At 39.2% G+C, this 119,981-nt stretch overlaps 3 protein-coding genes and 1 long non-coding RNA gene across 7 annotated transcripts; 3 read left to right on the top strand and 1 right to left on the bottom strand.

Moving 5' to 3' along the window:
• Positions 1 to 40,512: 40,512 nt before the first annotated feature.
• On the top strand, positions 40,513 to 44,187 carry cyp1a (cytochrome P450, family 1, subfamily A). Its single transcript, XM_085146126.1, has 7 exons — positions 40,513 to 40,645; positions 41,038 to 41,900; positions 41,992 to 42,118; positions 42,218 to 42,307; positions 42,520 to 42,643; positions 42,815 to 42,901; positions 43,144 to 44,187. Exons 2-7 carry the CDS (start codon positions 41,061 to 41,063, stop codon positions 43,439 to 43,441), a joined length of 1,566 nt encoding a protein of 521 aa, XP_085002252.1. The 5' UTR covers positions 40,513 to 40,645; positions 41,038 to 41,060; the 3' UTR covers positions 43,442 to 44,187.
• A 110-nt stretch (positions 44,188 to 44,297) lies between these two features.
• LOC146526088 (enhancer of mRNA-decapping protein 3-like) lies at positions 44,298 to 66,446 on the top strand. 4 transcript variants are annotated; one of them, XM_085146494.1, is made up of 8 exons: positions 44,298 to 44,472; positions 45,160 to 45,339; positions 46,474 to 46,658; positions 55,285 to 55,334; positions 55,473 to 55,635; positions 62,986 to 63,139; positions 63,899 to 64,116; positions 65,225 to 66,446. In XM_085146494.1, the coding sequence occupies exons 2-8, from the start codon at positions 45,176 to 45,178 to the stop codon at positions 65,557 to 65,559; spliced, it is 1,269 nt and encodes a 422-aa protein (XP_085002620.1). In that variant the 5' UTR covers positions 44,298 to 44,472; positions 45,160 to 45,175; the 3' UTR covers positions 65,560 to 66,446. The 4 variants fall into 4 exon arrangements, with proteins under 4 accessions (XP_085002620.1, XP_085002370.1, XP_085002537.1 ...); XM_085146244.1 differs by having other exon boundaries at positions 55,285 to 55,635; XM_085146411.1 differs by lacking the exon at positions 44,298 to 44,472 and adding an exon at positions 44,480 to 44,779 and having other exon boundaries at positions 55,285 to 55,635.
• On the bottom strand, positions 54,667 to 57,090 carry LOC146526089 (uncharacterized). The gene is made up of 2 exons (XR_014871642.1): positions 56,732 to 57,090; positions 54,667 to 55,805 (listed from the first exon to the last, which is right to left on the bottom strand). It is a non-coding gene; the product is annotated as an uncharacterized LOC146526089 (long non-coding RNA).
• A 3,789-nt stretch (positions 66,447 to 70,235) lies between the features above and the next one.
• On the top strand, positions 70,236 to 119,068 carry cskl (c-src tyrosine kinase-like). The gene is made up of 13 exons (XM_085146615.1): positions 70,236 to 70,551; positions 99,514 to 99,597; positions 103,359 to 103,472; positions 104,209 to 104,321; positions 107,649 to 107,868; positions 112,471 to 112,564; positions 113,074 to 113,139; positions 113,253 to 113,352; positions 113,543 to 113,633; positions 114,162 to 114,235; positions 114,777 to 114,972; positions 115,945 to 116,031; positions 116,350 to 119,068. Exons 2-13 carry the CDS (start codon positions 99,583 to 99,585, stop codon positions 116,530 to 116,532), a joined length of 1,353 nt encoding a protein of 450 aa, XP_085002741.1. The 5' UTR covers positions 70,236 to 70,551; positions 99,514 to 99,582; the 3' UTR covers positions 116,533 to 119,068.
• The last annotated feature ends 913 nt before the right edge of the window (positions 119,069 to 119,981 follow it).

Raw genomic sequence — 119,981 nt, 5'->3', positions numbered from 1 at the left:
TACTACTTATCACAGGCTGGTGGAGAGCTCGGAGGGTATGTTGGGACCAGTACGCAATATGGGTCAGGGCTGGGTGGTTTGTTCCGCAGCTTGTTTAGATTTGCTGTACCACTGTTTAAAAAAGGAGTTAGCATAGTCAAACCACACCTAAAAACAGCCGCATCGGGCATAGTGTCTGATGTCATAACCAACATAACCAGACCCTCAACCACTAAGCAGGACGGTAGCGGATTGTATGTGTATACGCCCAGACCATCTAAGACCCCACCCCCAGGGCAACCGTTGTCTAAAAAGCGTAAAACCACAAAACCTAGCAGGAGAGCTAGCAAACGGACACCGTCACGCAGAGTGAAAAGACCCAGAACCAGTCGTTCTAAAACTGCAGAGTTTGACATATTCTAAATGGCACTGTTACACAGTCATTCTGGAGAATGTGTAAAAACAGAGCTGGACCTGTTTACTGTTCCCTACACACAGACTAGCATTGAGAAAAGTACATTTATCGAAATCCCACCTGTATCTGCAATCACTGATGGAGGGCCGATCGAGTTTTACATCTCATCGTCCGGTGAAGATTACCTGGATCTAAATGACTCATATATCTACACACGTGTGAGAATCACAAACGCTGATGGCTCAAACCTGGCTAGGGACGCTAATGTAGGATTTATTAATTATCCTGGATGCAGCATATTTAGTCAAGTTGATGTTAATTTGGGAGACCGCCTCATTAGTCAATCATCCAACACATATCCATACAGAGGTGTGATAGAATGTCTTATCAATTATAATAAGGACACTTTAGACACACAGTTCAGCACCGGGTTATTCTGTAAGGATACATCATCACACATGAATGACACATCTATAGAAGGAGAGAACCAGGGCCTGGTGACCAGAGGTGGCTACACAGCAAATAGCAGTATTGTTGAATTGATTGCACCAGTACATGCAGACCTGTTTTTTCAAGAAAAACTGTTACTTAATGGAATCGACCTGTCACTGAAATTTGTGCGCTCTAAAGACGAATTTGCTCTCATGACAGCGGATGCCAATGCATACAGAGTTAAAATTGTCTCAGCCAGTCTCTTTGTCAAGAAAGTTAGTGTATCACCGACCGTCAGACTTGCACACAGCAAGGCATTGCACCATGCAAACGCAAAATACACGGTAGACAGAGTGTCTTTAAAGACCTTCTCCATACCTGCAGGGGCTAGAATATCAACAAATGACAATTTATTTATGGGTAGGATACCTAAATTTGTGATCATTGCATTTATAGACAATGAAGCATACACTGGCTCCTACCAGCGTAATCCATTTCATTTTGAAAACTGCGATATAGAATTTATGTCTTTATATGCTGATAGTCAGGCTTATCCTGCTAAACCATTCCAGCCCAATTTCCAGAGAAAACACTATACCAGAGAATTTTACCAGCTGATACAAACCACAGGAAGACATTTAAAGGATAGATCTTTAGCTATTACGCGTGCGGACTTTGGTAACGGCTACACTTTATTCTGTTTCAATCTGGAAGCTGACGAAGGACATTCAGGGAATGTGTCGTTAATTAAAACAGGGAACGTGAGATTGGAAACCCGTTTCAGAAATCCACTACCCCGTACAGTGAACCTCTTGTGTTATTCGGTATTTGATTCAGTCATTGAAATATCTAACATGAGACAGGTGCTCTTGGACTACTATTGAGACAAAAACGGTCATGAACACTATAGAACTATCAGCCGTGATCGGCAGCATTATCAATAAAAACACACATTTCCTAGGCGTGTTAGCCTATGATCAGCTAACCACTGAACGGCTTCAAAGACTCCCTGCTATGAGTATTGTAAACACCCACCCTTCTACGATGCCCGGGGAACATTGGCTTGCTGTTTATATTTCGAGAGACAGACGCGGTTATTTTTTTGATAGTTTTGGTCACTCGTTAGACAGTTTTCCCCCAGCAATAAAGATGTTTCTTCTAAAAAAACTGTTCCACTGTTTTATATTCAGGAAAACAAGTGCAGAACGACTTCTCCATCACATGCGGTCAACACTGTGTATTTTTTTATATCATGTGCAAAATGGTGTATCTTATGAGCGTGTGCTTAACATGTATGGGTCTGATTTAATTTGTAATGATGCTATGGTGTGTCGATTTGTCAACAACATACAACCTGTTGCTGTATGCAGTGATTACGTGTGTGTGCAATGCGGATACTGACATGTACTAATGAGAATAATAAAAACAACATGAGAGCATGATAATCGAGTCAATGGTATTTATTATCAAATCTCGTATATAAATATATAGATTTACAACATACATTGTTTAAACATAAATAAAAGAAATCAAACATTAACCAGTAATAAAAAAGAAAAACATATATTTAACAGTAATAAAGACATAATATATTTAACAGTAATAAAATAAAACAAAACAAAACAATTTAGCAGCAATAAGTGAAAAAAACATTACAGTAGAAAAAACACCAAACAGCAAATATTTTTAGCAGAAAAACAATTTCAGGTGCAATAAGAAAAAACCTGAATTCAAAAATCCAACCACTCTACAGGACCCCCCTTTAATTTGTTTTTTTTATTCTTTATTTTTTTTAGTGTACTATGGCGCAGCGGTCCACCAGGGGTGATCTTTTTTGGTGTGTGTTTTAAAAAACCAGGGTCTTCAGACAGTGTGTGATCGGTTTTATACATGGCGACGGTCTTACGTATGCCTGTGTTAGATATGGCTGATAACGGTACGTTTAAATCTGAGACAGCTTTTAAAAACTCTGTCCAGCCGATAGGTCTCAAACCCTCAGAGGGTGTGTGTGTGGTTGTGACGCCTTTAATTAGATCATAAATGTGTGAACCAGGGATGGTGTGTTTATCAACAATAATTTCGCCTTTGTCGTTGTAAGAGATCAAGTGTGGCGAACGGCTCACCGCTGATAGAATAAGTTCTGCATTCCTCCTACACCTTTTAGGTATGTATGTTAAAACATTCTCCGCAACAAGATCCCTCACCCCTGCATCACCATGAACAGGCGATGTGTCCGTCGACTGGGGTTGCACATCCCTGTTAAATTGTTCAGGTAATGATAAAGACAATACATTCTTTTCACGGGCACCTTGTCTCACAAGGGTAAGGTATCTTTGGAGAATATCGCTGTATTTTTTAGCCTTCTCATACACATCTATGTCAGAATCTTGTAACACTTGTAACATCTCCTTGTCCAACTCGTTCTGAGACTGTTGTCTGATGCTGTCTGTTTGCTGCTGCTGCTGCTGCTGGTGTTGCTTATTAAGTCCAACTGGTGTTGGGGTACCAAAAACATCTTTTGCACATGTTCCATTTTCACCTGTTTGCTATCAGACTGGTTATGAAAGGGATTGCAGCCCCTAATAGCGGCAGTAAAAACCCTCCAGATTGGTTGATTGTCTTTCTCTTTTTCAAAGTTTTTATTTTTTTGTCTGCAATCAGTCTGATTATTGATTTTTTCTTTTTCAGCTGTTTGTACTGCTGATTGGTCAGTGGTATGTTACCATGCAATACATTAAAGGCTATCTCACACAGCGCATTGATAAAATCTAAGTTTGAATTACTAATAATAACTCTGCGTAGAGTAGGAGGAGCCCTGTATATCATCTCCAACAGAGACAGATTCCTCCGCATGCGTGATGACATCCTTTCACCTCTTTGCTGATTTTTGTTTTGGAATGTAAACAACCGGACGCTCTGATAGTAAATTTGTTCTGAGTCTTAAATAGTCCGGGGTCTTAGCTTTATAGTCTATTAAAAGATACCCGTATGTTGTGGATGTGGCATCATTAAACGCTTCTATAAAATATTTAGTATTACCCGGAAACATTTGCCTACCTAAAAGCATAACCTGATATTTATCTCTCGGATTTTTAAACAATATTAGATAGTTAGTGTTCAAGGAAATGGTTCTACTGGATTTTCCTTGAATAAACAAATTCTGAACTAGATATATACAACTCAAATTCCTATGATGCACATACTTTGTGAACACATTTTGTACTTCTAAATTGTTAGCTGCATCATTCATTACATCGTCTATAATTAACAAATTGTTCTTTTCTGCAGGAAGAAGGGTGTCATCAGCAAGAGATTCAGGTATACCGTTAACAAAGTTTATGTCTCTTATCTTAAGAAGCTGGTCATATAATGGCTGCCAGCATGAGTATATATATACAATATTGTCAATGCTGCATGATATAATCCTGGAAGAATTTTCAATTATGCTTTTAACAAAAAAAGTCTTGCCGCAGTTACTGGGACCGCTGACCACCATACTGAACGGGTGCTGCAACCGGGCGTCAAACCCCTGTTCTAATTTAAAATCCATAAGGTACGGTTGTATAATCTGGGAGCACACGGCGCTTATTGTAAACAACTTTAACTTTTTTCACAATGGTTTTATTCTTCAAATGAAGCTTCTTTTTATCGCGTCTGATGCTATCAGACACGGCAACTAGGTGTGCGTCTGATGTCTGATTGGTTACAAACTTGTGGACTAAACCTTTCAAGGATTCATGGGTGACAACTTTTGAGTTTAATGCGTTCAGTGTCACGCCTTTACATTTGACCTGGGTCTTGCCCAGCGATGTGTGATACGCGTAGCATTTTGGCCCACCGGAAACAAATTCCGCTATGTAATCCTCCACACCACCCTCTCCACAGTCTAATTCACTTGTGAGATCCCCCAGAAACGGGCCTAGAGGAGGCATCCACTCGCCAGGGCATGCTGTGAAAATGACACTGTCCGTGTCACAATACAGCACGCTCTGCTGCAAGTTGTCTAGCAAATCATACAGCATGAGTCTGGCGTGTGCAGTGGTCATGGCCCCGACAAAGAATATTCCTTTCATTTGGGAAATTTAACATGCAATGTTAATGGTGTTGAAGTTTTTCTATTTTGGTTGTATAAATTTACCACTATACGATCACACTGCAAGTGGAAATGTAATCCTCAGAATAATGGAGGATTCCTGCGAGATTTTGTGCTGATTGCCCACGACATTAAAAAGAGCATTCTAACCATTGCCTTTTTGTTGTGAATGCAGACCAGAGAAGACACTACACAGAGGTCACAATAGGACTGCAGTGTGCTGATCTCCAGATGCATCTGTAAGAATAATGGGTAATAAAAGGATTGTGTAAAACATGGAAACATCTCAGCGTGATCTCTACCAGGACCAAAAGAATCGCAGAGACCAGCGTTGTCTCAACACAGGTTTATGTCTTAGATCTACGGATACAGCTAAAACACTCTGCTTGTATAATGCTGTATTCTCTCCCAGCTTACCCTTTTCTCACAACAGGGTGATTCCCAAAGTATGAGTCATTAAAACAATGACTCTAAAACCAGAACAGAAAGATAAAGTTGCAAGATCAAAGATTAAGGATTGTGTTTTTAAAGCACGTAGTAAACTATCCCCTTTTTCTTCTTGGCCTTGTTGTGTGTACCTCACAAGTCAAATTATACATTGGAGCATTAGGGTTAGGGTTAGGATACACTACAATACACACTCACGAGACACAGTTTGAATTTTCTAACATAAAGTTTGTATGAAGTTCACCTTATCAGCTGAAAATATTAAAGCCAGAACTTACAACATCAAAAACCTTTTTCCTTCATGTACAAGGTTTCCAAAAAAGTTTTATTTCAAGTAAAACAAAACCAATACATTTGTTTGTAAAACAAATAATTACATTGATTCTTGTAAAGTTTTAGACTCTTCCTGGTTGTTGATGTTTGTTTCTAAAGATGTTGTTGATGAGACTTTGCAGAAAGCAGCTTCACCTCTGATCTCACACACACACACACACACACACACTTAACTCCACTCACTCACCTGGAGGATCAAGACTCAGGCTAATGATGCTGATGTGGTTATTGCGCTGGGGATTTAGCAGGTGAGCTAAATCATGTGTAACATGTGAATTTCCCGAGTGTGGCATTAATAAAGTCTGTGTCTATGCCAAACCTGAAGTTTAAATTCCTTTTTAAAATTTACCAACAAGCCAGAATAGTGATCACTCTTGAAGCCTGGTTGCTGCACAGTACTAGGACTACTAGCACTAGTTCTAGTACTACTGCTACTGCACAAAACATATTGTTCAGGAATTTCACAAATTTGTTTAAGTCTAATGTGTTGGCTTACAGGTAAACTTGTTTTGGAGGTGGATAGGATAAAAACTTCCAACATCACATAATGTTTTCCGATCAGTAGGTTTGGAGTAAAAAAGAACTGGACATATATGTCTTTTTGGGTTACTTTGATGTCAAGAAAGTTAATTTGTTTAGAACTGTGATCAAGGATAACACGTTAAACGTTCAAAGTGTCAATATAAAAACTGTACAAACTCCAGAAAAGTGGCAACTGAGGTGGCAAAAGTGCAGGCAATTTTTTACTTAAGTAGAGGTACAGCTGGTAGTGTCAAAAACACTTGAGTAAAAAGTTGAAATGTGCTCAAAGTGAGAAAGTCAAAGTAGTAACCTAACTGAACCGTGTGCTATAATAAAAAAAAATTAAATAATATTAGTAGATAGGACTACAAACTTAGTGTGGTGGTAAAAGGCACAAAAGGCCTCAGAGGCACATTTGGCAGCAAGGGTTAGAGCTCAGAAACCTGGGGCCTGGGGGGTTGGGGCTAACAACACTGACTGATAAAAGAGTCTAACATCTAGGTGTTACATGGTGTTGCAGGTGATAAAGAGCTATAAACTACTTCCATTTGTTTAGAGGTGATTGCCAGTTTGGGTGAGTTTTTTAGAGACACAGAGAGTGAGAGATCCTGTCCTGCATTATTTTTTTATTTAAAAAAGAAAAGGATTTTCAGAGCTGTTGATATATGAATCAGTGCTCATAGAAACATGGATCAACCCTGTTTTTACAGTGTGAGTGTTACATTGTGACAGTTTCCATAAAAGCCTGCAAATTCTCTGAACAGGTAGCCATGAAGCAACCATATTTTTCTTAAGAATAATTCAACTTAATATTATTTGTATGGCCATATCACGACAACAGAATAGCCTTAAACTAGTTTTGGAGTAAAGAGAACTCCACATATAGTTGCTTTTTTTGGGTTACTTTGATGTCAAGAAAGTTAATTTGTTTAGAACTGTGATCATGGATAACACGTAAAACGTTGAAAGTGTCAATATAAAAACTGTACAAACTCCAGAAAAGTGGCAACTGATGTGGCAAAAGTGCAGGCAATTTTTACTTAAGTAGAAGTACAGCTGCTAGTGTCAAAAACACTCGAGTATAGGTTTGATAAAGTATCGGGTCAGGAATGTGCTCAAAGTGAGTAAGTCAAAGTAGTAACCTAACTGAACCTTGTGCTATAATAAAAAAAAATTAAATAATATTAGTAGATAGGACTACAAACTTAGTGTGGTGGTAAAAGGCACAAAAGGCCTCAGAGGCACATTTGGCAGCAAGGGTTAGAGCTCAGAAACCTGGGGCCTGGGGGGTTGGGGCTAACAACACTGACTGATAAAAGAGTCTAACATCTAGGTGTTACATGGTGTTGCAGGTGATAAAGAGCTATAAACTACTTCCATTTGTTTAGAGGTGATTGCCAGTTTGGGTGAGTTTTTTAGAGACACAGAGAGTGAGAGATCCTGTCCTGCATTATTTTTTTATTTAAAAAAGAAAAGGATTTTCAGAGCTGTTGATATATGAATCAGTGCTCATAGAAACATGGATCAACCCTGTTTTTACAGTGTGAGTGTTACATTGTGACAGTTTCCATAAAAGCCTGCAAATTCTCTGAACAGGTAGCCATGAAGCAACCATATTTTTCTTAAGAATAATTCAACTTAATATTATTTGTATGGCCATATCACGACAACAGAATAGCCTTAAACTAGTTTTGGAGTAAAGAGAACTCCACATATAGTTGCTTTTTTTTGGGTTACTTTGATGTCAAGAAAGTTAATTTGTTTAGAACTGTGATCATGGATAACACGTAAAACGTTGAAAGTGTCAATATAAAAACTGTACAAACTCCAGAAAAGTGGCAACTGATGTGGCAAAAGTGCAGGCAATTTTTACTTAAGTAGAAGTACAGCTGCTAGTGTCAAAAACACTCGAGTATAGGTTTGATAAAGTATCGGGTCAGGAATGTGCTCAAAGTGAGTAAGTCAAAGTAGTAACCTAACTGAACCTTGTGCTATAATAAAATAATATTAGTAAATAGGTCTACAAACTTAGTCTGGTGGTAAGAGGCACAAGGGCCTTGGAGGCACATTTGGCAGCCAGGGTTAGAGCTCAGAAACCTGGGGCCTGGGGGGTTGGGGCTAACAACACTGACTGGTCAAAGGATCTAACATCAAAGTGTTACATGGTGATGCAGGTGATAAAAATCCATAAACCATTGTTTAGAGGTTGTTGTGGAAGTTTTCCATTTAATAAAGCCTGCAGACAAGCGATGAGCGGTAGCTAACATTCTTTAATCAAGACAACTTTCTTACCAGATCCCCACCATCTGTCTAACTGTTTGAATGGAGTATGAGGCAGACATGCTAAAACAGTGACCTAAAAGCATTACCAATAAACAAAGTGATCAATACATAAATGAAAGAAATTCCTCTACAAGGCGATTGCCAGTTTGGTTGGGTTTTTAGAGACACAGAGAGTAACAGAGAGCCTGTCCTGCATTACTTTAAAAAAAAATAAAGGGGGGTTTCAGAGCTGTTGATATACGCAGCAGTGTTCATAGAAACATTAATCAACTCTGTTTTTGGCATTGAGTGTTACATTTGTGAGAGTTTCAGTAAAACGCCTGCAAATTATTGCATTTATACTGGAGAGCAAAGAAAACTTAAATTCTAGGTGTACTATGGAAAATCAGTTTCATAAAAGCTACATAAACAGAGCTGTAGAAGACTGTGTTTGTAAAACTAGTGGTAACGTGTGAGAACTATAAGACAGACTGTTTCTGCTATCGAAACAATTTGTGTTGTTAATCCTGAATGATTCACTGTGACAACATCATAAGAAGAAGGTCATTTTACTCCACACACACACACACACACACACACACACACACACACACACACACACACACAAACACACATTTGGAAAATCACATAGTTTGACCATAAAAATTCCCAGAATAATTAGTATTTGAGATTGCTGAAGCAACATCACTAAAGAAAAATATCCTTGCATGTGACTTTCATTTAAAAATATAAAAATGTGAAGTTTTTTGTGTAAAACATTAAAACAACAAAAAAAAAACTAGTTAAATTAAAACTAGGGGGATTGATTAAATAAAACGCTTGTGAACATGCCGACATTACCCATTCGGAAGAAATTCCCACTTGTGCCGTTTTCAAAATAAATTGCATGTATCGCAGCAAGCTGAGATATTGTCAGGTTTATAAAATTAGTCTAGCCTCAGTACACAACTGCTTCACACCTTAAGGTTCACACTCCCCATGCTACTTCCCAGAGTTCTCGAAGAGACAAAAGTCTTAGTTCAACATTGCGAAATCCCGATTTTTAAATAAAATGATCGCATCAACCCTGGAAAGAAAACTAGTTAAATTAAATAAAACGCTTGTGAACATGCCGACATTACCCATTCGGAAGAAATTCCCACTTGTGCCGTTTTCAAAATAAATTGCATGTATCGCAGCAAGCTGAGATATTGTCAGGTTTATAAAATTAGTCTAGCCTCAGTACACAACTGCTTCACACCTTAAGGTTCACACTCCCCATGCTACTTCCCAGAGTTCTCGAAGAGACAAAAGACACCTAGTCTGGAGGTCCTGTTTCCTCAATGTCTGGGAGGTGTGGGGTGGGAGGTGTGGGGTGGGGGGTGAGGGGGGTGAGGGGGGTGGGGGGGGGGGGGTGGGGGGGGGGGGGGGGGGCAAAAAAAGTGCAGGTGTATTACTACTCTCACTTAACAGCTCCACCCCCTGCCGTGCAAACGGGATCAGGAAAAACAACATGAAACAATTTAAGAACCATGTCAGTAAGAGAAAGGCAGGAGACTGAAAGAGATTATCTCATTTCCTTCACCGCTTGTCATGCAATTGGAAGCCTCTTTCTCAGCCTGTAGAGGACAGTAGAGGCAAGGTCACCAGAGTACATCTTGATGCATGAAGTTCACATACCATCACTCACAATAGATTTGTCTCCTCCATCATAGAAGATCAACAAAACGGGCTCTTCCTTATTTTACATTTTAATATTTTACATTGACTTGCGTTCTAATTCATGTGAGCTTGTATTTCCTTACTCTAATCCTAAATCTAAGTGGGTTTCATATGAATGTATACCTGAGATCTCCTTTAAGACTCCTCTTATACTCATATCGCTACCAACCCATGTTATAATAACAGACTTTAAAAGGATTCTCAGTCCATGCTGTTGGGATGCCAGACTCCACTGATGTTCTACGGTTAGTAGAATTGTGTAACTATTTGCTGGCATCTTCAGATGAGACTAAAGATACAAGAGATAAAATTTGGCCAGATGTTTCCTAGAATGAGAGGAATTTCCGTGCTGGCACACTATGGGCTATCCATAAATACACCTCATGCACGACAGGCCTGTCACTTCAAACAGTTGAGTGAGAGAAGCGTGTGTAAACTTCGGCTGATTCTGGAGATGCAAATGGATGTGTGTTTCAGTATGCAACGTAGAAAGTTAATAGAGTTAATATGATCCCTTTTTGTGAAATACCATGTTTTAATATCATTTGTTTGATATGCGTATCAAGAGCCAAAGATGGTCTCCCAGTAACCTAGTAAATCAAAAGACCACAAAAGCATTTTAGAGATTCAACTCTGGTATTCCCCAAACTGTAAGATGATTTTCTACATGTAGTAACTCCTGTTACACAGTCCAGAATAACACCAAGATGCAAAAACTATTTTGCGAAAGAAAAAAAAGGGAAAAAATAAATAAATGTTAAGGTTTTGATATATAATCCACCATAGAAGGAAATATACATGTGCACCAATATAAACATTAAAATGTGGGGCAGCCTGGTGACCGGACAATGAACCACAACATCCCCGGTTTGCGTCCAGTGCCAGATCCTTTGTTTCATGTCCTCATTTCTCTCTTTTCCCATTTTTTTTCTGACACCACACACTCCCTCATGACATCAAATCAAAAACGCTTCTAAGCTAGGTATATTGAGACAGTTCTTACAATTGATGTTGTTTGTGACATTTTGATGGAAATGGGTTATGTGTTGTATGCTAAAATGACTCAAACATTTTCTGTTGTCAGAAAAAGGAGGATTGGGGTGTCTTTATATGACTATCCAGAGGATGTGACTCCCCAGTGGAAAGCAAAGATCAAGGTCATTCTAATTTAAGTGTTGTATGTAGACTTGCTGGTCTATACTTCTTTTTTCTTTGTTCATGTTCTAATATGGTACGCACATTTATTCTATTACCAGGAACCTGAGATTTAGCTTAATGCTGTAAATGTAAAAACCAAAAAAACCAAAAACAACAACAGCAAAAAAATAAATAAAAAATAGCAGAGTAGGATAAGTAAACTCCTTTTCACAAAAGGTATAAAAATAGCTTCAGAATTGGGCAGGGTCCAGCAGAAAGTCAGCATAGCTCCACATTTATCATTCATCTCTTCTTTGTTACCCATGAAACAACCACGTAGCGAAAGACAGAAGAGTCAGATACCAGCCTTAGATAAAAGTGTCACGATCCTGGGTCTTATGACCCAGTGTTTTGAGTTTTAGTTTATTTTGATGTTTATAGTATATAATTAAGCTCATTTGCTTTTCTAGTTCATTTGTTATTCGATTCCCCTTGTGTCTTCCAACCCCTGTTAAGTCTCCCTTGCCCTTCATGTGTTTCATGTCTGTGTCTTACATTGTCAAGTTCAGGTTGTCATGTCTGCGTTTCCTGTTTTATTTTGAAGGGGTCCTGTGTTCCTATGTTCAGTGTTTTTAGTTTACTCTCCCCTTGTGACGTTGTTATGTTCATGTGTGTCAGCTGTTTCCCCATGTGTTTCCATTTCCCTCATTATCCTCCTGTGTGTATTTAGTCCGTGTGTCTTCAGTCATTCCTTGTCAGGTCGTCTGCTCATCCACGTCACAACTTCAGGTATCCATGTCAGTTCACCATGTTTAGTTTTAGTTCACCCAGTTTAGGTTATTGTTTAGTTTCACCCATGCCCTTTGCTTGTACCTTGTTTCCTAGCCTCAATAAACGGCTTGTTTTTTGTTAAATCCACGTCACGTTCAGTTTTTGTTCTGCGTTTGAGTCTTCTCTTGCAAACACATACAGTCTGCCTCAGCCAGACTGTGACAAAAAGTAAACTATGCAGATCTTTTCAGGACATATGGTTAGAACTATAAATTGTGGGACACTGACACAGTCATCCTACCCGTGGTCAAAAACCACCACAGCTACAGTTATATGATGAATATGGGCTTCGGTTCAAGGGGAGGAACAAAAATATTGCATTAACCCCTGAGTAATGATAGCCACAAGGACCCGTATGTGATAAGATAGTTCATTCAGAATAATTTCATTATATAGAATCCTTATCCTAACTCTTCTCTAAAAACAAACAACAACAAAAAAGTCTACTGGAGGCATGGCAAGAAAATTGGGATTAGTTAAATAAAAAACTGACAAAAGTCCGTAGAAGACAACAGTGGTGGGTGATCATGGCTTCATTTCTGTGATTAAAAAAACTGTCTCAACATCCAGGTACTGTAAGTGAAGAACACTCTCCAGGATTTAAGCATATTATTATCTGCATTTCTATTCTGGAAAAAAACAACAACAAAAAAACAACATTATTTCATTGTACATGTGCAGTCACAGTAAAGAGCTATTCTATTCTATTCTATTCAAGTTTGTCATGCAGAGAAGTTTATTGAGAAAAAGTGTTCACAACAAGGTACAAATGAGCCTCAAGCAAAGATGTTGCCAAAAATCATCAAAAAAAAGTGGTCTACTTCTGATGCATCATTCTATGGAGAGATCAGCCTGTACCAAAACGATGGCAAATAAAGAGCAAGGAGAAAACATGACACATCTTTCTACATCACTTGTAAAACACAGTGGAGCAATTGTCCTGTGAGACCTCGGTGCAGCATTCGATAGCTTTGACCACAATATTCCACTTCAAAGACTATAACTCTGGCATTAAAGGAGCTGCACTGTAGTGGTTTGAATCATATCTGACAGAATCCAGTTTGTGCATATAAATGGGGAGAATTTCTTCTCCACTCACCTCTTCTCAGTCTCTGTGTTTATTCATTCATTCATTGGCTTTTTCTCCCATAGTATCCAAGAATATGCATGCATGTATGTAGACCATCCAGGTCACAGGTGATTAGAGATCTGAAACACATACAATCACATCTATAGAAAATCCATTCTACTAGACAAACTAGACTGTAACTCTGCTAAGTGAACCCTGTGTGAGAAAGATGAGCCCAGAGGAGGACCTGTAAAAGAAGCTGAGGAGAAGTTGGGTCAAACCCAGAATCTTGTTGTTTGCGATTATGTTTTTCACTTGCTGCATGGCCACTAGGTAACACAAACACAAATATTTCTCTCATATAAATAATAATGTATATATACATTTAACGTGTTTAATTCATGTTGTTTGTCCAAATGATAATCAGCCAATGGCTATTTGGAGTGGAGGCAAATTTCAATCAGTAGCTGGGCAAAACACACAAAAACATTAAAAATGAATTACAAAAATCAGCCCTTCTACTCCCATTGTTATAAGAACGCAAACTTAAAGTTGCCTTAAAATATTAAGCAACTTGAATCGGATGTTTTTGCTATTTAGCTCTAAAAAAATTAAATTGAATTAAATAGACTTGAATGAACATTTTTATATTCATAATGCATCATGTGACTAGTTTACAAAAATGCTGCTTATACTAGCAAGCCCACACTTAATTTGAAATTTCGCCTAAGCTCCACAGAGCTTTAAAGTGTCTTTCAGCACATTGCTTTGGTTTGCAACTCCATAACATTACTGTTTTGATTGTATGTCAATCCAATAAAGTACTCGTCCAAAACTGGCAATAGCAAAATTAACAATGAACTCAAGGAAGTTGGTTTGAAAAGCTTTTAGGAAGAGCTACATTTTTTTTTTACATTTTGTTAAAACTTTTATGACAGAAAGTTTATTTTAAGAGGAAGAGGCATGTAAAAGCAACTTTTACCTGCACATCTGGGGTAATTTATACTTTATGGCAGCATCCTACAGGTATTGCCTACAATATTATAATAATTTCTGCTTTAAATATAAATTATACAATTTTTAAAAAGTGACCCAAAAAATATAACAATGCTAAACCTAAGCGCATGTTGTAACATAGTCAGTGCAACTCCAGAGAACACACCAAGACAGACAAAGATGATTCAGGTATTTGATGCAAAAATCTTGGCATCTTTAAAGAGATTTCATGTGTCAGCAAAAGGGTGAGGATGCTAGATGGCCTGGCAGGTGAAACCACTGCACTTCTTGATAAATATTTAGTTGTTTCTAGGGATCTGTACCTATTCCAGGAGCTAGGTAAATCACAAGTGCCCATCATCGTTGTGGTATTCAGCTACGTGCAACAAGAAGAAGGCGAACAAACACATATTACATGCAGACACGCACACAAGAGCTCCCTCACGAAACTTAGGCATGCCACAGAACACCTGACAGGTGCAGGCGTGGTCTGCTGCAAGACACGCTATCTTGACACGCTAACTCATTCTTAAATCTTAGGTACGTGCCTGAGGCCAAGTACTAAGCACCCTAGTTTACTCTCTGAAGCCTGTTCCTCTTCCAGTCCTTGTCTCTGGGCACACCCTCTTCCGAATGAAGGCCGACTTCTGTCATTCTTTTCATAATGGAGCTGCTAAGAGGCCTGAGAATTTGAGCTTGTCTGATGAGTAATGAACCTATTACCTGTGTCAAAAGCAAGCCACCAATCCCATGATCAGTATGTATTATCTGTTGTCCTGCAGGTGTCTGTTTGAGTGGCCACTGATCCCTTAATCATGACCTGACATTACAACAGTGGCTATTTTGTCATTCTGTGAAAAGAAGCTGTCTACATACTGGATTGGTTCAGATGTTCATTAGGATTTCTTTGCCATTTTCGATGAGGTACAAATGTAAGCTCACAGAACTTTGGTGTTTAGATAAATGTTTGCAAATGCAATAGGGTCATATACTAAATTGAAGGTTTGTGGTTAGATCTCATTCTCTCTTAATCACATTGTCATCATGTCCTTTGCCGAACCACAAAATTCTCTCCAATGCACCATGTGGACATTATGGACATCATAAAAACCATGCTTCATGGTGTTTCTGTTTGTGTGTGATAGTATATAGAATAACTACCGTGTGTGAATCGTTGAGTCTAACTCAGGGGTGGGCAACTCCAGGCCTCGAGGGCTGGTGTCCCTGCAGGTTTTAGACGTGTCCTTGAACCAACACAGCTGATTTAAATGGCTAAATTAGCTCCTCAACATGTCCTGAAGTTCTCCAGAGGCCTGGTAACAAACTAATTATGTGATTCAGGTGTGTTGACCCAAGGTGAGATCTAAAACCTGCAGGACACCGGCCCTCGAGGCCTGGAATTGCCCACCCCTGGTCTAACTTGTACTATAAAAAGTATTTCAAGTAGCTGAAAAGACTTGATAAACGCACTATATAAATGCAGCCCAGTATCAATGTAGAAAGTGCTTTTCAGTGTTATAAAAGCATGATTAATTTGCCATGAGAATGAGACATGCTTGATTTGATTCTCCACAGTAGTGTCTCCTGGATGGTTTAGCACAGAAACAATATCACATCTGTTAATGCAGTTGCCAAGAGCTTTTACTTAGCTTCACGGGAAAGTTCCCGTTGATTGGCATCATTATGGCAGAATTGGATAGAAAAATCTGAGAGGGCGGATTAATGGCAACACACTGTGTAAACTCCCCTGCCCTGAGGCACTTGCTCTCTATACACCTTGGTTTCCTCTGTTATTTACAAGCTGTTCGCATGCACGCTGTAGAGTGAAGAGTGTGAAAAACCGGATGAGCAAGTTCAGTGCTCTCTCTCTTGCTCTCTCTTGTTTTTAGAGAAAAGGAAAAAGAGAGTGTTGCCTCTGGTTGCAGAGTTGCTTGCGTGAGGACAACACCTTTATCTTTTTGGTTGATCTCCCCATCTTGCCTGTGGCAATGACACTTTTACAGCATGTTTTTTTTTTTTTCATTTTACGTGCTTAGAGGCATGTAAATTTTAAATGACAGGTGTAAACATATATGCCACTGAGTGTCCATCCATCTATTTTGCTGCTTATCTGGGTTCGGGTCATAGTCTGAGCAGAGAAGCCTAAACTTCCCTCACCCCAGCTAACTCTTCTAGAGATGTTCCCAAGCCAGCCAAGAGATGTAATCTCTCCAGCAAATCATGGGTGTGCCCCGGGGCCTCCTCCCAGTAGGACATGCCCAGAACACCTCATCTAGGAGGCGTCCGGGAGGCATCATAGTCAATACCTGAAACACCTCAACTGTCGCCTTTTGATGTGGAGGAGTAGCGACTCTACTCCATGTCCCTCTTGAAGCACAGAGCTCTTCGCACTATTTCTAAGTGAGAGCTCAGTTATGGACACATTTTTGCTGCTTATCTGCAACCTAATTTTTCAGTTACTACCCAGAGCTCGTGACTATAGGTGAGGTTAGGAACATAGACTGACCTGTAAATTGACAGCTTGGTACCAACACATGCTACCCCAATCCATCTGCCAATCTCGCATCAACTCGCCCTTTACTCATGAACAAGATCACAAGATATTTGAACTCCTCTAACTTGGGGCAGTAACTCATCCCTGAATTGGAGTGTTGGTGACCTCCAGCAGTTTGCTGCCAAGTGTGAAGCAACAAGAATGAGAATCACCAACTCCAAGTTCAAGACCATGGTTTTCACCTACACCATTTGCTTGTTTACTCACATAGTTTTAGACCAAGCACAAACCTCTGATGATGAAAAATTAAGCTAACTCATAAAAACTGCAAATGGCTGCAAATCAAAGGCTGCTTTTCCATGATTTTATCAGATTGTTTAATTGTTAGCATCGATTAGAAGTTATCTGTGTCTGTGGAATGCTTTGGATGCACCTTGCTAATACAAGCTGATAATAAGCACTCCACCCTTTGTCTAAAGATGGTCACTGGTGACTTTAATACACAAAGAAAGTTTAAATCATAAAACTTTACTGCAGGGTTTAAAAATAAATTAATTAATTAAAAAAAGACAACAACAACAACAGAAAAAACAACCGAAAAAAAAACATAGTAACCCACAAACTAATTATGAGGTCAGACTCCTGCCTGCCATTCTGGCATGCAGGCAGGAACACAGGACTTGGAAAGTAAGAAATAAACTTGCAAGCAGTTTTATTACTTACTTTCCAAGTCCTTTAATCATAATACAAAATAATGCAGGTACAGGAACAAGGAAAACAAATCAACAACTACTCAAAAGGAAAAAAAAACTGCAAGAGAGGACACAACAAAGAGCATAAGGAAGCTGAGAATTTAAATACACACCAGATAATTAGGAAGATGGGAAACACCAAGGAAGACAGCTGCAACAAATCAGGAAATGAGACAGGGGGAGTAAAAGCCAATACAAAGCACAGGAGACACAAGACTATCAAAATAACACACACACACCCCTAATGAGTTTTGAGGCCTTGGATAGTTTTGTACTGAAACTGCAAGAAAAAACATGGCATGTTTACATACAGATCATTTCAGCATGCCTGTGGAGGTAATGGTGTGTGGTCTGAATTTGCATGAGCATTGCCACAAGCTGCATCTGCAGATTCTGCCAAACCAGAAGTGGGATGTAGATGTGTGTTTAAAAAATTACCTTTAAATGGTCATTTTAGTGATTTTCATTTTCACACTAATTTATAAAAATTAGTAAAAACAATATCCACACAGTGTATTTATTATAATATTGCCATGGATACATACAGCCTCTACTGTTTTTAAAGATTACAGACTCAAGCTTAGCGAGCCCTCTTAACACGCTGAGGTTAAACGGCGGTCCCTTAAAAACAAGCATTTTTACATTACTTTAGGTGTTCTTATGCAAAATGTGTTCTGCATTAGCAACCTGGACTTTGACCAAATGCTCATTTTTCTCGTGGTATGTGCAGAAAATTATTATTCCCCAATCAGACTCTGAGCAAGTTGTTCCAGAGTCTTTCTTGCTCTGTGCAGTTAATTTCCTAAATTAGTATAAACACCAGCACATGCAGTACTTCAGCTTCAATTCATCATAACATCTATTAGCCTTTTTCACACTGTCACCAGTGTTTATAAGCATCTGAAGAACACTGATTAATGTTTGGAAAAACTTCTCACAGCTGCCAGTTTTCAATCCCCTGTCAATTATTTCCCTGACAGCTCCTTAATAGCAGCATTACACATTGGCTCACGTCATGGTTTAAAAAAATAATAAAAATATTCCTTTAATGAAGTGTGTTCCCACAGTCGTCACATTCTTCAAAACAAATGCAAGTTGTAACACTTCCTGTCAACAGTGCTGCTGCAGCTTTCAAAGTCAGTTGAACTACATCTGCTTCCCAATAATGTGTTGCATAAAAGTGAGAACCGTGATGGCATGTCAACAAACCATTAAATCAACTGATGGCACTGATGTGGGTAAAAGATTTGCTTCAGACACCTGGAGCATTCAATCTCAGTACAAATCACTTTGATTGTCGAGGCTGATACACGCAAAGCCAGTTATCTTGCTGACACTGGTGCAGACCACAACCACACACACATAGGCACTGACACGCACAGCATCACAAAGTGTTGTTTTTGGCCTAGGCAGGCAGGATTTTAGCGCATGATATTAGTATCTATAATGGTGGAATTTCCAAGTGGCCTGCTTTGGAAAAGGGGGTGATAATTCAATTAGAGCTTGGCAAACAATGTGCAGACACCACTAGTGTTACGAAACGACTCCCACCATAACAAAGATCTTGCTTAGACAGCAGCTGCCTGGAACTGGCTGGAAAGTGGCATGGAGAGCAGAGTCAGATTTTTTTCAGTAGTTATTTATGAGCCACAGGTTGTAACAGCTTTTTTACACAAATGTTGGCCAGGGGCATGTTTTTCTGTAGCATTTCCTTTTTACATGTGCCAAATGTTAAGAAACATCTATTAAAACATCCAATAGTTTTGACAATTGCTTGCATTACCCTTGCAGGCAATGGTCTCCAACTTTATAATCAACATGCAACAACTTGTTCAATCTTAGAACATCTCAAGTGGAATTCAAATGAATATTAAACTCATCCACTGGCATAATCATAAAAATATAAAAATGATGATGTGAACCTGACAGCTCTTTGTAAAAGAAAAAAAAAGACAAAGAATGTGTGTATGTTGGGGGGGGGATAATTAAACAGTAATAAATGGTAAAATGGCTTGTATTTGTATAGTGCTTTACATATTCAGTCATCCACCCATTCACACACTGGTGATGGCAGCTACATTGTAGCCACAGCCACCCTGGGGCGCACTGACAGAGGCGAGGCTGCCGGACACTGGCACCACCGGGCCCTCTGACCACCACCAGTAGGCAACAGGTGAAGTGTCTCGCCCAAGGACACAGCGAACGAGACTGTCCAAGCCGGGGCTCAAACCGGCAACCTTCCGATTACAAGGCGACCTCCCAACTCTTGAGCCACGATCGCCCAATAATCAAGCAGACCTAGCTCTAACATTAATCTGAGTGAATACAGATAATTGTGAGCATGTCTTTGAATGTTTGAAAACTAACACTGCCTTGCCAAATTCCCATTTGGTCTCCAGTTACGTGTCAAGCACTGTTACATTTATATCAGCACTGTTGCTTTATCTTTAAATGTGTTTGGTTTAACAGCACTTTAAAATACTTTGATAGAAAAATACAGGTCTAGGATGACTAAGATGCCAATTTGTGGGGTTTTTTTAAACTCTCAAGCAATGAAACAATTTTTGCTTAAAAAAAAAAGGAAATGTTACAAACTGTTAGGATTACATCAGCTGAAGGTAATTATAATTAGGTAAAACTAAGCTAAAAACGACCACTAAATAAAATGCAGTTAGCTTTAATAAATAAAAAAATGAATAAATTAATAAAAGGGCATTTTAAAAAATATACAACAAATGCATTTATCTTTAGAGTTTGTCAGGCAGGAGGTCTTGGTACATACAGTATGTCACCTGAGATTTAGATATCATGACTGTGTGTCACAGGCCTTTACAATCAAATATCTAACTAAAGTGAAACTGTGTGAAATTCATAAAATTCATAAAACTTTAAATTTAAAGAATTTAAAATGAAAAATTTATTTAAAAAAATACAAACCAGAAAAACAAGACACACACACACACACACACACACACACACACATATATATATATATATATATATATATATATATATATATATATATATATATATATATATATATCAGAACAAGTTCCATTTGTTTGAGAACACAATATGAGAAGGATTAAAAACTTCCCCTGAAATCAGTGAGGACACTGACGTTATCAACAAGAGTTGAGTGTGTACACATTCTAGACCTCAACATCTTAAGATGCAACAGATCCTGTTGTTAGATTATTTAACTGATTAATGTGCTTGACAGGCATTTTTGGTAGCAAATGTTTGACTAACTCATCCATCCATTCGCTTCCGCTTATCCTTGTCACGGTAGCAGGGGGAGCTGGAGCCTATTCCAGCTGCCTTAGGGCAGGGTACACCCTGGACAGGGTCACCAGTCTGTCATAGGGTTAACAAACAGAGACTGACAACCATTTGCACCTACGAGTAGGGATGGGTATCGTTTAGGTTTTATCCGATACCGGTGCCAAACCGGTACTTTTGAAACGGTGCTGGTGCTTAAACGGTGCTCAAACCGGTGCTTAAAGAATGGAGAACACAAAATTGGTCCAAAAACCTCTCATGTTCGGTTGTTTTTTTGTAAAAAGATAACAATGTTAGCCTTTTCTGCAGCTATGGGTCATATATGGTATCACTCTTGGCTGGAAGCAGTGCTTAAAGAATGGAAAAAACACACACTTTGTCCAAAAACCTCTCATGTTTAGCTGTTTCCCACTTTTTCTTTGGTCATTTTAGCCTTTTTGGCCAGGGTGAAGGGAGTAGCTGCCATCAAACAAGAAGACAGCCGCATGTAGCTATGATGATGTTTGCTAGTTCACCTTACATGCATTAATGTAATAACGTGGTTAGCCTACTCAACGTAAATTACACACGAACAACATTAAGCTACTCACGCAGAGAAGAACGGCTGCTGCTGCCATCATCATCCGTCATCATTTCTGCTACACTGGCAGGGCTAGGGGCCAGGACTCTCATCTTCGGGTTTTTGGGGGATGTTGCTAACTCTGGGTCCGATAACAGGCACCACACCCGCAGTAGATGTGCTTGGAGTGAGGTCTCACAGCAAGCTATCAAATACGGCGCATCTCTCGGCTTTTAAAAAAAACGCTATGCGTCGCCAGGTGTTTCATCGGATTTGGGGTGTTACCTCCTTTGACAGTATCACAGTATCACCTTAAAGCACTTGTTGCAGGCTGCTGAGTTTGCATATTTTGCTATGAAGTACAGCCAGACTTTTGACCGCTCTGCCTTGGGCATTTTTAATCTGTAGCTCTGCTCTAAAAGAACGTAAGTACCTGGGCCCGCCTACTATCCTCGGAAACGTAAAATGATTGGCTAGAATCTAAAGTGTATCACAGCTCAGGAAAAAAAGCACCGAAATAAAGCACCGAAATGTGCGCTGCTTTTCGGTCTGGTTACTACCATTTATGTCAGGGTTTGTGTCAGGGTCAGGTTTTTTATGTCAGGGTACCGGTATCTGGTGCCATCATGGCACTGGATACCGGTACCCATCCCTACCTACGAGCAATGTAGATTAGCCAATTAACCTAACTCCACTGCATGGACTGTGGGAGAGAAAGGATGCAAGGATGCAAGGAAAGGATGTCCTGTTTTCCTCCAGTCACCCTAACCAATTGCGGCAGATGGCTGCCCCTCCAAGTGCCTGGTTCTGGTGGAGGTTTTTTTCCTGTTAAAAGGAAGTTTTTCCTTTCCACTGTCACCAAGTGCTTGCTCACATGGGGTTGTTTGACTGTTGGGGTTTTCTTTGTATTATCGTAGGAGTTTTACCTTACAATACAAAGCGCCTTGAGACTTGATTAGGCACTATATAAGAGTTAGCTGAGCGGCAGCACAGTGGCTTGGTGGTTAGTACTGTTGTCTCACAGCAAGAAGGTCAATTGCGTTCCACCACCTGGCCAGGGTCTTTCTGTGTGGAGTTTGCATATTTGCAAATGTCATCTCCCAGTGCCATGATGGCACCGGTATCCGGTGCCATCATGGCACTGGATACCGGTACCCATCCCTACCTACGAGCAATGTAGATTAGCCAATTAACCTAACTCCACTGCATGGACTGTGGGAGAGAAAGGATGCAAACACAGGGAGATGACATTTGCAAATATGCAAACTCCACACAGAAAGACCCTGGCCAGGTGGTGGAACGCAATTGACCTTCTTGCTGTGAGACAACAGTACTAACCACCAAGCCACTGTGCTGCCGCTCAGCTAACTCTTATATAGTGCCTAATCAAGTCTCAAGGCGCTTTGTATTGTAAGGTAAAACTCCTACGATAATACAAAGAAAACCCCAACAGTCAAACAACCCCATGTGAGCAAGCACTTGGTGACAGTGGAAAGGAAAAACTTCCTTTTAACAGGCAAAAAACCTCCACCAGAACCAGGCACTTGGAGGGGCAGCCATCTGCCGCAATTGGTTAGGGTGACTGGAGGAAAACAGGACAAACACACACAGACACACACTGTGAAAGAGAGCCAGGGATATGGTACTATGAGGTCCTTGAGATAAGATGTGGCTGGAATATTCAAGGCCTTGTATGTGAGGAGAAGGATTTTTAATTTGATTGGCATGGAGCCAGTCTAGAAACAGCAAAATGACAAACACGTTTTTCAGTATCACTCAGGATGTTTCTAGAGAGATACTTTAAATTCAACAATGGAGTCATACATATTTTTAAGGACATATCCTGATCGAAAAAAACACCAAGATTCCTCACAGTATTCCTGCAGGCCAAGGAAATGCTATATAGAGCAAGTATCTGGTTACATGCAATTTTTCGGGCTAAGTATAAAAAGCTCATTTTTACCTGTATGTAGAAGAGTAAATGAGAGGTCATCGATGTCTTTGAGATCTTTAAGACATTCCTGCAGTTTAACTCATTGCATCATTTAGCTTCATGGATAGATTGAGCTAGGTTTAATCTGCACATCTTGTGCTATGCTTTGAGAGATACTGCCAAAGGGAAAGAAGGAAGGAAAATTTCCTCTGAGAAAAAAGTTTGACAGACAGTTGAAAAGGAGTTTTGTTTTATAGTACATCACAAAAATCAGGAAACATCAACTGGCTGTGAGGGAGTTTCATCATGTCTCTTTCTTTAGTTTATCCTTACAGCACAGTGGCATTTCCTTCTTGACTCATAATAGTATACTCAGCAAAGGAAAGAAACCCCATGCTGTCAGAATATTCTTTCTTTCTTTCTTTCTTTCTTTCTTTCTTTCTTTCTTTCTTTCTTTCTTTCTTTCTTTCTTTCTTTCAAACACGTAGACCAACAATCATTCCACTTTCAGTCACCTGATTTCCTGATGTTCGGTCTGATCTTCAGCACGCTGTCTTGACCATGTATGCATGCCTACATGCTTTGAATTGCTGACTCGTGATTAGTTGATTAGATATTTGCATTAATGAGCGGTTGAACAAGCATAACTTATAAAGCAAAATTTTAAAAATTTTCAAATGAATCATTCACACTTCATTTTTGTGTCTGAATACTTTTTACTCTACATTATGCCGGCTTTTTTGCAGTACTCAAAGTCAATGAGATTTTGATAAAAACTAAAAAATCAATTTGTTGTCTTAAAATGGCAATGATTGGTTTTAATTCATTCATCACAGAGTTGAAGTGAGTGATTGACTTTTCATGTTTTGACGTATATGAAAAAAGTTCTGATTGTTGCAGTGTCTTTTGCACAGGTGAGTCTGTGTTAGTAAAAATGCCTTCACTGTTTTGAGAGCTGCATTAAGAGAACAACTTCCTTGCGGTGAGAAAACTATAATGTTTTGTATTCAGCTCTTGGTTACAGTAATACAACTTCATTCTTTGTTATGTTCACATTCCTTTGTTGCATAACTGTGAATCACTGCTGACACACTGTTGACTCAGCTCTATGACCTAAGGGTGATTGCTGTGTATTGTTGATACTGCTATGTTTTGCTAAAGAAGCTTAAGCTCATGTATTCTGCTCATTTAAAATTTAAATGCATTTCGTTGCCCTGTACCTGTGACATGTGCAATGACAATAAAGTTGAATTCTATTCTATTCTAAATGAAGACCAGATGCACATTTGTATCACAGTGAATGGTTCTTTGTGGTTTTCTGTAGTTATACTAGCAAACCATTGCCATCATAAATCCATGCAGGCAGTGAATTGTTGTTTAACATGTAACATTTTCTAACTAGAACACAACATACAGCAACAGATGAAGACAAATGTACGTTTGTATTTGGTAATTAAACAATCTCCAGATTTTAATAAATAAAGTCAACACAGGAGTACCAAAAACGTTCCATCGTTCCATTTATTTCCCATATTTAAATTCACAACTTTTCAGAAGAAATTTTGTGAAGGCCTTCCTTCAGCTAACTGGAGTCTCTAACTGAACCAGTTGATCATGTTTGTGGTGCTGACAAATAACCTGGCATAACATAACAACATTCAATAACATTTAGTTAGTGACTGGACAAAAAAAAAGATATCCAGCATGTCTGTGTTCTGACTCGTGGCATTTCATAATATAGCTGAAGACTTATTGAGTAGTTCGTGTAATTCGTCAGAATTTAGGGTGAAATATTCACAACCAAAAAAGATGCTAAGTCATTTACAAAAGGCCACTCCCACTCCCAACACATACACATACAACTCTCCTCTCAGGTTTTGTTCTTAGACTTCAACAAGACTCAAAGTCAAACTGAGTACACAGCTCTCATGTTCATACCACCAGAGTTCTTCTCTGTTGTAAACTTAAAAGAAACTTGTCCTCAGCAGGAAACTTTCTTTTCAAGAAGATGTCACTCACATAAGAAAGTCCGACACTGCTAGACACATGAATGAAATCATGTGTCTAGCAGTGTCTGACTTTCTTATGTGGAGCCAGGAACTCAATAACACTGAATAAACCAAGAAGATCTGAAGCATATACTTTAATAACTGGAAATTCGACCTCACACAGAGATAACAAACTTTACATTACTTTCGGTTGAACTCTGTCATCTTTATTTACCAAATTTTTAGCCTCAATATAGATCATTATTTTAAAAAAAAAAACAGATTGCTGCAGCCGCTTCTACCTATGTTTATGCAAAATATCTCCCCAACATGTGTGCTGGTCCTTACCACTGATTGCTTGAAAGCAAATACATGAGTCATGCTATGGGAACTGGAATGCAAAGTAGCATACCTGCACACTCACCTACCTTTGTGAGCAAGAAACTAAAGCAACTACATAGTTGGCACCACACCCATGCAAGAACATCTTTTCTTTTATTGCCCTGATGGATCTACATATGCCAACTGTTGACTTCTCAAGGTCTTGGGTTCAGTAGCCAAAAACTGTTTGGTTAAGCTCACAAAAAAATCCTTATACAGAAAGTTCAGTTCCTGTATAAATCCTAATCCCTGATCCTATGAGTCTTACCCAGTAGATAATGCTGGAGTCTGGAGCCCATGTAATGTCATCCAGGTGTCTTCCCTGCTAACCCTGATGTGAAGCAACCTGAGTATCCTTGCAGGTCAAAGCCTATCAGTTGCAACAGGTAGGCTCTCCTGTTGATTGGGACACTTGTTATTTCTGGGATGATTTTAGTAGCCTGGGCAGCAGGCTCCAAGGAAAGATTGTTTTATTATGCTAGGGTAACCTGTAAGAGCTATTTGCATTAATAAAGAATAATATTCAGACTTCTGCCTTTACGGTTTCATAAAAGGCTAAAAAGGGAAAGTCCAAAATTTGGACTTTAATTGCAGGAAATTTTAATAAAAGTTATTAAAAACGGGGCAGGGATAGCTCAGTAGGTAGAGTGGTGGCCCATGATCGGAAGGTCGGGGGTTCGATTCCCCTGAACGGCTACCCTGAGGTACCCCTGAGCAAGGTACTGTCCCTACACACTGCGCCCAATGGCTGCCCACTGCCTCACTGAGTGAATGGGTTAAATGCAGAGAGGAATTTCCCCACGGGGATCAATAAAGTACACTTTTTTTCTAAAGAAATTTAGCAAGAGCAAAGCCAAATCTTAAATCAAATAGTAAAACTCAATAATCAAATCACTTAAACTATACTCATTTAATTTACCCACTCTGAGCTAATGCTGAGTTTGTTCTTATCTTTAGTGGAGGGAGGTTAGAGAAAGGATGGGCACAGTTAGATCCAAAGATGCACTTATCTTTATGTTCCAAGTTGATGATAATCGCCCAATAGGAAAACAGCTGAGCATTCAGTGGAAGTATGATGTAAATCAAAATCCTTTGAATTAACCATCTAACATGGCAAAAATGAGAAGCTGAAAAGCCAAAAATTCTAAAATCAATTCACAGGTTCATACATTTTGTAAGTCAGACATTCTCTGGGGTTAGTGGCTCCAGTGTGTCACCTTCACCACCATCCTGCACCACATACACATACACATGCACCCACACACACTAGGATCAGACTCTATAGGCTTATTAGAATCCCTGTTATTCTACATTCTGATCTATTAAACTGGTTAACTTAACCATATTTATTTTATTTATTCAGTATTCAGTATTGAGCAGTTGAGCTCAATCTCTTTTGACCCTGGGTCACATGACAGCATATAAAGGCTCATCTCAGTGTTGCCAGAAAACATCCTGATGATCCCCAATACTTTTAGGGAAATGTTCTGTGGACTAACAAGACAAAAGGAAGGTGTGTGTCTAGGGTAAAAGTAACACAGCATTTCGGAAAAGGAACATCATACCAACAGTACCAATATGGTGAGGGTAGTGTGATGATCTGGGGCTGTCTCAGGACCTGGAAGGCTCGCTATGTGCCAAAATCCCTCCACACTGCTGTAAATACTCATCGCATGTGTGTCAAATCCTTGATTGCAGTTGTTGCTGCTAAGGTGGCTGAACCAGTTATTAGGTTTAGGTGGCCGTCACCTTTTCACACAGGGTCATGTAGGCTTTTAACAAATGTACAAAAAAGAAACAGGAATTCAGGAAGAAGGCAAACACTTTTCCACACTACTGTGAAAAAGACTGGAGAAAGGCACAGAGACTGGACTGCAAAATCAGTAAAAAAGCAGGCAACATATAAAGAAACACTTTTTAAGGCCTTAAGATAGCCTGTATAACCATTGTCCAAGACCACTTTAATTTGCTTCCAAGTCATCAGACTTTCTCTCTGGCTCCTTGGAAGCAAATCTAAAGAGATGAGGGGTGCCTCAAGACTTTTGCACAGTACTTGCAAGATTTTGCCCAGCCAGTTTGTAGGATGGAAGTTAAAAGGTTCTGACCTCAGGACACTAAAGCATATTCAAATCTCTTGTAATGTAACAAATATAAGCAGGAATATGTGGAAATAATCATTTTGAATTTCATTGTTCTTGAGTTGAGATTAAACCTACAAGTTAATATAACAAAATGTGTTTGTTAAATGCTTCAAGCAAGTTTGTAACTAAACTATAGGGAACAATTTTTGTGCAACATCAAAGCTGTGCAGTCTGACATTACAAATGTGTAACAGAAAGGGTTTTTATTTGCTCATAAATTACATTTGGATAATTGGCTTGACATCAAAACAGAATAATTTCTAATCCGACAGGCAGGGTAATGGGCTGTTGGCAGATGTATTTGTAACCTCATTTGGAGCGCAGACTCATCACATGTCATATTATATCAGTAGCATTTCCTTTGTCTCTAATTTATAACTTTTTTTTAAAAAAAAGAGAGAGATCTTCAGAAGAAAGTCAAAGCTTTGTTATGGTGTTTATAAGATGCCGGGAAGGGTGGATGACAATCCTTGTTGCCCTGCAGAAATCAAAATTTATTTAAGACAGGTTACACCCATTGGCAACAAGTATCTAGATTCTTCTCTCTGTCACTTTCACACCACTGACATCTACCATACCTTCACACATACCTGCAGCAGCAAATAACACGCTCACAAGCATTGTGATATATACATAAGCTAGGTGTGGCAGTTTCTTCTGTACTTTCTGTTGTGTCTCTTTAGCATTCCAGTATCATGAACACCATCTTTGGTCTCCTGCTGTATGAAGCTTGTGAGCTAACAATCTGAAGGATTGCTGCCCTCACTTATCACACACGCCGGCATGACAAACACAAGCTGGCACTGTCAGCACTGTCAGTATCTATCTCTTCCTGGATTGCTCATTTTCATGTTTTACAACTGTACCAACACACCTCACATGTCATCCCTGCATGTAAGATAAAAAAATAACTGCTCACAGTCTGACCCTGTCAGACACACAACTGCAGCTATAGCTGCATGTGCATGCATAAATGCCAACGTACAAACACACTCACAAAGCCACTGGCCAGATGTGTCAGTCCTTATTCTTATCTTTCTTCTTGTCACTTACTGCAGTGCATAAAAGAGCATGTTGAGACAGAGGAAGATCAGATATTGGAGTGCTTTACAATGCACACAATTAAACCTATTCCCTCTGGTACAAAAAAGGGCTGGTGGCTGTGTAATTCGTACCACTGCCCACCGGCTAAGTCAGCACTATCAGCCACAGTGTTGTCATCCAGCCTCCTTTTTCCCACCACGTGTAATGAAACCAGTATGTCTGAGCCTTGGCATGCACAAATGATTAACTGATGGCAAAGAAAACTGATTAAGGAGATAAAGTTTGGCACACAATAGTCAGCGCTACAAGTGTACCTGCAAAAACCAGAGCTTCTTCAAATGAAGAAATTATTCATCTCTTTGGATTTGCACAAACTTGAATTCAGAGAGAAATCACTATGTATAAATAAATAACAAATATCAAGAAATTTTAATGTGACAGTTTCTCACCACGGAATTAAAGCATAGTGCAGAAGAACTACAATATGCTTTAAGTTATTTTAGGTTATGCTGATAGAAAAAACAATTCTGGAAAAGACTTTGGGGTGCAGAAAACAGTCAAAACAAACAAAATAACTAAAATAAAGAAAACAGTCAAGTGTTCAAAGTACAATGTACAAAGGACGTGGCAGCACCCTTTTCTGGCGGTACATGCACGGTTAATTCGTGAGCCACATGAAAACAAGGGGGGCTTTATAAGATAATTGTTTACTTGGGGCTGATAGCAGTGGTTGACTTAAACATGCACTTCACTCATCTCTATAAAATCTATGTTCTCCGGTGCCTGGAGAACATAGATTTTGCGACTAAGAGAAGACCCAAGCAATCAGGTTCTACTGATAAAATAAATAAATAAAAGTGCAGTTATAAGGACCTGGCCTGTTTGGCTTTTGGCCCACGATTAAGTTTGCCAGTCTCTTTAGTCCCACTAGCAAATCAGAAATTTAATCATCATCTAGTAAGTTCTTTCTTTGTCCCTAAAGCTGCTAAAGAATGTGGTAGCCCTTTTCACAAACAGATTTTGGGACAGTTATAGCAAACTGGCAGGTTTAGTAAAAGCTATCATATTCTAATGGACTCAATCGTCATCAAAAAATGTTTTATTACTTTTCAGTTTTGCTCTGCAGGTGAATTTACATTGGTCAGTGTACCTGGGTTACCCCAGAGCACAACTGTCACTTTATTTAATCATAATCTACTGTGAATGAATGAAATTTAATTATAATATGGGACATTTTGTATTATAAGGATCTGATGTGTGACTCATTAGATGCATTCTTAGTATAGTTTATTATTAATTTTTCTTCCAGATTTTGTTTTAACTTGTGCAGGGCTGCACTGCTTCTGAAAAGGACATTATGCACTGCAAAGCATATCTAGCTGGCTACAAATGCATAATCGCTCCATAATTGCACAAATGCAAACTTTTCTTTCCCCTTTTTTGCACAACTTTGCGTCCTGTCTAAAAAAACGGCCGATGATTGTTATGATAGAGAAGGGTGAAGGATACCTCCCTCAGCTCTTTCTGTACACAACCTCCCGACCCTTGGCTCTGTCCGAGCAAACACAGTCTGCACGCAATGCACAATGATTAACCCGCAGATCGTCTATTGAGGGAGGACTCACTCAGGAAGAAAATAGTTAGTTTCCTGGCGGCAACATTTACGCCTGAACTTCTGCTAGTTAATTTATTCATACTGCTTTCCTCGTGTCAAATCCAACGTGCTAAGAAGTACTAGTGGAAGTTATCTGGGCGTTTTCTGACTTTATTAATAACAATAATAAAAAACTATTTTGAAGTTTAATTTTTTAAAAACTTTTTATTTAAATTTAACCAAAATGAACTATCATTCATTTCATCAAGTCTTTATACTTTTGTTAAAAATAAAAGGCCCAGTTCGGTGCGTATGGTTATTCACAACAGTTTCCGTAAATATATTCGTCATCGACGTGAATACAATAGGTGAAATTGCAATACAAGCCACTAATCGGGTCAGTTCTTTAAAATAAAGCAGAGTGAAACCTCTTAAAATCGCGATCTTTGGTTTAACCTGTAGACGATCGGCTCGTTGACAGCCCGTTGGTTTGTACTGCAGAAAGAATGAAGGTTATGGTGGGGGCATTGTATATGTGTGCTTGCGTTCGCGTTTGTGTGTGAACGGGGCAGAAGAGGTTAAATTGTGTCATGCGTGACTTGCTTTGCGTGCCAAGCTTAACCATATCTTATTTCTCCATAGACAAAAAAAAATAGAAACGAAGATCAGCTAACAATTGCAAAAGAAACCTATACACTGTTCATCCTACAGAAAAAAACAAAAATAAACCAACAAACAAACAGAAAACGGGGAGGACCTTCAGCAGTGGTGTCAGATGTACAAAAGTGTTATTGATAATTGTTTAGTGGTAAAGGAATAGCACACGGTTGATTTATCAGAGCAGTAATTAGAGCCTGAAAACAGGCTTACAGTCTAATTGGCTAACATAGTTTGCAGTGGGTTTGACACCATGTAAAGTCCCTTTACATTTTGCATAGACAATGTTAATGGTATTGACTAAAGGAGCCTTGAATATTTTCTTGCATGAAGCTGGAGATTTTTTTTTAACCTAGGCGCCAGCATCAGGCCAGGGCTAGACACTTACAGTGTCATGACCCCAAAGCTCATTTACTCTTTTTCAGCTACTGCGATCAGTCAGTCAGCAGATATTCCATAACCAACAAAACTAACACAATACAAAGATTACGACATTCAGCAACTCTTTTTTGTCTTTTTTATATATGTATGCATATTGGTACCGCCACAAAGAAGGTTATGCTGTTGATTTTGCTTGTTTGTTTGCAGGATTACTCAAAATGCTATGTATGTATTTGCATGAATACATTATTAGTTGGGGGTTAGGTCTTCTTAGAACCGATTTGGAGTCAATCTGGACTTGATCTGGATTCAGGAATTTCTGCAAAGATTATTTACCATTGTAAGAAAAGGCAGAATTTTATATTTCCCATCAAATTTAATTACATATCAAATTGAAATAGAAGTAGAAAAAATGGAAGATATCATCTAGATTACCTCAGCAGAATATAATTAACTGATTCACATCCAAATATGTTTCTGGATCCAGGGACTAAATTCATGGACGTATGCAATAATCATTTGCTGTCATTTGTGTCATGTGTGTGGTGGTGGTGGTGCAAAAGAGTCTACCAGACTTTCTATCTTTATCTGATTCAATTCAGATCATTCAAGGCCAGGTGGGGGCAAGTTTATATATACATATTTGTGCGTGTGTGTGTGTATTTATTTGTTTAGTTTTAGGTTTCTCTTTTTTTATGCTGTGCTTTTGTTTACTTTTTGCAGCGCGGGTCATGACTCTACCCAGACACGCAAGTGTCTGCACTCAAGCAGTTTTTTTTTGCTTTATGATCGCTCTCTCTCTCTTTGCCTGTTCCTTCAGTTATGACACCTTCGTGCTCCGCTCAGGAAGAGGTGACAGAAAGATGAATGACCGAGATATTTCCGCACGCAACTATTGTTCCTGCCACAACTCGCCAGTATACCGTCTTGCATAAGGACAGAGGAGAGTTATGGGGATAGGTGGGAGGGGACATCATCAACCATTAGCTCAGTTACTAATGCGGTATTTACGCCTGGTGAGGAAGGGAAGGTGATCCAGCAGCCCCCCCCCCCCCACACACACACACACCACCTCTACACACACCATTACTCACATAAAATATTTGCCTCCTCGGCATGCAAACACAGACACACACAATTTGTGTGAAAAGGGGTTATTTTCCCCTTAGGGACAATGCAAAGTGTTTATGGTTGCGTGTGAAAGACAGCACATTTCAATGACCTCCCTGACATGTTATCTTTTGGTTCTGCCTTCCTTTTTTGACCTAAAAGATTAAACTGACTTCGTGTCCTCTAAAATGGTGTAATCACTTGCTGTAGTCATTGGCCTTTAGATAAACTGCAGTTTTATCACTTCTGAACTGTCCTAAGATCACTTTAAAGAAAGAGAACACTTAGTACTATAGATTTTTATAAGTGAGATATATGTTTTCATTTCTTAGAGCTTTGAATGTTAAACTTTAACATTAGTTTAACACTGATTACAAATACAATGAACAGAGTGTACATTGGATACATTTATTGTAAGATCAACCTGAAAATCTGGTGAATTTGGTGTATTTCACACAAAAGGTCGGAATTACAAGACAACTGCACTGTGTACTCGACAGTGTGTAATTCAAATCAACCAAAAACAACAACATTTCACCACCACCATTTCCTAGCTGTTCTGTTTATTCAGTTCACATTTGTGCTGGTACCAAAAGTCATATTGTTGTGTCGTTCAGGCGAATTGTTTTATATTGCGAGAACATGACATAAAACCTCATCCTAATATTTTCACATATAATGCTAAAAAAAACTACACTTTTCACTTTTAAAATTGTGCAGAAAAAAAATTCACATCTAAATATGAGGTTAATGAAATTACTGTTTGATGAAGTGCAGCAGGCACTGCAGATATCCCAGCTTTTCATTATGTTTAGGGTTTCCCCTTACAGCATTTAATATGTTTTTGTTTTTGGTGAGCATATTAGTGCCAGCCTTCCAAAATGTTGGCTAGTTTGTTTTTGTGCAGCATACAGGGGTGATGGTGAAAATGGGAAGGAGGCCATATATTGCAAAATTACTGCAGTGACAAATCCATATGCATTTTCCTAATGTGTCGTGTCCATGTTTAGTGAATGTTCCTAAAACCTGAGTAATACTGGTATATATAATATGTGCTAATCAGAAAATACTATATTTCAAATAAGATTTATCACCTCTAAGCAAAACCTCATTCCTTGGCTATAATCGCTGATTTTTTTTAAATTGTTACACTAACAGTTCCTCTGACTGCAGCAACTTATTCAAAAACGTATCCAAACTGGGCATTTGTTCAGGACCTCATGTGAGCACATTTTAATGAACTAAGAAGCCTTAAGTATCATTTTAACATGCAGAGTTATGATCTGTGGGCATGTTGTTAACTCAAACCAGGATTCTAAACATAATCAAGTATTTTGTAGTGCTTAAAATTAAAGTTAAAACAAAGTGAAACAAAAGCATTAGGCTTCAAAATACTTCCACCACCACTTTTCCTGCTATTTTTGCATTTACATAAATCTTACCATCCTTTCAAACAGAACAGTGGTGTGTTCAGTACCAAAGGACATATTATGCATGTTTAGTTGCTTGACTTGGGTTTTTGATTAAACAGCAATTTTACTGGGTGACAGCAGGGTCACTCTTTAACTGACCTGTATCAAAATCAGAACATTCTCACATTCAGAATAGTGGTAGAATATTAATCTTCACTTTTCACTTGACAAGTGTATGTCATTTCATTTTAAAAATGTTTCTTTACAGTCTCCAAATTACAAATGTCATGATACACACGTCCCTAAAATACAGTGGAAAAAAATCAAATGGGATCTGTAACTAAAACAAAGACCCTAAAAGAGATAAATAAAACACTGTGTAATAAATAAGCTACTTACATAATCAAATATGATGCATTGCTCAATAGATAGTCATAAACATTAAACATGCGCAGGGGAGCTGTAGACTTTTGAAATCTAATGAGACAAAAATAACTTTTACACCTTGCTTGCAGCAAAGAATGATACATTGCATGTTCATTAAACACACAGGTAAGCATGCTTTGTGTTTTATTATGTTGTCAAGAGAAGTTGAGCGGGAATTCTTCTCTACATTATTAAGCTGTCGTATTAGCTGAAGACCTTTGATCATATCAAATGCAACAGATGATATGATAAAGCATAAATGCAGTTATGTGAGGCATGAGCTAATCCATAAATATGGCTCATGCTAGCCTGTGGAGCGTTTGATGCAAACTTACGGGTTTAGCTTCATATTAATACCTATGCGGTATATGCGTATTAGCTCATAGGCAACATTCCTGTGTGGTGTCATGACCTGCAGCCCAAAATAATCCTATTAAGCTTTGCTCGATGGGGCACACGCAAGGCCAGGAGCCTGTTTGCTGATGTCCTACTGGTCTGGCTTTGGTCTCATTTATAGCAAACGTGCTGTACATTTGTGTTACTTTGAGGTTTACCTTTTGATTTCACAATTAAAGGAGAAGCTGAATAAGCATTAGAAGGGCACACGGTGATTTCACACATGAAACTCGGGTTACTAATCACGAGAAGTACTGCTGTGAAAATGAAAATGATTGCATCCTCTCATGTGGCTCAGAAAGAATCTTTCCAAAGATGAAAAAAAGAAATGGTGATGAAAGACATGGGAAATGTAAAGCCCCGGGGCTTGACTCGCAATTGTCAAATACACTAAGATTTAGAATATTATTGTATGTGTTGCTCAAGTTGGGGCAAAATTTTCAAAATCAGCTAATGAGCCATAATTTAATGTAAGAGCAACACTAGACAGATGCCATAACTAATCAATAGACCCATGAAAAAGAGACCTGTTGTTGACAAGAGTTACAAGGGAAACTCCACAGACAACGGTGATAAGAATTAAACATGATTCTTCCTTTAAGACCATTGAAGGGAAATTCCTATTTTCTGTTTTATTTCCCTAGAGGTACTGTGCAGCTGTCAGTACAGCTATCCTAGACCAGGATATCTCTCCACTGTTTTATGCAGCAAAAAATGGGTTGACTGATTATCAGATGGTTTAAGCAAGTATTGAATGAGATTGTAGTCGTTCGTGTGGATTATTATCATCTAATAAATATCATTCATCATTATTATTTTATGTTTTAAAAAAGAATTATAGCATTATAAGAACCAGAGTGGTGTGCTTTATTTCTCAGCTGATTCTAAATCACGAAACTACCACACAGAAAAAAAAAACAGCCTCCTCACAGCACTGGTATGCAAAGAACCACGCTCACACACTTAGGCAGTACACACCTGCTCTCAAGGTGTGTGCGTGACAACCTTTGCGTGAGTAGAAACTTACCAACCTTCACAGTCATTACACCAGCTTTTATGTCCAAGAATTCTTTAAGAGGTATATGGCTGAGGGCAAAACATTTTTTTCTTCTTTTTTCTACTCCCAGTCCTACTTCTCTGAAATGGACACATTTGCAAACTTAGACCAAGCACCTTCAGGCCAGTGTACAGCCTATCACTGTGATCTCTTTGGGCATTTGTACACACAGCTTAGTATCTATACAGTAGCACAGCTGATGGCTTCCTGTTGTAGCAAATAATCTCTTTAATCCTGTTAAGAATGTGCACCTCACCACAGAAACTCTCATGTCACTCACATCAATGCTCCCACATCTTTCCTCACCTGCTCCCCAAGTTTGTGGCATTTACAGTCGTTGAATACTGCTCACCATTTGTGATGTGACACACACTCCTGCAGCCACTGTAAACACAGTATTCTCAGTAAAAGCTCCCATGTCAGGCGGTCCGCTCACAATCTCAGTCGCATTCATCTCAAATCGGGTTCAGTTTTATCCCTGGGGCTTATTGACACCCATCACACAACTTACAAATGCAACAATTGAAATGTGATCCGTTTGATTCGGAAACACTTCAAGTGGTGTATATAATGCCAAAGGGATACTCCAATGCTGTTCCAGATTTTGGATTTACTTAGGTTCACTGGACTGCATTAAAGTTAATATTTATTCTTTTCATATTGTTGAATTCTGACACTGCTGAAAGATGTGTTTCTGTTACTTCCTTACCCACTCACTCAGCTTGGCAAAATCTTGCAACTGTATGGCATTTGTAAGGTTTTAATGCAAGGTAAACATAATCTTTTCCCTCCATAACTGTATTATAAACCTGTTTTATAATTTATTTATGGTGTTACGATAATGATATAAAATATATTGGTACAACCAGTATGTAGGGCTAGTAAAAAATTTGACATATTTTAAAACATTGTTAATAAAAATAGAGCTAATTCATTGTAATAAGAAAATTAACTTCAGCAGATCATTGTGCAGTTACGTTTCTTTACATACTAAAGATAATATTTGAAGATTACCACACACGATCACAGATCTAAAAGCCCTTTTTACTGCAGTGACCTCTTTGTTAAAATTAATTAATAGTTTTGCCCAGAAACTCCATCCACCGTGTTCTTATCCTTGCAAAACTTCTGGGACCTGCTGCGTGACAGAAAGGGTGACTGGTTCACCTTGTTCCTAAGTTTCCGTAACTTTCTTTGCCTGGTTTAGGTGGATTCTCGCCTGTGTGGCAGTTCGGAATGGCCCCACGGTGTTACATGACTGCAGTGAATGAAGCCTGAGTGACAGATTGCATGACTCCAAAGCCCCAAGATCCTCGCATTTACAGAAGCTATAGCGCGCAAATATGTGCACCTTCGTGCCCAAGCAGGGTGGAGAAAAAAAGTGTCTGCGCTCTTTGTTCTGCAAGTTTAAAACCCTTGTGTCTTTTCCAGAGGCTGTTGCCTTCGCGTGACTTGACCAAGCAGATTTAGGATTGTCCAGAAGACCGAGACCCTCCCCTTTGGACGGCAGCTCCACTTCTCACGCAACCTGCAGCACCAGAGGCGCAGCGCCGTGGCGCACTGCAGAGTCTCGGGAGAATCAGCACTCCCATCCCGGAGGAGCACGACAAAGCTCAGCGTCGCCGATTTTGCGCCCCAGATGAACAAAGAAAAGTTTTGCCTTTATTTATTTATGTGCTAGTTTAAAGTTATTCGTGAGTTTTTTCATCTTAATAAAAAAAAAAGAAAAAAGTAAACAGGCAAATCAATCAATCAATCAATCAATTGTGGTTATGTGTTACACCCTATTAAAGCGAACGGGATACTTTCAACAACCAAAGAATAGATTTCATTTTTAAAAATTAATTTTCCACCCACAGTCACTTGATGAAGTTAATTAAAGTCTTTAGGCTTTTAAATGTCTATATCACGGGCAAAACGCATTAAAATACATTTGTCCATAATATCTTTCTCTTTTTCCTGCTATGTAGCTTGTATGGTGGTCAGAGCACTCTTGGTGGTGTTTTAAATTAAGACTGAGTAGAAATTTCCAGGATGTAACGCAGAGATTTTTCATGTCACTCTGCATAATAATGAATAAAATGAAGTGAAATGAAATGTGTATTTCATAGAAAATTGGGCCCAATAACAGGCTTGGTTAAAGTTTAAAGCCCGAATTATAACTGACACTTCTGATCAGGATTTTTCCAGAGCAACACTATTTAAAAGGCTGAGTTGGTGAACGCCGTGCTTTGATTGGCCATTTTTAATGTTTTACCAGTGCTGCTTAAAAAATAATGCTATCATGGACATTTTTGATCCACTGTTTTAAGATCTATTTTCTGAGAAATGGCGATTGTCTGAGTTTTTGTTCCCTCACAACAACAACAACAACAACAACAACAACAACAACAACAACAATAATAATAATAATAATAATAATAATAATAATAATAATAATAATAATAATAATAATAATAATAATAATAATAATAACCGCCAACACGGGCAGCACGGTGGCACGGTGGTTAGCACTGGTGCCGCACAGCAAGAAGGTCCTGAGTTCAATTCTAACATCAGGCCGGGGTCTTTCTGTGTGGAGTTTGCATGTTCTCCCCGTGTTTGCGTGGGTTCTCTCCGGGTACTCCGGCTTCCTCCCACCGTCCAAAGACATGCAGCTTGTGGGGATAGGTTAATTGGAAAAAATCCAAATTGCCATTAGGTGTGAATGTGAGCGCGAATGGTTGTCTGTCCCTGTGTGTTGGCCCTGCGACAGACTGGCGACCTGTCCAGTGTGTACCCGCCTCTCGCCCTATGACAGCTGGGATAGGCTCCAGCGCCCCCCGCGACCCTGAAAAGGATAAGCGGAAGCGAATGGATGGATGGATAACCGCCAACACGACCCAACCCTTTAGTTCATCATCTTTGCATTGCTGTGGCTGGAATAAGAATTCGGAACCCACGATTGACTGAGAACAATTTTTCAAATTCATTTTCAGAGTCTTTCCAAAGCCCCGGGTAAATACAAATAACACGGACTTTCAGAGAAAATTAACTTTTTGAAGAACTTATTGCTGCATTAAAACAACATTTGCCTCCAATCACGTTGTAGTTGAACAAATATTCAGAATATTACATGTTTCGTATAATTAACTAATTAGCACTAATACACAGGCCTAAAAAATAAAATGCATTTGTATATCTGTCTGTTGAATAAACGTTCAATTGCTTTGTGATGACATTGTGATTGTACGTTAAAAACACAACTAGTACGTTGATTGTAAAAGCAAACGTGTACAATTATTAAAGGTCATGTTGAAAAAGGTCATCTATATTCTGATCATAAGTCCCCGAGAACTTTATAGTAACACATTTTGACATCTGTGATCACACAAACTGAAGATCAGTGAAATGTAAAGAGCAGTTTGCGTTCAGTGCGGGATTCTTGCTTAGAAGCAAGTGAGGATAGTTTAAGAGTTCAGACTTTTAAATCTTATTAAAACTTAATTCTACACGTTTTTCTTTATAACAAATCTCATGCAGACGTATAATAGTAAAGACTATATATATATTAAGGGGAATAATTAATCAATATACTTATACACTTGCAGGGTGGGGGCAACTTTAAAAAGCTTCACTTCTCAAATGAAGTTATTATTAAAATGCAGTTGTTAACCCCTAAATTACACTGTGTTCTGTGTAATTATATACTGAAAGAATAAAAGTGGTGACAATAAGATATGGATACTGAACGTATCTGTCCCAGCGCTCGAGCAGTGAAGCCTAACTGCTCTCCCTCCCCCCCCTCCTTCCCTCTCTCCCTCCCCTCCAGCATCCCCTTCAAAGGAGAGGTGAGGGCTTGATCACTGTGCTCTCACGCAACTGGTCAATCTTTAACTCCAGCGGAGAACTAACAGGTACAAGCACGCAATGGCATCTGACTGTTTTATCAGGACTTAAAGCCGTCTGGGAGGTTACAACTGGGGGGGTTGTCACAAACGTCCGTTCTAACTCCAAATGTTTTAAGCATGACGAGGTCCTTCTGCAGTTCAATAAGTTTTCATCTTTAGGGGATACATTTTTCATGCAAAACTGGGCTGTAATGACGTAGGTGATTTTCGACTCATTGCGCTGTCCATTCTTGGCCAGTAAAACCAATTTCACATCACGCTAGTAACAAGCTGCCCTAAATTATCGATACAAGTTACAGCGGGTTATAAGTTGGTCGAAGGAATTGCTGAGACATCACTGAGTGCTTGGGCAAGAATCACGGAGATGCAACAGCCTGCAATCATTGGCAATGAGAATAAGAATAAGAACAGTATATTTTACCGCTCAGACTGTGACACTCGAAAAACAAGCTAAATCAGTCCGAAGAAAGTTGGCACAAGGCAATGTAATCACAGATTAAAAACCTTTCTTTAGTTGTGGAAGTTATAAAAAAAATGATTATGCCATATGTGGACCTAAACAAAAAATATAAAACTCATATAAATGATAAAGACATGATGACTCCTCTTTGCATTTCTTATGTATTTTTTTTCCAGAACACACGCGCGCGCGCACGCAGGCTGGCAGGCACGCACCATTTTTTCTGTACTAAGTTCATTCATGACAAAAAAGGGAGGGAGAGGGGGCAGGATACGTCACAAACAGTAACCAATCAAGCTGTCGAGCACAGTATAAAGCAGGAGTCCATTGCCGATTTTAGGGACATCAAGAGTGTGAACTCACAACAACTCTTCCAAACATTTTACATGCACTTTGGAAAAACTACTCCAGGAATCAGAGTGCCGTTTCTCCTGCATCAGTTCATCAAAGGTAAGCTTAAAACATGCATATACAAAATGGCAAGAATGCAGCAGACTGATTTATAGGCTGACTGACTTATTAGCTGGAAGAAAAGAGAAGTGCAAAATGGAGATTATTTCTGCTAGAATAACTTTGATGCATTACTTAGTATTTTCACCTGAACCATAGACTGTAGTAATTAATTTATACCTATACACATAGGCCACTACTTTGCATAGACTACCTGTAATAAGTGCAGGTGTGCTTTTAAAAATAAAAAGCCAAATAGATACATGCAAATACACGTCAGTTCTCAGTTACTTCAAACTTTATAGTGAATGTTTTCTACATGTTGCGTAACACTTATTTCTCTCTCTCCCATTGTCTACACTGCTCTAATGCACCTGCAATTTAATTTACAGGTTGAAGCCAGAAAAACGTCATCATGGCACTAATGATACTGCCATTCATTGGAGCACTGTCAGTATCACATGTTTTGGTGGCTGTGACAACAGCGTGTCTGGTCTACCTGATTATTAAGAATGCACAAAACAAGATTCCCGAGGGGCTTCAGCAACTCCCTGGCCCAAAGCCCTTCCCTATCATTGGGAATGTGTTAGAGCTGGGAAGTAGACCCTACCTGAGTCTCACTTCTATGAGCAAACGCTACGGTGACGTCTTCCAGATCCAGATTGGCATGCGTCCTGTGGTCGTTTTAAGTGGTAATGAAACAGTTCGACGGGCTCTCATCAAACAAGGGGACGAGTTTGCAGGCAGACCTGACCTGTACAGCTTTCGCTACATCAATGATGGCAAGAGTCTGTCTTTCAGTACAGACCAAGCTGGCATTTGGCGTGCCCGCAGAAAGCTGGCCTACAGTGCGCTGCGTTCTTTTTCCAACTTAGACAGCACAACCCCAGAATACTCATGTGCCCTGGAGGAACATATCAGCAAAGAGACTGAGTATCTGATCAAAGAGCTCAACACTGTCATGAAGACCAAAGGCAGCTTTGACCCCTTCCGCTACGTCGTCGTCTCTGTTGCCAATGTCATCTGTGGCATGTGCTTTGGCCGGCGCTATGACCACCATGACGATGAGCTGGTTAGCTTAGTGAACCTCAGTGATGATTTTGTCAAGGTTGTGGGCAGTGGCAACCCAGCGGACTTCATCCCCCTTCTTCAGTACCTGCCCAGCACAAAAATGAAAAAATTTATGAGCCTCAATGCTCGCTTCAGCAAGTTCGTTCAAAAGCTTGTCACCGAGCACTATGCCACCTTTGACAAGGTACGCCTCACACTATACAATATTATTTAGCTCATTGTACTTTGCAGAAATTACAGACATTAATTTAGATGGTCCTTAAATCCACTTTTAGGACAACATCCGTGACATCACAGACTCCCTCATAGATCACTGCGAGGACAGAAAGCTGGACGAGAATGCAAACATCCAGATGTCAGATGAGAAGATTGTTGGAATCGTCAATGATCTATTTGGAGCTGGTAGGAGAATTATTTTCTTTGTGTTAAGGGATATAATCATAAAGGAACATAACTTCGGAGAAAAAAAAAATTCTGACAGAACTTTTGTGTCTCTCCTAGGTTTTGACACCATCTCCACTGCTCTGTCATGGTCACTGATGTACTTTGTGGCTTACCCTGAGATCCAGAACAGGCTTTTTGAAGAAATAAGTACGTATAGCTTTTTGGGGACGTATTGTATTTCTCTTACATGAAAGATTTTTGATAAAAGAACAACTAAATGATAAGAAAGTACATCGCATCTTGTTCCTCTCAAAGCAGAATATTAACTGTAATTCGGTAATCACTGACAGAGTCAGAAGGTGCAATGTCAATCCTCATCTTCTCGTACACTAATATTTATCATCTCTTTTCATTTTCAGAGGAAAAAGTAGGTCTCGATCGTATGCCTGTTTTTTCTGATCGGAACAACTTGCCCCTTCTTGAAGCCTACATCCTGGAACTCTTTCGCCATTCTTCATACCTGCCCTTTACAATCCCGCACTGGTGAGATTCATTCATTTTGTAATAAGAAAGTAAAATGATATAGGTGTTAAATGACTTGCTAAGTATCACAGAAGACCAAAAAGATGGACACAAAACAAGGCTTTTACAGTCATAAAAATAAATGTGAAAACCTGTCATTATGCAATGAATTAACACTTTGTTGTTTTTTAGCACCACAAAAGACACATCGCTGAATGGTTACTTCATCCCCAAAGACACCTGTGTCTTCATCAATCAGTGGCAGATCAACCATGACCCGTAGGTTTCCTTTGCTACATTTTTACTTTGCCAAAATGAATGATGCAAACTGACTCATATTCAAAGCTACCCTATACTACAGAAATACAGTAACATGTCTTTCACCAGGCCATTTTATGGATAGTTGTAAAGAAAGACAATAGTAGACTTTATTTCCTTCCCCAAATCTGCCTAGAGATTTGTAAGCTTTCAAGCCTGTTAGCGCAATATTTTTTTATTCCTTTATTTTCTGAACCTTTCAGGGAGATGTGGGAAGATCCATTTTCCTTCAAGCCAGAACGTTTCCTGAATGCTGATGGCACTGAGGTCAACAAGGTAGAGGGAGAGAAGGTGATGACTTTCGGCTTGGGAAAGCGACGCTGCATTGGCGAGGTTATTGCACGAAATGAAGTCTTCCTCTTCTTGGCTATCCTCATTCAAAAACTAAACTTTCAAGCTTTACCTGGAGACCAGCTAGACCTGACCCCAGAGTATGGTCTAACAATGAAGCACAAACGCTACCATCTGAGAGCCACAATGCGAGTTAGGAATGAGCAGTGAGGTTCCTTATAATGTACAATTTGTAACTTAGTAGGTGATATAAGCTGAAGCTGTAAGGATCAAAGTTAGAATGTAAGACACTGGATGTCAAATTTGGCTTATAGAGCTAATGGCATTAAAGCAAATAAGCAAAGTTTGCTTATTGCACATTATAAGTGATGTCTAGGTCTGTGTCTCTTGTTCTGTTTTTGGTTAGCTAAGAGATACTTCTGCAAAGGGCTGCTGCTTCTCAGTGAAGTTTAAGGAGTTAGTTTGTTTTTCTTGCTGTGTTGTTAGCAGCAATATAAACTGCTCCCATTCATAAATGAAAACAAAACAACTGAACTTTGGGACAAAGAATATGTCTTACTGGGTGGATAGTTTAGTATGCTGCAACCAAACCTTTTCTACGGGACTCTGAAGTGAACATATTTTACCTTGTGATAACATTTACACATGTAAGCTAATTATTTGCATTCCATTATGCTGTGGATGTAAGACACACTGAAGCTATATCTGTATCCCAAAATGTGATTTTGAGTGAACACCAAGACTTTTGTATTTCATAATGTTGTTTTTGTTTGTGTGTTTGTTTGTTTTTAAGATCATAACATTTATATTTGCTGTGCAATTATATGACTTATCAAGACAGCATTGCGATCAATTGATTTTGGAATATATGTAACACACTTTTATATTTCAGTTGGTAATGTACAAAATGTAAGGGCATGAAACCTTGATACACAAAGAAAAATGTATGTTAATTAGTTGTTCTCGTTCATCTTGACTTGGGAAAAAAAGACCGCCAATAAATGAATAAAGAAACAAATAACACATAAATAATCATAATATAATTAGTTTTGTAAAAAAAAATCGTGTACATACTGAGATTATGTGTGAGCATTGATCGTCACATGAGTGGAGACAGACACAAACAAAGCAACGTGGGACATAAAGGAAGTGACGTAGTAACCCGGAACACAGCGCTCACAAAAAAAACCCCAGCCCGGGCTCTGTCTTGCTTTGACATTTCACCACCGCTTTTCGCTAAGGTAAATCTACCCACTGTAGATTCAGTAGATTTAGGCTCTTAGCTCAACGGCGACAGAAACCAAATTCAAAATTGCTGCAATCTGCTTTTATTAAAACAAAGAAAGAAAAAAAGAGGGGACAGAAGACAAGCTAATGTTAGCTACCGAGCTAGCTATCATAGCTTCCTTGGTATACGGCGAAATGTTGAGATTTGCGTAATTTTGTTTAAATATTGTCCTCACAAGAATGTCAGCAACAGCTTTGGTCATTTTTAAATAAATAAGTTTGTATTACAACATAACAAACGAAAGCTTTCCTGCTAAAACGGTAGGTTGCTAATATTTACACCTACTTGTGAAACGTCTGATTTGTAATACGCCCACCACAACCACACAGGTGCTGGTTAGTTAAGCTAATTAAAATCTAGTTTTATCTTGTGATTTTTTTTTAGCTTCCACGGCCGCTTTTACTAACGCAAAGTTCGGACTCTTAGTGTAAAGTCTTTTTCTTATAAGGTCTCTGGTCGAAAAAACAAGTTGTACGCCAGATGGCTAATTGCTGGTCATGCCTACAGTGGCCCAAGTTAGCCAACTTTTAATAAATTAGTCTGCAAACCGTATGTACTCGTTACACTGAATTAGCCTGTTAAACATTGATCTAACACTTATCTCACTAAAGTCCTTTTTCCGTTTTTGTTTTTAAAACAGGATCATTGTAAAGAGAATGGCCACAGACTGGGTGGGTAGTGTTGTGTCCATAGACTGTGGAGCAACGTTGGGAGTTTATCAGGGTGAGGTGTCATCTGTTGATCGCGTCAGCCAAACCATCTCCCTGAAACATCCGTATCACAATGGAGTCAAGTGTCCTGTTCCTGAGGTCACATTCAGGTAATGCATAGAATACACCAGGGAGCTCAGAACTTTGACCAGGTTTTGTAATTCTCCTTGGTGTGTGTCTGTGTGTGTGTGTTTTTAAAGACCCTTCAGCTTCCCCTTTAGTGCATGAGTACAACTTTGAAAAAAGTGTGTGTTTGTATAAAATCCTCAGTGCGTGCTACTGACATGTCACATTTTTATTTTGCTGAAATAAAAAGCATTTGGAAATTAATACAAAACTAAACAAGTGTACTACCTTGCTTAATAATTCAACAGATCCCCATGTTATGTTGAACTTTGACCATGTTTTTGCAATTAAAAGTAAAGAATGATTACTGAACTCTTTGTAGTGAACTGAAGTTTGAGTTGACTGAAAAATTTTCAAATTCAAGGAATCCATGCTCACCACAGAAAACATCAGCACAAGCTGCCGCTTGCCAGTGAACCCAGAGGTGAAGGCCTGTTATGACTTCTGGTTAGACAAATCAGAAATGCGTTCTTTTTTTCCACAGTAACAGTGGACATAAATTGTTTGACAGCATCAGTTTCAACAAGCAGTATTGTGATAATGAGTTTTATAGTGGCTTCTAAAGTCAAAAAGATGTAATAATAGGCCCAGTATGAGAGAAAATCAAGTCTTTGTTTATCCAAATGTCATGAAGTCAATAATGGTATATACTTATTTTTTTTTTCCATAACTGTACCAGTATTACTTATCACTTTGTGTATTTTTATTAAGTTTGGCATCTAGGTCCATGTATTCATTGAAAATTTTAAACATAGTCATCAAAAACTCCATATTTTTCTATGAATGACAAACGAATTGACTGTAAGTGCTTGTTGAATGAATAGCTTTAAAATTAATTAGTTTTAGGCAAAATATATTAGTTTAAAATTTTAGAACCAGTCAAGAACTCCGTTAATATCACTTTTGTGGTTTTGGATTGAAAAATATTTCCCAGCAATGTAAGGAATGGATATTTCATTATTAACGTAGTACCATTTGGATTCCAAGTAATGTCTGTGAAGGTTTTCAGTCATCCAGGTCATCGTAGTCAAAGGAGTTTGCAAAGAAAAGCGTCCAAGTAATGTTCCAAGTAATGTTCCAAGTAATGTTAGTTTTGTTTTGTTTTTTGTCCCTTTTAGTGCTATGGATATCAAGGACTTGAAGTTCCTGGATATCCAGAACAAAGTCAACAAGACCAGCGCTGGGAAAGACACTGCAACAGAACCCAGCTACATATCAACAGGACGCCATGGCCAGACTAACAAAACAAATCACTCTCTTGCAATAAGCAACAGCTCTGGTTTGAGCAGCAACCCCCGTAAAGGTAGGTCATGACCTGAAAGAATTGACATTTCATCATCTAGCTGTTTATTTAATTGGTAGTTAATATAGGAATAAAGCACTTTAACACTTAAGGTCAGTACCTTATAGTCACTTGTGTAATTCACCTCAGTGTTCATGTTAACAAAAATAAGCTAGTGTTTTTTTGTTTTTTTTTCCTTCCATACCGTTCTTGGGTAAGACTCAAGCAGGTGCACACAAACGTAGACTTTGGCAAAAATGCAGTACTTTAATAATTTGTTCTATGTTCTACTTATCTAATTATATTCCTATTATTTGATGCAAAGTCTAATGTTTGGAAAGTACTAACAAAATTCAAATGTATGGTGAAAATTACTAAATTCATTTATTCATTTTTAAGTATTGGTTTTTTTGGACTTGTAGGGAAGAAAAAAATCTCTGTTTTGTACCAATGAAAATGCCAAATTTATGTTTTTAAACATGTCAGAAACCTTTTTGCTATGACATGAGACAAATGCTGTACTTGTAAGCATCCGTTCATATAACATCTTGACCACTGATATGACAGATAACTGAGTGACCTTTATACTCAACAAAGGATGTACTAATCAAACTACAGCAACTGAACACAGCTTGGAAAGCACGTGGTTATGCATTATCATACGAGAATGGTGACATATTATTTTACAGTTGTTCCAGAACAATGAGACAGTTTGACATTTTTATAAAATGGGGAAATCCCTGCGTTTTTAAAACTTCAGCTTATTGCTTACTGTGAAGCTTTGTTTCCTAGTTGTCAAATCACAGAGGGCTATTATTGCAGAGTGCAGCAATAATGTTGAGAGTTATGAAATACGTAACAGAAATTTACCACAGCAATGGCCATAGAGTTCTCTTCTGTTAAGTAGAAAATGAATTTGATATTGTTCACTGACAATATAGGATTGGGCAATATGTGAAATTGTTGACAATCAGCAATTTCACATATTTCCCAATCACACTTTTAATTGCCTGAAAGTTGCCTCACTGAAGATGGGCAAAAGTGCAGTGTCACTCAACGTCAGAGTTTGTGTTTGTACAATCGAAATGTTCTTCACCAAATAACAAAAAGGAAGTGCAAATCATTTTTGGTTACATAAAATCTAAACTATAAAATGATTAATAGCCTGATACTATGGCTTTTAGTTTTTAAATTCTTACTGTTTTTAACTTGTATTGTGTTTTTACTTGTACTGCTATTTATCCCTTTTATTTATTCATCTTTTTAGTTTCAAATAGCTGTATAGCACTTTATTTATAAAGTGCTTTCAAACAAAGTTATTATTATTATTATTATTATTATTATTATACACTGCATCTGTACCAAATCACAATGTCCCAATGTTATGCTGTGTTCAATGGTACTTAATGACTCCTGAAAGTCCCCATTGCCTATCTTGGATGCTTCACTGACCAGAAAAATTTGTCTTTGATACTGGAAGGGAGCTCAAAGATTTTGGTTATCACGACTAGTTTTGTATGCCACCCTGACCTAACACTAGTTTGATATACACACTTTGCTTTCACCAAACAATCAATCACAGATTTCCAGTGATTTGGAAATGTTTATCTAATACAGGGGTGGGCAACTCCAGGCCTCGAGGGCCGGTGTCCCTGCAGGTTTTAGATGTGTCCTTGAACCAACACAGCTGATTTAAATGGCTAAATTAGCTCCTCAACATGTCCTGAAGTTCTCCAGAGGCCTGGTAACAAACTAATCATGTGATTCAGGTGTGTTGACCCAAGGTGAGATCTAAAACCTGCAGGACACCGGCCCTCGAGGCCTGGAATTGCCCACCCCTGATCTAATAGAAACAAGAAACTAGCATAAAATTGCTGGATGTAATGTAAAGCTGGGCATACACTGTGCGATTTCCTTTTTTTTTTTTTTTTTTTTTTTTTTTTTTTTTTTTTTTTGGGCACATTTTAAGACTTTTTCACTCGTGCGAACCTTTTGGGGATCGGCCCGAGTTTCGCCTTAGCATACAAGAGATAACGAGAAGCAATTAGCACCTCACGGCCAGCTCCCAATCAGCAATCGTGTGGTCACAAGAAAATCAAACCTGTTTTGAAATCCTGGTCGCCCCTCGGATCGGGCCGTATAGTGTAAGAACATATATCATGAGCTACAAACTTCTAACCCATGCTATTCAGTCATACAGTTTGAGCAGGAGCTCAAACACGACTGAAAGAATTCACACAGTGTATGATCAGCTCAATGTAAAGGAGGACGTCAGAATTTTGAACTGAGTAATTGAAGGATAAGGATAAGTGGAAGTGAATGGCAGCATGGTGATTAGCACTGTTGCCTCACAGCAAGAAGGTCCTGAGTTCAATTCCACCATCAGGCCGGGGTCTTTTTGTGTGGAATTTGCATGTTCTCCCAGTGTTTGCGTGGGTTCTCTCTGGATACTCCAGCTTCATCCCACAGTCCAAAGACATGCAGTTGGTGGAGATAGGCTAATTGGATACTCTAAAATTGCACATGGGTGTGAATGTGAGTGCAAATGGTTGTCTGTGTCTATATGTTAGTTCTGCGACAGACTGGTGACCTCTCACCCTAAGACAGCTGGGATAAGCTCCAGCCCCATCGCGACCCTGTAAAAGGATAAGCGGAAGTGAATGGATGATAACTGAATTTTTAAAAAAAGCATACAGTGATTATGAGATGCAATTGCAAGGTGCCTTGACTGATTTGAAAAAAGACTTGAAATTAGTTGGTTTGTTTGAAGTAGTGCAGCGTTACACCACTCCCAGCCAAACTGTCACGCTTGGAATGCACCCTCTATACACATCAAAGACAATCTCCTGGATTTCACATTGTCAAAATGGTGATGCGTGAACTTGAGCTTTGTTTCGGGTAAGCTCGAGAGTTGGACAGGTAGGGAGTGACTGTTGTGCTGAGCAAAGAAACTCGCATGTTTTCAGTGTGCTGTGGGTTGATATGTGCCCTTAGACTGCATGTAAATGATTAACATAACCACTGCAATATTACTCACCCATCCACTTAATTTAATGGCTATTCTTGATATTTTTTGTTTTTGAGCAAGAAGTAACCATATTAGTTTCCAGCTAACACTGGCAAGCCCTATCAACTCTACAGGTGCAATATACAGATGCTGATACCTGCTTATTAGTCTTAAGTAACAAACTAATAAAATACTATCATTTCAGTCACCATAACTAAAACAACATCTTACAAGTCCCTATACCTCACAACAGGCTGCATTACTTGTCAGATCAAGATGTTTGCATACGGCTATTGTTTTTGCTGCTTCTGTCTGTATAGCTGTCAGTCAGAGCAGCCTTGCCTCCAAGATTGATAATTTTTAGCCTTAATCAAATCCAAATAAGTGAGTTACTAAAATGAACACGCACGCGCGCACACAGCATCAAATTAAAGTTGATTACGTCGATTAAGCATCATGAGGTGGGGGGTGGTTCCCTTTCCTTTATTTTTTTATTTTTTTATTTTTTTTTGCTGGGAATTTGCAACCCTATTAGTTAGGTTGCTTACGCTTTAAAATACCAGAATAGGGAGGATGGAGTAGGTTTAAGTTTATTAGATTGATCAGTATTGCTGAACTATGAAATATTTTGGGTGCAGTGTATTTTTTGCGTACATGTATAACAGAATAGCTTTAGTGTGGTTTTTTTTTTTTTTGTAACTTGAGTATGAACTTATACAATATGCAGCAAGATATTAAAAAAACAGTTTTATTTATTAAAAAACACACTATATCGGATTCATATCGGTATCGGCCAATATCCAAATTTATGATATCGGTATCGGACATAAAAAAGTGGTATCGTGGCATCTCTAGTTTGACTTATCTGACTTTTGTTTCGCTTAATGCGCCTTATAATCCGGTGCGCCTTGTGGTCCGAAAAATACGGTAAGTGGCGCTCCAATGAGATCCCCACTATCAGAATAGTGAATGCACTAGCCTTGTCCTTGACAAGATTAAATAAGGTTTTATTATGATTTCAGGCTACCAAGGGCATCTCTTGTCAAAAGAAGCTAGCGATAAAGTAGACTAACCCTATTAAAGATGGATTCTACCATCTTTATGTTGCATATTGTTAAATTGTTTGTTTATCTTGCACAGTAGATTTAACTATAGAGGAATATACAAGTATCTCATTTGGTATGATGGTCAGTTTGTGATCAATGCATCTCTTTGGCAGATGTTAGTTTCAGAACTAACTGATCAATTTGTTGCTGTTATTGTAACTTTTTTTTTAATGATAAAGTTCTGTTTTGTATTTTAGAAGGTTTTTTTTTTTTTTTTTTTTTAAACTCATATTGACATTTTATAAAACCAAGATCTTGGGGTATTATTACTTTCAGTCATAACCTTTTTTTACACGCAAACTCTGATGCATGTTGACACTGAAGCACATATTTAGATTTTCCTGTCCCAAGTTGTGCACATTGCCGTAAAAATCAGAATGTGTTACTCAACCTTCCTGATTAGATAAAAGTTAAAACAGTATTTCCTCTAGTCAGCAGCAAATAAGGAGGAAATCTGCTTGGACAGCTCTGTGGCCTCCGCTGGAGGCATTTAAAGTCTGTTCAGTTTTACACTCAGGATCACCAAACAATGGAAGAGTCAGGGGTCAAAAAAAATTGCCAGTGTTCTCCAGTGTGATTAAACACTACGTCCTGAACATGGAAATAGAAACGTGAACAATAGAAAACTGGTCTTTTCCATGTTTCATTAAATGAATAAGTCATAGATTCAAGTCATAAGTCATAAATTGCTAATCCATTGTCAGTTCCTGTGTGCGTGTTGCTGCCTTCTCTTCAGAAACCTGAGCCTGGGACCAAACAGTGCCTCGCTATAACTCCCCACTATGATTCCCATAGCGTGCTAAACACTTGTACCAAAGTTCCTCTTTACAATACGTGTGTGACTAAAATCAATAAACATTACCCCTCCCTCTTGGTGTCTGCTCCTAAAGAGAAGGTTATGCAAAGCCAGGCTTTTGTGCTTAGTGCCCTGCTCTCTCTCTCTCTCTCTTTCTCCCTCTCTCCCCCCCATCTCATTTCCCTGACTTGCTTCTGGCCAGCACAGGAAACCGACACCCCCTCCCCGACAGGAAGCCATGTTGTCCCAGTGTGCTTGGAAAGCCAAAGCGATATCAATTGTGGAAGCAATGTTTACCTTTGAGTTTTTATTTTAATCTCTTGCTTTCAGGCTGGAGGCCAGGGAGCTAATGCCCAAATTGCACAGGGCCAACGTGCTGAGTGGCTTGGGCTGGGCTGGTCCTTTCACACGCAATGCCATGCTCCCAAAAAGCCCCCAGTCACAAAGACGGGAAGGCAGGGTGGGCTGTTGCACACATAAGATCACAGATTCTAGGAATTTTTTTATTTATTTATTTTTAATATCTGTTAATGATCTCTCTTGGAGAGCACAAAGGGAATATAGAGGAGGATACATAGGGGTATAGAAGAACAGTTGATTTCATTAACCTCAAACAGATCTCATTCAACTTGTCTTTTGGAGGAGCTGCTTATATGGAGTGAAATTTATTTTCACATTTATTTTATTATTTATTTAATAAATAAATAAATAAATCCAAAACCATCCAAAAGCCAAATACAAAATGTTTTTACTGCCTCTTTGCTGCCCACTGTGTGAGACTCACATGCCTACGTGCTCCTAAATGCATATTAAAATCTGCAACCATTTATTTTTAGTTGCAAATCTAATCAAACACTTGTACTGCCCTGCGTACCACCATTGTTGCCTTCCTATTGTGTTTTCCGTGCCATCACGAACATCCTTGTTCTTTAAGTAACCTCACACACTTCCTTTAATCGGAAAATGCTGCAGTTATAATAGACTTCGAGAGTCTATTGTAAGTAAGTAAGTAAGTAGGTCATTTTATTTGACTTTGCCTTTTGATTATCAGTGTGCGTGTGCTTCACCACAATCATCAGCAGCTCTTCCATTTTTGATTGATTTTGCTCCTCACCAACAAGTTTTCATGGCACTTCTAAGCTTTGCATTTTTAAATGTATTTACTGGTGTCTGTTTAATGTGTTTTTTGGTTTTTTTTTTGTTGTTGTTTTTTTTTTTTTTTTTTTTGTCACATTTACGTCGTAGGGATTGTTTGGGGTTTTTCTTCTAATCACTGATGATAACTGATGAAACCAGATATTGAGTAGTGCCTGGACCAATTTAATGAAATCCACCAAGATCTCTAAAAATAATAAAATATATTGTTTTATGAAACGCTTTCACAGTTTGAACACTGTGTTCTCACCTAAACTCACATTTCAGTTAAGAACATTCCAGGCCTCTGTAGTTGTAGCTGTTGTGGGAAGTTTGTCTAAACTCAAATCAGTAAGGTTCACTGTCTGTCAACTTGTTATTCATTAGCCTGTTTAACTTGGAGCTTTGCCAAGTTCATTCAGATTTTGATTCATAGCATGACAAAACACTTCCTTGTAAATAATGACATTGTTGGCTTGCTCTAATAAGACGCTAGCTTATATATATATATATATATATATCTATATAGTTTCTTTAAAAATAAAAAATTGTGATGTAAAAAGTAATTGCATGTTTGGGCACCAATTTACTGCTGAATAGAGCTACAGCGGTGTCAAATTAGTTTTGCTGGCAAATTTGTGTCAAGCGAAGTGTACGATGACAATATGCTTCCCGGCATATTGCGTGAGAGAAGCCAGAGTACCTTAGCTGTCACACTGACAGTAGCGTGTGAGTGTGTTTCTGTGTCTCCTTGTTAGCGTGAGAGCTCTAGATGGTTGGGGTTGAAGGCCAGGTTTTTCCAGTTTGCTTTTTTTTTTTTTCCCTTGGTTCATTTTGTTTTGTTTTGGTTTTTTTTGTTTTGTTTTGGGTTTTTTTTGTTGTTTGTTTGTTTTTTTTTTGTTTTTTTTTGTTTTTTTTTGGTGCTTACATGTAGATAAACTTTATCAAGCACCGCTCATTCAGCCATTGGACCTTTTAAGTGTTAGCAGTGTTTTGTTCTCATTGAGCTATTGTAACTATCCGTGAGACGATAAGAGTCTGCAGTAACAGCTATCCAAGATAAAAGGGCTGCAACCTCCCAGTCCGAATTTGAAACTGCTGAGTGCAGGAACTTGTGTATGGATTACACGGTTTATAACACAATGGCTTTCAATATAGTATGACAGCTCCTAGCTTCATTTAGAGATGATTAGGATATAAGTGGGGGCTGACAGATTAAATATATATATTTAAAATAATCTGTGTTTCAAGGAAAAAAGGCGTGTGCCAGCTTAGAGCAGAGCCTTGGCTCCCCGCTCTGAACCTGCAGCTGATGGGGTTTAATCCAGGGGATTCAGACTGGAAGTTCTATATGATTAATTTGTTCTTTAGATTCTAAATGACACCGTAGTAGAGATTAATTACACCATAATTCCCAGATTTTTATTGTAATATTTTGTTCAATTTGAGGTACACTAGGTGTTTTGTTTTTTTTTTCTTCTTTTTTTTTTCTCTTTTTTTTTTAATAAATGAAGAATACTTTTAAATCTATTTTTATGCATATATCTATTTGGGTTTTTTTTTTTTTTCCAACAGAGCTAAGAAATGGTGACCAACTTTTTTTAATAAACAAAACAAAACACATTGCTGTGTCATTTTATGTATGTAAAAGACTGGCATCATTTGACACATGCTCAGGCTTAGCTTACCAAAATGAACCTAAATGAACACACTCCTTTTGTCAGCTTGTCTTGAAAATTCACAACTGGATCTAACATGTGACACATGCCAGGACCACATTACTGCCAAATATAGTAGAGCAAATCAGATATGCATTAAGAACATATTAAGCTCAAGGACAGTCAACATTTTCATTTAAGTTCAGTTTTTTATTGTTACCAGTTGAAATCATAAGTAATCTCAGAGCACTTTGTAAGGTAATGACCTTCCAGTACAAGTGCCCCAGGTTCACATCAATGTGAACCCCTGCTCTACTCCAACTAAAAGTTTTATTTTTACAAACTCAGTAACAGACTGTATTATATTTTTTGGCTCTTTACAATAAGACAGAACGTAAGCAGTCGGCACACTTTGCTTTGTATCATCTGATCCTCCTGTTTTCACCTTAACTATTATTCAGCTATGAACAGAGTAATGAGGGCGTGTGGCTGTAGTGGAATATTACTATGCCAGCAGGCCTAGCATCAGCAAACTGTGAACCTCTTAATAGATAGTATATAAATGTATGGAAAAAGACAAGCATTGCTACTTTATTTTATTTATTTAAATGTAGTGGCGTAAGTCTATCGTTTTTCCTCCTTGAGTAAGAGTAAAGGATCTGCTCAAAATGCTAACATGATATACTATTAACTTCATACAGACCACCTCTGATGATTGAGTGTAATCTTTCTTTCTTCAAATTTTTGCATGCTTGGGTAATTAAATCCATAACAAGTTTTGAATCGTTTGCAATGGCACATATACTCTTTTCCTCAGGGATCGTGAGGTCCCATTTGTGCACCTACCCCTGATAATGTTCTGATTAAATCTTTGCCAGCATTGTCCAACACCAAATCCTGTTTTATGTGAGCAATCCTCAGAGTTTGTGTTTTCCATTGTCTCCAGGTTCATCAAACAGCAGAGGGACGACACAGTCCACACCCAGGAGAAGCAATGTGAGGAATGGAGGGGCTGGAGGGCAGAGATCAAAGAATGATGAATGCTTTGGTGATGGGACTGATGAGAATCTGGACACTGACTTTGATTTTGAGGGAAACCTGGCTCTGTTCGACAAGGCTGCTGTTTTTTCCCAGATTGATGGGGCCAGTAGCAACAGCAACAAGTTACAACATCACAATACACAGGCTGAGCAGAAGACCCAGTCCTATCGCCATGATGAGAATATTCTGGAGGTGAAACCGGTCACATACAGACAGATAACTGTGCCCCAGCATGGGGGCAAGGAATACTGTACGGGTAAGAAGAAGATGCACACACAAATTTTTGGTGGCAAGGACACATTTGTGTATGACAATTTGTGGTCCAGTGTTTCAAAATATTTCACTTCATTTTAATTAAAAGTAGACAAAGTTGCAGAGAAGCCAAAGCTGCAAGTGGAGCCAGCGGTGAGTCAGTTGTACTCTGCCCTGCAAGACATCATAGTTCAGATCATTTGGCCAGACCCTTCAGGACATTAAAACAGTAGTCAAACTCTGAGTGATCCATGCTAGACTACGCTGTGAATGTTAAAAAAGAAAAAAACAAAAAAGATCCTTTCTATACACAATTATGTAACTGTGGACTACACCTGAAAACTGTAGAAATCGGTTTCTTTTTCGCTGGACACCCAGCTATAATAACTAGCAATACTCCACGCAAAATTCAGGTCACTTTTAAAGAGTTGTGATTTTGCTCTCTAATTGGTCATAAAAGGACTTTGAGGTAACATCTGAAAAATATCAGCTTCACTCGGATGCATCTAGTCATGTTGAATGAGTAACGGGCAAATTTTATTTTTTTATTGTTTATTTTGTTTTATCTTTTTCTGTGATCACACCTCACAGAAATAAATAGTGGATAAGAATGAAGTATGTAAATGCAAGGCCTTTTCTGACTGGTTTTCTATATTTGATAAAAGAACAAAATTAATCTTGCTACCACACAGTTTGACTCACCTTCATTAATACTTTGTGCATCGTGGGAACTATCCTTATTTAAGTTTATATAAGATAGTGAACATTAAATATACAGGACATTTTTAAGTGTGTCTTTAGTTTTGTTTGTTTTGGACAGAGTAGTTTTTTTCTCCCACTGTTTCAACCTTGGCTAGGTGTACACTCTGGTTATATAACAGCACTGTTTTGACAAGCACAGTTGGCGAAAGGGTTATGGCTTTTGTCAAATGGTGACATAGTCTATTTTACAATTGATATTAAATGAGCTTTTAATAGTGTCTATTTTATTCAACACAGTGAAGGAGACAACATGCACCATTAAGTGGCGCTCACAATTGACCCAATTTCTTGATCAGAGTTCACCCTGTTGCAGGCTAGTTGGCAGTGTGTATCTATACCTGGTTACTGTTGCGATCGTAGCTCAAGAGTTGGGAGTTTGCTTTGTAATCGGAAGGTTGCCGGTTCTACCCCCGGCTTGGACACTCTAGGTCGTTGTGTCCTTGGGCAAGAGACTTCACCCGTTGCCTACTGGTGGTGGTCAGAGGGCCCGGTGGCGCCAGTGTCCGGCAGCCTCGCCTCTGTCAGTGCGCCCCAGGGTGGCTGTGGCTACAATGTAGCTTACCATCACCAGTGTGTGAAGGACTGAATGTAGTGTAAAGTGCTTTGGGGTCCTTAGGGACTAGTGAAGTGCTATACAAATACAGGCCATTTACCATTTTATTTTCTTTTTTCTTTTTTTTTTTCTTTCTTTTTTTTTTTTTTTACTGTTTGCCGTTTGATGCAACTTCTGCAACCTCTTGTGGCATAAGCCTATAGAAATGATTGCCCTCTCCTTTCTCAAACTGGCTCAATCTAGGAATATTATGTAATTGGTTAATACAGACACAAGATAGGTAATGGCTAACAGGTCCTGGAGTCAAAGGTGCGATTGTTGTCAGGTGAGCAGTACTAAAGAAAATTGCTGTAGCACAGAGAGTGGCCTGTTTTAAACTTTACTGATGTGGTCTGATACGGAATTAACTGTAGAATAAATTAATCCTGCCACAGGCAGACCCTAAAATGAGGTGCAATTTTTATTTATTTATTTATTTTTAAAATATACTTTTTTCTTGGTCAAAGTATGCTTCTTAGTTCTCTCTGTGGTCAAATGTAATTTGCATATTTTTCTGACCGTTGGATAGGTGTTGTACCCTGCATTGTCACATATTGTTGACACCAAATGATTCAAATTTAAATTGTTTCCTCAGGATGCATGGTTCAATATAAATTTCTGAAGATGAGCAAGACTAGATATTAGTACAAGGGTGACGGGTGTGTGTGTGACATTGGTGTTTTTATCCCAGATCGACAGTTTTATGTGGTGACTCAGGAGAGCTCAGTATAAGCAGCTGCCAACCATTCTGCAGATAGCTTCCAAGCAGAGCCTCCTTTCTTACCGTGCAGACAGATTTGCTTCCCAGGGCTGTCATCATAATCCCCGTCCTCTGCACTCTGTAATTAGTATGCTGCCGTACAGCCTTACATAAACAGCACCTCTGAAGCAGGAAAAAGCTGCAGTGCTCTTGACCTGGAAACTTTGCCAGTAAACAGATAAAACCACAGTGCAAGAACACAGAAAGTAAAACAAAGTGCCCAGCTGTTGGTTAGGTTGACATAACAAGCGGACATGGGGATTTAAGATTCTGTTTCTATAAGTCATTGTTGTGAAGGTTGCCGCCTCTGTAGTTTAGTTGTGCTGTTCTCTTCCCTACTGTAGTGAAACTTCAGGTCAGGCAAGTCAAATTAGAAAACATGTTGCAATGATTTAAATATGAGCTTCTTTTACTTTAACTATTCGTGCTGCATCACTTTGTTGGCATAGATAGAAGCATATTTTGAATCGTTACAACCCATTTTTAACAACTCTGACCTGGTTGTTTAGAGCAATGTATAGCTTGAGCTCATAGGAGTTACTTGCACATATATTAACCTTGTTATTATGTGCACTAATAGTGCCTAAAAAAGGTAAAAACGATAAGGAAGACTGAGACTCAAAAACCTCTGTGGCGCTCCAATATTAAGCTGTTTGAACCACTAAATTACTAAAAGGTAGTATTTCAAATTTTAATGTTAGTTTGATTTTCTTCTTGCTACCTCTGCAACTCTTAAAGTGGAGCATGAGTGAATGAAATGGGCTGCTTTCCCTCCCTACCCCAGTGCAAGCCTTAGTCACACATGGCTCGTATCCAACCAGCGTGTATTGCTTTCAGTCTTGCCGGTTTCCTTGTCATGCTTGAAGGATAACTTCCAGCTCAGTTTATTTTAGCGCTGCTGTATACTCGCAGCTACCCAGTTTAGCTAGTCTGTTTTTAATACTGCACTGAAAGTGTGTGTGAATTGTATGCATATGTGAGAGTGAGAGAAAGTTGGGGCGTTTTGGTTGCAGAAACATAAGCAGCAGAGTTAAGAAGCGCACCTGATGGGTTGGTTTAAAAGCAATTAGTGCATACTAGTGCAACACCCACTTCCTCTGAGCTTGGCACTCAAGGCAGCACTTGCATGACAAGAACCAGTTGACTTTCCTGTGCTTATCGCTCACAGGAGGATTGGCATGCTCTAGATTTCTGTTGCCCACTGAAACATATTAGCAGTCTTTGTGTGGTATCAATAAAGAATAGTGGGAGGGGAACAGGGCCGACCTAAAGATAAGCAAGAATTTCGGTCAGGCACGGCATGAGACTCTGTGTTTATATGCAATTATCTTGTGTATGAGGGTGTGCGTGTGTAGAATGTGTGTGTGTGTCATTGAGAGTGTTGCATGTCTGTGTGCAAAGTCGTGGGTGTATATGAGTGTGATGTGGGGTTTGTGTGTGTGTGCACGCGCTTGCATCTCTTTGTGTCAGTGCAAGTTCTGTGCACACCAGTAAGGCCACCAACTTCTCAGCTGCCAGGCCGGAGATGTGGAAGAGGCCATTAAGGACTTAACTGCCTCCCAGTAGCTTTATTTATCAAAGGGACCCTAAGCCGCACAGTTCCCCCAGCTTGACTCTTATTACCCTTATAATGTGCCACGGGCAATGGATAGCTAGGGATTAGCACACCCTCTATAAAGCTTTCCACACAATTTAGTTTGTACAGTGATTTTTAAAAAAAGAAAAACAAACTGCAGATATACATTACAGTAATTCAAGGAAATACACAAGAACAATTGTGATTGGTTACATGGTATGAAGGATGCAATTTAAAAAAAACAAAGGGATTTAAGAATTTTTCTTGAAATAGGACTGCTTACGAAAAGTTGACTTGTGAAGCGAAAGCTACTTTTGTAGTAATTAATTAAATGTGTATTAAGAGTTTGTAACAATGATTTACTTTTTTTCTTAACAGTGCTCTTAAAATGATTGTTTTTGGCGCCTATAGTTAGCTAATTAAAAACAGAATTTTTTAAGAAGTCCAAAGTAAGAGTCATTAGGTTAGACAAACCAGTCCAGTGGCTGAAGCCTCCAAAACGATTTGGAGAGTGCTTCACGCAGTTCTTAAAGGTTCCTGAACTAGAAAGGTGGCAAATCTTACCTAAAAGTGTATAGTGCATGTATTATGTTTTTGGGTTAAATACTTTGTCTGATGGTTCATCTGGTCATGGGTAACGGTGTGTTTTTAAGAAGATGAATGGACTCACTTTTTAGCCCAGTCACCACCATCATCCATCTTACTTTAGCCCTCCCCAGTTTCTCACCACAAGATGTTGGGATACAGGTGCAGGTGTTCATATTTGTGTGATGTTTGCCCCCCTTTTTTGTCACGCGAACCCGCTGCATGTTTTGACTGAGAAGCAGCCAGTGTGGGGGGTCCAGTGCAGTGCAGTCCTGTCCCGCAGCTAAGAGCTGGGAATTGGTCAGAAACCATGTGATGGTGCGTGTGAGTTCAGGGCCTGTGGGGAATAGGCGTTATCACTCTGACTGCCTCATGTTTGCCATCTTTTCTAAAGGCTGCCAATCTTTCCTTTGTTTCCTCAGACAGCAGTGACAAACAGGAAGGGAAATGGAGAATCTTGTGATGGGAGCAAGATCAGGTCAGATAGAGGAAGAACAGCTTTTCCCCAATAGTTTACTCACAGTTAGCTGCAGCCCTAGCCCTAATCCAGTATGTCATTGATTATTCAACCGATTAATAAAGCAATCAGGTGAGAAATTCTTTAGTCTTTATGTATTTATTTATTTTATTTAGAAAGAGGGGCAATACATATTAATGAAGACTTTTACAAATGTAAATATCCCAGATTATAGCCTTGGGCTAATTTCCATCTCCAGACCCTCTGGCAGGTTGGTGTTAAACACAAGCTAGTAAAAACATACAGAGATACTATTTACAGGTCATGTAACAAGGACAAAAAACTGTGATCACTTTATACTAGAACAAACAATGACAAGAAGAGTCATTAGTCTCTTATTAATTAAGAGTCTTATTAATGAGAAATAATAAATATTAAAAACAAAAAACACAGGACTTTCAAAATAAACGTCTCATTAAGTTCTATTTTAAAAATTCATGTTTTAATAGTTTAACTGCATAGATTTCTCAAAAATGCATGGCATATTAAAATGAAATCCAAAAATAAAAAAAATCTCACGTAAAGTAATGTCAGTTAAAAGCATGTATGTCTTTCTCGTGCTGCCCTGCAAGAAAGCTTCCTTGTGTATATTTTTAAATATATAATACAGTTTTATTTATATATTATTTTTAAAATTAACCAAATCTGAAAAAGGATTTTACCGAAACCTTCAAAATAAACATGTTTTACTATACCCCATGCTCGCCTTTAGACTCACCTCTCCTTGTTGCAGGTATCACAGCGATAGCACGTGGGATGGCGATCATCAGCCTTCAGCAATCTGCCTATTTTAAACATGGTGTCAGACGAAGTTCATAACAGTTCATTGTCATATTTTAACGTCTGCAGCTTTTGCTGTGTAAAGCAAACGACCGAAGCAGCTACAAGTTCACTTTTGATCATGTCAGAGCTTGTTAAGCACGTCATTTGATGAACCACACTTTTTCCTAGTAAAATTTTTATTGGTGATTACAGTAACAAGTGGAAACAAGACATGCTAGAAAAATGATTTGTTTCCACTACAGATGGCACGATACCACTTTTATGTCCAATACCGATATCATAAATTTGGACATCTGCCAATACTGAATCCGATATAGTGTATTTTTTTAAATCAATAAAACAGTTTTTTTTTTTTTAATATCTTGCTGCATTTTGTATAAGTTCATACTCAAGTTAAAAAACAAACAAACACTAAAGCTATTCTGTTATACCTTTATGCAAAAAATACACTGCACCCAAAATATTTCATAGTTCAGCAATACTGATCAATCTAATAAACTTAAATCCTCCATCCTCCCTATTCTGGTAATTTAAAGAGTACTTAGCAGAAATATTAAACAACCTAACTAATAGGGTTGCCAACTCTCAGCAAAAAAAAAAAAAAAAAAGGGAACCACCCCCTGCCCTCCTGCTTAATTGACGTAATCAACCTTAATTTAATGCACGCATAAAAAGAATGCACAGAAATTAATTATTTTTCTACAATAATTAAATAGATTCAACATCTTTCTTCAACAGAATCACAGACTGCACAGATCGTACCATCCCAAAGAAAAAGTACTATAGCTTACTAGGGTATATTAGACTTAATAGTTAATATATACAGTAATGTACTTCTATACATTGTACATCAGATTAAAACTTTGGTTGTAAGATTCAGATAATTATTTATCAAAAGCTAGACATTTTAAATGAGAATAAGAAAGAAAAGTATGTCTTTGTGCCCCCCATATCCCTGTTCATGCCCTATCGGCCCCCCTGGCTAAACTTCGCTAGATCCGCCCCTGCACAGTTACCAGCTGTCAGCTATGTAGAAAAGGATCCTGGTGTAGAAAGTAATATTAAATAAATTCTAACAACAGCTTATCAAGCTTAAATATGCTGCTGTTGTTCAGCCGCTGGTTTCCTCTTTCTGGTACAAAGTGGGCCAAAAACAAACAAGGGACGGGAGTCGTGACAGAAAAGGCGATTAGCTGACCATTAATCAGTTTCACGATTGAAGTAGAAACAGGAGAAGGAGGGAGAGAGAAGAGGCAGTCGCGCCATATATCGGTTGTTAAGCTTAACGCGGGAATGCTTTACAAACATTCAGAGATGAACTTACACACTTGCTTTACTTCTCTCTGGGATCACTTTCTCGGAGATGAAACGCTCAACCAGACCACCTACAGGTCTCGCACGCCACAGCCGCTCTATCACGTGATGCATACTGCTCCAACGTGCTAAGGTTATAAGCAGAGTTATGCCATGTTGCAAGTTTTGTGAGGTGCTTTTTTGATATTTAATGAATTGGGTTACATTTTTTTATTTCTCTCCGATATCCGATCCAGTAATTTAGGTCAGTATCTGACCGATACGTAATATCAGATCGGTCCATCCCTAGTGGAGACTGCACTGTACTTTGAGTTCTACTTTTGTTTCTAAAGCCATTTTGATGGAGATAAATGGCTAAATGGCTTCAGTTTTATTAAATGTTTTGCTTCTAGAATGTAACTAAAACTGGTGCTGAAATGAAAACACATTAACACAGTCTCTATCTCACATGTTTTCTTTTTGCAGACACAGGTCTGGTGGTTCCCACCGTGCCCTATGAGCTTCATAAACAACTCCTAGCAGCTGCAGAGCGCTGGGGTCTTTCTCTTGAGCGCAGGCTAGAAGCAGTCGGTGTTTGTTCCAGTCAGATGGCTCTCACATTGCTAGGTGGACCGAACAGGTAAGGAGGTACCAGTCCTAGCTTCAGTGGCACCTTAGACTTCCCAGTCTCGTGGCTAGCTACTGTTAGTGGTTTGTATTATAAGAAAAGGAATGTACAACAGTGTGTAAAACATTCTTGTCTGAAAAACAAGGCTTATTGTTTTAGGAAGACACTACATTCTACTTTAAGATTGAATATAGTGTCAGGAACATCCTAAAAGACCAAAGCAAACCCTGTTCGGTATTATTTACATGTACTTTTAAGTGTGGCAGAGGCTTATTTAACATCAAAGAAACACAACACAGTAGCTCATAACAAAACTGGTTTATTGCCTCAGTCCTTTCATCTACTTTGCACTGCAATCCTTGCATGAGTCAGATTTAAATCGGAAGTACAGTGCACTCAGATCAGGTTTAATTGTGTGTTGTAGTGCGAAATCACAACTATTTCAGTGAGAACCACCTTGTAAACATAGAAGACTTTATTTAAGATTTATCAAGGTTGGGATATTTTAAAAATGTAATTATAAATAAAATACTTAGTATAGCTCACATGCTTTAGTAAAATACCATTGTCATAATTCCCATAATCAAAATTAAGAAACCTTTGGTGGGGTTCAGTTTTTCTTTTCTACAGAAATTTAATGAGTGTCCCACTTCCCACAAAATCCTTGAGATGGTGTTTAGACTTGCATTGCCAGCAAAGTAATTCATGTGCTTGTCATTGCCTGTGATTTTTTTTTTTTTTATGGAGAAATCTTTTCTCAAATATTCATAGGCTCACACCAAAAAATGTCCACCAGAGACCCACCGTGGTCCTTCTGTGTGGTCCCCATGTTCAGGGAGCCCAAGGCATCAGCTGTGGTAGGCACTTAGCCAACCATGAAGTGGAGGTGATCTTGTTCCTGCCTAATTTTGTCAAGATGCAAGAGTCGGTCACCAGTGAGGTCAACCTCTTCAGCAAGACAAGCGGAAAGCAGGTCTCCAGCGTCAAAGGTAAAACTCCACCAGTATTAGTATTAAAGTATTTTGTATTCACACTGTAGCCTACACAGGTCTCAACAATGTTGCTAGAAAAGTGGGGGCACGGTGTATTAACCTTGCCCAGTTGTAACTGACTATCATAGGCAAATGTTGCCCTCTAGTGGAGGTGCACTCCTGACTCCTCTTGTGCTTGGAGCTCATACTGATATCTTGGACGTAAACTTATAAATCAAAACACTGGTTTTATCTCTGCAAAGTTTTAGTTAGTCTAAATTAATACAAGATAATCCACTCTTGGTTTATAATTATTTACTGTTGTTTTGATCAGTGTTGTCTTGAAGACAGCTGGAAGTCTTACAGGAAGCTGAAATCTACAAACAGCAATGAAACATTGAGTGTTTTCTGTATTGTCATAAAATTATTATTTTTAAAATATCATGATATAATTTTGAGGTTGTATAGAATGATGCCGATTTTTGGTAGTTAACACACTTTGTTGTTTGTTTTTTCTTCCAGACACACAAAGCATAAACAGATTTCCCTAACATTTGTTATGTATAGGTTATTTATGAGTCCTTACTAAGATAATGCGACACTGCAGTTTAAAAAATATTCTTGTTTTGTTGTCATAACAAATCGTGGATTACTCATTTATGCTCTGCCCAACTCTGCTCGGATCAGCTGGTTGTTGTGTTTATAGCAATCCAAACATGTTGCCAACAAGCAAGCTGCAGAATGTCCTCTGGTGGATGAACTATTTGACTCATAATGTGGTAAAAGGGTGTGTCTCCTGTCTCTTAACTTTTTACATTTTCTTTTATCGGGTGTTTATAAGTACCAACATAATACATCAATAAATACTTAATATATAGGTTGAGCTCTATAGTATACCCCTCTGGATTAAAAGCTAAATGGTGAGATGCACCAACATCTTTTTGAAAGGGGTGATAATTTCACTCCTTGCTACAGGAATTGAAAGTGCCACGTGTGTTGGCACTTTCAATTCCTGTAGTGTCTCAATGTACTGTTTGTAATGGGATCACATGCACTAATATTTTTTTCTGTCTTATGATTTTGCAATACAACTAAAAAACATTCTCCCTCTTTGGCTGTGTCCCAGACTTGCCCATGAGCCCAGTCGATCTCGTCATCAACTGCTTGGACTGCCATGAGAATCCACTGCTGAAAGAGCAGTCCTGGTACCAATCTGTTGCTGACTGGGCCAACAAGAACCGTGCTCCAGTCCTAAGTATTGATCCCCCAGTCAGTGAGCAGCCTCAGAGTGTGGACGCGAAGTGGACCCTCTCTTTAGGACTTCCACTGCCTTTAGCAGACAAAGACAGCAGAGTCTACCTCTGTGATATTGGCCTCCCTAAGATGGTTTACCAAGAAGTTGGAATCAACTACCACTCACCTTTTGGATGCAAATTCGTCATCCCTCTGCACTCAGTATAACAGAGTCTATACTTATTGGTGCTTGGAGTGAATGGGTCATTTGAGTGTGCAGACAAGCAGCAACATGCCCTAAGAAAAACTGTGTTGCAATATGTATGAAACTTAATGATACTTTTGGAAGCATCATTGGAAAGAATAAAACTGTGTGTTACGCTGTGTGTGACACCTTGTTTTGGAAGGGGAGAGGTTTCCTGTTCTTTGTGCGTTCTGATAAGGGCTCTGTGGTGATGTGAATATGTTTACAAAATGCTGACCACTGTGAGTATCTTTGACCTCTGACCTTGTGACCAGTCAAAGTAGCAAATACACAATTCCTATTTCCTTCTTTAAATTACATGTGGAGTCAGGTCCTGACTCCAGACCTGGAGTGGCGCTCAACCTAAAGCTGACTGCCAGTCAAAACTGCCATTCATCTTCCACGGTTTAGGTCTGTGCCCATTGTATTTCCATATGTTGTATTGTTTTTTGTTTTTTTGTTTTTTTTTACTGAAAAGGGTGCTCTTTGTCATATAAATTGTGTAGCATGTTCGATTGAAAATGTGATATTATACCGAATCTATATTTTTTTTTTTTTTTTTTTTTTGAACACATCTCAGGAATAACTTCTTAAAAAGGTGGAAAAACAGAAGTTGATATTTTTGTTGACATTGTGGTAGCACTCTTTCTACACTAGTTGGTGTCTTTAGTTCGTAGTAGTTTTCTACCACTTTGATTTTCCAAGTATTACTGCTATTTATTATGGCGTTGTTGTTGTTATTACTATTTGCAGAACGTTTTCCTTTTTTGCACTTGCAGTTAAATTACCTCTCTAACTGACTTGCTCTTGGTCATCATGAAAAATTTCTGTTAAAGCTAACATTTTGCTGAAATGTTAGCTTTAACTGTACCTGAACAAAAAAGTCTGTATTTTATTTTCAAAACTGAAGCTGTGCACTTTTGAAATGGAGCAATAACAGTTTTTCAAAAGCTCATAAGACTGGTTTTATGAACTTTTTTTGCATCAAACAAATGTAGTTGAAAGGTAAGGGTATAAATATGAAGGCTTTGCAGTTTTACACTTTATGTACTCAGTTAACTTGTTACATTTGTAAATAACTGTTCCTTGTTTTTTGTACTTCATCTTCGGTGTCCATACACATTTCTTTTTGTGCATTTGCTGATTTGTCATTTTTGTTAGGACATGGCAACAGGTATTTTGCCAAAAACAATAAGAAGGAATCAGGGAATTTGTTTAGAGTGAGTGAATTGCAGAAAAATAAATATTCACAATATCAAAGTGACCATTCAGGATTACAAAGGTCACAGTGACTACAGCCTCTTGTGTATTCTCACCGTTCATTGTTTTCATTGTAGCGGAGACTAAAATGTGATCATGACTGTCATCAGTTCACGTTTTAAAATATGCCTTGGATTTTTGATTGTGGAGAAGTCTCATTTTGAGGTTCATTGGTGTAAAGGGGGGAAAAGGAGAAGATTTGCAAAATAAAAATGTTGAATTCAATGCCTGTCTGCCTTTTAATTCTTACTACAAAACCCAGTGATGTTTGAACAAATGACTCTTTATTGTAGGACATTTTCTTTCGTAAATTATGCTTGTTGGACCACCAGCAAAGTATGTAAAGGTATGTTTTAAAATTCCAAATTGCGAACTCAAACTATCACCACCAGGGGGCAGCATTATTTGTTAATCTTTTCAGAAGTGTTCTGTTCTTTGAACTTAGGAAATGGGGGTTAGAAATACCCTAAAGGTCACTGCTGTAAGAATAATTACAGATTATGAATAGTTATGAATGATTTGCTAAGGTACTTTAAAAACTTACATCCACTCAGTGTATACAGTGTGACATTACACCGCTAAGCGTGAAACAAGTTCAACATCACTTGATGTGATGGAGTTTTAGACATAGTAATTGCAGATGGTTCTTCACAAAGATTCTTGGTGACTTTATTACCATTGTAGAAGGTAATAATCCAAATGTTTAAAATTTGTTTTTAAAAAAGGTTAACCATTTTAAACAGTTTGTCAAAGTACAGTAAAGTCTCCACTAGAGATGGATATCGGAGAGAAATAAAAAATGTAATCCGATCCATTAAATATCAAAAAAGCACCTCTCAAAACTTGCGACATGGCATAACTCGGCTCATAACCTTAGGTTGGAGTAGTATGCGTCACGCGATAGAGATGCTGTGGTCTGGTTGAGCGTTTCATCTCCGAGGAAGTTATCCCAGAGAGAAAGTGTGTAAGTTCATCTCTGAATGTTTGTAAAGCATTCCTGCGTTAAGCTTAACAACCGATATATGGAGCGACTGCCTCTTCTCTCTCCCTCCCTCTCCTGCTGCTACTTCAATCGTGAAACTGATTAATGATCAGCTGATCGGCTTTTCTGTCGCTAGTCCGTCTCTCTTGTTTGTTTATCGCCCACTTTGCGCCAGAAAGAGGAAACCAGCGGCTGAACAACAACAGCACGTTGATAATCTGTTCTGTTGTTGTGCTGTGCTGTTGTTGATAATCTGTTGTTAGAATTTATTTAATATTATTTTGTACACCACAGCTGACGGCTGCTAACTGTGCAGGGGCGGATCTAGCAAAGTTTAGCCAGGGGGGCCGATAGGGCATGAACAGGGAAAAGGGGGCACAAAGACATACTTTTCTTTCTTATTCTCATTTAAAATGTCTAGTTTTTAATAAATAATTATCTGAATTTTACACCCAAAGTTTTAATCTTATGTACAATGTATAGAAGTCCATTACTGTATATAGTAACTGTTAAGTCTAATATACCCTAGTAAGCTATAGTACTTTTTCCTTTGGGAAGGTACCATCTGTGCAGTCTGCAGTTCTATTGAAGAAACATGTTGAATCTATTTAATTATTCTTGAAAAATAATTGATTTCTGTGCCTTTTTTTTCACACTGCATCAAATTAAAGTTGATTACGTCGATTAAGCATCATGAGGTGGGGGGTGGTTCCCTTTTTTTTTTTTTTGCTGGGAGTTTGCAACCCTATTAGTTAGGTTGCTTACTCTTTAAAATACCAGAATAGGGAGGATGGAGTAGGTTTAAGTTTATTAGATTGATCAGTATTGCTGAACTATGAAATATTTTTGAGTGCAGTGTATTTTTTACATACAGGTTTACCAGAATAGCTTTAGTGTTTTTTTTTTAGTTTTATTTATTAAAAAACGCACTATATCGGATTCATATCGGTATCAGCAGATATCCAAATTTATGATATTGGTATCGGACATAAAAAAGTGGTATCGTGCCATCTCTAGTCTCCACACTAATTCTTCTCAAAGGTGTTCTGTCTGGTTGAGGTCAGGACTCTGTGCAGGCCAGTCAAAGTCTTCCACACCAAACTCACTCATCCATGTTTTTATGGACGTTTTATGGACGTTTCTTTGTGCACACTTTGCATTGCACTTGATGATGTAAAGCTTGGATGCAGCTGCTCAGAAATGGAAACTCATTCCATGAAGCTCTCCACACACTGTTTTGAGCTAATCTGAAGGTCTATAGCAACTGACTCTGCAGAAAGTTGGCAATCTTTGCCCACCACCTGCATCAGTATCTGCTTGATTTTATGTGGCCTACCACTTCATGGCTGACTTGCTATCATTCCCAGTTGCTTCCACTTTGTTATAAAACCCCTAACAGATGACTTCCCAGATTTCAGTGTAATTATAAAAAGCAATGTTTTGCTCATTTTAATACCAAAAAGTTATTTTTTGTTACTTATTTACTTTAGTATAGTATAAATGGTAGAAAAGAGTCAAAAAAGCTATAAAACTTAAAACCTATGAAACTTAAAAGTTATACTTAAATATACAGGGTGGGCCACCCACCATTGTTTTTCTTGTGACATTACCAATAAGTTTGATGTGTCACATGGCCCTCTTCCTATTGAAAAAACAAAAGTCCACCCATCTTGAGGAGTTTGCCCCCTCACATATACTATTGTGCCACAAACAGGACTTTAATATCACCAACCATTCCCATTTTATTACGGTGCATCCATATAAATGGCCCACCCTGTACTTAACTTTAGTTAAAAGCTGTCCAATGAGCTGGATTAGAGTCTTTGGAGGGCCAATTCTAGCCCCTGGGCATTATGTTTGACACCCCTGCGTTAAAGTAGATGGGTATACTGAATAAACATTATTCATGCCTTCGGTCTGAATAACAGTACCATATGGAATTATAAAAATAAACAAACACATTGGAGCACTGTTATCAAAGGTCACACGTGCTGTAGTCCACTTTATTCTTCGAACATGTTGCACTAAATCACCACGCAGCCCTAACAGTCAGGGGCGCCTCCAGAATTGTTTCATAGGGGTCGCCATATGGGGGGCCACTAAAAATAATGCGGTGGCACCACAAAACAGAATTTCCATTTTTATCATGCTGTTGTCAAATATGGAAAATATTGCAAAAGAGAGAGAAAGAAAATAATTATATGTCTATGAAAACCAAATAAGACTTTGAGATTCTTCTGTTTTAATTGCAGTCTATTACTAGTAAATTACAGCGTATATCTATCCTGTATCCTGAATTACTGCACCACGGCTTTATCCCGTTGGGAAGGGCAGCAGGTGGCCATTTAGCGGATAACCTCCCGCTGTAACAAGTCAGCCATCGGTTGACAATCTCACCTGTTGGCCACACGGCTGTGCTCACAGACCGCTCGCCCGTTGGCCGTGCTATTCCCATTCCCAAGCGCATGCGCTTTGCACTGACGGAGTGGAGACCATTTCCTTCCAGCAGCAGGCCTCACAAAGCTCCACACACACACACACACACAAACACATAAGCATACACACATATGCGGTCTCAGCACAGACAACAGCCGTCAAAGCGAAGCAGTGTTTGGAATAGTGTAATCTTAACACCGCAACACCTGGATGCTCCCCAACCGCAGGAATCATTCTAATGGGTGTTCATCGCTGAACTGCAGCAGCATATGGTCGACAGCACAGTGGTATCTTTTGGGTGAGTTGCCCACAGCGCATTGACTGTTTTGTCTTGGGTTTGTTGCTGCTGCCGCTGCAACACAGGGTTTTAGCACAGGGGTGGCTCAGGAGCTACACCGCACTGGAGTGTCATTACTGGGCTTTCTGTTACGCTTTAGAGTCAGGTTTTATCTTACATTCACTAACAGAATGAAAGTGCCGTTTGTTCTAAATAGGTGCTGCTGTGAAGCGCTAACCTGAATGGGAGTGTTAGCTTGAGCTGCTAGTTAACGAGCAACGTAGCGTCACGAGATCCATTATCGGACGCAATTCAGTGTTATGCTAGGCTTGAACTGATTTTACTCCTTACTCCCCCACCAATGCAGTCAGTAAGCTTGACAGTACAGCAGAAGACGGATAAATAAAGCATCTGTTAAAATGATCTTTGCCTTGTATGCTTGTGTTACCCAGATTTACGCGCCTGTGCTGAAAATCTCCCGAGTCACTACCTTTTTCTTTCATCTGATTCCATAGTCGGACACCTTGGTCGTGTCTTGGGTACTTGACCATTTCCTTTCACAGTCTTTGTCTGTGGAAACGCTGTGGTGCAATACCGCGTGGAAGCCCAAAAATAAAAACATTGGTTCAGCAAAACAAAAAAAAATGTACAGCATTGTTATACAGGCAGATGTACCGTTTTTCCTGGTTTTTTTGTTTTTGTTTTTTTACTTGTGGTGGATCTAAAGGTAGAGGTTCAGCCAACGTGTCGTTGAAATTCCAACCCTGTGCACAAATACTGCGGTCTGACCTTTTAGTGTTGTTCAGCGTGTTGCTGGGAATTCAGGGCGACAAAAGACTGGTTCTGTCCGATAATGGATCCAGTAATCTTAGCCTCGTCCGCCTTGCACTAGAACACAGGGATCGAGCTGAGGTCCAGCCCCTTTCCTGAGGAAAATCTAATTCGTATCTCTCATGTTTTAATATAAGCTTGCTAACATCCTTACTCACTTCAGCATTTGTCTTGGTGTTAGGGCCGGACCAATGAAATAATGATAACTGTTAAAAAAACAACCAAAAAAACACTTAGTTATGTGATACTCTTTATCTCACGGGGAAATTGTTTTTCACTTGGCATGGCTCCACCGGAAGGTGCAAGGTCAGGTTAAACTAAAATTACATAGGGACGATTTAGTGTCCGGCTCAAGGATACAGTCACAGGTTAAAGGACATGAACTGCATTAGACACAGTTGCAATATTCATATTTCAGTCCTATTGGTAGTCTATAAAATTGGCATTATGACTCGTCTTGTCCCTGCAGCTTTTGCATTGTGTGCAGGTTCCGTGCACAGAACTTAAATATAATTGCCTGTTTGCAATGTTGAAACTTACATACCTTTACAAGCCAAGACTTGAGTACCCCAAAGCATGGTTATATAGTATTTGTACTTTACATAATGTTACTGTGTAGTTTAGGAGAAGACTGTCTAACTGTAATGGTTTGTAGTACACCTAATCAGTTCTGATCTTACTCCAGGGTTGTTTTCAGGGAACAAATCTTATGATCAGTGTATTATCTCTGTGCCAGTTCTTGTTATCTAATACATTAGCATGTTGTAGTAGCTTGAAATCTCAAATATCATCAGTCCAGATCTTGTTGCCTATTTTAATAACTGATTGCCTCAGCAGGTTTGACCAGCGATTGGCCTTTTGCATTATAATCTGGATGAAAGCAAAACAGCTGTTTGATGGGAGAGATAGTTGCCTTGCTCTTTTTGGATTGTAATATAAAAATGGACAACTGTTTTTGCCTCTAAATTTTGCACAATGGTTTAAGAGTTTACCCCAAAACTGGAATTAAAGCCAAAAACTAACAATAACTTGAAAGAGTAGATTTTTCTTCCTTTGTTGTCAGAAAGTTCTTTTTTTTCCCCACCTGTATTGACTCGTGCTAGTTATCATGAGCACATAGTGCTGATGAAAGCAGGATGAAGCTTCTGGTTTTCTATTAAATAAATTCTTTTACAAAGCATGAAGTGGGGGTGCACAGGCTTGGCATTCGTTATCCCCAGAGGAATCTGGTGAGCCAGACTGCAGCATGTTAGGAATCCATATGCTGTGTCTGTCAGGGCTAACCTGCTGCCCATAAGCTTGAATGTCCAGCATAGTGCACTGAGGGTCCCTGGAAGTACACTTTCTTGTTTTCATCTGAAAACTCTTTACCTTAAATGTTAGAAAATGCCATATTTTGGAAAAAGCTGAGATTGTGCTTTGAGATGAGAGGTCACGCAGCTCTTTATTTGAAAAATCAGACTTATGTAGTAAGCTGGCCCACACCTTACAGACGGAAACCTTTGACCACACTTAGTTCTGTCCATTCCTATTGTCTCTTTGTCAATAGCTGCATCCCCGTCACCCTGAATGACTGATGGGTAGATCAGAGTAGTCCTGATTGAGGTGCAGCTTGACAAGCAGTAAAGGTGACAATACAAGCCCACCGGCCTAGATACATGTCAGCTTTCTTCTATTTAGCAATGGGTTACGAGAAGGAGGGGGACGATGTCTGCTCGATCCCTAAATCTGCGAGAAGCTGAGCTGTGTTACTGTCTCATATTAAGCTTTGTGCCTGGCTTATGTGCTCAGCAGGGAAGTAATGGCTTCTCTGTCTTTACACTGACCATCTCATTGCACATTTGAAGCCTGTCCAAGGCCCTGCTGACCTCAACACAATGACATCGTTTAGTTGCCCCCACCCCCCCACAGGACTCTTCTCTTCAGCGCATGCTGTCTCTTTAATCGCCAACTCCAACAGCAGAGGAGGGATTTATTGTGGTGACTTTGGTGCAGAGCTCAACAGTATACTGACAAAGAGTGAAACATATAATGGTTACTGTGATAAAATTCCCACTGGTTAGTATTACTGTTTCACAGTAAGTCTGTTGCTGATTACCAGCCATAGAAAACTTTCTGTAAATACTGTCAATCAAGGTTAGCAACAGTCTCCCAGCAGAGCAGGCAGGATGTGTTTACTTAAAAGGCTTAAGGTAGTGACAGTGCTTCAGAGACTTTTATACTTTAAAAACATTTTATAGTACTGCGTTAAATCCGTGTTGAAGTGGCCAATGTTGTTGTTAGTATTTAGAATTGTGTGCCTTGAATTCTCTGCCATCAGGCTGACACGATTGAACAAGAGTTACTTTTAGGGAAACGGAGGAAAGAGCAAAGAATTTAAGGATCAATTTTGTTTTTTTTTTCTGGGTTGTGGTCATAGTTAGATTTTTAAGAGATAGCGGGAACCTTAAAAGACGATGGAGACACTGTGAAATTGCTTGTTATCACTTTATAGGGAACGCAAGGTAAGTACCCTTTTATCTTAATGTGACTTTTATCTTGGTAGATTTTTGTCTGGAGACTATATCTGCTCATTTCCCATGATACCGTGCTATGCAGTCACCCAGCCAACATATTTTATTAAAGTCCAGAAGCTGACAGCTTTGTCGTTGTGTTCTGTAGACAAGAGTAAACAAATAAAACAGTATAAGTATAACTGCTTTCACACTGGATATTATTTGCAGTTGTTCTTTCGCCTCTGTCACCCTAAAGGAGAGAGTCTCCTTCACACACATTCTACTTGAAATACTCTGATTTATTAGAGGGAGCTGCCTTGGTAGATGTTTAGGAGACAGGATGTAGCTTGGCAAAACTGTCTTGGTATTTGTATCAGTAGATTTTAGCATTTCATCACTTTTTAGAAACGCTTATTAATACTAATAATTCTGATATGAAATGTTTGTACTGTTGTGTCTCTAATACTGACATCCATGAGCAACAGGATTTCACACATGGTGCAAGGCACAGTAGGCTCTCGTCACTCTGCATGGATGAATTCATCAATTATTTCATGACTGTGTTCATTTTAGCATCGTGGTGTAGTGTGTTAGTAGCTCAGTGTGATGTATTGTCTGCTGCTTTTATTGTGTATACCTCCTGAGTAATGCACTTTTATGTTAGACCTTGCAAGATGCAAAGTGGCAAGACATACACATGATTAGAAAGAATGATAGACACTGACATTGGCAGCACATCTGCACTGCACCTGCACTCCTTCCCCTTTTTAGGTGCAGCACACAGTATCACTGGATATAACTGTGTAGTGAACAACAGATTAATTGTCTCAGCTGGTAGGTGATCATAATTTTCATCATATAGCATAACATTATGATACAACTGTATCATAATGTTGGTCTATATCAGTTATTTTAGTAATCACGTAATCTATTGATTATTCTACCGATTAATTGGATACAAAATACTTTTGTCATATTAGTAAAAGGACATACGTCTTTCAAAACGAACTGCTCATTTATTGTCATTGTACATGTACGACAAAATTGTGGGTGCACATTGGAGAAGTAGTGCAAAGAAAAGACTTGGTCTGAATAGAGTCGGTGTGTAAGTGGCCTGTTTTAAAGTTTAACTGCATATGTCTGTCAAAAAAACCCCAAAAACAAAACCCAAGCCATATTGGTGGTTTCCAAAAGGAATGTGCATATGTGTGCGTACATTGTTCAAGTGTGCAAGTGAATGAGTTAGTTATTTTATAAGCCTTTAAAGGAGGATGTTGTGGCTGCAATGAAGAGAAGCGAGCATATCAGCATTCTGAAGTTTGCCCTGGACTTTGAAGGAGAGTTTTTGTGTTGCTAAAAACAAGATGTTATGATGGTGTAAATGTTAATTAATAATAACCTAACAACTCTCAGGTTAGAAGATCAAAGTTTTACTGGCCCATGTACATTTTTATTGGCTTGTGAAACCCCCCCCCCCCCCCCATTTATTTTTATATTTTTAAATATTAATGCACTTTAATTAATATGATATTTTATATTATTTCACTTTTAATCTGATGATGTTGCGAAAGCCTTGAAATAAACGTGGTCTAGTACACCCCATGCTCCCCTTTAGATTCACCCCCGTTTTCTGCAGGTGTCACTTCCATGTAAAATAGGTCGGCTGCCGTCAGCCTTCACTATGCTATATAATTTAAACATAGGCTATCAGACTAAGTTAACAGTTCATCTGCAGATGTTAATTACAACTTCTGGAGGATTACTGATTTTTCTCTATGTAAAACAAACTGCAGTGGATGTTTGATGAAGGTCTCCTGCTAATTTTTCTAGTTAAACAAAGCATTAAAGCAAAGAATTTGTTTTGAATTTTTTTATAATCGATTTATTTGATGAGTCATTATCCAACTCATTACTGTAGTTTACAGGTTCAGGTTACGGTCCAAAACCTGAAAACACAAAATTTACCATCTTATTAAAGGACTGATCACAACCTTTTAACTTTTCATCACACTGTCTTTGAATGAGCACAAAGCCAATGTTACAAAATACTGAAACCAACTGATGTGACCAAGCAGATAAACATTGGTCTCCTTATGTGAATGGTCATCTTATTTGCAGATAGACCAGCAACTGACAGAAAGGCTAATATCAGTCGACATTGCTCTGCAACATCGAGATCAGAGTTTCCTGGATCCAGTTATATTAATAGCTGACTAAGTAACAATTCATTCAATTTAGTAACTGTAACTGATAAACAGCACAAGCCATTTTTTCATGTGTTTCTACTAATGGCAGGTTGCTGGGCTGGGCTCTCACCAGAACCTGCAGGAGCTGTAGAACTAACACTTGTGCCACCACACTGAGCTCTGCGAGGATACAAAGCAAAACAAGGACAAGCTGCATGCTGCAGGCCATTAAGTTAGAGCTGGAGCAGTTTGATAACTTGCTGAAGACGTAGCTATTTATATTTTTTTGTATATTGTTTTATATTAATCTCTCTGTATGGATGTTTAGCACAGTTTCACACTCATAATTTGTTCATCCTTCTTTTTCACACTACTGCATCTTCTCTGACCTCCGTCCCCCATCCCCCGTGCTGTAATAGAGGCAAAACCCCTACATCCACTTCTTCCTACTGATCATGCATCCCAGTAGAATAGTGTAATTGTGGCAGCCGTCTTGCATGCAAACTCAGCTTGGCTTTTCCATCTGGGCAGCGGCTGGACAGCTCCTTGACGACCGGGGGCCTTCTACCGCCACGCCTGCTGGCTAGCTGCACAATGCAGGCAATGAGGAGAGCTGTAGGCCTGACACATGCCTTAGTCTTTCACTACGCCCACGGGCTCCGGAGATTTCCTACTGGGAACTGTTTAACAAAAGGATAATGATATAATCCGACATTTTAGCATTTTCCTGTTTGCCTGTTCACATGCTGCTACTGAACATATGAAGATACTACCAACAACCAAGAAAACAGTTTTATTTCTATTAATTTTGTCATTTTCTGTACTTTCAGTGTGTGATGAGTCACAGCTGTCCATAAATATTTTTTCTGGTTTCATATGTAAGCTTCCTGTTTGTGTGGTTGCTTTATATTTTTAAGAGGTATTGTCATCAGAAAAGAAGCCTGATAACAACCCCATGAGATCTTTTCAACCATTTTTAACATGAAGTAATACCTTAGATATAGCATGCTAAAGAATCCCCTGAGTCCAAAATTAAACTGCCATTTAACCACTGGGATCATCCTTCAATACACCACCTTACCTGTCTACCAAGAGTTACCTCATGGTGAAAAGCAGCAGACACAGTGACTGGTTATTTAAATGAAAGATCAACTTGATGACATCAGGTTGTTTTGGATTTTGCAAGAGCTGATTTAAATTAATGAGGAAAAGGATATGTGTTAGCTATGGGAAACAGTTGGACACTTCCTCTTTCAGTGGAATCATGCAGAAGACCACAAGACCAAATGATTCGCTGCTGGTGTAAAGCCCATTTCATTGAATTGGATACTAATTTGCAACGGCGTCAGTACCAAAAGGATGATGTCTGCCTTCTGTAGTTCAGGCACCACTTCAGACAGGCAGGCACACAGCCCCTGCACTCACTAGTAGACGACATAGACGACATTCACAGCAGTGAACAGCACTTTAGGACAAATTTGGAGAATGCCGTTAAACCTCCCATTGAAATATTAAACGGTACACCACACATGGTAACGTTAGCTGTTTAGCTATTAGCATCACCCGATAGCGACATTAGCTGTCTTATGTTATTAAGGTAGTGACTAATGGCTAAAGCACAACAGCACTTAAACACTTAAACACAAGAAATTAAAATGTGTATATATATTAATATATATACATTTGTTTATATCTGTATAGGTCTTACATGCATGTTAATGTATTTTTTAAACCACTGCAACAGACTTTTTAACATGCGCTACAACATGACTAAAACATTGTTTAATCATGTTATATCAATGGCTCCATTTGTCATAGATTAGCAACTCTATCCTTTATATTTTGACTTTCCCGATTGCTTATCCAGTTTAGGTTCCTTTTGCCAAGAAAATGAAGAAATCATATGAAAGTATCTGAGTCTTGTCACCTGATTATTGCACAAAGATCATTGAGATTTTGACATATTATCAGAACAGCTGTCCCATGTAATATCTCCAGTCAAAGGTTTAGGTCAGTTAAAGGATTTTTGTTGCGATACAGTGTATTTATTTGACAGAATTTTTTCAGTAGAGTTCCTTTTCTGTCTAGTTGTTTTCATCTATAAACCAACTAGTTGAATGGACCACGTTACACGATACAAGGAAAAAATGACAGTTTTGTCTACACGAAGTTAATTAGCCAATTGCTGGGCCACCACATTCTGTCAGAACAGCTTCAGTGCACTTTTTCCAAGTCTCTGGAACACTATTCTTCCAAAAGATTTTACCTTATTTGATAATGGCGGAGTTTAACACAACCTAAAGGTGTTCAGTTGGGTTGAGATGTAGTGGCTGCAAGGCGCATAGCATGTGATTCACATCATTTTCATACTCATCAAACCACTCATTGACCCTTGGTGTGCACATCCTGGAAAAGACCACTTCCACCAGGATGGAAAGTTTAATCACAGGACAATGTTGATGACTCAGAACTACTGTGTATTAATTTGTAAAAAAACCATAAAATGCTTCCCACGGGATAAGGGGGCACCAAATCTCGTCATCATATGATTCGTGGTTTAAAGGTTTCTCTGGTTTGTCACCTCTCTGCTGTATACCCTGTGTGTTCGGATGCTTTGTCCTTTGGTTAAATCTCATTTGCCTGTTCAGTCTGTCTTTCTACATATAACACCTGCGTCCTGGTTCACTGAAGCGCCTCATATTTGGGCCAGTGGGGGGAAATACGGAGGAAGTAGTGCAGTCACTATGAAGTTGGTGTATTTGCTTCAGTTATGGCGACATTAAACCCAGTTGGAATTATTTTGACTGTTCTAAAAAGAATACAAGATGATTCACTGATGATAATGGCAACGAATCCCGTTTTAGCAGGGAGGCTTCAGCAGTTCCTCTTTTTATCTGCCCTCCCCAACCCCCCAATGCGTTCGAGTCATCGGATACACTTCAAAGATACAGTAAACGCTTGTGCTTTAATGATGTCACACAAAGTGCTCAGATGTAAAGTGACCTGAATTAGCTCCTTTTTAATACAAGGAAGATTGTACTTGATCTATTTTGTGTGCAGTTTCCCTCAGGCTATCTTTTTAATAAAGCAGCATTTTTATTCTTTCTTTTTTTGTCTTAGAAGAGATTACACCAGAAGTGCAGATGGTTATCGTTAACTGTGGCCTACATCTGAGCATGTTTCTGATACGACAGCTAATAATCTCAAGAAAATAATATTCTGAGCAGTAGGTGGCAGCTGAATAGATGTATATGTAAGTGGGTTTATAATTACAGATTAGAGATGGACTGATTAAAGGCCGCCTATTGTTTTTCATAAATTAAAATACTACCTCACAAAAATAGCTTAATAGTATAGCCCACGTGTTTTAGTCAGCACTTGAAATATTGAAAATAGAGAGAAATAGTATATTTTTGTTGCACTTAAATACTCTGAATAATGGTGGCGGGTAAAATAAAAAATAATTATTTGGTCTTTAAGGAAGTTTACGTTACATTCTGCATCTGTTGCTGGGGATCGTTTATTTAGGGTACGTACACAATGTGAATCTTACATGTTCATTAGATTCAGCATTACATGGCTTGGATCTTGTTATAAATCAAGTCCACCATCATGGTCATTTTAAGTTTCAGGCTGAAAACAAGGCTTTTCTTTTGCAAGTTTCAATTCCCAGGCTATCTTTAGTCTTGTTACACATGGTCCAATGGAACCTGATCTAGGCTGATCTAGTAGTATGCATGTTAGCAGGTATTATTGGTTGCATAGTTTGCACTGTATAACTAGTTTCTAAATCTAACTTGGCTCTTTCCCTTTTTCTTGCATATTCTTACTAAGCTGTATGATTGATTGTCTGACACCCTGGCCCAATAAAACAGTTCCATAATAATCTATTCAAAACACCTCCAGATTATTCTTTTCTCTTATTATAAATAAGCATTTCAATATGAAAACATTCATATTTAATGAACCATTTATCTACAAAACAAATGAACAACCTGGGGTGTCTTGATAAAAATGTATGCTTTTTAAACTGTATGTCTTCAGTTTTCCATATTCTGTCAGTCTACTGGCACCACAAAGACATTTGTTGCATCACCATCTCAATTCAGTGCACTACAACAGAACAACAAAAGAAAGAAGGCTCTAAAACTGACAATTCAGACTCCAGGCTTGGATGAAATGAACAGTTTTTAACAAAATTGGTATTTGCAACAGAATTGTATTCTACGTACCAGTAAATGCAAATTAAAAATGAATAAATAAGTCTAAATTTAAAAAAGTGACGCAGGTGCAATGTACTAAACAAATAAAAAAGTGACTGACTGAATATGTTAACTAGTTAAGAGCTTATCCAAATGAACCTAATTTTCATAAAATTGCGCAACTCACACAAAGGCTCATAGTCTACTCTGAGTTGCGTACATACATTTTATCACTCATTTACAGATCATCTGCTGTTACTCCTGATGTCGACAACTTTATGGGGTCAGTGTCTAAGGAAAATAAACCCATCCTTCTCAAATTTCTGTAAAGGCAGAGTCTCCTGGGAATGTAAGAATTCAGGGTCATTTCATATCCACACACTTCTCCCAAAGTATTTATTTGGTCTTTTTGAGTTTTAATCTCATTGTCTCGAGTAATTTAGGCTTTTAGATCATTTTCTGTGGTTCTTGTCCAATGTTCTTCCTGTTTTTATGTCTCAGTAGGGCAAGCAGAAGATTTTTTGTTACTGGCACAGGAGGTTCCTTCGCGCTCATTGTGAAGTTATGATACTAATAAAGGCCATACTGTTTAAATTTTTTAGACCATAGTTATGCATGGATATATCAGGATTCCTGAGAAATAATTTTAACCAGTGCTTTTTAAACTGGGGTTAATTTCCTCAAACATAGAATACATTTGTTGATTTAGAAATAGAGGAAGACTGTATATGTGTTTGTTGAGTAAGGTAGTAGATTCATTGTCTTAACTGTATGCGGAACAATCTACCTTATGTGTGTAGGCACTCCCCAACGGCCCATTGAAGCTGGAAAAGTCCTGTATTTGTATTGTGATATAGCTAAGCATTCAGCATTGGTGCATTTTAATAGCTTGTATTATGGTGAGTTTTAACTGTGAAAATAATTCTCTTATTAGTACTTTTCGCTCGTGCAGATTTGAACACAGTAATCGCACTTTGGTAGGGACCAGAACGATCGCACTGAGACCCTTTGGAGGAGGAGTCTCGGTACGGTCCCAAATGAGCTCCAGAGCACTTTCTTTATTGTGCGAACCCGATCCGGACCAATAACCAGGTGTACATTACAAGTTTGAGGTAAGGAATAAAAAGCCCCATAGCCACATAAACTTTGAATTCTCAGTGTGGGAAGATACAATAAATGTGCAAAGGTCTGTACAGACTAGCAACTATCTGTGAAATGAATGTAAATACTCAATATTTTCCAATAGTCATCCAGTACAGCACCTTCTTCCTGTATTTACTCTGTTACTCCCACCCAGAACAGACTTAAAACTCTCACTTGGGTTGTAGTGACGCGTTCCCTTGGATTTTTCTTTGTGTGAAAATAAACTAAACCATGAGTAAAAGCTACAAGTTTACAAGTTCACCAACTGATCCAGACCAGAGTAAGCGAACTCTAGGTGTGAAAATGGCCTAAGACTGGCTCAGTTTGTTAATCACGTATGTACTTGTTAATCACAAATGGAGGAAGCCCTAACATTATGAACTCTGCAGGTCAACTTGCAAATCTCGGCAGAGTAAACAGTGTCTGTTTGTTTATGGTATAACATATTTTTTGTAATTTTCTAATTCTGTATGTTATTTTACTGACCAAGGTTTAAAACTGTATTTAAGGTCATACAGTGCATCAAACTTCACTTTAAGGCTGTGTGCCTGTCCCTGGACTGTGAGAGTGAATGGGGTTATCGGTGCATGAAGTCTGTCAAGCTTTCATAAATTTGCAGAAGAAATCCCCAAGTCCTACTCTCTGCAGGGAAGATTTGCAGTTGCTGTCTGTGCAAACATTGGCTCTGCATTAGCAGAAAATCTCCTAACACCTCATGCCTGCCTCGCTGTCTACCTGGGTTTTCTCACCTACACCATAACTGTCACCTTAGCACCCAGTGTCCAGTGGTAAAAGCAAGCTGCCTAAATGCATTTTTCCAGTTTACACATTCTCGTAGAAGCACATGCACTAAAACGTTCACACAGCTGTATATTCTGAGCGAATGTGCTCACTGCGGGTTTCTCATTCTGTTTTTTGTTTCTGCTAGTCTTGTGTTGTTTTCCAGCCCAACAATAGACTGTTTGGCAGGTTGTGTTGCCTGGTATCTGTGTGGGGAAGCAGAGATGTTTTCTGCTTTGATTTAACAGAGGCACAGTGTGTAGGAGAGTGTCTTTTCAGTTAGGCTCTTTTTGCAGCAGATGCAAAGCAGGTGAGTAAGATGAGTTTTTGGTGTGTGCGCATGCTTGCATTTTAACGTTCTCAGCATGCTTATTAGGATTTGAAAAGGACTTAAAGTAGGACATTGTTTATATGGTGAAATGTGAATATTTTCATTTCGGTCGTGCACACAGCCATTCTTTGGACCGTCTCTCATTTTCAGTGTTGAGCGTTTAACATACAGTCACAGCAGCATTGCACATTTTTATCTGTCAGTTCTCCTTTAAGCTAATTGGGCTACATCACTTAACCAAGCCTATGAAAAGAAACCAATGACCTAGTTAATAGTATCTCTTGGGGTGTACTATTATGGCTGAAACAGTAGTAATTCTGAACTGGTTATGCTTGCAAGATATTTTAAGTGTAGTTTATCCCTGTCAAAGCAAAAGGATAGCTACGTGTCGTCATTGTTTTGATGTGTTGATTTTAGAAATTCCTGTTATAGTTTTGTTTTAGTAATTCTACAGTTGTTTATTATTAAATCTGACATGTTTTGATATTTACATGGAAGTAACAGTAATGATTACCCCAAGTAAACAAAAACAAAGAAACATCACTTTCTCTCTGTCACAGCAGTTTTCTAAAGAAAAACCTGCTAGAAGCTTCAGAGAGAACACTAATTTCACTCGTTGTCAGTGTGGTGAATATGCATGCGCACACACACACTGTGTGCGCAAGTCTAAACAGGCAAATGTGTCCGTACCCCATAGTGTGCGCTAATGCAAGTCTGTGGTTGTGAATTAATAATTCAGAGTACTGGCATAGCAGGGTGGAGCCTTTATTATTCATGGTTGGCGATGGAACCAACAGATGACTGCATTAAGGATGAGCAGATAGAGTCCTCTGCCAAGAAACCACACTTCCATGCCTCTAGCCGCTGTCATTTACACCTACCAGTCCTCTACGCTCGTCTGACTCCTCCTCTTTTTTTCTGTGTCCTTGTTCTCCTGATCTCTGTCCTCTCCATCTGTGAGCATTTTTTTCTCTCTCATTTAGTATCATCTTCCTCTCTCTCTTTCTGCATCTTAATTGCGTTACAAAGATCTGTTGGCAGTTAAAGAAACATTACGTAATAGCACATGTATATTAAATTGGAAATATAATGTGGAGATCAAAAGTATAGTAGTGATTCGTCAATTAAATTTGGTAAACTATATAAATATTGTAATTGCTGAGCAGAAAGGATTTATCAATGACTGCCTTTTGTGATTGGTCTGGCCAGTCAAACGCTCGTTGACCATGACAACCTGATGAGTGTATCTCTCTTTTCTTCAGAAGAACGCTCTGTTTCTAGCTGTTGTTGTTTTCTCTTGAGCAGTTACATCCATTTGTAGTTACCTTATGTTCAAAGGCGGAAAATATTCCGGCTATTTCCAAATCTGGGATTACTCGTTGTGCAGGCAGTCTGTATAATCACTGTTTTGAACCATAATAGTTTCAAGTGTCATTTGCAATTTGGGTTTTGGCTTCATCTTCTCCCTGTATGCCTCTCTTCTCCCTAATTCCCTCCTTTATTGTCCACTGAATCTTTTTCTGTGTGGTCTCAGTGCCACTGCCCCTGAATGCTGCTTTTATTGAAGAGATTCTGAGCTGCTGTTGCCACTAATGCTGCTGCCATATTGTACCCGAACCCCGCTGTGGCTGCTTCTAATGAGATTCTTTGTGTCTCCATCGCCGTGCTTTGCCTCCTCGTCTCCTCTTCTGCTCTGAATAGAGGAGTTGTCGCGGTTTAGCATCAAAAGAGTAGGAGAGGCAATGAAAGCAGCAGAATCAGCAGGCGGTTTCCCCGTGTATCCCCTTCCTCAGTCACTCTCCTAGGATGTTTAAACCAATAACGTATATAAATGTGCACGTTTAAGGTATAGTATATTAAGCCATGACTGCGTGTGCTTATTTGTTTATATACACTGCATTGTTTCCCACACTTGAGCTGTTTTCACAGAGTCTGGAAAATCTGGAGAATCTGGTCACATTTAGCACACGGCAGTTTGTTAGGGATGTTTTCACAGGGCTGCTCATTTCCAGAAAAGGTTTTGTCAGTATTGAGATCAGAATTATCTCAATACTGACAATTGCTAGGAGAAGAAGCAGCTACTTTTGGGTGCTCCCTTATTTACAATGGGCTGCAACAGCAGGTAGCTGCACATATTTAATCTGGCAGATTTGTACTCTGGATGCTTTCCTTGATGCAATCCCAAAAGGGATTTGTGTCTCCTTTCGAAAACAAACTGGGGATCTTTCACTTTTCTGGCAAATGTGTAAACCACTAATATGTGGAGACACATTTAACATGATCTGCAATAAATACGGGTGTAAATTTATATGTGGCCTAAAAGTGTGTTGTTAACATGAGGACACCATGCTACATGTTCTGTAGCACGCATTACGATTTAGTAAAAAGGAAGCTAGTTCACCAATGTTGAACAAGCACAGTGCTTTGAAAATATGCAAGAAGACTGTTCCTTTTGTCATATTGTGCAGGCTGCTGAAGAGTTAAAAGGTTACTGTTAACCTGCTAAGCAGTTATGTTATGCTTTTATTTAAAATTTCCAGTGAAAACACTACCTGGGGTACTTTTGTGTTTACATTAGACTTCTGCTGTGGTACTGTAAATACTGCTGTGTAACATCTGTTGCACTGTAATGCTGCTGCTGGCACCTTGTGGTAATAGAGCTACACTTTGAATTAGGTAGTCTGTCATAAGTGATGGTAGGAATTTTCCATCCTTCTTTTACAAAGAAGGATGGAAAATTCCCTTTATGTTGTTTGAAGTAATAAATGTGGTAGCCTGCAAGCCAGAGTAACAATAAAGCATTCAGTATTTTTTTTTTCTGTGTCGTTACAACTTAACAAAAGAAAGAATATCTAGAAAAGTTCAAAGTTTTGAAGTACATGTGCAAAATGGCTACAGATTTTAGTTGTGCAGGCAGCCTGGCCATATTAATGGCTGGGACTAATTTAAGCATTCGTTTTTCAAAGAACAAACCCATCAATGATCATTTGATTAATGGACAATCCATTGGTTATTAGTTTGACTTCTGTCACTACTACCTATCGAACACGGGGCTTTATGTCTCGGTTCCCACCTGGCTCGCTGATGTAGTCCCCTTGTTAAACTGCTTCTCCAGTGAACTTTTTTTCACATGGACTGCAATTCCCCCATCCGTTTCTATCTCAGACCTCTCATCTCTACTTGAGGAGCTTCCAAGAACCCAAGTCATCTTTTCCTTCTGTTCACCTCTGCATTTAATAGAGCTGGGCGATATATCGAGTTTTTAAAAAATATCGATATATTTTTATAGAGATATAAAATGTGGCAATATCCTTTATATCGATATAGTCTATGTTACTTGTGGAGCCGCAAGTTTGCCTCTCTTTCGTCCACTTTTGTCTTTACGCAACATTACTCGGCCTCGCCTCTCCTTCACTGAACACAACTCCCCCTCCTCCCCCATCGCCTCACCTGCAGGAAGCGACAAGATGGACACGGCAAATCTCCGTTACTGCGCATCGCCCCGTGCGTGGGGCTGGACGCAGTCAACGTGTTAGCTAGCTAACCACGCTAACGAGCTAACCACGCTAACGCCATGCAGCCCAGAGGCGCTGCACAGCCTAAAATCCTTTCATTTTCTCAAAAGTTGACAGCGCACCTTATGTATGAATTCTGGTTGTGCTTGATGGCCGCGAACAGATTTTATGTGGTACACGGCGCTCAGCAATCTGTCAAAAAATGTTTTAGTACGACTTTGGTAAGCTACGGAGCTGCACCGGTTGTTGGATTGTCAGAGCATTACGGCTACCGAGGAGCCGTACTGTGCTTCAACGTAATATTACCCTACTGTGTATAAGGACCATAAATGGCACCTGTTAAGAGACGTGGTTACGAAGAGGATTTCAAACTCAATGCTGTCAGTCACACAGTAGAAGTTGGGAACAGAGCAGCTGTGAAATCTGTCTTTGTTACTATGCTCTGCGTATTTTAGTTTACATTTTGACTGCACAATTGTGAGCTTTTTGTTATGCACAAAAACAACATTGTTTTCTTTTATTTATGGAGCGTGATTATTTAATAAATGCTCATAATTTATTTTTGAGTAAATTTTATGTACATCTATGCTCTATGTTAATAAAAGTGCCTATGTGACATCTGGGACACAGCTTTGACTAAGAACTCTCTTTTTGTTCTTACTTTATGGCTTTAAAAAAAAAATCGAGATATATATCTTATATCGCCGTCCAGGTAAAAAATATCGAGATATGAATTTTGGGTCATATCGCCCAGCCCTAGCATTTAACATGAACACTTGCATAACATCACCACTGAGCTTTCCTTGGTATGTCACACCTACTATCTCATTAATGGATGTAATTAAGTCTGTACAGCCAGCCCCACACACACCTACTTGCACTGTACTTTCGAACCTGTATTGCTTTCACTTTGTTGACTCGTGCCATCACAATTGCTCCTAATAAACCTTTACAAAGAGCTTCGTGCCCCATCATTCAAAATAGGACTAGAGTAACTTAAAGGTAAATGCTGGTGATGATAAATACTTACAGAAACTACAGTCAACATTTCAAGCATCTGTTACATTTCTTCTGTCTTTCCTTAGTCAGGTGAGCAAGCCATTTTGGTGCCTTGGCAACTCATAGAGCAGTGGTTCTTAACCTGGGTTCGATCGAACCCTAGGGGTTCGGTGAGTCGGTCTCAGGGGTTCGGCAGAGCCTCCGCCATGACATGCACGGCTCATTTTGTGCACCAGTAAAAAACATATCTATGTCTTGAATTTGAAAAAAATCATATTTTATTTTTCACTAAAGAGGGGTTCAGTGAATGCGCATATGAAACTGGTGGGGTTCGGTACCTCCAACAAGGTTAAGAACCACTGTCAGAGAGCATGCATTGCATAGTCTGAGATTAAACCAGACTTTATCTAGCATCTCCCCTGACTACATTAAATGCAGTCCTAATAGAGTTGATTGTCCCTTTTTAATATATTTGGTGCTACTAACTGAACAATCATCGTTCAGCTAATTGTATGAATATGGATATTTTCTTTTAGCTAATGTATGTTCTTATCAAAACCAAAAATGCAACGCAATTAATAATGGGCCAATCCTCTACAAAAAGTAGTCCAAGCAAGCACTCCCAGCAAGTAGTCTCTTCTTTGTCTCCAGAATGTAGGAAATGATGAAAATGACTGTAGCCTGCCTCCGCCTGCATGGATATTGAGAGGATATAAATAGCCGGGCTAGCATGAGTGTGTGCTGAGACTGGAACCGCAGCACACAGAGCTCAAACAATAAGCCGTCACCACTACCCTTCCTCCCCTCTGCTTTCTCCAGTCCAGCAGCCTCCCAGAACTCAAAGGGGGAGGTGGAGAGGAGTAGGAGGAGGAGGGTATTCTCTCTCCCTCTTCCTTTCTTTCTTTCACTTCCTGTCTCCCTGCTTTTGTAATTTGTCATCAGCGGCAAGCTCAAGCCTGTCACTTGTTACGTCAGAGAAGCAGACTGGACGGCTGGCTCCTGTCTTCCCACCTGTCTGTCAGTCAGTTGACCTGTCTGACTGTAGAGTGAGAGGGTTCTGTGTCACGCTGCTCTATTTTTTTTATTGAGTCAGATAAAAATAGGGGTCGACGGATTAGATACACGCATGACTCCTTTAATCTTCTGCAAAGAAAGGATGGAGTTTGTTTTGTTTTGTTTTGTCTTTTCTTCCTCAGTTCAGACTTTGACTAGTATTTACTGTAACAATTTCTTTTAGGTTTATGCAGGTTTTCTGGTAAAAAACTTGCTTATGTTTAAAATTTAATTTGAAATCTTAAAATAATTTAAGCTGCAGCTGCTAAGTTCATTTCATAATTATCCATGTATTGGGCACTATTTTTAAACTGGATAAATGTTTCTGAGACCACAAAATCGCCTCAGCCTACATCACTGCAACCGTCCGTCTGTCTCTGTTGCTGCTAAATCAGAAAGTCAAAATAGGAACAAGAATTTCTGTGGGACAGTTACAGCAGCACCTCGGCTAAAAAAAAGAAAAGGTGGTGGCGATGGCTAGAAATGTTTCATGTGGCAGATGGCAGAGGGAGCCACACAGTCATAATGACTGAGTAAGCCACAGTTTCTCTGAACTTCCTTCCCTCTCTCCTGCCGCTCTGTTCTTCTTGAGATTTCAGGGTTCTCTGCAAACACTCGGAGAGAACATGGCTTTCTCTTCTGACTTCAAGACCAGAAGAGAAAGAAAGAAAGAAACTGTCTTTCAAGACCAAAAAAAGGAATAAGTGGACATAAAACCCTACATGTATCGATCCAAATGTATGCACCACGGAGCCTTGCTTCAAAAGCTGTCACAGATTTATTGCTCTCTGTGAAGATTAAAAAATAAAGTTAGTTTTTGGAGCATGTGTAGTTCCAGGTACTTCTTCATTGTTAGCCAGCTGCACTGAAAGGTTAGCCATAGTGCTGAGGGTGTTTAAGTCAAGTGATCGACAACTTAAGTTGACGCTGCCCGCTCTGTCCGATTTTGGTTTTGTTGTTTGTTTGATTTCTTTTTTTCTCCCCCTCTCGTTTTGACTGGTGTGCAGACTGGCAGAACACGTGTCCAGAAAATGTGACCAGCGCAGTTTTATGCAATATTAAGGTGTGATTACGCCACAACCTCAAATAAGTTTCTTACCAAAGCATAACCAAGATTCCTAACATCCACCAGCATCACAGCAATAAAAAAAAATACTTTAGTCTTCTTCAGTTGCATTTAATTTTGATTTAAACAATCTAGATGGTGTGAATTAGGATTAATACATGTAGGGTGAAGGAACAAATCAGGCAGATGTTTTTAAAGCTTATATCATGGAATCAGTTTATTTTCTGTAGCTCTTTTCCTCATTAACTTAAAAGCTTTAATAGGTCTGTAGAGCGTTGAGAAGGAAGACGAAGCGATTCTAAGCTGTGTTTACACTTTGCAACAAGCTACACAACTGTTAAAACATACACCTGAGGTGTGTGTTTGGATGGAAAAACGTTTACAAGAAAGTCATTTCCTCCTTTGGGTTTTATGCAAACTTAAACATATGTTGTATATTTCAGTGAATTCATGCCTTCAACTTTTCCTCCGTTTTGCCTTGTGGATTGTTGCTGCTGCTTTCTGGTGTTGGCATGTGTCAACTAGGAGCAGGTTACACCTTGGAGAGATCACCTGTCTCTTTCTAATTTTAGATTTTAACCAGTTTAACATGTAGTTTCATATAATGGTGATGAGTGACATAACACTTCCTGTGAAGAATTATCCAAATGAACTGTCCCTAATAGGTTCCCAGATGTGTTTTAACGTGCTTGATGAGTTGGAGAATTGTTTTGTAAGAAACTGTTTGGCTGCTGCAGCCTATAAGTCGATCAGATCAAAGTACTTTATCATCAGTGTATATTTTTTTGTTTTTCTCTGTGAAAAATGCCATATGCTTGTCTTTGAGAGCTAACATGTTGAATGACCCACCAGCCACTACTTTTAGTCCACCTGAAAATCAGCTGGAGTCACCCTCAGTTAAGCCTTTCGGTCTTTTTGAACACTGTGGTTTGGTTTTAGAATTGTGGAGAAATTATGTTGTATGGTGATTTTTTGCCTCGCCCTTGCTCTGAACAGTCAGTCAGAGTCATGTGATCAGTGAAGCATGTGGAGCCCCGGTAGTGGCTGCTTGCTGTGCTGGACGACAGCTCATCCAGATGAAGGGCATGTGGACACTGAAGCCTATTAAATGTCTGGGGAAGCTGCTTGCATCTCTAGGCACATCATCTCTCTGCATTTCCACTAATTGGTGCCTACTTTCTGCTTCCTTGTGGGGGGTCTCTTGGCACATTGAATACACACACATCAGTGTAGTTGCAGATGCAGATACGAAGACAAATGCACACCACAAAGCCTGCCTGCTGCGATTTCTTCTTATGTCCTTTTTAATCCCTCACCCTGTTTCTTTCAGTACAGCTTTGCACCAGTGTGCTGTTGATTTTGAAAATCAAAAGCTTATTAAAAAACCCCTGTACTTGTTTTTTTTTTCAGACACTTGACCTCTGATGGGATGACTCTGTTGCCAAATATTTCTGTTTAACTGTCATCCCGTTGGACTTGCTGTATGCTGTGATCTAATAACAACATTGTTTGGTTAGTTACTGCCCCTCCTTTTTATTCTTGTTTTTCTTTCTAAAAATTAGCTTTTAACATTTTCTGTGGGGTTGTATTTTTGAAACTCAAATCGAGTGCAAAGCTCACAGTTTGAACAGCCAGGCGGTCAGGAAGCGATGGATTAACTGTTCACTCTGCAAAAGCAAAAGCCTTCTTTTTTTAGTTTAAGCTTATACTGTATATTTGCATACCCAGTAGGTCACATTTCCATATTTCCCTGCCTTTTTTTTTTTTTTTACACAATACAAATACAATACAAACTTTGCATTGAGTCTGAGTTGACGTTCGATAGTCACAGCTGCACTACACTTACTGCCATAATTGTAATAACTCCATGTGCTAAAGATAAGACATTACTGTTGATACGTCATTGTTAAAAATATACAGTCGGTTTATTTACTCTAGAAAAAAAATGAGGTTAGTAAATATTGTTTATACATATATAAACTCATTTGTTCAACAGCATATATTATTAAAAACACTACAATTTGGTTCAAGCCCAGGCACCACCAAACTGCTCTGTTGGGCTGTTAAGTCCAGGGCCTTAGCCCCTTTTGTTCCTCGGGTGCTGCATCATGGCTGTCTGTGCTCTGCTCTCTGCTTCTTCCTTCTCTTCTTGTTTCCTGCTCATAACACTTTATCTGCTGTCAGTTAAATGCAGAATTTAATAGTTTGGTTGTTTTCTTTCTTTCTTTCTTTGTTAATTCTTGTATCTGTCAGTAGTTTATCATCAACTCACTTTTAATTTTACAGTAAAACATGTAGTCTAATTTAGTTCGGCATTATATGTTTTTGGTTGTAAAGGAAAGCGTAATAGGGTTTTTGGGTAGTGTGTAACGGCCTGCCTTTGATTGTCTTCTTAATTTGTTGATCATACACATCTGTGCACAACTAAAAATAATTTTGAACCTGCAACCCAAGTCGGCTTATAACGCTGTGGCTTTTCTTCAAAACAGCCAGAGAGCCCAAAATAGTCTGACGCATGAGCAGGCCAGAACTCTGTTCCACGCCACAAACCACCAGACTGCTAATTTTGTAGTTCAACCCTGTTTGTTGGTTTAGCAGTAGCTTACTAGTTACTAATGTTATTACAAGTTGGCTGGTTACAGCAGGCCAAAACGGCACTCATGGCACTGGGACATGTCCAAATGCTCCAGGTGGGCAAATGCCACCGTGTCCTGACTTTGACAAGAATGAACAATGCCTAATGTATGTTCACATTTGCAGTGTTTATTTACTACTACTGCTTCAGTGAATAATTCAAATTCACACAGTATTAGCTGCTGCAGTTACAGGTTGCAGTTTGCATGTTTTTTTTTTGTTTGTTTGTTTTGTTTGTTTTGTTTTGGTTGTTTGTTTTTCCATAATTTGTGTATCTGCAAATATACACCTTCGGTATTTTTCATATGAAAGAAACTATACTGTGGTGGGGCTTTCTAATTTCTTGTTTTTGATTTATGTATGTTTTGTTTTGTTTTGCTTTACTTTTGTTTCATATGTTGTTTGTTTAATTTAAGACTAAAAAAAAAAAAATTTTAAATGAATGAGAGGTAAAACTTGAGGGGGTAGGGACAAATAAGTAAATACTTCTACCTACTCCTTTTCAAACAAATAATGGAATAATATATTGTAATGATTGTGAAGGCTCATGTTTGAAATGTTTGAAATAAAAATGAACTGAACTGAACTGAGCATGTAGATTTGTTCAGTCTTTTTTACGGAAACCAAAAGACCCACAACATTTTTTTTTTCTGCACCAGCTCTTCCTTGTCTGCACCTCTAACTCATTTCTGTTCTGTTTTTAATTGTCCCCATAGATGAGTTTTATTAGTTAATGTCACTAGATGCTTGGTAGGTCCAAGCATGCCAGCTGCATCAGTTTGTGGGTGAACATAAACATAGATCAAAAGCACACACTCACTGACAGCAACTAGTTTTTTGGTAGTTCTATAAGCTTTTCATTTTTTGAAGTTCGAAACAAACTGACAGTATCTGCAGTTAATTTACCCAACATATATTCATGTGAGTAAGATGGGGTCTTTCAAGAAGTCATAAATGATGAATAATTTATTTGATTAATTGCCACCTTTTAGTAAGACGACTAAGTAAAAAGCTGTTTTTGCAAAATATAGATTTTGTTTGGAGTCTTGCCAAAAGACGCAGAGTTTGCGCAGCGTCGAAAACTAGCAGTTCCCAAGAACCAACACACAGCTGGAATATAAAACATGCAATGCACTGAAAACACTTTGTGTTGTGAATGGAGCTTTCTTGGCACCAGATTGCATAGCATTACCTGACTAACCAGTCTTGGAATTCTTTGGGAATGTTGTTTACAAGTTTTATGTATAATACTCTTCTTTGTTGAGTGTGATGGGAGCTGTGGCATAATGCTGTCTAAGTAAATAAAATTTCCCTCAGGATAGTTATTGGCTGTTTAACAGACAGAAATCTAGGTCAAGCTAAGTTGCCACCCCAAGTCAAAAAAAAAAAGAAGGAAAAAAAGACTTTAATAAGTTCTTGTAGAAGCATTACTGTTAGATTGTAATCTGTGGATGGCCTTGGGCCTGCTGTGGACTTGAGCTTGCATAACCCAAGGCTTTGTCACAGTAATTTTAGAAATCAACAACAGCAATCTCAGTTAAACACCAGCCTTCTCTGGTGATTTCTGTTTAAGCTCTTATTTATCCAGGAAAAGCTGACATGGCAGCAATCAGTTGAACATTCTCATAGTTGCAGGCAAATGATAGGTGTCTAGTAAACCAGTGCTGCATTTCTTGGACTGAGTCAAATAATAAGAGCTGGACTAGAACCATGAGCTTAATGGACAAGATTTTAGCTTGCGACCAAAGCAAAAATATGCTCTTGTAGCTTCCATGTTGGTACTGCCCAAAGAGGTTTTGGTCTTCCCCAAAAAGAAAATGACCAGGACTATATATTTTTTTTCAAGTTGGATATCAATTGTTCAAGCATAAAATATATTTTTGTCTATTAAATAATGAACAGTAACACAGACTCTGTATCTTAACTAAATACCATCTAATTGTGCTTGCATACATACTTTTGCCTGGCCTGCTCATCCAAGAGACTCTATTGCATTCCCAGTACAGGATAGGCAATACACACAATCACTCCAATGTATCCTGGGTCTGCTATGGAATGTCCAGTAGGAAATGCCCAAAACACCCCACCTAGGAGGTGTTCAGGAGACATTGTTGTCAGATGCTCCAACATCGTCAGTTGGCTACTTTAGATGTTGTCTAATAGCAGTTCTACTCAGAGCCCCTTCTGAATGAGTGAACTGCTCACTATATTTCTAAAACCAAGCCAAGACACCTCTCAGAAGAATCTCATTTGTGCCCAGTTGTTTGTATCCACTCTTTAGCCAAAGATCATAGCTATACAGTTTATATACATTTGGACAGGAACAACTTTTTAATTTTCTAATTTTGATTCTGTACATATTCAAAAATAAATTTTAAATAAAACCACTCAGATGCAGTTGAAGTGCAGACTTTCAGCTTTAGTTCAGTGAGCTGAACAAAAAGATTGCATAAAAATATGAGAAACAAAAGCATTTTTGAACACAATCCCATCAGGGGGCTGTAATTAGAATAATTGGACAAATAAAATAACTGAAAATAAAATGTTAATTTTTTAAATACTTGGTTAAAAACTCTTTGCTGGCAATGACAGCCTGAAGTCTTGAACTAATGGACATCACCAGATGCTGGGTTTCCTCCTTTTTAATGCTCTGTCAGGTCTTTACTGCAGCGGTTTGTTTGTGGTCTTTCTTTCCGATGTTTATTCTTAAACCAGTGAAATCATGCTCGGTTGGGTTAAAATCAGCTGACCTATTTCGCCATTCAAAAATATTCCACTCCTTTGCATTAATAAACTCCCAGGTTGCTTTGGCTGTTGTTTTGGGTCATTGCCCATCTGTATTATAAAACGCCGCCCAATCAGTGTGACTGCACGTAGCTGGATTTGATAAGACAATATGTCTCTGAACATGTCAGAATATCATCATTAAACACTAGTGTCTTCAGTGCCACTGGCCATGCACGCCCAAGCTATCACATTACCTCTGCTGTGCTTTACAGATGTGGTATGCTTTGGCAAGCTGTTCCACCAGTGCGTTTCATCTTTCTCAGGATGTGCCAACTGTAGAAGTTGCCACTCTTCATATTGTAGAAATTTCTCGGATGGGCATTTTTCTGTGTTCAACTCCAAGCCTTTTATCTGCTTAACTGATAATTAATGACATAACGTAGGAATTGCCCACACCTGCCCATGAAATAGCCTTTGAGTCAATTGTCCAAATACTTTTGGTTCCTTTAAAAAAATGGTGGCACATGTTAAGGAGCTCAAACTCCTAAAGCCTTCATCGGGTTTGAATGTGGATAGCCTCAATTGAAAGCTGAGAGTCTGTCTACACATTATGTCCATGTCCATTAAATAACTCTAATTGAAATATCTTTCAGTAAAATGGGTAAAAAAAACAGTTCCCTGAGGTTTTGCTCTCTGCAATCACTAAATAGTGAATTTCCCAGTATTCTAAGAACTGTGAATTCGAAAATGCACTTTAACTCCAACATTATTTTATGTCAGAACCAGTCTCTTGCATTTCACTTCTTATGAAATTATGCAATAGGAAAATTTCTATATTGGAGCAAATTACAACTTCTTAAAGCAAATGAACGAAAAATGTGTTAAAATAAACCAATAACACAATTAGAGACCATACGTCAGTGTTACATTTGTTTCAAAGGAAACATTTGTTTATTCTGTTTTGGCATTTTTGGTCTTTTTCGCTCTTTTTTTTCTTTTTAATAAAATGAAGCAATAGATTATTTTGCAGTAACTGTCCTGTCCGCTGACGTGGGGGTGTATGAATCATCTTTTGTTACCGCTATCTCGGTTGTCTTTTTTCAGAGCTGATTTGAGAAGTATAGACACCATATAATAAAAACCCAGTCCTGTCATAGTTTTTGATTGTTCTTTGTATCTGTGTTCTGTGGTGCACTGAGCAACAGCTCTTCAGGAATCAGGTTGGGGGTGTATAGTACAGAAACAAGAGTTAACATCACTGTATTCTCTGAGGTCATGGAAAATGCAGAAAGTTGTCTAAGAGCTTCGATGCACTGAAATATTAATGTGGTGAAACAAGATCATACAGGCATATTGTAGATGGGAGGCGAGAACTTAATTTCTTTAATCTACATCCACCAAAGTGCAGTAGGTTGCAGAAGCTGATATGAATCACAAAGGTTTAAAAAGAACAGGATGGAACACACAATGCAGGCTAGAATATAAACGACACATAAAATAAAACCATAACATTATTACTGGCATCTGGCACAGCAGAGAGAAAAGCAGCGCTGCATCAAAGCCTACTGTTACATCACTTGGTGTGTTGCCATAACACTCAGCTCCTGTCACACAACGGAAGACAATTAGGAGGAGGGGCGTGGAGAAAGAAGTGATTTGCATTCATGTGTGGTACATGTGGTTCTTGGGGGGGTTGTGAGCCTGAATTAAAAATGTACTCTTTGATGTGATATTTGAACAGCCATACACTTGAACCATTTCTCTTTACAAGATTTTGTTGTTTGTGCTTATTGCTCATCTGGCCAGGATCATGGTTCATATTTACATCAGGCTAAAGAAAAACTTAAGGTTCACATTCCTAGGCTAGTCTGTTAAGGATAAACATTTTAAGCAAAAATAAAAGCAAAGCAAAAAAAAAAAGAAGTAATATTCACCAGGAATTGTTTGACTCACTTAAACTTTAAATTTTTAAATGTATTGTGTATACTGTCTTGCTAAATTAATTTAACACAAATTTCAAGTGTGTTTGGTTTTCTGTTTTGGATTGGCTTTCTCTGGTTCCACAGCACATGAACGCATTGGCTTTTTATCCAGTCCACTCGATACAAGGGCACGCACCAGGTAGAATTTCTTGCACAAAGTCGTACTATGTTAATCAAAAATCCTGTTTCAGAGGAATCTAAGATGCTCCGTGTCTTGACATCTGATAAATCGTCACACCTTGCCAGAAATTGTAGCTGCTTACTCAGGCACACTTACCTATGTTTTTGTTTTTGTCTTGTTTTTAAATCGGATGCCATTGTCAGACTGAGCACAGTCTTGGACTTTTACACAGATACTCAGCAAGAATACTGTACAGTATAATTGCACTCTCTAGACTGCCTTTCCCAGTATCAAACATGTATGTTGATGCAGGTATCTGTGTTAGAAATATATAGTCTGCTGTGTTGGTGTTGGTGTTATTGCTCAAATGTTTTCTATAGAAAATTGAATTGACAAAGACAGAGGCCCTTATTGAGTACCACTTGATGAACTTATGGAGAGTGATGTGATCAGTGAAATGTTGAAGCTCTTGAATAGCTTGCGGCTATTCTTCAGCACTGGAGCAAGATAAGAATAGCACTCACTTGCTAGTCAATGGAAAGGAGACAAGTGTGGCTGCTCTGTTCCAGCAGGGTTGCTTTAGATGTAAAGAATGGTAAAGGGAAAAGAAGAAGTACCCTCTGGGTTCACAGGAGCAGCCTGGCCTTGGATATATTTGGCTCTGTCAGTTTGCATACTGCTCTGCAGTGGTCTGCAATTAGGCTGTTTCCTGTTTCAACACAGGATATGGTAAGGCTGTGAAGCTTTGCTATAGATGCTCTTAGGGAGAATGCCAGGCTCTTTGAAGGAGATGCATCATATTCATGGATCTAAAATTACACAGAGCTCTGTTATTTCATAAGTTGGGGGGATCGCCTGCTTATGCTCAGTGAAATATAATCCAAGTGAAAGCTGTAGGTTGTTTTTCATTAAGTCCATCTACAATACACAGAACAAGTCACAGTCCAATTTGAAGGGTTTTTTGTTGTTGTTGTTGTTTTATCCCAGTACTGACTTCTTTTAAATTGATTTTATTTTAAAGTTAGGTTTAGACCATTAAAATTAGTCTAAAGATCAGCAGTGTAGACATGTTCACATTGGTATCCAAATACAGCCCTTTCCTGCCTCCATAAGAACCACTGGAAACTGTTCGTCAGCAACTTCCTCCTACTTACGCTCCACCCTCCCTGTTTCAACTTGCTGTTTTCTAAAATGGACGGAAGTAAGATGCTTGAATGGAGCCTACCGTGAGAGACCTGCACCTAGTGTTACTTCTGCTTCATTATAACAACGCTGTGTTGTGTAACAGTTTGTGCAGTAGAAATTTTAAAAAGTAATCTTTTAAAATGCAATGTGGCAGTTAGGGCTGGGCCATATCACACCTTTCACGGTAATACCAGTTCGGCAACGATAAGAAAATGAAATATCGCGATAGGATATGGGTAAAACGCGCATGCGCAGTGCCTTTGTTTTCATATGCATATGGCGGAAAAAGCATGGCGGCGACGGAGAATGAGAAGGGCGAAAGCGGATTGTTGAATGAAACGGATGAATCAGAATTGGTTTGTGAAAATGCTGCAACTTCAGTGGTGTGGAACTGGTTTGGCCAGCACTATTTGTGGTAGAGCATGCTAGCGGGCCGTCGTAATTACCGTGTTTTTTGGAAAATACGGCACACTTAAAATCAATCCTTTGATTTTTCTGAAAATCGACAGTGCCCTTTATAATCCCCTGCGCCTTATGTATGAATTCTGGTTGTGTTTACTGACCTCGAAACGATTTTATGTGGTACACGGCACTCGAAAATCTGTCAAATCTTCTAGTACGACTTTGCTAAACTACGAACCCGCACAGCTTGATGGATTGTCGGAGCATTACAGCTATCGTAAGCAGGAGCCTCGCAGAGTGATACATAATGTGTGCTTCAACATAATATTACTGCGCTGTGCATGTATAACCTCTTTTTAAGTTCTGTGGATATTATACATGGTTATGCTGAGGATATGTCGGCCAATTTCCACTGGAAACGCCTTTTGGTTAAACTGTCAGCAAGGAATTTGCACTGTTAAATTTTTATTTAACTTTAATGCACATAAAAAACAGCTGCTTGTTTAAGTGAAAATACATTGATGTTTTTTTTTGTTTTTTTGCCCTAATAAAGTTGTGGAGTTGTAAAGTATTTTGTCTAGCGTCAATTATATCGTCAGTTATATTGTTATCGCAAATTTTCAAATGTATATTGTGATAAATACTTTTGGTCATATCGCCCTGCTCTAGTGGCAGTTAAGCACTTTAATAAAATGCTTTCTTTTTTTCAGACAGTAAGTAAACTTATGATTCCTACTGTGCAATGATTGCATTTGGTTATTGTCTTAAAGCGGCAGTGGGTTCTGGGTTTGAATCTACCGAAACCTTTGTGTGTTGACTTTGCATGTCCTCTCCATGTTTACAAGAGTTCTCCCCAGATATTCTGACTTCCTCCAACAGTCCAAAGGCATCCATGGGTTAGGTAAATTGGCATTTCTAAGTTGGTCAGACGTGAGCATGAGTGGTTGTCTGTTCATATTAACCCTGCGATGGGTTGATGACCTGTCCAGTGTGTCCTGTTCTCTATAAGAGAATGGATAGATTGGCGTTTTATGTTATTTTAATCCTTTTTTTTATTAATTTAAATCACATTTGCCCTAATCTCTACTAACTCTTTGTAGCAGACACCATCCACTAATCTGTCAGCCATGCTAGCTGTAGAGTGATCAGATCAGTGCTAGATTGTTGGCACTGTTTCATTTTGGCTGATTAACCAGCCAGTGAGATATGCTTGTGACTTGCTTTTGTGGCTGTTTGTGTTCTTATTGTTATGACATACACTGTGATCATTCAGCAGTTTTTATATAATACATTAGTTGTCTTTCTAATGCCTTTACCTTTATGTCTTACAGCTCTCATGGTACTAGCTGAACAGTGACCGCTACCTGCCTGAGGACACCTGCTGCCAAATTCCCTTCATCATGTCTGGGATCCATGTAAGTGAAGAACATATTGCTTTTTTCCACCTTTGCTTGCAGACTTTTTGTGTCCACATGTAATAGAATTAAAAATCCTCTTCCTCTCTATATTTCAAAGAATCTGTTTGAAATAAAAACACAAGATTCTCTCATTAGCATGTTTTAGTTGTTCTGGATGGTTACAAAGTCTATAAAAGCTTTAGATCTAACTCTTTTCCCAGTTATGAATCTAATACATATCTGCTGGTATCACCCCAATACCAGTTTTACATTAATACACTGTACATTCCTGAGGAAGAGACCTTTTTTTATTTTATGTATCGGGCAATATCAGGTTTCAATTAAAAACTGCTTTCCTAACTTTTAAAAATAAAATTTATCAGATACATTTATCCAATTTAATGAATTGGTATTTTTCTTTAGTAAGTTTTAGGTGAATAAAAATGAGAAACAAACAATGGTTGACCCCATTTATTTGCTCTACTCTCAGTTCAGTGCAGCGAGTCTTCACTGCGTACTACTGTCATTTATGATTGCCATAGTTTCTTTTTACCCTGCTCTCACTGAGTGCACCTGCGCTCACTCACACTTGGAGCTGACAAGATAAATGAAGTGAAATAATATTAATCACGCTGACAAGAACACATTACATAACTGTGAGTGCAGTAAAGGCTTTCCAACAAGTCTTAAAGTAAACATAACGATGACACATCATAATCGTCTGAGCTTTTCTGTCACATCAAGCAGCTGGCCCACAGGTTGCAGTTCAGTCAAAAACTAATGTAACCACACAAAGAAAAGCTGCTAGCATAACATTTGTGAAATACCACCAATACCACATCTGATCTTCCAACAGCACTATTCTTACTTTAGATATAAATACATGTACAACTCTTCCAAATAAGTTCCTGTGGTTTTGTTTACAAATCATTAAATTAATAACGCCTTTCTGTAAAGATAGAAAAGTTTCCTCACGTCTTCAGTTGCTGCATTACGTTTGCCCTCTGGAGGTTAATATGTCCAAGCAACAGTTGTCTGGTTTTGTTAATGTTGTTTAATGTAGATGACAAGCATCTCTCTCTAGATTAAGACAACACTGTAGCATACTCCTCCTTGATCTGCCAGAGGTTTCTTGATGCTGTGATCGCAGCACTTTTTTTTATACTTCAAGACTTTAACTTTTGTTTGATCCTTCTTCTATATTCTGTCTAATCTTAAACTAAAGCTTCCTATTAGCACAAAGCTGGAAGTTCAAATTACACGTATCTGAGTTATAGTGACAACTACTTTTTAAATTCTCTTTTCCTTGTCAATATTTAAATAGTAGAATTTTATTTAGGAAGATTAAGAATTGCATTTTGCGTAACGCTTTAAATATGTAACCATCTTGTGGCATATAATTGCATCAGATGAATGAAATCTAGCTGATTATGCTTTTTGCACTTATTAGCTTTTTTTAATATTTTCTCAATCAGTCCAAGTTGTAGCTAATAATAGTTTCATTATTCTAGATATTTAAGCATCAAAGCTTTGCAGAAGTATAAATGTATTTTAAGTCCTCTGTAACGATTGACAATGTAAGGATGGGGGTGGGAACTGTAGAGGTGGAGTAAGCAAATACAATAAACCATCAAAACTGACTTGTATATCGCCCAAGAGGTGAATTTGAGGTGGATGATCTACATCCTCTTCTCGAGCGCTTCCCTCTTAGGAAACAACACAAGGAAAACATGCTGCTGTTAAAAATATATGAATGCAACTTGGTGTTAAATTTAGCCGTAGTTTTCTTCCCCAACTGTTTTGTGTGTTGCATGAGGCTATGTCTTAAATTACTTAAGAACCGCAAGGAAATTTCCCCCAATGACACATTAAGGCTAGCAGAGCCTCAGTTTAATAAAGTTCTTCTCTTGATGTGACCACATGGAAATGAAGGCTATGGGAGATGCAATGGTTTTTGGGGGGTTTTCTGTGTCACGGCAGCCATCAAACCCGTAACGCTCTATTGACTGCGATAGACACATTCACAGCCTCCACTGCAAATAAAGCAGCTTGTTCAAGGGCTCTACTCGCTCACTCACACCTGCTGCTTTGTTCTCTGGCTTTGTCATTTCACGTTATTGAGGCATGATTGTGATCACACCGCTTTGCTGATCTAACAGTGCGAGCTGAATGCTCTGTTTTCCTTTCTTTTCTGTCATTTATATGTGTTTCTTGCAGCTGTGGCTTTTAGACAAGTCAAGATTGATAGTGAGTGCAACTATATGGCAGAGCTTTTTTTGAGGTTCAAAGTCACTGCGGTGGAGGGAACAGGCAATAATTCTCACTGAAAGCACATTGTTTTGGGTACCCAGATACACAGGTGTTTATTTTTTTTCTCCCAGGGTTATTTTATCTCTAAGCAGGTACAGGTTTGGCAGAGCTATGCTGGGAATAAGCTGAGGTCAGCAGATTTAATAAACCTACTGTTTGTTATCTAGGAAGGAGATCTGCCTCATCCGGTTTTTGTTTTACAAGCATAAACAAAATTAACCCACGGAGTGGTAACTGAACTCTAAATGTCTGAAAATGAAAAATATCAAGTTTGAAATGAGATTCTTGAATTTAAATGTCCTGCATGCTTGTTTCAGTAGCTTGAAACTGTCAGCAACTCTCATCTCAACACTAGTTAAATTTATGCGATTAAATGGTGAAATTTCCTTTAAATTACACATTTAAATGCTTTTTAGTGGTAAAAGTGTTTGCCAATTGACATCAGCTTGATAATCTAAAAGAGAAAAGTATTTAGAGAAGATCTGTTTTCATTTTTCATATATGATTTTTATATATGAAAGGCTGCAGTGAGGCCCAGTGTAATGTAAACATGGACTGATCATCCAAAGCTACTTTTGATTCCAAGAATTCAAATTTGGAGCTCGAAATAAGTGTCATAGGTCCCTTTTATTTCCTTTTAACTGTAGATCATCCAGAAAAATGCTTATTTGGATATCAAAGCAGAAACACATTTTGGCTTTAGACACTTAGGTGTTATATAGGGTTTTATGCCTGTGATTCATGGGCAGGGTACTACCATTACACACAAAAAAAGTTGCAGCTTTATACAGTTACTGCTTCTATCTGATTTGTTATTGCAGTCTTAATATTTTTGTCAAGATTTAAATAACTGCCTTGGGGTGCATTATCTCTGCCTTTCAAGTGTGCAATATCGAGCACAGCTCAGCCGAGACAAATTATTGCTTACTATCTATGCAACACCTTTTGTTCATGCACAACATTTAATGTTTCATTTTTATTTTAGATTAATGAACTCTTTTAATGACTGAACAGTGGCTCAGTGTTTAGCACAGTATTCTCCATGAAAGCTCCAGTTTCTCTAAACATGGGGAAGTAAATTACTTGCTAGGTTAATGTTCATATTTCTTGTACTGCACCAGGAAACTACTGCAAAAAGTGTTACTTACGATTTTATTTGTTGAGGCATTATTGGATTTGAACAGATTTAACACTGTCCTGAAAGATTTGAAAAGGGAAAACAAACAACATAAGAAGAAGAGTAAACTCTATAAAGAAACATTCAGAATAAGGACTGTAATGTTGGCAGGCTTTGGTTTTAATAAGTGGATCATAGTCTCATAACACTGTGATTAGAACTTGTTCTTGCCCTCCCCAATTGCCTCTCCACCTCTTAACTCTTTTATTGTGTTCTGTAATTTGTTTCATTTAGCTCCTTATGAGTTACACCTCTAGATAATGTTGGTTCCTCTGTGTTTTCTATAATCTAGGTACCATGGTCGACTGGCACAGAGTGTGTAGCCAAGTATAACTTTCAGACTGCCAATGAACAGGACTTACCCTTCTGTAAAGGAGACGTACTGACCATCATCGGAGTCACCAGGGTAAGAAAACAAGTGCCTTGAATATGGTTGTTCTAACTAAACCCACAGAGCTGCCATCATAGCAACTATTATTCAGTGAATAAGTTACTGTTTAAGCTGTTTCTGTTTCTTCATGGGTTTTCACAGTTAATAGGGTTGTTTTTTTTTGGATTGTTCACCAATGATTGGACTTGTAAAATGTTCTCTGTATGTTAAAAACAATATACAGATCTATGCAGAGATGTAAAAGGACATGGATTTTTCTTCATTCTTGAAATGTCAGCAACAGTACCTATAACAGTATTTTGTGCAGTATTTCATGAGACAATCCTAGTTTTTTGTACTTGAAGTCGGAAGACAAGACAACCAAAAGTTTTGTCCCTAACAAAGTAGTTACTTCATTAATTTGTATGACAAATGACAAGACAAATAAAGAGCTACATTAAAAAAAAAGTATATCAGCTTTTAAAAAGCTTCAATGAACTTAATCCTATCAAACAGCTTTATTGCTTCAGTTGGTGGGTTTCCTTTTAGCTAGAGGCACTCGCTGGTTTCTGTTGATGCAACAGCTTGTGCCCACAAATATCTGATGGGGCTGAAGTGGATTTTGGCTTTTATTCTCCACTGTGTGTCTCTGTGGTGTGTTATCTCTAAGGTACAGAAGTGTACCTTACCTACAAAATGACTTGGTATAAAAATGGTACCCCGCCTTAGTTATGGTATTTCAGCTGTATTGTGTTGTGTTCGACTGTTTCAGGATCCAAACTGGTACAGAGCAAGGAACCAGGTGGGCAGAGAGGGCACCATCCCAGCTAACTATGTCCAGAAAAGGGAAGGCGTCAAGTCAGGAGGGAAACTCAGTCTTATGCCGTGAGTACTAGAATGGATAATCCCAGTTAAACTGTCATGCCTGTGTGTTTGTGGTGTTTTGCATTTATTTTTAAGACCATACAAACATTTTTTTTTAATGCAATGTAAGAGGATAAAATGCATTTTATATTTTTTATTTTTTTGTAGGATTGCAGAACTGTTTCATTCTGAAATAACATTTTAGGAAACTACCAAAGTTCTCCAGGATTGCGACAGAATACAGTTATAATCAAAATACTAATGGTCTGTGTCTTGTATCTCAGACATCTTTATGTATGAACAAGTTGTTATAGCCCGATTCACTTTTGTCTCCTGCTGTGAGAGGGAGAAATTAGTCTTGACTTCAAAAGATGAAAATTCCCTGTCTTCTGTTGTCTGTGTTTGACACCCATAGAGGCTACAGCCAGCTGTGCACTAGATTTGAGTGACATTTCGGGCTCTTTGAAAATGCAGCTATTCAAAACGAGGAAAACATAACAAGAGGCATATGCAAATGAAAGGAGACAGGAAAGCCGAGCTGCTGCAACCGAGCTATAAGATGTTGAAAGCTGTGAGAGCTGCCAGACCATTTGTGTTTACTCTTGAGATGGTAATAAACAAGTCTTAAAACTTTGCAAAGCAGAAGAAAGTTCTTAATTTCAGTAGGAAGTACATGAATTGCAAGAAGACAATGGTAAGTTGGACCTCAAAGTTGTGGTTTTTTGTAATGGGCATAGTTAAGTTAATTAAGTCAAAGATGAAGTACAGTTTGTATTTCAGTTTCTCAGTGTTTCCAGTATTGGAAGTATCTAATTTTCTTTTCATTTTAGTTTGACATAAGCTGCTCATTTATTTCCTTGTACCTTTCAAATCTCGTGCAGCAACAATGAACTCTTCTCGTGCTCCTAGAAGGAAATCATTAACACAATAAAGGTGTCTGCTGCGGATAGAAAGTGAAATGCAGTCTTGTCAGCACTGCACGTGTAGCTCAAACTATTCTTAGTGATATGTTCTTAAAATGTTGGCAGGAAACATTTATATAGACTTTTGACCCTCTTTGTCTCCCTTCATCAACTGCTGCTGAAAGCGTTGACCTCTCTATTTGCCACCTCATACCGTCTCTTCACACCATTTTAAATTCGGTTACTGTGTCATGCAGCTCAGGCATGTTTTGTGTGTGATATTAGGAGGCCCGGTGGTGCAGTAACTTAAAATGAGCCTTGTGCAGCTACAAGGGATTTGTGTGCACACAACAACACTGATTATTAAAGGCTAACGTGGGGAACAGCTGTAATTAATCTGTAGCTCAGAATGAAATGAATGAAACTTGTTTTCAGCCATAACCAAATGTCCTTCTCAGAGTTGCTTTTCTAAAAGAAAGGAGGAAAGAAGAGGGTGCTATGAAACTAACTCACTGCTCTTTGACTCCCATATATTCAGCATGCTTTCACATCCTGACCTTCGGCTCTAATTGCTGCCTTTGAGATCACTGCATAGTTCAGTGTTTTTTAAACTCAAGTCATCAGAAGTCGTTTCTCTGTATCCTGCAGGGACTTTTGGATTTTTTATGAATCATCAGCAAATGTCTCGGAGAGGACCTCTCCCTCTCTTCTGGGTTACATAAGGGTTCATCTGTGGTTTTCTGCTTTAATGTTCACCCGTATCGGTTGATACTCGGCTGTAGATACAGCGCTTGCCTCCTTTATTTGACTCTGCTCCATCTACTGCCCTCATGTGGCAGATATCTGACCCATGTAACCAAACCACCCTAAAGAAAGCTGGCGCATTCATCTGTGCTGTCCTGCCCATTCCTTCCAAGATGTGCTGAACATGTTGTTCACTTTTACTTCAATATGATGTCATTTCTGAAAACTGCGGTTAATTTCTGGAGACAAAGCAGCAAGTGTGTGTCTACCACTGGGCTTTGTGTTACTGGGGCCATCCTCTCTTGGCGCCTGCTCTCGGATTATTGGGAGTTAAAGAGCTTCTCTCCATCGGAGAAGCTCCCTATTCTGATCTAATCAACTCGAGCCATGTTAAGCAGCTTTACCACAAGGGCCTCTGCTGTCTGAGGAGACCAAGTGGAGTGATTGAAGAGGAGGAGGGCGTGACAGAGGCAGCCAGAGGAAAGTGGGCTAAATCATTCATAGTTGTTAATTACCACCCATTGACCAGCCAGTGCTGACAAGGAGACTTTGTGCTTTGCAATTCTTGGTGGCTAATGTGACCTTTCATACAAATAGTGGCAGAAATCAGCAGGGTACATGGGATACCCCCCCCTGTGTTTATGCTTAATACCACAGATCAATAGCTGTGAATGGAAGGAAATTCAGAATACTGAAATAGGGCGTTAGCTTTTGTTGTAGGAAACTGAAATGTATCTAACAAAGATTAAAAAACGTTTACCATTTAAGCTCGACGGAGGATGCATTATCATTGAAAAGCAACAGCAGTGTTTTTGTAAAAGATGATTGTAAAGATGGTGGTTGAGTAGATCAAAGTGTGTGATCTGTCTAATCCGTCCTTCGGTAGCATATAGATGCCTCCTATCAAGCCATATGGCGAGGTTGATGCTCGTTGTGTAACGGTTAGCTTCTAAATCAGGAAGCAAGTGTTTCTTTGTTGCCACAACCAACAGAATTGTGATCGGCTTTTTAGCTTAGCAGGAGGTGGAGTTGGTTTTTGATCTCCCTGCTTTTCGCTACAGCGGGTGGTGAAAGTTCAATCCGTCTCTTGGTCTCTCTGACCGCAGTCGGGAATGGGTGACTTGGTTTTCTCCTGCTCCCCGCCTCGTCTGAGCAGCTTTTGCATTTTCCTGTTATTGCAGTGCCTGTATGTCAGTTTCCGACTCTGCCCCAGGCTTTGTGTACGTGTGTGTGCGCACGCATGCGTGTGCGCGTTTTAGCACCATGTTTCCTGTTGTTTGGGTTCAGGTACTTTTTCACTGACTCCCCAAGATCAGACAGCCTCGCCCCTGCGCCATTCAAGCTGAACAGGGTGGAAGTGCTGCTGTCGGCTTCCCATTACTGCCCCCCTCTTGTTTTTCACTTCTCATTTCAGAGGAAGGCTGTGGGCCATGATACATGGAATTTGGTACCTCTGTATGATTGAAATGTAGTTGTTTTCTTTTCTCTCTCTCTTTTTGGAGATATGTTCTTAAAAAATGGTACAAGTTGAGTTTCTGTACATAGATCAAACAACGTCATTGTTACATAAACACTCTGTGTACGGCCATAAAACACCTCCAGTCAATCCTGTGTGTCCTTTTTGTCTGACATACTCTCTCTCCCTCTTCCCTCTTTGTCTCCTCACGTCCTTCATTTCCACCCCTCTCTTCACTCTCTCCAGCTGGTTTCATGGGAAGATAACTCGGGAGCAGGCCGAGCGGCTCCTCTACCCTCCAGAGACGGGTTTATTCCTGGTGAGGGAAAGCACCAACTATCCTGGAGATTACACCCTGTGTGTCAGCTGTGATGGCAAGGTGGAGCACTACCGCATCATCTACCACAACGGCAAACTCACCATCGACGAGGAGGAGTATTTTGAGAACCTCATGCAGCTGGTGGAGGTGAGGAAGGATGGAGAACATATAGCTGCTATTTGTAGTCCAATTTTGTTGACAGAACACCTTTAATAGTACTACTGACATTCAGTTTGGCAGTAAAAAAACGATGAATGCCTTCTCATCATCATTTCCAGCTGGTTTTTGTTTTTAAGAGCCGAAAGACTTGAGGCATTTAACTGAACGTCAAAGAGAGCGATTTGTAAGAAAATGAAACTTTAAATGTCACCTTGTTTTAATGTTCCAGTGCATACTTCCTCTATCCTGAAAGTCACAGAGAGCTAGGCTAAATTTTATTTAGGTAGCTCAAATTAAAGTATCGATCCTTAAAATAACTGCTACAGTAAAAAAGTTGGTGATTTTACAAAGTTTATTCCATCTTAGGGTTTCTTCAGAAAGGGTGGCTCCATAGTTTAGCAACTAACACATGTGCCTGACACATGAAAGATCCCAATTTGAGACCAGGAGGAGAACCAAATCTCCTCCTGTGGGAGGGTTGCGTTAGGAAGGTCATCTGGTGGAAGAAATCTGCCAAATCAAACATGTGCTACATCTGCTGCGGTGACCCCTTGTGAATAAGGGAGCAGCCGAAACAAGCAGAGTTTCTTCAGTAAAACTGAAGAGCAGCAGGAAAACAAATCTACTTGTTTTGTTTTTTCTGTTTTCCCCTTAAAAGGTTGTTATATAATTCCTATGAGAATTTATATTTCTGTTTGTTTCAGGCCAACTGTTTATCCCCTCAGATATGCTTCGTCTGTCTATCAAAGGTGTTTTAGATCTTAACACAGTTAACACTGTACGAGAGACCGGTTTCTAGTCTATTACAGAGCTAAAAGCCTCATATATCACTTATTTTCTACAGTTAAATATTGTATCTCATTGTCCATTAGGTCACACAATGATCCCATCACATTCCCCTAGCGTTTGTGACAGTCAGTCAGTTGCATTAAAAGCTGATTATCTTACATTACACCTGCAGTCTTTGGTTATTGATTATTTTTTATTTGTTTGGTAAAAAGGAAAATGTAAATGTTTGAATCAACAAAAAAAGTAGGTTTTTTTATTAGGAATAAACAATTGGAATCTATCTTCTAAACTTCATGGCACGACAGCTAATAGAAATAAGTTATGGTAGTTATACGGTGATAAATGATGCAGCAGTTTGATTACATAACTCTGTAAAGGACACACATGCTGAATATCTCTGTGGACTTCTCCCAAAACTCTGACTCAAGTACGTATCCTTCAAAAAGCTGTCTGATCCTCTCACTCCCTGACTGCTCTCTGTAAGCTGGTTCAGAGGAAGGACGGAGTGTGGAAAGGGGAAGATGGGGAGACATGATGATAGAAACGGAGAGGGAGCGAGATAAAGGCCTTTCATCCTCTTAGATAAAGAGAAGAGCTGGATTGGCGGCTATCACACTTTTAATTGGGCCTCATCTTTTTTGCCTTGCGGGGCGTTGGAAGTGGACAGGCAGGAATGTGCCAGCTGGCAACGAGACCATCTACAGCCCCAGCGCATTCTTGTTATCAGCCACCCACAATCTCTCTCTCACACACACACTCTCCAACACACACTCACCCTCCGGGCTCGGTTCAGCCTCTACTTCCTTTCTCCACCTCCCTCTCTCCTCCTTTCTTTCTCTCTTTGTGTTCCCTGGTGGCTACCTGGCATATTGCTTTCTGTCCTCCTCCTCCTCTCATCTCAGTATCTTCCTTTCGCCCTCCACTGTCTCCCTGCTTTACCCCGCTATGTTTCTTTCTTTCGGTATCTCTCTACATCTTTATTCTGTAGCCTGTCTGCATTCCCTTGTGTCTTCTTTCTCTATAATTGCCCATGATAGAATTCCTTACATTCTTGTGTGTTTTTCCGGCTTGCTCGGTGTTCCTCTGCTCTGTTGTTATTCTTCATGTAGACCTACACATCAAATGCTGGCAGACCTCTGTCTTCAGTCAGTGCATCCTCTGATGCATGTGGTTTTTAAAAATAACAAAACAAAAGCAAAGCTCGCTCCATATGGTATTTTTAGGGGTGTAATTGCACAGTCAAAGTATTGTCTGTTAGGGTGCTCATTGGCTGCTCTAACTCTGTGATCACACCTTTTTCTGCTAATTACACATGGAAAGATTGTGATTTAGCCACTTGTGCTCTAAAAACACATTTTCATGCATTCTAAGATTGCATTTCAGTGATTATGTGTTACATAAGCAATGCTAATTAAGGTCCTTTCAGGGCTGTCTTTTTCAAGATCATATAGGCAACGCTTCAGACATGATAAATAATGACCTGATGAATGCTGAATATAATCTAAATGCATCATTTGTGTATAACTGACTATTTTACACGTGCAGTTAATTTGTCTTCAGCCTTCCTTCACCATGCTGCCCCCTGGTGGTTATAATCATATCTTACAGTCTATAGTCATCACATCAGTCCACAGTTGTGTAACAGTGGTCACAAAGAGGTTTCATGATTTATGTAACTTCTGCTATCACTTAAGGAGGCACTGATTTCTTTTCACATGATTACTTCTTCTTCTTTTTTGTCTTTGCAATTCAACGCAGATGGTCTTTATTTCTTTACTTGCCGTGATAAACAGGGTCCTTGCCTTTGTAATACTAACCTAAATTGATAAGCAGATATGGAGTGGGATTCGATTATTTTGTTGTCTTTATAAGGATGAACTGTAAAGTGTAATATGGTCCCACAAATGTGTCTGTCTGCATACACGTTTCCATTTGGACAGACAGCAGAGAGGCATTTTCACCCATGTCAGGTCTGCTGCCATGCAGTCTTCCAAAACCTATCTGCACATCGCTGGAAGCAGGTGATGTATGCGTCTGCTGAAAGGCGATTGGTTGACAAGTGGGCCAGAATAGGGAAGGGAGTGACAGAAGAGTTCATCTTGAATGAGAGGATTGTGAAAAAAGATCTTAAAAGATCAGAAATACAGTATAAAAAGTACAGACAGCAGCTGCAGTGGACACTTGTCACTGTCATTGTCACTTCAGATGTTTATATGTTATAACCTCGCTCTTCTCCGTGGCTGGCAGACAGACCAACAACAGTACATGCCAGAGTGGCCCAAAGACCGGTTGCACCACATACTTTGCACGCTGCCTCCATCTGACAGCAGAGCTCTCTGTAGGTAGACGAGTCATCCCTGCATTGTCAGCTTGGTTTAAATGCACCAGCCCTCTCAGCCTCCTCTTTGTTCCCACAGTAAATGCTCCCCAGGAACCTCACCTTTACACTAATACTGACAGTGTCCAGCAGAGGTTTAAACATTTCCCAAGTGTTTCCCAAGTTTGTTCGTTTTTTAACTGACTTCTGTTGATAGTTACTTTTCTGTAGTGTATTGATTATTTAAGCATTTTATATATATTAGCCAAAGCTGCAGGGGATGTAATTTTATAAGTGACTTGCCCTTTGTATTGTTGTCCCTTGATCTGTCCACATCTGAAGTAGCTTAAAGAGACTACACCTTATGCTTTTTCTTATTTTGTTTTACAATGGTGGATGCTCATATCATATTAAACATGTTCAAATTTTCCAGTAACAAACAAGTCTACTAATGGGTCTGCATGATGTCAGTAAGGGCTGATATCCATAATTTGGTCATCTCAGACACGCAACTCAGGCTGTGAGCATAGGAGACCCACCCACAAACTTTACCAAAGGACAGCCAATCAAAAGAAATCTGTCTTAAAGGGAAGGAAGCTCAAATGTTTTACACAGTGGATGAGTCTCTGTGTAACATGAGTAGGAATCATTTCAAATGGAAATGCAGTGAAAGACACATAAAAGACCTTTAGTAAGTTTAGACATAGTGGATCAGCTGTCTCTTTAACTACATGAATTTAAAGAAAAAAATAGAGCTTTAAAGTAATAAAACTTTAATCTGGTGGATGTTTTTTGGTTTGTTTTAGAGCTGGAAAAAAGGCAAATCTGAAAATGTACTCATGTCTTTTGTAACTGGAGCTGATTAGAAACACACTGTTTTAATAGAGTACTTCTGACTGGAGCTGGAGTTAAATTTTACAGAGCAGCAGAAGCAACCCTTAAACTTCAGGCGAACACCTAACTGTGTTTTCTCGCTTTGTACTCTGCTGTAAATCCTCCCAACTTTGCTGCTCCTGTTTTATTCCATCTTTCATATGGAAATAAGGCCGGGATTCTGTCGTCCCTCCAGACGAGCCTCCTCATCTTTAACAAAGATGCATGTTGATAAAAGGAAAACCTGTCATGCTGTGCCTGTTTGGTGGATGGAGCCTCCTCTCATAAAATCTGACAACACAGCTTGAATCTTCTTTTCATCGCTACCGTCACATTTTTCTGCAGAGGGTGGCCCCGAACATCAGCCTCGCTTTTGTTTTGCATATCAAAAGCTTGTATATAGACTCAACAGTATGAAGTAATCCAAGAACATCCGTATCGGATCGTTCAGCTAGGTACAGTGGCACAGTACAGTATATACTGCTGACCTAAATTCAGGGAAAACCTTTTGAGAGAGGATTTTCTTTGTAACTTTTAACACTTGAAGCATACAGACTTTTTTTTCTTTATGCATGGAGATTGTATTTAATTCTCAAACTTTCTCTCTCCAGCACTACACCAAAGACGCTGATGGCCTTTGTACCAGGCTGATTAAACCGAAGTTGATGGAGGGAACAGTGGCAGCGCAAGACGAATTCTCTAGGAGTAAGAGCACACAGAGCTCATTACACAGCCCTACAGGGACACTGGCACCAATACACACAGGGACACTTTGTTATGCTTGTCTTTATATGCCACATTAACCTCACAGTATCAGATGCATGAACACACACACACAGTGTACAGAGAAATCCTGCGTCTCCTACGAGCTTTAATAGCATTAATCAACAGAGGGCGGTTAATCTTTGTGTGGCTGGGAACGACTGCTGGGCTTCACCGGCTCTCAAGGTCAATCTCCAGCTCTGTCTGTCTTTATTTACCCTCACATACCGATCTGACCCGGCTAATTCTTACACTAGAGAAATGCAAAGATTAATTCTCCTGCTTAAAGGATATACATCATCGTCAAAGTTATTTTAACAAGAAAATAGCTGCTGTAACTGCAAAGTCATGAACGACGGAGAGTAAGAGGATTTTTTTCATAACGCCTTTTTGGAATCATATTATTACTTACATTATGATTGCAGAGTGTCATTAACGTCCTCTTTTGGCAGGTGGCTGGGCCTTGAACAGAAAAGAGTTGAAACTCCTCCAGACCATTGGCAAAGGGGAGTTTGGGGGTAAGAAGCTAATTTAAACAGGATATTTTCACATTTCATTTTCATTTCTCACATCAGGCCAAGGTCACCTTGGAGAATGTACTAAAACGTTGTCCCCTCTGTGTCCTTGTCAGATGTGATGGTAGGAGACTACAGAGGGACCAAGGTGGCGGTCAAGTGCATCAAAAATGACGCTACAGCACAGGCTTTCATCGCTGAGGCTTCTGTCATGACGTAAGATCCACAGCTATTGCTTTTTGTACTTCACACCACCTATAAAAGATGTTTCTGTCTGCAGACATGTTTCTTCATCAAATATTAGGTCATCCTCTGTCATTTTTGTGGGTTGACCATGATTTTAAAAAAATATTTTACTGCATGCTTACCGCACATTTTTTCCCCCTCTGTTTCTGTGTTTCGACAGGCAACTGAGGCACAACAACCTGGTGCAGTTGCTAGGGGTAATCGTGGAGGAGAGGGGCAGTCTCTACATCGTCACAGAATACATGGCTAAGGTCAGCCCAAGTGCTCTTTTATGACAAGTTCTAAAACTGGAAATGGTACATGCTCGCATAAACCGTCGGCGATTTAAAGGCTAGTTCAGTACATTAGGAGAATAAAACACAGTCAAAACCACGCTAATGAAATAGTTGTTAGCCTTGCTTAGCATAAAGACAGGAGACACTGGAAAACACCTGACCTCATTCAGCGGGTACAAAAAGATTTATATCTTGTTTGTTTCATCTGCACAGGGGGTTACAGGCTGTGCACTAGAGGAGGCATTTGCTTCTAAGCCAAGAAATGATGACGACTGTGGCCCCGTGTAACACAGCAAATGGATTTTTAAAACACTTGTTATTGTACAGATGAAACAAATGTTTCCCCTTATTAAAAAAAATACTTTGACATGTTTTCTTTTTTCGCACGGGGTCGTCGATTTGGTTTTTACTCAGGCTATTCATGCTAAAAAATGTACCTACGCAGTTTTCTGTGAGACTTTCTTGAATGTAGGCATTGTGTTAATAATCCAAACTGCACCACAGGGCAGCCTAGTGGACTACCTGCGCTCTCGAGGGCGGACTGTTCTCGGTGGAGACTGCTTACTCAAGTTCTCACTGTGAGTCTCTTTCAAGCAATTATTTAAAAGATTATTTAAAAAGGAACATTTTTAAACTGCTCTTTTCGGGATCTGAAATTAAATCACTGCCACTTTAACCCTCTGCGTTCTTACTGAACTTCAGGAGAAAAGTGTCATAGCAGTAACATGAACGTTGTTTGCTGCAACTCATACATCCTTATTCATTTTAATTTTATAATTTTCTAGCTAATATTGTTATCTAAAGCAAGTTAAGTCCATTGTGATCAGCACAAAGAATGAGTGTAAGCTTTCAGATGAGCATTATTATATGTTTGTCTCAAATTAATCAGCTCAAGTTTCATTTTTCTGTGGCAGCCTTGTAAGTTTTGAAATAACCTACAGTAGTGAAAAAACATTTTGGAGCATTTACATCTGAAACTAAATTGAAAATCATAATGGCTTAGTTTTCCCTCTAGCCAAGCTAATTTTCCTGACAAGGGCAGATGATAAAAGTAAAATCCTCAACCACCTATTGCCCTATATTAGTTAGCCAGTTCTCACTCATCCTCTCTCCTGGCAGTGACGTGTGTGAAGCTATGGAGTACCTGGAGGCCAATAACTTCGTCCACAGAGACCTGGCAGCTCGCAATGTGCTGGTTTCTGACGATAACATCGCCAAGGTCAGCGACTTCGGCCTCACCAAGGAGGCATCCTCCATACAGGACACTGCCAAGCTGCCCGTCAAATGGACATCCCCAGAAGCACTAAGAGAGAAGGTGATTGAATGAGACCGGGTTGCTGTTGCTGACTCGACTCTTAATTGATCTGAATAAGGGCGGTTTATTTAAAATGGGTTAAAAAGGGGAGGCTGCAGGATATCAGTTTATTTAAATGAGAGTGCCAGTCCAAGACAGTCTTTTAAATAGTGGTATAATCTTGATCCCGGGTTAGGGGTTAGGGTTAAGTCCATTAATAGTGTGCTTGTCTGCCCTAAAAGTATTTAAAGAGCCCAGTTTAACAAAGAGTGGTGTTTAGTGGCTCATAAACGGTTTTCCTGCCGGAGAGTAAAAGCAAGCCCAAAGGTTTTCTCAACATCTTAATCGAATCATCTCTCAAGCTGCCCAGAATTTCTGCCCAGATAAAGTAACTCTGGGCACCCAGAGCCTGACAGCAAAGAATGTATGACTGATGAACAAGCTGCAAATATGGGGAGGGGGAAAATAATTATTCAGCTCTATTTCCAACAAAGTTAGGACACTGTGTAAACAAATTCACTGAAATGTTAATGAATTAAGGCCTAAGTTTAACTGAAAATGTTGAGAATGAGAAATTTGTTTCTGAATTTGATGCCAACATCTTAATGTTGGTTAAAAAAAACACAGACGGTGTGTGTGTGTGTGTGTATGCGAGGGTCAAGGCAGCAGACCGAAATATAATGACTGTGGCAGCAGTGCAGTGAAAATGGACAGTTATAGAGTAGAAATCTTTATATTTAAAATGAAAATGAGGGACTGTCTATAAAAATGGCAGCAATTCCTTAAGTTTAAGCAGTCCTTTTGTTAATCCCCTTGAATTAAAGTTGTGTGCACTTCAGTCACATCTTGATTGTTTGGTTTAAAATCCACTGTGGGGGTGTATGTACTGTACGACCTGGTTTTGTTGGTCTGGAGGGAAGCGCAAGCCTGATCTGCTTTCTGAATGCCTTTATGTATAATGTATGAATTTCGGCTTCTCTCTTAATCCAACAGAGGTTTTCCACTAAGTCAGACGTTTGGAGTTATGGGATCCTACTGTGGGAGATCTACTCCTTTGGGCGTGTGCCTTATCCTAGAATTGTAAGTACCTTTATGGGATTTTCTGTGGCTCGCTGACGTCTGACATACACCAGCAGATGGCAGGCTTTATTGCCTGAACCAGTTATTTCTTTTTGTGCAAGATCAGTGTAACTGCTGGTTCTCTGTGTTGGCCTCATTTATGCCATGAAACAAATGAAGCGGGTGATGTGTCACCGGTTGATACAATCGCATTTTTAGTTATTCTTGTTATGTAGTTACCTTTGCCTGGAATATTGCATCACCTTTGAGTCCGATGCATCAGTTTGACTGATCAAAATGTTGAGCTAATGTCAGCATTTCTTTGTCTGTGTCTCTCAGCCGTTGAAAGAAGTGGTGCCTCGGGTAGAGAAAGGGTACAAGATGGACGCCCCAGACGGCTGCCCCGCCGTGGTGTACGACCTGATGAAGCAGTGCTGGACCTTGGATCCCGTGATGCGGCCCTCCTTCCGCATGCTGAGGGAGAAGCTCCAGCATATCAGAGCCAAGGAGCTCTACCTGTGAAGAGGTGGTGCTTGTGGGGGGTACCGGGGGAAGAGGACGGGGGCGAGATGCAGCCCAGCACAGCTGTAAAGTGGGAGGAGGAGCAGGAGAAGGAGAAGAGGGACCACAGCACTTTCCTCCTGCCTGCCAAGCCTCTTGACCTGTGGGACTGCTACGCTGTGCCCCCTCCCCCGACCTCCGCCGTCCACCAGCCGTCCTCTGCTTTCACACTAGGACTGTTTTCCTGTTTGTGTTGTATAGCTTTTGCCAGACAATTTCCTCTTCTCTCGATGGGCCGCTCCTCTTTCCTCCTCCTACACCTGCCACTGCTCACTCACTCTCCCTTATCTTTGTCACTTGGTCCAAATTGCTCTTCTTCTTCTATGTGAAAGTTCCCTTTTGTTTCTTTGTATTTCCTCCCCTCCTCCTCCTCCTCTCCTGAACATGGCATTAACTGGAGGGGAGGCTGGCCTTTTCCTCCACGTTTGTCAGGTGCTCTTTTCTTCTCCAGTCCACCCCACTCGATCATTCCCAGATTCTCATATCACCATGTGGCTTTGCATGCCTTTCAGCCCAACTCTGTCATTCCTTCCTTGCATCCCTCCTTGCTTTCCCTCGGCCTTGTTGTCAGGTGTGGGGCCTTCGCTCTGTGCCAAAGTGCCTCCAGTCTACAGAGCTCCAGACTTCCCTCCAACACTTCTTTTGATTGGACTGTTATGGTTTCAATTTTTATTTTTTAAACAAAATCTTTTTTATTGCTTTCTTTGTTCCAGAGGTTATGAAACTGTTTGGGTTTTTTTTAAAGTGGCATCTCCTTCACCTCCACCATCTTTACATCAGACTTTTTTTTTTTTTGGGTTTTTGTTTTGTTAATCCAGGCGTCCATGAAGAGCACGAGAATAGGAAGTGAGGAGACTTGGGGGGGCCGGTGTCATGTTCATCCTTCCTTAAAGACCGCCCAGAGGAGCGGTAGGTGGGTGGTTGGGTGGCAGGGCAATAACAGGAGAAGAAGGGGGAGAGGCAGTTCACAAACATGGTTGATTCATCATACGTGGGCTTGTTTTTATATCAAAATATATTTAAAGGATTAAAAAAAAAAAGAACAAGGAAAAACTGACTTGGACAGAGTTAAAAAAGGACAATTTTCAGAAGCCAGGAGCAACTTGCCGTTAGGGATGTTCAGTGTCTCTGTGAATGCTAGGGTCGGGGTGGTGCATGCTGTGTGTGAGAGGCCTTAGGTTCAACTGTCAGTGCTTTCAATGTTCATTGTTTTATTATGCTATCATAATTATGAATAAATCATTCCATCTGAACAGTGTGGAAACACCTGCATAATTATATCTAAGTGTGTGTGTGTGTGTGAGAGAGAGAGCATATTTTAGCAGGAGGAGTGCTGTCTTACTGTACAAGCACCTCCCCACCTCCTTGAATGTGTGGTTTTTGGATTTGACAAGTGCCAAATTTCAGGGTTGAAAATAAAGCAAATGTTAAAATGCCAAAAAAAAAAACTGCAATTCCTCTGTTGGCCACTAGAGGCTGGCTCCAAAGTAAATTCCACCAGACAAAATTAACATGTTTACATCCTGGTACAATAAAGCCACATGGGCACTGCGCTATTAATGGCTCTAAAAAACGAAGGGGGGGTTTTCACATCATGATCACAGTCCTTAGTGGAAATATAACTAAATCCTGTTTTCTCGACTTTCGTGGTTTATTCTCCAGGGAGTATGAGCTGTGTGAATCTATATTTAAATTACTTTTGGTTGCTGTTTTGCCATTTTCCTTTTGTCTCTGCCAATAATGAGGAAATCCCTTGATCCCAATTAAAGAGACATTTAAATCCACACTCGGCTTTCTGCATTCTAATGCCCTTCAGTGAGTTGCAAAGTAAATGTGAAGGGTTAAAGATGTCTAACAGGATGAAAAATGCTTATTTTCCCTTGTAAAAGGAATAATATCAAAACACAACAATAGAAAAGAGTTCTTTGATATAACCGTTCAACTCTTTACCTTTTTTGTGATGCAGATCAGAAAGCAAAACGACTGAAGGATCTAGAGGAGTGTTTTACACCTGCAGCTATAAATAATCCTCATGTGATCATTCTGTGATAGTACTGCTACAAACAGATGGGGTTTGTCATCAAGGTGTGAAGGAGTGTCAGCTGAGTTGTTCCCAGTGCTGCCTTCACTGTGCCTCCTCTGCTCTTTGGAGAGGACCCACTTGTCCCCAGTACAGTGACCTATAGGCTGAAACGGGACCAAGAGTTCAGTGGACTGGCCATCTGTGTGGTGCTTTCACTTTTAGCTCATTTGAATCTCATCTTTCCGCCTGCTTCTCAATCTTCTGCTGCAGCAGCAGACAGTTGTTTGGGTCATATTTTCATGTGAATCCTATGAATTTTAATGGCAGTGACAGGGCGGTAACAATAGGCTGGTTACGTAAGCACGGCAGTTTGTGCTCGTGGCCAAGACTGTACTGCTGTCAGGACTCATCGCGCCAGCTCCAATTTACCATCCTGCCATGGCTGCACAAGACGGGCCCTTTTGCAGAAGCCAACCCTGCAAAAAAAAAAAATATCCCAAAGTAGCTCTGCTATTGGTGAAAATTACAGCTCATTAGGCAATTGGGGGAGGATTTCTAGATGTCATCTGACTGCCAGAAGTCACCACCAGGAGGCATCCTACAGTCTGAGATCCCAAGGGAGCTGAAAAGGAGCAGCGCAGAGCTTTCAGCTCAGATTTAATTGCAGTGCTGAAGGAGGCACTCAAGATATCAAACGAGAGATTTTCTCAATCCATGTCAAAGGTCAGAAGCAGCTGCATCCTTTAATGGTGTTTGGATTCTTAATGAGACACCATTTGCTGTCGCAGCTCATCTGCTTCCACCTCATTATACCCTATTTTTTTTCTTTAATATTACAGTAAACTATTGTGCGATTATTAAAGTATATTTTAAAAATGTAAAGCCCAGCTTGAAGTGTCACGGTGACAGGAGCTTGTGGTGATAGCAGTGACGGTTAATGCACGGCTCTCACATCTGGAAGCCTCAGTCTTTGGTTCACACTTAAGTAATCCTGACAACCGCACAGCTCCTCGTTCTTAGCAGGCACAAGCACGGGGGTTGATGTGTTAATCAGCTTTCGATAAGTTATGGATGTGTGCTACTGGCAGCAGCCAGGCACAACTCTACTGACAGTGTAATCTGATTACACCAACACAGTTTTTTGGGAGGGAAGGATGAGGAAGATGCTCAGGGCTCTGCACATGTTTTTGTGCAGTTGGCATGTGCATTGTGTGGTCCCTCCCCCACACGTCAAGCTGGACCTGACAGACTTACATGTGTGACAGAATGAGGGTGAGGTGGGGGGGGTGTAACTTCACATACAGGCAGCACATAAACATTAAGCTTATATCATGTTCTGTTAATGGGTTTCACGACCCCCGGTTCAGTTGCATAGCTTGGATTACTC

This window comes from Neolamprologus multifasciatus, chromosome 1 (genome assembly GCF_963576455.1).
Source record: "Neolamprologus multifasciatus chromosome 1, fNeoMul1.2, whole genome shotgun sequence".
Lineage (NCBI taxonomy): Eukaryota > Metazoa > Chordata > Actinopteri > Cichliformes > Cichlidae > Neolamprologus > Neolamprologus multifasciatus.
This window is presented reverse-complemented; position numbering and strand designations above follow the sequence as displayed.

Bases quoted from the DNA above. Each gene is read 5' to 3' on its own strand.
- cyp1a (XM_085146126.1), top strand. From the start codon at position 41,061: ATGGCACTAATGATACTGCCATTCATTGGAGCACTGTCAGTATCACAT. The intron at 42,644-42,814 runs GTGAGATTCATT...GTTGTTTTTTAG, and splicing joins CCCTTTACAATCCCGCACTG to CACCACAAAAGACACATCGC. The intron at 42,902-43,143 runs GTAGGTTTCCTT...TGAACCTTTCAG, and splicing joins TGGCAGATCAACCATGACCC to GGAGATGTGGGAAGATCCAT.
- LOC146526088 (XM_085146244.1), top strand. From the start codon at position 45,176: ATGGCCACAGACTGGGTGGGTAGTGTTGTGTCCATAGACTGTGGAGCA. The intron at 45,340-46,473 runs GTAATGCATAGA...TGTCCCTTTTAG, and splicing joins GTTCCTGAGGTCACATTCAG to TGCTATGGATATCAAGGACT. The intron at 63,140-63,898 runs GTAAGGAGGTAC...AAATATTCATAG, and splicing joins TTGCTAGGTGGACCGAACAG to GCTCACACCAAAAAATGTCC.
- cskl (XM_085146615.1), top strand. The intron at 113,634-114,161 runs GTCAGCCCAAGT...ACTGCACCACAG, and splicing joins TCACAGAATACATGGCTAAG to GGCAGCCTAGTGGACTACCT. The intron at 114,973-115,944 runs GTGATTGAATGA...TTAATCCAACAG, and splicing joins CAGAAGCACTAAGAGAGAAG to AGGTTTTCCACTAAGTCAGA.